This window comes from Vulpes vulpes, chromosome 9, assembly GCF_048418805.1.
Source record: "Vulpes vulpes isolate BD-2025 chromosome 9, VulVul3, whole genome shotgun sequence".
NCBI lineage: Eukaryota > Metazoa > Chordata > Mammalia > Carnivora > Canidae > Vulpes > Vulpes vulpes.
In genome coordinates this window covers 25171849-25273530 of record NC_132788.1, presented here as the reverse complement: position 1 = coordinate 25273530, position 101682 = coordinate 25171849, and the positions used below count along the sequence as shown (strand labels likewise).

The 101682-nt window shown below is 39.3% G+C and overlaps 2 protein-coding genes across 8 annotated transcripts; both read right to left on the bottom strand.

Annotated features, from left to right (window-relative positions):
• Positions 1–11026: 11026 nt before the first annotated feature.
• Positions 11027–31314, bottom strand: LOC112926758 (L-threonine 3-dehydrogenase, mitochondrial). 7 transcript variants are annotated; one of them, XM_072719640.1, is made up of 11 exons: positions 30895–31152; positions 30053–30093; positions 26478–26516; positions 20787–20985; positions 19092–19134; positions 18796–18866; positions 16365–16514; positions 16092–16264; positions 14791–14881; positions 13002–13271; positions 11027–12672 (listed from the first exon to the last, which is right to left on the bottom strand). In XM_072719640.1, the coding sequence occupies exons 4-11, from the start codon at positions 20968–20970 to the stop codon at positions 12533–12535; spliced, it is 1122 nt and encodes a 373-aa protein (XP_072575741.1). In that variant the 5' UTR covers positions 20971–20985; positions 26478–26516; positions 30053–30093; positions 30895–31152; the 3' UTR covers positions 11027–12532. The 7 variants fall into 7 exon arrangements, with proteins under 7 accessions (XP_072575741.1, XP_072575740.1, XP_072575738.1 ...); XM_072719639.1 differs by lacking the exon at positions 30895–31152 and adding an exon at positions 30510–30579; XM_072719637.1 differs by lacking the exon at positions 26478–26516 and having other exon boundaries at positions 30895–31247.
• An 11378-nt stretch (positions 31315–42692) lies between these two features.
• On the bottom strand, positions 42693–96190 carry MTMR9 (myotubularin related protein 9). The gene is made up of 10 exons (XM_072719635.1): positions 95883–96190; positions 84770–84878; positions 80624–80749; positions 71411–71584; positions 68928–69145; positions 67884–68045; positions 64635–64776; positions 62642–62862; positions 52526–52677; positions 42693–47537 (listed from the first exon to the last, which is right to left on the bottom strand). Exons 1-10 carry the CDS (start codon positions 96062–96064, stop codon positions 47374–47376), a joined length of 1650 nt encoding a protein of 549 aa, XP_072575736.1. The 5' UTR covers positions 96065–96190; the 3' UTR covers positions 42693–47373.
• Positions 96191–101682: the final 5492 nt, after the last annotated feature.

Sequence of the window (101682 nt, the reverse complement as noted above, 5' to 3'; positions counted from 1 at the left end):
TACATTCACCAGAATAATTGAAATTGAAGACCCTGCCGACACTAATGCTAGCAAGGATGTGCAGAACCCACCTACTGTTGGTTGGCACTGTTAGGGTACACCAAAGAGGAGCTTACAGTATGACCCAGCGTATGCTACAGACCCTAGGTCTATTCTCAACAGAAATGCAAACTTGCACTCACCAACAGACACATCAAAGAAAGCTCAGGGCACCCCTGTTCATAATAGTCCCAAGCTGGAAATGACCCAAATGTCCATCAGAATTTAAATTGCATTTTTTCAGGGCAGGGGGATTAAACCACCAGCACTTTCAATGGTCTGGTTTTCTCTTCCTGTTTCCCCACTGTTGCTATACTATTACTACAAGAATAAAGGATTCCTGAGAGCCTGTCCTCTCCTCTCCCTTGGGCCCCCTTGATGAACTCATCCCCAGCAACCCCCTCCCTGCTGGATTTCTGGAGGGGAAAAAAAAAAAAACAAGTGCAAGGCACTGCAGGGGGTGGGGCTCAAGTGCCAGGGAGCCTGATGGGTGGTACAGGAGCTGGGCAGGCCCACCAAGGTTGAGGAGAAAGGTCTTAAGATCTGGCAGGCTTCCGAAAGTCCTTCCTCCCATCCCCCAACCCACTTGGGGGTCTGTAGCAAGAAGATAATTAGTGTTGGGCTCAGAAAGGAAGAATGGGGGGACCACTCTACTAGGACCCAAGGGCCAAACCCAAAGAGGAGGGGTTATGCAAATCACCATATTCCTCAAAAGCCTGTTATCTTTGTGGAAAATTAATTTTTTAAGGTTGATTTTGTCATATGCTGGAATACTATACAGCAGTGGAACAAACTATGTCTACACACGGTGACATGGATGCATCTCATGAATATCACATTGAACAAAAGAAACCAGGCACCACGCAAAGGACTCTATGATTTTATTTATGTAATTCCAAAACAACAAAACTGATCTATAGTGTCAGAATTAAGGGTGTTGTTACCTTTGGGACAAGATTGGTAGTGACAAAGAAGGGATCTGAGAGGCGTTCTGGGAAATCACATATTTTATTCTGGGAAGTGGTTGCATAGATTTGCATATCTCTAAAAATGCATCCATCAGTACATGTAGGATTTTATACAATGTTATGTTATACTTTGGTAAGAAATGTTTAAGAATTTTGGAATCTATTAAGATTACATCTGCCATTTACCCTCACTAGAGTTGATGGCAACACATGGCACACAGTGAATAAAATAAAGGGAAACAAAATTGTAAATATGCATGCATCTTTTAAGTAAAAAGGGGGAAATACCAATCAATATTTTTAAATTTCTATGAGAATAGGAGAGGTGTAAGAGATAGATTTATTTTTTTTAAGATTTTATTTTTGTTCATGAGAGACACACAGAGAGAGGCAGGGACACAGGCAGAGGGAGAAGCAGGCTCCATGCAGGGAGCCCGATGTGGGATTGGATCCCAGGATCCTGGGATCACGACCTGAGGCAAAAGCAGATGTTCAATCCTGAGCCACCCAAATGCCCCAGTAGGAGATAGATTTTTTAAGTTAATGAAGTCATTCTGGGTTCCCTGATACTTGCTATGAAAAATGATAGTGAAACAGAAGCATTTACCAAAGCGAGTATTAAAACATAAAAAGCATTGTGAGGTTTTATTTATTTTATTTATTTATTCATGAGAGACACAGAGAGAGAGAGAGAGAGAGAGGCAGAGACACAGGCAGAGGGAGAAGCAGGCTCCATGCAGGGAGCCTGACGTGGGACTTGATTCCGGGACTCCAGGATCAGGCCCTGGGCTGAAGGCAGCGCTAAACCACTGGGCCACCAGGGCTGCCCCATTAAGACGAATTCTTAAAAATTTTTCATTTCTTCCCTTCAAACAGAATCCCATCTGTTTTAAGACTGACTAAATATGTTAGCACAGCAGTTCATTGCCAGAATTTACTAAACATTGCAAAATTAATTTCAAGGCATATGGCAGATATTTAGCAAATCTTTCCCGAAACAACTTTAAAACTTAAAGAAAACTAGAAATTTTCGAAATGTTGCAATATAGATGTTCTACCTATTTCACTGAGTGGAAACTGTTATTTAGCAATTATATATTGCCCAACCAAATAAATTTTCTTTAATGTATATGAATGTGCCAAATAATTTTAAGAAAAGTATTTCTAAAATTAAACTATTTTGACACTAGTTTTAGGGTTTTTTTTTTAAGATTTTATTTTTCTATTTCAGAAAGAGTGAGTGAGAGAGCACAAGCAAGGGGAGGGGGAGAAGGAGAGGGAGAAGCAAACTTCCCACTGAGCAGGGAGCCCAATGTGGGGCTCCATCCCAAGATTCTGGGATCATGACCTGAGCCAAAGGCAGACGCTTAACGAATGAGCCACCCAGGTACCCCAGGAAAGACAGGAATGGAAATATTGATTCACCTTCACTAGAACCTTAATGTCTCCCCAGTGAAGTATCATCCTTAGCAAGAGGTCTGGTGCCCATCTTACCCATGAACTGTCCCCAGCAATGTAAAAGGCAGGTAGTTGGCCCAAGAATGGCCAGTTACTGCAGAGCTTCCCTCTTCATCTCTTCAGCCCTTGTGGCAGCCAGAACAGCTGGGGGCTGCCCTTGGACTCCACGAGTACAAATGCAACCGTATCTATCCGTCATACATAGCTATCTGTACTGACTTAGATTTTTAGAAATTTTTAATTTTATTTAAATTCAATGAATTAACATAGTGTATATTTAGTTTCAGAGTTAGAGTTTAGTGATTCATCAGTTGTATATAACTCTCAGTGCTCATTATATCAAGTGCCCTCCTAATGTCCATCTCTCAGTTACCCCATCCCCCGATCCACCTCCCCTCCAGTTTGTTTCCCATGGTTAATTAAGAGTGGTTAATTAAGAGTCTTATTTATTTTTAAATAAATATTTTTGTCTTTTGTCTCCCTCTCTGATTTTGTCTTTATTTTTCTCTCTGTTCCCCTAGGCCCCTCTGTTTTGTTTCTTAAATTCCACATATGAGTAAAATCATATAATTATCTTTCTCTGATTGACTTACTTCACTTGACATAATACCTTTCAGCTCCATCCACAGAGGAAATGCAAATGGCAAGATTTCATTCTTGTTCACGGCTGAGACTTACATTTTCTTCTGCCCTTTAAAGTCTTTGAAATCAGGCTGTATCTTATAACTGCTGTTGACCAGTGGCAATTTTAAGAGTGTTGGCATTGCCTACATAGGCACTTTGAAAAGCACCGCAGAGAAACCTGCAGGGTGGGTGTCAGCTTTCAAACTCTTGGGAGCCAGTTGTGGATACATTTAGCTTCACCCCTGAAGCAGGTTCACCAGTACACTAACTTAATACAGTTGTAAAGCTGCTTTACAGCACCAATGATTTTTAGTTTTTATGAATTCTTTTAAGAAATGCCATATCATCAACACTTTTATTAGCACAGAGAATAACACGGGATACAAAAAAGGAGATATCTGAGTCAAAAGTGATTCAGAAAGTCAGATTCAGGTATACTGAATACACATTTGACTATTTTTCCTTTCATATATGCATGAGTGATAAAAATCTATGTCTAGTAAAGTCAAAAGGAGTCCTCCCCAGTAAGATATAAAATATTAATTCCAAGTAATGTAAAAGTATTGCCTGTTTAATTGGACAAGTTTTTTCTTTCTTAATGGAACAGAAAAATGGTATTACACAAAATGGCATATTCGAATGACATTTGTAAATTATGTTTTGATGATGTATTTTCTCCATGCCTTGAACGTGAAAAAATTCAGAAAGCACAATCCTTACTCTGGTTAATTCTTACACACTGTAAATTATCTTTAAACTTTTCTCAGTAATCTATATATTTTAAGTTTTTGAAGTCACATGAAAATTACACTTACATTTAAATAAAGAACTGGTCAGGATGCCTCTGTGGCTAAGCAGCTGAGCATCTGCCTTAGGCTCAGGGTATGATCCTGGAGTCCTAGGATCAAGTCCCACATCAGGCTCCCTGTATGGAGGCTGCTTCTCCCTCTGCCTATGTCTCTGCCTCTCTCTCTCTCTCTGTGTGTTTCTCATGAATAAATAGATTCTTAAAAAAAAAAAAAAAAGAACTGGTCAAAATAAACATTTTTGTTTCTTTTTAATGAATTATTGTCTCTTGTTAATACATTTCTTAAATCTTTTTTTCTTAAGGATTTCAAACAAAAATAATAGAGAAAATATTACACATCCCCCTATATAAGGCAAATTTTTCTTCCGAAAGTATTCCTTAGAGAGGGTCACCTTATACATGAGACGTCTCAAAGTCTTTTTGATACCCTAAGCACTGTCAATAACCTGAACAAAATGCTGTTGATGGAAATATATTATTAGCCTCAGAAATCTGCAGCAATGCTAATACCAGGTGCTGGTAGAGGAGACCATAAAGAAGGCAGTAAATTAACATATTTTCTAACGCTCTCTGAGATTATAAAGGTACAATTTCAAGCGTTAAGTGTTGTTTAAGAATCACTGAAAGCAATACTGTAAGTGATGGTGTGGCAATCACAGGATGGACTTTGAATGCCCTGGTATTATGCAGAGAGAGAGAGTTTTTTGGTTTGCGATAAAATTTCCATCAGCAGCATCACATATGGTTTAAACAATGCTGCTTCTAGGAGTATCCAGCTGGCTCAGTTAGGTAGAGCAAGTGGCTGTTGATCTCAGGGTCTTGTTGTGGATAGATTTTAAAATGAAAATGCTACATGTCCAGCAAATTGGAACAAAAGATCACTCACTCTTGATTTGTTAGAATACAAAAGTTAATGTCAAAGGTGAATTTGAGGGGCACCTGGGTGACTCAGTTGATTAAGCATCTGCTTTCTTTTTTTTTTTATTAAAGATTTTATTTATTTATTGACACACAGAGAGAGAGAGGCAGAGATACAGGCAGAGGGAGAAGCAGGCTCCATGCAGGGAGCCCGATGTGGGACTCGATCCCCGATCTCCAGGATCACACCCCAGGGGGCAGGTGGCGCCAAACCGCTGTGCCACCGGGGCTGCCCAAGCATCTGCTTTCAACTAAGGTCATGATCCTGGGATTCTGAGATTGAATCCCGTGTCTGGTTCCTTGCTCAGTGGGATGGCCTGCTTCTGCCTCTCCCTTTACCCCTCCCCACTCCGTGTCATGCTCTAATTGAATAACATTAATGAAATGTGAATGTAATGAGGGGAAAGCTCATTTCTTGGTTAATAGATGAACAAATTTGAAACACACAACCAATATTAAAGGTATATATTTTATCATCTTATCTGCAACTCTGTAAGTTATTTAGTTGGGCAGAAAGGTCTTAGGAGACCTTCACACTGGAAGATGAGGCATTACTTGTTCAATTTAGTACCCTTGTAGTCAAGCATACATGATATTAGAACCATAAAAATTAATATGGTTATATTTTTGAAAAAGCAAGTATCCTAAATTATCTTAATAAAACTAAAGATTAGTTTTAAAAATAAAGATTTTTAAATATCTTATTAAAAATATATTTATTCATGAGAGACACACAGAGAGAGAGGCAGAGACATAGGCAGAGGGAGAATCAGGCTCCATATAGGGAGCCCAACGTGGGACTCTAATCTGGGACTCCAGGATCATGCCCTGGGCCAAAGGCTCAACCACTAAGCCACCCAGGTGTCCCATAAAACATGATTTAAAAACAGGATTACTATTTCATGGGTGGTTTATGGAACCAAAGCCCTGATCTAGAGGCAGTAACCATTAGATTAGTCAATATCTAGTATCTTTATCACATTAATTCAAATCTCTTCCAATTAGGATCTTAAGATTCTCCAGCAATAAATTAAGTTTATATTCCCCAAACCTTTAAAAATATATATAATGTTTAAAGAAATGTAAGCTATATCTTGGTAAATCTGTACCAAGAGGGTTGTTGATGGTAGAGTAGCATTTTTTTTTTTAAGATTTTATTTTACTTATTCATGAGAGACACACAGAGAGAGGCAGAGACACAGGCAGAGGGAGAAGCAGGCTCCATGCAGGGAGCCCGACGTGGGACTCGATCCCCGGTCTCCAGAATCACACCCCGGGCTGAAGGCGGCGCTAAACCTCTGAGCCACCTGGGCTGCCCCATATTCCCAGGTATCTTAAGAAAAGCAATTAAAATGTAGAATCCGGGGGATCCCTAGGTGGCTCAGCGGTTTAGGTTTAGCGCCGCCTGCAGCCCGGGGTGTGATCCTGGAGACCAGGGATCGAGTCCCACATCGGGCTCCCTGCATGGAGTCTGCTTCTCCCTCTGCCTGCGTCTCTGCCTCTCTCTCTGTGTGTCTCTCATGAATAAATAAAATCTTAAAAAAAAAAAAAAGTAGAATCCTTTCATAATTATGATATTCTATGCAATGATTATGCAACTATTTTTAAATGGTAAATATTAAAACTACATTAAGTTACTTGTAACGCATAAGAAAAGAGTAGATGATTAAAGAACAGCTAGTATATAAGGTGGCAAAAACTGCAAGTGATTCTTTTTCAAAACATTGGTGATATTGTCTTAGCACTACTTTTACAGTTGAAAAAGAAAAAAAATGTTTGACCATCTGACACTATATACTGCATAAGCAAGGGGGTAAAATATAGACATTATACTGTTAACATCACTTATTGGGTTTAAAGGAGAAGACAACTTTTTTCCATTACATATCTTCTAACTGTTCAAATTCTTAGTTTTATTTTTTAAAGATTTTATTCATTCAAGAGAAGAGAGAGAGCACAATCATCGGGGAAAGGCAGAGGGAGAGGAAGAAGCAGACTCCTAGGGAGTCTGACACAGGGCTCCATCCCAGGACCCAGAGATCATGACCTGAGCAGATGGCAGCCCTTCACCAACTGAGCCACCCAGGCACCCCTGAATTCTTAATATTTTTAAGTGAAAAAATTTATAAGGTTTTTAAAAGATTCATGCCCTCGACATAAAATACAGTAACAAATTGGCAAACCTGGTCTACGTGAGATAAAAAATACTATTAACATCCACCCCTTTTCTACAGGAAATGTCTGAAACTGTGCAATAATATTGTCCACAGCCTATTTCTCAATTGTGAACAGTATAGTATTTCCAATGACAGCCACGTCGGTAGTCTGTGGAAATCCTTAAGATGTAAGACATCTGAGGAGAGTCAATCTTTATATTCTTCCTTTTCTCATTTAAAATCAAAACCTTGGGGTAACTGGGTGGCTCAGTGGTTGAGCATCTGCCTTTGGCTCAGGTCATGGTCCTGGGGTCCTGGGATTGAGCCCCGCATCAGGCTCCTTGCGAGGAGCCTATTTTTCCCTCTGCCTATGTCTCTGCCTTTCTTTCTCTCTTATGAATAAATAAAATTAAATCTTTAAAAATAAAATCAAAATGTATTTTTATAGTTAAACCCCCACTTTCCCCTTCTAAGTAGTTTTTCAGATCATTTTCAAACTAACCATAAAAAAAACCCTCTTCTCCCAACAAAAGTAAAGCTTTTTATAGCACAACATTCAGTCATCTCCTGGGATCCCAAGATGTGCCCCAGACATTGAGTGTGTAACTAGAAAGGGCAACTCTAATATTAGTCTTAATTGGGAGTGTAAAAATGCCAGTGAATAAAAATTCATACATTTTGAAGTATTCATTGTTCTTTTACACTTCTTTCAGGGTCTCCTGGAGATGCGTGTAGAGATTAGAAAGATTTAAGGAACCCATTCTAGAACAAATTCCTCCAAAAAGCCCTAATTATGAGATCATGCAAGGAATCTGATCACAACACTTAGAAGACTAAGGTTTAAGGGAGGGCCACTCAGGTCAGTTGCTTCTTCTCATGGAAAGAACTGATTTCTGCTCCTTTTAAGATAATTGAGAATAAATTGAGAGCTTAAGAACTGTTTTTCAAACTATGAACAATAAAGGAGCTTCAAAAATATAATTATCTACACAAATGTTCATAACAGCACTCTTCATACCTAAAAAGGGCAAACAAGCTAAATGTCTCCCAACTGATAGACAAACAAAATGTGGTTTATTAGCAATAAGGGGAATTAAGTACTGATACATGCTAGGACATGAACTTTAAAAACTTTATGCTGGGGCGCCTGGGTGGCTCAGTCAGTTAAGTGTCTGCCTTCAGCTCAGGTTATGATCTCGGGGTCCTGGGATTGAGCCCCAAGTCAGGCTCCCTGCTCAGCAGGGGGTCTGCTTCTCCTTCTCCATGTGTGTACTCTCCCTCAAAAAAGAAATCAAATCTTTAAAAAAATTAAATAAAAATAAAAACTTTATGCAAAATTAAGGAAGCCACTCAATAAAAGACCACCTACTGTGACTCCATTTATGTGGACTGTCCAGAACAGGCAAATCCAGACATAGAGAGTAAATTAGTGTTTATTTGAGGTAGAAAGGGCTAATAGACCATTTCTTTGTAGGATGTTGAAATGACCTACAATTATACTGATGGTTGCACAACTCTGCAAATATACTGAAAAATCACTGAACTAGGAACTTATATGGATAATGTCACCAAGATGCCAACACACAGGCTGTTCCTGACTTTGCTTCCTCTCAGAAGAACAATTAGCAAGGATTCAAGAACAAGATGCCACGGAGAGAATCCTAGAACACAGGGGTGAGGCTGAAGCACATCTCCCCTCTACCCCACACACCAGAGACCAAGACAGGCTGCATTAGAAGAGTAAGAGGAGTGGCTACAAGTTGAACAGACTGCCGATCCCCCAGGATCAGTGCAGTACCACACCAAGAGGCCTCTCCTGAGCCTCTGGTTCTCCCAGAAGGAAGAGAACCCAACGGTAAGAACCAGCCACCCCAGTGTTGTGGGTCACTTTGCAGGAGCCTCTATTCTGATCTTGTACTACAGGGATTGCAGGGGAATCTGCAGGGCTCAGCCACTGGGAATCTGATTATGACAGAAGGGCCAAGGGGCTTGCAACACACAGACACACAGATCTTGGCAGACTGAGCACAAACCTGAAGCACCCTCATAGTCATCCCAACCAGCAGCACAGCTCACCTGCAGAGCCACGTTGCAGATGTGCTCTAAGGACTTAGCAGGGTGTACATCTGCCTGATTTAGGGCCTCACACCAGCCTGAGAGCCTGGCTTGCTCACCCTCAGGTAAGGAGTTGAATCACAGCCACACCCACTGTGGAGCATGTCTTCCAGTTCCATCTGACCAGAAAGGGCTGGCCGCAACCAACCCCTGCAAGCTGTGGGGCCCAGCAGCACTTGGAGTGAGAGGCAGGTGGGTAGAGCTAATTGCCCTCAGAGATAAGTCAGTGCTGGGAATGGAGCATTACTATGCTATACCCAGGCAGGGCAGATTAGTTCAGAGCCAAGTCTTAGGATCACTCCCTGCCCTTCCCAAATGAAGAGCCTTGACTTGCATCTTGATAATTTTTTTGATATGACACCTAAAGCTCAAGCAACAAAATAAAAAAAACCCAAAAAACATCAAGCTAAAAAGCTTCTGCACAGCAAAAGAAACTGTCAACAAAGTGAAAAGACAACCTACTACTGGATGGGAAAAAATATTTGATGAGGGGTTAATGTTCAAAATATATAAGGAACTCCTACAACTCAACTGCAAAAAAACAACCCAACTCAAAAATGTGTAAAAGACCTAAATAGACACCTCTCCAAAAAAGACATACAGATAGCCAACACGTACATGAAAAGATGCTCAATCACTAATCATCAGGAAAATGCAAATTAAAACCACAATGAAGTATCACCTCACATCTCTAAGAATGGCCATCATCAAAAAGACAAGAGGGAGGTGTTTGGGTGGCCCAGTTAAGGGTCTGATTCTTGGTTTTGGCTCAGGTCATGATCTTAGGTTCCTGAGATGGGAGCCCCACATCAGGATCTGTGCTCAGCAGGGAGTCTGCTTCCCCTCTGCAGCCCCCTCCCCCACTCATGCACTCTCTCCCTCTAAAATAAATAGATGAATCTTTAAAAAAAAAAAAAAAAAAAAAAAACAAGTGCTGGCAAGGCTGTGGAGAAAAGGGAGCCCTTATGCACTTCTGGTGAGATTGTAAACTGGTACAGCCACTGTAGAAAACACTATGGAAGTTCCTCACAAAATTAAAAATACAACTACCCTATGATCCAGCAATTCCACTCTGGGAATACATCCAAGAAAGGCAAAGACACTGACTTGAAAAGACATTTGCACCCTCATATTCACAGCAGCATTATCGATAAGAGCCAAGACATGCAAATAATCTAAGTGTCCACTGATGGACAAATGAATAAAGAAATGATGGTGTATATATATCCACAATGGAATATTATTAAGCCATGAAAAGATGAGGAATCCTACCATTTGCAACAACATAGATGGACTCCAAAGGTGTTATGCTGAGTGAAATAAGTCAGACCAAGAGAGACAAATACTGTAGGATCCCACATGTGGTGGGGAAAAAAAACCCAGAAAATCCAACCTCAAAGAAAAAATAATCAGTCTGAGAATTGTGATTATCAGAAGTGGAAGATGGGGGAGGGGGAATTGGAGTAAAGTGGTCAAAAGGTTCAAAGTTTCAGTGATAAGATGTTTAAGTACCAGAGATGTCATGTCCAGCATGATGACTCCAGTTACCGCTGCTGGATGATCCATAGCACAGCTGTGAAGAGTCAAAATCTTAAGAGTTCTCATCACAAAGAAAACCTGTTTTTCCTTTTATTCTTTTTCTTTTATATTGTATCTCTAAGAGATGATGGATATCAGCTGAATCTACTGTGGCAATCATTTCACAACCAAACCATCATGAAATATACCTTGAACTTTTGCAGTGATGTGCATCAATGATTTCTCAGTAAAACTGGGGGAAAAACCCCCAAACAAAACTGAGTGAATTTAACAGAATATATCTAAGTTTAAAAAACAAATCTCATTACTGTTTGGTTTTAGAAAATAATATACACTAATATAATATGCTTTCTCCCTTTAAGAAGAGAAAAAACTATATAAACTATTAAATCATTCAATTATTTAGAAGTTCTTCAGTTGAAAGTTTTATTAATTTTTTACTTTAAAAGATTTTATTTATTCATGAGACACACAGAGAGGCAGAGATATAGGCGGAGGGAGAAGCAGGTTCCATGCAGGGAGCCCAATGTGCAACTTGATTCCGGGACCGCAGGATCACACCCTGAGCCAAAGGTAGATGCTCAACCACTGAGCCACCCAGGTATCCACCCCACCCCACCCCCCATAGCTTTTTTAAGTAGGCCTGGCACAGAGCCCAATATGGGGTATGAACTCACAACCCTGAGATCAAGATTTAGACGCTTAACTGACTGTGCCACACAGGCACCCCAAAAGTTAAATAGATTTTAAATCCAGTCATGCCTCCAAAAAAAAAAGTTCATGTTTCTATGCCACAGTTGAAAATTCCAAATAACCATATCATTAAGCACATAACAGAAATGCCTTAGTCCATGACAGCTTTGTCCAATATGCCCATGATTAATCTGTGCAGTTTTACTCTCTAATGATATCACAGATGTCCTGAGGCTATTGGAAGAAGTAATCTGTGTATATTTATATAGAAATTGCTTCAGAAGGGTTTGGAGGGGGCTATCCTAAAAGCTCAATCTAAGAATATATATTTTAAAAAAAATGTTGTCACAAGAAAAGTTCTCTTTAGAAAACAGTGTTTGGACCTGGTCCAGTGGGTTGCAGCCGAAACAGAATAACAAGATGGCGCTTTGAGATTCCCATCCGCATCTACTGAGTCAATCTGAAGGTGTGGAACCCAGAAATCTGTATATTTATATAAGCTCCTCTAGGAGACTGACACAGCCAGGTAAAAGAATGACAGTCCTGGTAATCAATACTTAGTTCACGAGCAGGAAGGTAATCAAAATAAGAGGTGCTCCCCATTACTAGTTAGATCATCTTTGATATTCTTCATTTCCTATGGATATATCTTTTTACAAAAAAAGTAAATTAGAAGTGATCATTTTTGAAGAAGTGTTAAAATGTCTTGAACATTATGAACACATGGGATTATACAGCAAACATTTTTTATGTCCTGAGGGGACAGTGCACTCTTAAAATTAGGAGATCATCTTTGACAGTCTTTAAAATGTAATCTATGGGCTCTAGTCAAGACAATAATGGAGCCTTAGGAGGGATATTTAAATTAAATTTAATTAAAGACAAACATCACATATGTCTACCTTCCCCAAAATGGTCAATTCATCTTAATTAAGGAAATGGCAACTATTCTGACCAAAATCTTCATTCTGTGACATGTGTGTTTGGGCAAGTTTAGGCAAACATCAAAGGTTTAGAAGTCCCACCACCAAACCTACAGCATCTTGAAAATGCAAAAGCCAACTTGACTCTCCAATCTGGCAGTTCAATGTGAGCTGCCAAACTTTCATCCAATGAGTATTTCCCACTCCACATAAGGTTCCTTGGGGTAGTTATGGTTTTCCCTTGACAGTTGACCAGGAGTTCAGGTACATGAACTCTCCCTTCTGATTCCCTCAGTTAGCTTGCGCAATTCTGGTATCAGAACCATAGAAGTTCAACATCGTTGTCACCAGCTCTGGAAGATCAAAATCGTGTTTCCACCCCCAGTCCTTCCGAGCATTGCTGTCATCAAAGTTCATCGGCCAACTATCCGCTAGGAAAAGACATGGAAGAGAAGCTTAAGTTATTCAGGCTCTAGATTTGCAAAAAAAGGTCTAGAACATTGTATATAAAGGTCTATCATACAAGGTACCACAAAAGAGATTCACTCTTTGAAATTCCTCCTTTGAGCAGACCAGAGTGGCCAGTATGCTCATACATAGCCATCCTCTTAGATTAGAAGATTCCATTTCATGTCCAGTGTCAGGCACTGTGAATTAGGACACACTATTAAAATCTCACACAAAGCTGTAGGGTAGGAATCCTCTACTCCAACTGTGCTCAGGGTTTTCAGGGAGTTTGCAATGATGTATATGTACCAACCTATGGCCTGGCGAACAGAATCCACGTTGTATGTAATCTGGAATTCTGGTATGTGCTTAAGAACCTCCTGGGTCAGGTCCTCTGGGGTGAAGCTCATGGCATTGACGTTGTAGGTCCTCATGGAGAGGGACTCTGCTGGGGCCTCCATGACCTCCAGGGTGGCTCTGAGACAGTCATCAATATACATCATTGGGAGCCTCGTGCTGGGTTTCAGGTTGCACTCAAATTTGCCACTCTTTATGGCATCATGGAAGATCTGGACCGCATAGTCTGAAAGAGAATCCTGTCTGTAGGTCTTCTCACAACAAAATGATGAATGAGCCTCTTGTGTTAGGGCAGTGTTTCTCAAATGCCTTAGTCTTAGAACCTCTTTATGCTCCTCAACAACACAGAGGACCCCCAAGGTCTTACAGTGTGGGTCCTATCAATATCTACTACATCAGAAATTTTTTTATAAACTTTTTTTTAAGATTTTATTTATTTATTCATGAGAAACAGAGAGACAGAGAGGTAGAGACACAGGCAGAGGGAGAAGCAGACTCCATGCAGGGAGCCTAATGTGGGACTCGATCCCGGGTCTCCAGGATCATGCCCTGGGCCGAAGGCGGCACTAAACTGCTGAGCTACCCAGGCTGCCCTACTACATCAGAAATTAACTGAGCATTAAAAAAATATTCCTACATCTTAAAATGATAATAAACCCAACAACATATTCATATGTATGATATTATACAAGAACATATATTCCAAACAAAAGAACATTTAGTGAAAAGAATCAGGCGTGTTTTACATTTTGACAATCTCTCCACTGCCTGGCTTAGTAGCAGACAGCTGGGGTCTCCTGTGCATTTAGGCTACTGTGCTGCCACACCTCACACAGCCTCTGAAAAACTCCACAGGGCACTCATAAGGGAGAGTGGAAAAAAGGCAAATAACATCTTAATATTGACATGAAAATAGTTTTGACTTCTTGGAGCCCTTGAAAAAGACCAAGGATCCTGAGGGATTCCCAGTGCAAACTTGGAGAAGCACTGTATTAAGGCAAAAGCTTTTTAAAAAAGTAACCCAAATGAAAATCCCCTTTAAAATCCTTTGGGTTTTATCAAGGCTTAGCTTTTATAATGTTTTATTTTACTTTATTTTTAAGATTTTATTTATTTATTCATGACAGAGAGGGGGGGGGGGGCAGAGGGAGAGGGAGAGAAGCAGGCTCCATACAGGGAGCCTGATGTGGGACTCGATCCCGGGTCTCCAGGATCACACCCCGGGCCGAAGGCGGCACCAAACCGCTGAGCCACCGGGGCTGCCCAAGGCTTAGCTTTTATATTGTATCTCAGGACCCCTCATATGGGGAGGATTTCTAATATGGGAGTTACCGAACATAACGCATGCTTGAGTCTAAACTCATAATAGTAATAATACTTACGCTCTTTTTAAGATATGCAATGCATACATACAGTCCATTTTCATGGAGCTTTCTGCATTAAGAAATAAAGGTTGGATTCAAAGAAAGAGGCTATTTCCTATTTGGTGTCTTCCTACATCGCAGATGACAAATTTGTTCTTGAATATGATCTGATTTCAGCACTGTGGATGGCCAATCCTGAGCTGCGTTTGGAACACCAGCATGAGCTGCCCTTAACAAGTTAAAGTCAACAGGATTCCATGAGCACTTGCCAGAGGGGATGCAGAAAGTCAGCACGCAGCTAAAAAGACGGCCAGTCCCTTGCCACTCTTCAGGGCACCTAGAAAGCCCATCTAATGAGCAGAAGCAGAAAACAGCACTTACCAGTTGTTCCTCCTCCAGGCTGGGAATCAGCTGAAATGATTCCAGGATATCTCAGGCATCGGAAATCTAACCCATACCGGTAATGATAATACTACAAAAAAAAAAAAAAAAAAAAAAACTACTTTAAAACAAATCCTTTAATCAGAGCAATGCAATGAAAAAACAGCTCTTTGGGGCCTTAGGGATGAGGTAGGAGAACGTGTGGAGTATCTTTCTATGCAGTTCTATTAAAATACTGCTAAAGGAAATGAGACTGTAGAATTTCTAAGAGCCACTCACTTTTCTTTAATAAATAACCCTTTAATTTTTACCTTCAAAAAAAATTGTCACTCTGGTGACATTTCAACATGGTCAATAATCAGCCTCCACTGATTTCCAACCTTCCTCTGGAAGAGTCACTGCTGCGGTTCGGAACAGCCCTCTGGGAGCATGTTCCCACAGTGCGGCATTGGACAGTGCGCAGAGGACTTTGAGAGAGGAGGGCAAGGCCAGCTACGTCGGCTAAGGGAGCAGACACCAGCTCACATTTGCCGTGGAGTTATAAAGACAAAGAGTATTTAAAAAAAATAAAACCAGGGCAGCCCAGGTGACTCAGCAGTTTAGCGCCTGCCTTCGGCCCAGGGCGTGATCCTGGAGACCCGGGATCGAGTCTCACATCAGGCTTCCTGCATAGAGTCTGCTTCTCCCTCTGTCTGTGTCTCTGCCTCTCTCTGTGTCTCTCGTGAATAAATATAGAATTATATAAATAAATAAATAAAACCAAAAGTCATTTGACGTTCTCCATAACACATGGAGTTTTTTTTTTAAATTTTTTTATTTATTCATGATAGTCATGAGAGAGAGAGAGGGGCAGAGACACAGGCAGAGAGGGAGAAGCAGGCTCCATGCACCGGGAGCCCGACGTGGGACTCGATCCCGGGTCTCCAGGATCGCATCCTGGGCCAAAGGCAGGCGCCAAACCGCTGCGCCACCCAGGGATCCCAACACATGGAGTTTTAAAATCACCTCCCCTAACTGCCAATCCTGGGAGCCGGAAAGAATGGAGCAGTACACATTTGCAGGCAGCAAATGAAGAAGGGGGTGCCATCGTGGGGCCTCTGGGAAGCACGGAGTGTTATCACATGGCCAAAGGCTAAGGAGTCCTTCTGGAGCTATCAGTACCCTGCCACTTCGCAAAAACAGGACTTGGTAGGAGCAGTTCTGGGGGCTAGGCCAGATCCCCCCAAGGACGAATCAGCAAGCATATGAGGCAAAAAGAATAGAAAAGGCAATGCTGAGTCATCTTGCCAAGCAACGCTTACTTCTCCCATGAGCTCCGCGTGGACTTTGGACACACCATAGATAGTCCTGGGCCTCTGAACACAGAGATCAGGAGTTGGATTCCGGGGAGAACTAGGTCCAAAAGCTCCGATCGTGCTAGGCACAAACAACCGCAGATTGTGCTCTGCTGCGACGTCCAGGACGTTATGCAACCCTGAAACGAATGGACACACCACCGTCTGAAAAATCTCTTACCAAAGAACTGAAAAAAAGCTTGACAAACCAACCATTTGGGGCAAGACCCAGAAACTTACCGGTGATATTTACGGCTCTGGCCAAGGATACGTTTGCTTCCCCAACAGCACTGAGCAAAGCGCTATAATGAAACAACCAGGTGATGCGGTTGTTTACCACGATCTCCCGAAGATTCTTGTAATCCAGAATGTCGGAATAAATAAATGGGCCTACCAGGAACACAGCAAAACCATAGAAGTGTGAGTTTGGGATTTAAAAAGCTAAGTAGCCCTTCACCCCCTCCCCTGTTGACTCGTGAATTTTCCACTAGGATCCGCTTGGTGACCAAAGCACTTGGACACTCTGCAGCATTTTGCTTATGGAAGAAAAAACCCCAACCACCCCCAGGTAATAATAGCTAGTGCTTAGACAGGACTTACACTTGCCAGGCACTGTCCTAAGGGCTTTCTGTATATTTAGCTCCCATACAATCTTTGAGGGAGATATATTTTACTGGGAAGGAAATGGAAGCACAGAGAAATAAGCAGTAGCCAGGGTCAAATAGAGAATAAGTGGAAGAACTGGGCTCCCAACCAGCCAGCTGGCTCCAGAGTTGATGCGGTTAATAACCACTCCTACAGGCACAGAGTTGATGCTGTTAATACCACCCCTACATTTCACTCTGATGAAAAGTTACGTATTTTAAAAAGGATATAGAAGTGGATTTTTTTTTTTTTAAGATTTTATTTGTTCATGAGAGATACAGAGAGAGAGGCAGAGACATAGGCAGGCTCCTCGAGGGGAGCCCAATGTGGGACTCAATCCCCGTACTCTGGGACCATGCCCTCAGCCGAAGGCAGAGGCCCAACCACTGAACCACCCAGGCGCCCCTAGAGGTGGATTTTTAAAAGAACATAGATCTTGGTATAGGTATAGAAGGACCGCAAGCCTGAGCTAGGCAGAGCAGGTTTTGTTCAGTGGCACCCACTTAACAGCAAAGTACCAGTAAGCTGAAGGCTGACATGGAACCAGGAAGGACCAGAAGACTTTCTAAAAATGTTTGTAAGGTAGGAGAAAACTTGAGGAGTCTGAAGTGTTTGTGTGTGTGCACAGCAGTTTAAGAGGAAGTCTATGTTGGGGTGCCTGGTGGCTCAGTCGGTTCAGCACTGGACTCTTGATTTCACCTCAGGTCATGATCTTGGGGTCACGGGATTGAGTCCTGTGTCAGGCTCTGTGCTCAACATGCAAAGCCTACTTGGGATTCTCACTCTCTCCCTCTAAAATAGTAAATTAAAAAAAAAGATTTTATTTACTTATTCCTGAGAGACACAGGGAGAGAGGCAGAGACCTAGGCAGAGGGAAAAGCAGGCTCCCTGCGGGGAGCCCAATGTGGGTCTCGATCCCAGGACCCTGGGATCCCAGGACCCTGAGATGAAGGCAGACACTCAACCACTCGATCCCAGGACCCTGAGATGAAGGCAGACACTCAACCACTCGATCCCAGGACCCTGAGATGAAGGCAGACACTCAACCACTGAGTCACCCAGGTGCCCCTTTTTAAAGAGCAAGTCTGTGTTGAAATAGGAGGATTAATTGCTCCAAATTTTTAAAGTTTCTTTTCCTCATTACAGAACTTGATTTTGGTGTTCCCTCTGAGCAGAGAAGTTAACTAAAAACTCAAAAAGTTGGGAATCAAAGTTTTTATTCAGAAAATACTATTCCACATTCATTTGGGGAATATGAATAATAGTGAAAGGGAATATAAAGGAAGGGAGAAGAAATGTTGGGAAATATCAGAAAGGGAGACAGAACATAAAGACTCCTAACTCTGGGAAACGAACTAGGGGTAGTGGAAGGGGAGGAGGGCGGGGGGTGGGGGGGAATGGGTGACGGGCACTGAGGGGGACACTTGACGGGATGAGCACTGGGTGTTATTCTGTACATTGGTAAATTGAACACCAATAAAAATTAATTTATTAAAAAAAAAAAGAAAATACTATTCCAAATAAGATCCAAAGATGTTATTCCCAACTTTACTTTGAGTTCAGAAGCGCTCTCCTGTTCTTGTAACACCTGAACAAGCAGCAGCATTACTGTAGACATTTCACAGAACTATGAGGGACCAAAATATATATATATTTTTTTTTTGAAGAGAGAGAGTGGGAGAGCAGGGGGGGAGGGAGGGGTGTGGGGTAGGAGGAGGAGGGGAGGGGGAGAGAGAGAGAGAGAGAATCCCAAGCAGGCTCCACACTCAGCATGGAGCCAGACCCAGGGCTCGATCTCATGACCATTGGATCATGACCTGAGGCAAAATCAGAAATCAGACACTTAAAACGACTGAGCTACCCAGGTGCCCCAAAACAGGCAATTTTTAAAAGTCACACAACTGAGCCTTAATAACGCCTTTCTTTTCATCACAAGCCTGGTTATGAGCTGATCCCATGAGCCACCTCTCTAACTGTATTTTGAAAATCAAAGATAAAACAAAGGCAAGGTGTCTTGATCTCTTACCACTGTGGAAGATGTGGTCCGGGGGTTTCCTTATGTCAGATAAAATCACACTGTCCTTCCCAAATCGTTTCCTGAAGGGAAAAATCAAGACCTGTGAGTTGTACATCTAGGATATACCTGGTCCAGTGAAAACACTGTCTCAAATAGGGCCAAGGCCCAGCGTGGGAGATGATGAGCCACAGATCTGCTACAAGTCTATGATACTAAGAGCAAAATAAAATGATTAAATATTGCCAAAGACAAGATATATATACCGAAGAACTCGGATTTACAATTTCAGCTTTTTCGGCTCTTACCTCAGAAAGTTAGCAAGCCCCACTCCAAGCTGGCCAAGACCCCCTAGATGAAGAAGAGAAAAGTGGAACTTTAATCCAAATCTAACCAATTCAGTTATTTCCAGAATGTAGTAGCAGAATAAGACTCTATGACAATCTCAGCTAATTAGGGAAAGCCCTAGTCTGACTTGGTGGAATTAAATTATATCTTCCGAGCTAGGACAGAGATCAATGTAGGTGATATTAGTTGTAGAGATAAAACTCTTTCCATGGAGTGACTGATGGCAAGCAAGGGTGCAGGAAGAGGAAAATCACAAGAAAGTCGAACCTCCTAGCTCCTTGGGCCAGCAATCCCCTCTCAGACCTGCCCTTATTATTTGAAGCTTGAGTGAGACAGGTGCCAAAACACTCAAAGCCAAATATAATAGTCTGAGATCAGCCTTGGGTGGGGTTACCCAGAAGCCCATCCCCCATTAGAACTGGGCTGGAGTAGGGAGGGGAAAGAGGAGACAAACCAGGAAGCCATCTGTTAAAAGGGTAGACAACTGAATCAACAAGGAGCCCTAAAGAAAACTAAAAATGACTATTAGAGGGACAACCTGGCTCTGTGGTTGACCATCTGCCTTTGGCTCAGGGCATAATTCCAGTTCTGGAATCAAGTCCCACATTGGGCTCCCTGCAGGGAGCCTGCTTCTCCCTCTACCTAGGCCTCTGCCTCTCTCCCTGTGTCTCTCATGAATAAATAAAATCTTTTTAAAAAATGACTATCAGAGCTTCCTAATTTAGAGGCTCGAAAATGCCACCAATAGGAATGGGCATGCTGCGGGCTGGGAATATAGCTGGAGGAGGCAACCACAAATTTCATCTGGGAGAAATAAATGAGGTAGGGTGATACAGAAAGTGGGATTTCCTGTAAGCACTTGTTGCCATGGGACTGGAACCAGGAAGGATGGTGTATAGGGGAAATGACTATACCTTAAGTCCATTTCCAGAGAAGACCAGAAAGAGGTAGTGAAGATACACACACACACACACACACACACACACACACACACACACAGTGAGGAATGTCAGAAGCCAGTGAAAGACAATCTGGTGGGAAGAAGGAAATAAAAGTGTGTCCATCAAGTCAGAGGTGGGGTTGGTTTGGCTGGAAGGTGTGGAGTGCCAGGGAAGGCCCAGGGCAAGGAGGGCAGGGCAGCAGGGGCTGGTCTTACAAGGTAAGGGCCACAAGGAGCAACTCTGGCGACGACGTGATCAACGGCATTGTAAGATGATGGGGACAGTTTCCTTGGATGTGTAACAACTGCTGGGAATCGAGGACATCGAATTTAGGTTGAGGAGTTTGGCCAAGACAAGACGCACCTGATGCGCTGCCCACGCCCTGGTCCCTGCCCACTCCCTATACAGGAGCGCCCTCAGCCCCGGGCCACCCCGGCTCCACAGCAGCTTCTGCTCCCGGTTTCCTGCAGCCGACCTTCAGAGAATACAGAATTATGACATGGACACAAAGCACTGGCAACGGTGGCACAGCGAGGATTTCAGGCTTGCGGGATCCTGGAGGAACCAACAGTGGAAAAGGCTATTTCTGATGAATACATGTTGGCTGGTGGCATGGGAGCTGTTCCAAACACAAAGCCGTGCAGAAACAGCACAAGAAAAAAAAAGAAGAGGATCAATTTGCAAATCCTGAAAAAAGGAAAAAAAAAAACCAACCTGTAATTAAGACGCGTGGCTGGTCTGTTCCAGAGAAAGAGGCAGAGTGGAAGCTGGCATCTGCTGGAATCTGCCGAGGGGAGGTGCCCAGAAACCGCAGCGGCGGGGCAGGCATCCAACAGCCACAGGCTGGGCTCCCCAGCATCTGGCCGGCGACCTGCCGCAGCATCCTAGCGAGCGGCATTTCTCTACAAACACCCTGCAGGAAAAGGGGAGCAGGGTTCATTATGCCACCTTTTATTCTCCCAACCTCTCCAAACGCAAGCTAAGATTGTCAGCTCATGGGCAAAAAGCAAGCCGGACTCACGAACCAAACTAAAGAGGCTGCTGAGTGGGCCGACAGGAAGCCGGTCAAGAGCCTACGGTGAGCTGGGCTCTGAAAAGGGGATCACACACTGCAGGCAGACAAAAGCCGGGCAGAGATTTAGAACTGAAACCGCATAATGCTGACATCAACTGCATCTAATGGTCACGGTGGAGGGGACCCCACATAGAGCCAGAAATGCCAGATACACCAAGTCAGTGGATCCTAGCGAGGTCTTCACATCTTTACCACTGTAAGCAATTTGTTCACACACCATGGGAAGGCACATATGGGTCCCAGATTATCATGCCCTACAAATCTTGTGCTAACGCCTAGATGTTCTCTTTAGAATTAATGCAACTAGAAAAGCAGGTGGTTAAGATAGAAAGGCCCTCAGTGATACTCAATAAGCTGTGACTACTTTTTTTTTTTTACTGCCCTCTTCTTAGGACTATTTGGAAGAGCCATCTTCTTTCCTTCCAGATCATGTACATTTTAGTCTTTCTCCTCTTTCTCACCAGTTTTATTGCTTCTGGACCATGAATCCATTTTGGCCTTCAGAGATCAAGATGGTCTGATCATATAAGGCTTGAGACTAGAGGCACATGCAGGGCTTTCATTTTGCTGATTCCATCCCTCACACCCAGGCAAGCATGTCACAAGAGTAAATCAGAGCCACATAGCCTGCTCTGCTGGTTCCCACACTCTAAAGTCAGGCCTGTTGCACTCTGCACATGGCCCTATGGCTTCCATGGTAAGATTTCCAAGAGCTGGGAGATGAGCCTTCAGAGCCGACTCTGGTGACCTACCCCCTTCCAAGGAGCTCACCAGATCTAACCATCTTCTATTTGTCAACTACATTTGAAGACTGTTTAAAATCTGAACTTAGCCTGCTCCCACACTCAACTGAGGGCCTTAAGAGAACAGTAATACACAGCCCTTGAGAGTCCCTGGGGCTATTTGTCCCAGTTAACTTTGCCAAACAAGTAGAAGAGAGGCTTCTGCTACAGCATTTCTGGCTGCTGGGGTGGAGGGGGTGGGGGTAGTCGGGACTATGCAAGAGGTCCCCACTGTGGGCCACATTATAGGAAAGGCCCAAATATCCCTTGGAAGACCTTTGGGTTAATCATCCTTACAGCCATTGTGGTCATCTGAAACCAGGTAAGAACTCTTGATTCTTTTTTTTGGGGGGGGGGGGGGAGCAGGAGGTGGTAAACTGTAATTTTCTTATTGGAAAACAAATGTATAACTCGGAATGGACTTGAGGCAAACTGTGCCATAAACAGATTTTCTTTAAGTGGCTAAACAGAGTTTAAAAAGCAAGTAACAATAAAAGAAAATGTTTCTAGTAAAGGACCAGCAGTACAAAAAGATACTGTATGAGTACATGGATAATACACCCGTTTTGCAATAGTGCAACTCTGAAGTACATATTGCTGACTGTCCATACTCTACATGTAGAGTTATGGCTCCTCGCTTTTACAACATGCTGACACTTCCTAATGAAAACCACTTCAAAAAAAAAAAAAAAAGGCATAACCTAGATCTTCCCTCATTTGACCAATTCCATTTAGGATGAGGTGTGCAGAAGGGCTTAGATTTACCCAGAGGAAGCCATGTGCAAATGTGCAACATGTGACTGGATCAGTTGGCTCAAATAAGGTTTCAGGACAATGACAGTAGGATAAGGGAAGAAAACAGAGGAATGAAATCCTAATCACTATACATGCATATTTTTGGACAGCAGGAGGAAACCTTTTATAGAGAAGTTACAAAGAAGAGGCAAATAAACAATTTGGTACAAGAAATTGAATCCACTCTATATACAATGTCCACACAGTGCTGTCATCATGTATACAGTCTTCACAGTTCATGTGCCCATCACCATGATTATCTGCTTCCCTGTCCATTTTGTCAACCTCAGCATCTGCTCGCTTCTCTCTCAGGTTTGTCATCACACGGTGAAGCCCAGCACTCATACAGTCACTGCCATCCTTATCAAACACATGGAATGCTCTCCAATTTCTTCCTCACTGTTTCATTCATTTTTCTTGCCAGCATTGTCAGAAATTCTGGGGCTCTGTTGCACCATGACCATCAGCATTCACTTCATTGATCGGGTCTTATAACTGTGCTTCTGGGAGGTTCTGCCCAGAGAGACCTCGTTATAGTTCCCAACACTTGTTGGGTTTTTTGTTTGTTTGTTGTTAAGAGTTGGGGGGGGGGTGCAGCAGAGGGAGAGGGAGAGGGAGAAAGAGAATCCCAAGCAGGCTCCACAATCAGAGCCCAATGTGGGGCTCAGTTCCACAACCCTGAGATCATGACCTGAGCTGAAATCAAGAGTGTGACACTCAACCGACTGAGCCACCCAGGCACCCTGAGGCTCACTTTTTTTTTTTTTTTTTGAGGCTCACATTCTTAACTGAAAATAAAGCATTTTAGGTTAGCCATGTGAACAATTTGTAATTGAGTTGGTCCTTCTTATTTCACTTTGATTAACAGCTAACATTTTGATGCTCGCTATCTCACTATATGCCCAGGTCAGTGAGTGATGCAGCTCTTAACCACCAAGCAGCACTATCGTCCCCATCATACAACTGCTTTGATTAACAATGCATGAACCTTTAAAACAAAAAAACTGCCAACCATCTACAGCAAATAGCTTTTCCAAGTCAAGATTATCACCTTGCTCTCACCAAGTTCAACTGAACAGTGTTAAGGCAACAGTTTTTTTTTTTTTTTTTTTAAAGGCAGCAGTTCTCAAGTTTTTTGGTCTGTGGGCTTCTTTATATTCTTAAATACTGAGGACGCTGAAGAGCTTCTGTTCATGTGGTTTACATCAAACAATGCTTGTTGTGTTAGAAAACAAAACAGATGAATGTTTAATATAATAATTCATTTAAAGCCAATAAAAATTTTTATGAAATAATTATATTTGAAAAAATAGCAAAAAGAGTGCCATTTGTTTGTACATCTTTGTTGTCTGCCTTAATGGAACACAGCTGGATTCTCATCTGCTTGCATCCAATCTGTTACTTAAATTGAAGTATATAGAAAAAAAAAATCCAGACTCACAAAGTGAAATACTGGGAAAAGGGAGCAGTATTGTAAAAGCCTTTTCAGAAAATTCTGGATACTCATCTTTGCAAACCAAAACTTGACACATGGACACGTGGTAGTTTTGTAAAGGTTAGTTGCAATGTAGAATCTGAAGCCATTATCAGTGAACCTTTTGGATTATGTATCTTAAAAGCCACTGGTCTACCTAGTGCTTGGAGCAGATCTTTACCCCTGAAGAATTTTGTAATTTTGTGCACTGGTCTTTTGGAAAATATTGATTCAGCAAATTATGCAGGACTTCCCAGTGTTAACACACTTCACTATAGAATATCAAAAGGTCATAGTGATTTCATCAGAAAGTTTCTAAATACTGAGAAGCTATCAAGCTCATAGTGGTAGATACAAGTTAACAGGCAACAAATGCCATTAGTTGTTTCCTCAAAGGGACAAGCTCACTTGGTTCATTTTTTAAAAACTACACCCAGGACGCCTGGGTGGCTCAGCGGTTGAGCGTCTGCCTTTGGCTCAGGGCATGATCACAGGGTCCTGGGATCAAGTCCTGTATTGGGCTCTCCACAGGAGCCTGGTTCTCCCTCTGCCTAGGTCTCTGCCCCTCCCTCTCTCTCATGAATATATAAATAAAATCTTAAAAAAAAAAAAAACTGTATCCAATCATCCAAGCATGAATAACTCTAGTTTTTCGGTCATTCCTTGAGGCAAAAATGACTTTCTATAAGGAAAAAAAAGTGGCCAGTTTTGCCTACAATTCAATCATACTAAAGTGCTTTACTTCAAGATAGCCATCACACCTTAACACAAACAAGTACATCCCCTCAGCACAAGCCATACTGAAAAGACAAGTTTTGAGACTGGGTGGATCAGTCAGTTGAGCATCTGCCTTCGGCTCAGGTCATGATCCCAGGGTCCTGGGATCGAGCCAGTATGGGGCTCCCTATTCAGCGAGGAGCCTGATTCTCTCTTCCCTCTGCCCCTCCCCCTGGCTTGTGTGCTCTCTCAAATAAAATGTTAAATAAATAAATAGATACATTTTATTAAATATTGACCCTTGAAGACCTAACAATTTTACTGTTATAGAAAAGGCATTCTTAAGTAAAACTGGCAGATTTTCTTTTCTTTTTTAGAAAGCACATGAAGACTATCTACTAGTACTTTGATGCCACTGCCTTGATTCCTGCAAAGACACCTGTGGTTTTAGCCAGCATTGCTTTGGCCCCATCAGTGCAAATTCAGTCTAGTTGTCCCAAAATAAACCATGAAATTCAAATAAGTTATTCTACACCGAATACCTTGGCACTACTTGTGTTTGCTGCTAAGTGTTCGCCAGAAAGATACTCCCTGATGACTGGTTTGGTGCTGATACCAGATGAATACAAACAAAATGACAAATCCAGCCATGACTGCAAATTCTTCCTTTTTTTCTTTTTTTAAAAAAAAGACTTTATTTATTCATGAGAGACAGAGAGAGAGAGAGGCAGAGACACAGGCAGAGGGAGAAGCAGGCTCCATGCAGGGAGCCCGATGTGGGACTCGATCCTGGGACCCCAGGATCACAAGCTGGGCCAAAGGCAGGCGCTACACTGCTGAGCCATCCAGAGATCCCAAATTCTTCCATTTGTAAGACAAAATACACTTCTGTTAAGATCCTAACTCAGTCTTCATGTTTGCAGCTAAATTTTTAATTTGACAAGTTTCTATATTATTACAAAGTGACAGTACTGATTTCTTTCAATGCTTTTTTTTATCCAAACAAGGCTTTATTGTGTTTCTCCAGCCACTGCAATCTTATAACCTATCCTGCTAGATGCTTCAATAGCTTTTTCATTTCTAGTTTGGAAAGCTATAACAAATCATTTTTGGCTTTTCAAGAGCTCATCATAACTACATTTAGGTCACTCAATTCATTTTTCTTCAGAGGATTCGGAATAGTTGATCTCAGAGTTAACAGCACTGACACCATAATATGATTCAAAACGGTTCTGCAGCATATAAGACACATAATGTAAATTTCTAACAACTGTAAAATGGTCAAAATTGATCACATTTTTAGGTCTTATTTAGTTCTGTATACTGCTCTGGAGTAAATTCCTCCCTTCCTTTATTCAAGGAACTCTGATAGATCATTTCATTTTTTTTCCCAGCATTTATAGACATGGATGATACAGCTGAGTAGAAAAATGTTTTCTTAGCATCCCCCTGTTTAGCCACAATCCTTAAAAAATACATAAGTATCCTTTCATTTTAGAATACTTTCATATCATTTAAAAATTTAGAAAAGTTTTCAAATCAAGACTATGAAGCATACTTACTTTTTGTTATTTTTCTTTCCATATAGGCACACGGAAAACCTAGGGATTTCAAAGTGATGACTTATTAAAGGAAATGAGGTCGTCTGCGACCCATTTCCCATATCACCCAGTGATAATGGGTATAACTGAAGGTAGCTAGTAAGCATGCAGTAGAAGTACTAAGAACTGAATTCACCTCTGTAAACACTTATTTATACTCCAAGCCTACTTACTCTTAGAAGGTTCTAGAAACACAAGATTCTGGAATACACGCAAACATACTTCATTAATCAGAGAAAAAGCTCATCCCAAGTCAGTGTACACTGGAAAATGCTACTGTACGCTTTTAAGAGAAAGGATGTAAAAGGCAAATGACATCTTAGTCTTCTTTTTAGAATAGCTGGACCTCACAGACCCTACAAAATATCTCAGGGAAGCCCAGGATTCCCCAGACCATACTTTGAGAAGAGCTGTTCTACAGTAAAATTTGCTCTGCCAATCTAGTTATTAAATTTATATAGAGAGAATCCATCAAACAGTCTCAGTCCCTCTTTAAAGATTAGATTATAGTCCACAGACTTTCTCTCTCAAGCACCTTGTTTATTTAACCTGCAAAGGGACAAAAAAGAAACAGGTCAACAGACTCTTCTCCAGAAAGAATGGAGTGCCTCCCCAGCCCAGGCCTTTAGGGGTGGTTGTTATACCACTTCCCCCAACTCTTGGCGTGTGCCCTCTGGGCAGGAACCACAGAACTCTAAGACAGCAGTGACCTCATAAAGAGGGTGGGACTGACGGGATAGAGACTCAGAGCTCAGGCTGCTTTGGTCATGTATGGATATGGGGGGGGGGGGGGGGTGCTGGTTAAGGAACCAAGGAGAAGAATACTAAAGTCTCTAATTTGTGCTGCTGTAAGAATGGGCTCCCTAGAGAAGCAGGTGAGGTGAGAAGGCATTGAGTTTGGTTTTGTATACATTGGTCTTAGATGCCAAGAGGCAACATGGCTGTCTCTCTCACAGAGTTGTGAGCTCTTAGGAGCAATTCCTAGCAATACCTGATGCAGGTCAGTACTCACCAAATCCTAGCTCTAATCATTCTTAGCTATAGAGACAGTAAATAAGAACGTATTAAGTAATATCTCTGGCACTAAAGCATGAAGGTAAAAGTATCCAGCCACTGACAAACGGATGGATGCACAAAATGTGGTATATACACACAACAGTATATTGTTCAGCCTTGAAAAAGGAGATCTTGCCACATGCTGAAACACGGATAAACCTCCAGAACACTATGCGAAGTGAAATAAGTCAGTTACAAAAGGCCAATTACCAAACCACTCCACTCTTATGAGTTATACAAGGTATCTAAAGCAATGAAAATCACAGAAAAAGGAAGTAGAAAGGTAGTTACTAAGGGTGTGGAATTAGGGGGAAAGAATATCGGTGTTTAATGCCTTGGCATATAGTTTCAGTAAGATGAAAACGTTCTACAGATCTGTTGCACAGTAACGTACACTTAACACCGCTAAAGTATACATGTAAAAATGGTTAACATGGTAAATTTAAATTATGTGACTGCAACCACAATTTAAAATATTTAAATTCACTTACGAAAAAAAACAAACAAATGGTCTGCACACACCTATATTGCTGAGGAGCTACAAAATTTACCCAATAGAGAGAAGTGCTGCCTCCAGAAACCTAACAGTTCAGTTGGTGCCTACCAAACCCCAGTCTCATTCAAACTCCCAAGCCCTGGAGCACCCGAGTGGCTCAGTGGTTGACCAGCTGCCTTTGCCTCAAGTCCTGATCCCAGGTCCTGGGACCCAGTCCCACATCAGGCTCTGCTGGCGGGTGTGGGCTGCTTCTCCCTCTGCCTCTCCCTGTGTCTCTCATAAATAAAATCTTAAAAAAAAAAAAATCTCTCAAGATCTTGTCCCACTTAACTCCCCAATGTGTTTTTCTCCCTCTGCTTATAAACCTGCTAAAACCTATCTTGTCCTCCTGCTGGCTTTGTTTCCTCTCCCAGTCGCAGGGGTGTTGGGTTGCTCCCAACCTCCATTCCCTACCCCTCCTAGTGGGGCTTCCTACCCTGCACTATGGGACACTGCTTTCACTAAAGAGGTGCCATGTGCCTGGTTGACGACTTCCAGGCTCCAAATTTTCCAGCACCAGGAAGCTACTAACCACGCCCCCCCATCCGGGCCCCCCCAAGCCCCCAGGTTCTCCTACCTCTTTGCTGTAAAGACCCATAATGCTTAAATAACACATTCACAAGGTAGTCTCTCCTTTTAAAATTCTTTAAAAATTTATTTATTCATGAGACACACACAGAGAGAGAGAGAGAGAGAGAGGCAGAGACGCAGGCAGAGGGAGAAGCAGGCTCCATGCAGGGAGACTGACGTGGGACTCGGACTGGATCCCGGGACTCCAGGATCATGCCCTGGGCTGAAGGCAGCACTAAACCGCTGAGCCAGGTGGGTTGCCCCAGTCTCCCCTTTAAATCGTCCTGTTCCTTAAATAAGAAATGTGTACTCTTCATAGAACTGACCCAAGGAAAAAAATCAGGCCCCTGACTACAGCAGCACAGATGAAAGGCCTGCTTTCCTGAACTCTTACTTAACCCTCACCTACCCCTGAAGCTGGGATCTTTTCTCCATTTCGCAGGGTGAACTGACCTGCCCAAGGTCAGGCAAACACACCACCAAGAGGGGGTGCGAAACCGGATTCGTGGAGTCTCAAACAAACCCTCCTTCCAGGGTGTTATGCTGAGTGAAGTAAGCCAACTGGAGGACAATCATCATATGGTTTCACTCATACGGGGAATATAAAAAATAGTGAAAGGGAATAGAGGGGAAAGGAGAGAAAACGAGTAGGAGATATCAGAGAGGGGGACAAACCATGAGAGGTTCCTAACTCTGGGAAACGAACAAGGGGTAGTGGAAGGGGAGGTGGGGGTGACTGGGTGACGGGCACTGAGGGGGGTGCTTGACCGGATGAGCACTGGGTGTTATGCTATGTTGGCAAATCGAACTCCAATAAAAAAATATACCAAAAAAAAAAAAAACAAAACAACAACAACAAAAAAAACCCTCCTTCCACCACCCTCACACGTCTCCCTCAAGAGGAGGGATGCAGGATCCCTGGGTGGCTCGGTGGTTTAGCGCCTGCCATCGGCCTCAGGGCGTGATCCTGAGGTCCCGGGATCGGTTCCCGCGTCGCGCTCCCTGCATGGAGCCTGCTTCTCCCTCCGCCTGTGTCTCTGCCTCTCTCTCTGTGTCTCTCATGAATAAATAAATAAATCTTAAAAAAAAAAAAAAAAAAAAAGAGGAGGGATGCGACCAGGCACCCAGGAAGAAGACAAAGAGGACTCATCTGCGTGGGCGCGGAGGGGGGCACCCACCAGCCCAGGGCTCGGGGCACCCCACGGAGCCTCCGTACCCGCCTTTGCCAAACCTCAGGTTGCCTCAAGCTCAGAAACAGGACGAGGATTCCCGCCCCCGCCCCCGCCTGCTGAGAGCGTTTAACAGCGAACCACCAAGAGCACTTAGCAAACTGCCCAACGTAAAGACTCCACGAGCAGGTCAAGTCCGGACTTACCTTGGCGATGATCCGAAAGCCAGAGGGGGGGAAAAAAAAGCCTAGAAAAACAAAACACACACCCAGAGCTCTAAGCTTGAGATGCAGAGGGCCTTGGAGGAGGCCTGGCTCTGCGGGACGCGAGGAGGGAACCCAAGGGACGCGGGGCTGAGCCGCACACGGGTCCCCGGGCCTGGCCTGGCCCTCGGGGGAGGGGGCGTGGGGTCGCATCCTTCCCGGGAAACGGCCGGAGAACCGTGGCGCCCACCCTTATTCCTGGGCAGAGGGGGTCCTCGCAAGGTGGAGGGGACACGCGTCGACCCCAGCAGCGCCCCGACCTCCCCGCCCCCCCGCGACCCCGGTGTCGGCTGGAATCCCGGGGCCACACCGGGGGCCCCGCGACGTCGGCCTACGCGCCAGGCGGGGATCCGTCCCGGGCACAGCCCCGGGGGGCACGTCCGGCCACCCCCGCACTGACCTTCCCGCAGGGCCGCCCAGATGCTGCGCCGCGGGAACCCGAGCTGCGGCCGCGGGCGGAGAGCCGGGCAGCCCCGAGCGCCGCGCCTTTATTCCCCTCCTCCCCTGAACCCGCCCCTCCGCGCACCAATCCCCTGCCTCGGCGGGGGCCCCGGGTCACGAGGGGGCCGGGGTGCGGGACCGGTCGGGCGAGGGCGCCCCCCCCCCCCCAGCCGCGCGCAGCGTCCCCCGCGGCGGCAGGTCCAGGCTGCGCGTCTCGGCCTGGGCCCCTCTGCAGGGTCAGGGTGCGCGCAGCTCTGCAAGGGCCTCCCCGTCCGCGGGCATCGGCCCTCCGTACCCCCCCCCCCCCCCCACCGTGGGAACCGGCTCGGGCAGGCGTGCAGCACCTCTGCCGGGGACCTGGGGAGCCGGGCGGGACCGGCCGAGGACGCAGCGCAGGACCCCGAGCCGGGAGATCCAATCCTTGAGCGAATCCTGTCCTCTTGGTTTCCCACGTGGGAAGCATCAGTGTCAAATTAGATTACCCCCCAAGGGCACGGAGCGGCCCAGTGAGCATCATCTGGGTCATCTGGGAACTTGTTAGGCCGGAAGGTCTCCGGCGGCGTCCCGGGCCTGCAGAGTCAGGCTCTCCCGGGCGGGGCCCCGCGGGCTGCGCGGGACCAGCCCTCCAGGTGATGCTGCGCGCGCTCTGGCGGGGGCCGCGCTGGTCGCGGCTCTCGGGCTTCGCCGCCCACTGCGATCACCGGGGACTTTTTGAACCTCCCAATGCCCAGGCTGCGTTCAGGCCTGAGCGAATCAGAATCTCCTTTGGGGGGTTTGGAGGGGGAGGAGCCCAGGCTTCAGTTGTTTTGTTAAAGCCCCTCAAGTGATTCCAGTGTCCAAGGTGAGAGCCACCAATCAACCCGTGCGTAAGGGCTTGGTTCAAAGCAGCCCCCACTCCATCTACTGAAGCACAGCACTTTTAAAGATCCCCAAGCAATTGTCAAGCACGTCAAGAGTTTGGAAAACTCTAAGGAAAGCCACCTCCAACATTAAAATCTATGATGTGGGACGCCTGAGTGGCTCAGCGGTTGAGCGTCTGCCTTTGGCTCAAGCCTTGATTCCAGGGTCCTAGGATCGAGCCCCTCCCAACCCCCCAACCCCCCGCCCCGGTTCTCTGCGGGGAGCCTGCTTTTTCCTTCTGCCTTTGTCTCCACCTCTCTTTCTGTGTCTCATGAATAAACAAATAAAACCTTTCAAAAAAAAATCTATGATGTTATGCAATATGTCTAATTTTCTGTTTTACAGGCTCTTGGAAGGCTCTGTTTCTTCAACATTTTCTTGTACGACATGAATTTTTTTTTAAGATTTTATTTTTTATTTGAGAGAGAGAGCACGTAAGAGAGTGGAGTGTCAGAGGGAGAAGCAAATTCCCCAACTGGGAAGGGAGCCTGATACAGGACTTTATCCTGGGACTCAATTCCAGGACTCCCGGGGATCAAGACCTGAGCTGAAGGCAGAGGCTCAACCAACTGAGCCACCCAAGGGCCCATCATACAACATGATTCTCATTATTGGTCTTTCTCTGGTGTACTTGAACTCTAAAATCTTAATTATAGGCTTTTTAGCCTCTCAGGAGGCCTTAGAGATTATAAAGGGCACCATACCCACTTTACAGTAGAAGGAGCAAAGCTCCTTCCAGAGAAGAGAAGACATTTGTTCAAGGACTAGGGACCAGAATGGTGACCCAGGCACTGGGTCACTTCCCTTTCTAATACACCACGTTGTATCATGAGCAGTGATCTTCGTTGTTTTCCTCAAACCTTGTGATGGTGTCAGAGATCCTGAGCTTACTTTGAGTGCGGTTGCTGGTAGGGATGTTGCTGAGTGGGGCAACCCAACTGCCATTGCTGCTGGTCTGGATGGGGGAGGGGTTTGGGGAGGGAGAGACATGGCTTAAATCTTTGTTTCTGAGGCACATGAAGAAGGGCTAATCTACAAGGAATTGAAAGGTGAGTGGTTTCTGGCTACCTGCCATCCATTTCCTGTCTTTCTCAGGGAAACAATCTGGTATTAATATCATCAGCCCCTTTCCTCTTCCAGCCAAGGGACAGGCACTTCCACTGGATTTGAATCCTGGTGGAAGTGAGGGAGAGGCTGAAAACAGAAGGACTGGTCCCCACCAGCGCAAGACCCCTCTGAGATCAGTCCTGGCTGGCAGCCACTGCCGTAGGCTTCCTATCACTGGGAAGCCTTGGGACCTGCCTCTTTCCAGGCTAGATCTCCAGTTTTGCCAAGTCTGTGTCTTCCTCCAAACCTTTGGATTAAGTCATCAAAGTAGGTTTCTGTTACCCTAACTTAGATTCTGATAATATTCAGACTTTCCCTCCATTTTCAGGGTTGAGGTTTTGGCTCTCACATCACAAACCCAAATAATAAAAAATAATAAAAATATCCTCCAGTCTATACAGTCTGTGTTGATATAAATAATGAATAGATAAATGAGGTAGAAGGGGTAACTCTTTTTTTTTTTTAAAGATTTTATTTATTTATTCATGAGAGACACAGATTGAGAGAGAGGCATAGGCACAGGCAGAGGGAGGTGCTAAACTGCTGAGCCACCCAGGCTGCCCAGAAGGGGCAACTCTTACAGAAGAATTCCAACTAGTAAATGTGGAAGAAATGAGGGACACGGACATTCCCCAAAAGAAGACCACAGCAACAATTGCTGCAGGCAACACATTCTCCCTTCGTCTGCATTTTTAAAATTTTTTTTTTTAAAGATTTGAGAGGGGTGGGGCAGAAGGAGAGGGAGAAGCGGACTTCCCTATGAGCAGGATGCCTGATGTGCCACTTGTTTCCAAGGCAGATAATTGAGCCACCCAGGTACCTCCTCTGCATTTTGTTCTATTCAGTCCTTCTATGTATTAGATGATACCAACTCCCATTGGGTAAGGCAATCTAGTAAGTCCACTGATTCAAATGCTAATCTCATCTGGAAACATCCTCAAAGACACCCAGAGATATTATTTAAGAATAGCACTCCATAGCCTGACCAAGTTGACAAAGAACATTAACCATCATTGTTTCCATAGTTTTTCCTTTTCCAGAATATCATATAGTTGAAATCATACAGTATATAGCCTTTTCCCATTGCTCTCTTTTATATAGCAATACGCATTTAAAGTTTCCCTTTTGTCTTTTCATAATTCTAAATAACATTCCTTTGCTTTTTAGCACTGAAATATATTTCATTATCTGGATATACCATAATTTATTTAAATATTCATCTACTGAAGGACATCTTGGTTGCTTCCAAGCTTTCTCAATTATGAGTAAAACAGTAGTAAATATTCATTTGCAGGTTTTATGTGAACATAAGTTTTTAACTCCTTTGGGTAAATGCCAAGGAGAATTGCTGATTTGTTTGGTAAGAGTGTGTTTAGTTTTGTAAGAAATTCCCAAACTGTCTTCCAAAGTGGCTGGACCATTTTGCATTCCTATCAGTGATCAATAAAGTCCAATGAAAGTTACTACACATCTTCACCAGCATTTGGTGACATGTTTTAGATATTCACTGTATAGTAGATGTGTAGTGGTATCTCCTTGTAGTTTTAATTTGCAAATTCCTATTGACATGATTCTGAGCATCTTTTCATGTTTGCTTGGCATCTACTTTGGTGTGATACATGTACAGATCATTTGTTCATTATTAACCAGGTTGTCCATTTTCTTTTTTTTTTTTTTAAGGTTTTATTTATTCATAAGAGACAGAGAGAGAGGCAGAGACAAAGGCAGAGAGAGAAGCAGGCTCCATGCAGGGATCCCGACGTGGGACTCCATCCCAGGTCTCCAGGATCACACCCCAGGCTGAAGGTGGCGTTCAACTGCTGAGCCACTCAGGTGTCCCCAGGTTGTTCATTTTCTTATTTTTGAGTTTTAAAAGTTTTTTAAAGTACTTTTTGAATAACAGTTCCTTATCAGATATTGTCTTTTGCAAATAATTCCTCCCTCTCTATGGTTTGTCTTCTCATTCTCTTGAATGAGAATCCAATACATTCTGTTCTTTTGCAGAATAGAAATTTTTGTTTTAACGAAGTCCAGTTTACTGATTTGTTTCTTTCATGGATCATGTGTTTGGTATTATAACTAAAAAGTAATCACCATATTTAGGGTCATCTAGGTTTTCTCCTATATTATATTCTAGGATTTTTATCATTTTGCAGCTTACATTTAGGTCTATAAATCGTTTTCAGTTAATTTTTATGAAAGGTATATGTGTGTGTATATATGTATATTATATAAATATGAATATCCAGTTGTTTCAGCACTATTTATTGGAAAGACTCTTTATTGTTTTGCCTTTGTTCCTTTATCGAAGATCAATTGCCTATATTTGCATAAGTCTATTTCTGGAGTCTCTATTCTGTTCCACTGACTTGTCTATTTTTTCACCAGTACTATACTGTCTTGATTACTGTAGCTTTATAGTAAGTCTTGAAGTTGGGTACATCAGTCTTCTGATGGGTGTTCTCCTTCAATACTATGTTGGCTATTCTGTTTCTTTGGCCTCTCCATATAAGCTTTAGAATTTTTTTGTCGAAAAAAAAAAAAAGAATCTTTTTGTCGATAACCACAAAATAACTTGATGGGATTTTCCTTGGGATAACATTGAATCTATAGATCATTTGGGGAAGAACTGATATCCTGACAATATTAATCTTTTTATCATTAACATGGGATCAAGCTAGTTCTTTGATTTTTTGAAAAAGATTTTATTTACTTATTCATGAGAGACACAGACAGAGAGAGAGAGAGAGAGGCAGAAAGACAGGTTCTGCAGAAAGAACTCGATCCCAGGTTCCCAGGATTACACCCTGGGCCAAAGGCAGCGCTAAACCGCTGAGCCACCCAGGCTGCCCAGTTCTTTGATTTCTTTAGTCAGATCTTATAGTTTTTCTCATAGAGATCTTGTACATATTTTGTTAGATTTCTACTATTTTGTTTTTGAAAGTGCTAATATAAATGGTATTATATTTTACATTTCATATTCCAAGGACACCTGGGTGGCTCAGTGGTTGAGCGTCTGCCTTTGGCTCAGGTCGTGATCCCAGAGTTCGGGGATTAAGCCCCACATCGGACTTCCTGCATGGAGCCTGCTTTTCCCTCTGCCTGTGTCTCTGCCTGTCTCTCTGTGTCTCTCATGAATAAATAAATAAAATCTTTAAAAAAAATAAATTTCATATTCTACTTGTTCATTGCTGGTATATAGGAAAATGATTGACTTTTTTTTTTAAGATTTGTATTTATTCATGAGAGATACACAGAGAGAGGCAGAGACATAGGCAGAGGGAGAAGCAGGCTCCCTATAGGGAGGCTGATGCAGGACTCAATCCTGGGACCGCAAGATCACACCCCGAGCCAAAGGCAGATGCTCAACTACTGAGCCACCCAGGTGTCCTGATTTTTATATATTAACCTTGTATCCTGCAACCTGGCTATAATCACTTGTAGGTCCCCCCCCCCCTTTTTTTTTTGGTTAAGTCTTCCTGATTTTCTAATAGATGATTATTATCTCAGCTGCAAAGATAGTTTTATTTTTTTAAAAGATTTTATTTATTTATTCATGAGAGACAGAGAGAAGCAGAGACATAGGCAGAGGGAGAAGCAGGCTCCATGCAGGGAGCCCAATATGGGACTTGATCCCGGGACTCCAGGATCACACCCTAGGCTAAAAGCAGATGCTTAACCACTGAGCCACACAGGTGTCCCTGCAAAGATAGTTTTATATCTTCCTTTTCAATATGTATATCTTTAATTTCATTTTCTGTCTTATTGCATCAGGTAGGATTTCCAGGTAAATGCTGAAAAGTAGTGATAAGGGGATATTCATGTTTGTTCCTGATCTTAGTGGGAAAGTTTCCAGTTTTTTGTTTTGTTTTGTTTTTACCAATAAGCATGATATTAACTATAGGCTTTTTGTAGATGTTCTTTATTTAGTAAATGAAATTCTCTATTCTTAGTTTGCTTTGAGTTTTTATAATGAATTGGAGTTACTTTTGGTCAAGTGCTTTTTCTAAATCCATTAGTAGAATCACGTGATTTTTGTTTTTCCCTGTGATGTGATGGGTTCCATCAATTAATTTTAATTTTATTATTATTTTTAAGATTTTATTTATTTATTCATGAGACACACACACACACACACACACAGAAGCAGAGACACAGGCAGAGGGAGAAGCAGGTTCCGTGCAGGGAGCCTGATGTGGGACTCGATTCCGAGACACCAGGCTCACTTGCTGGGCCGAAGGCAGGACTAAACTGCTGAGCCACCAAGGGATCTCCCCATCAATTAATTTTTAAATGTTGAACCTATCTTGCACAGCCAGGAGATCATGGTGTTTTTCAAATTTATTCTTCCCTCTACTTTTATTATAATTTGTAATTTATTTACACTTAAAATAATTACTGATAAGGAATAATTTACTTCTACCATTTTGCTATTTCTTTCCTGTATGTCTTACACTTTTTTGGTCCCTTATTTCCTCCATTACTGTTATCTTTTGTGTTGTTTTATTTGTAGTGGCTTTAGATTTCCTTCTCATTTCCTCCAAAAGATATTGTTTTTATGGTAATTATAAGCATCATATATAGCAACCTAAACATTCTAACAAATAACAATCTAATTTGAATTGATATCAACTTAACTTTATTTTTTTAAAGTGGAGAAGCTTTTTAATTTTTTTTTTTTTTAAAAGAGAGAGAGTGCATGAGTGGGGCCAGGGGGTGGAAGGGGGTAGGAGAGAATCTTAAGCAGACTCCATGCTCAGCATAGAGCCTGATGCAGGGCTCAATCTCATGACCCTGAGATCATGACCTGAGCTGAAATCAAGAGTTGGATGCTTAACCATCTGAACCACCCAGGTGCCCCTATCAACTTAACTACACAAAAACTGCTCTTATATAACTCTGTCTCCCACTCTGCTATTGATTTCACAAATTACATCATTATTCATTGTGTGCTGAACAGCATAGATTTATAATTATTTTTATGTCTTTGTTTTTTAAATCCTGTAGAAAATTAAAGTGGAGATAAACCAAAATGACAATAATATTGGTTTTTATATTTGTCCATATTTTACACTTGCTGGAGATATTTATTTCTTTATATGGGTTTCTGTTATTGACTGGGGTTCTTTCATTTCACCTTGACTGACTTCTGTTAGTAGTTCTCGTAGACCAGATCTAGTGGTAACAAGCTCCCTGAACTTTTGTTAATCTGGAAATATCTTAATTTCTCTATTATTTTTGGAGGACATTTTTCTGGATATAGAATTTTCACCTGAGATTTTTTTTCCTTTTAATATTTTAAATGTATCATCTTTCTCCTGGCCTCCATGGATTCTGATGAAAGATCAACTGATAGTATTATTGAAGATCCCTTATATGTTTTGATTCTTTCACTGCTTTCAAGATTTCCTGTTACTTAGTCTGATTATGTTTCACTGTAGGTCTCTGAATTTACACTACTTGAAAGTCATTGAGTTTCTTGGATTTGTAAATTCAGGTCTTTTTTCAAATTCGAATATTTTTATCTCTTAATTCTTCAAATAAGCCTTCTGCTCTTGTATCTCTCTTCTCTTTCTCTGACTCCCATATATTGCTCCATTTGATGGTGTCCCATTGGTTTCTTAGGCTATCCCAGGTCTTCACCCTGTTTCTTCCTATTCCTCAGTCTTGATCATTTCAATTTACTGATCTTCAAGGTTGCTGATTCTTTCTTCTGCCTGATTAAATAATTCACTGAACACTTCTAGTGAATTTTTCATTTTACTTATACTTTTCAGCTCAATAATTTGGTTCCTTTTAATAATTTCTGTCTTTTCATTGATATTTGTATTATGTTTGTATATTTTCCCGATTTCCTTTAGTTCTTTGTCCATGCTTTCCTTTAGCTCTTTCAGACTACTTAAGGCAGTTACTTTATTTTTTATTTTATTTTATTTTTTTTAATTTTTATTTATTTATGATAGGCACACAGTGAGAGAGAGAGAGGCAGAGACACAGGCAGAGGGAGAAGCAGGCTCCATGCACCGGGAGCCCGACGTGGGATTCGATCCCGGGTCTCCAGGATCGCGCCCTGGGCCAAAGGCAGGCGCCAAACCGCTGCGCCACCCAGGGATCCCAAGGCAGTTACTTTAAAGTCTTTTTCTAGTTACTCCAATGTCTAGAATTTCTCAGGGAGACTTTCTATTTATTTTGTTAAATGTTGTAAAATTTGTTATTTTGAATAGGTCATATTTTCCTGGTTTGGGGGGTTTTGTTTTTGTTTTGCATGCTTGTGCTTTTTTTCTGTTGTAGAAAATTAGATATTTGAATACTATGTGTTAACACTGGAAATTAGATTCTTACCCTTCTCCAGGGTTTGCTGGGGACTCTTTGTTCTATTTGTTTTTTAAAGATTTTATTTATTTATTCATGAGAGATACATAGAGAGAGGCAGAGACACAGGCAGAGAGAAGCAGACTCCCTGTGGGGAGCCCAATGCAGGACTCGATCCCAGGACCCCGGGATCACGACCTGAGCCAAAGGCAGACACTCAACCACTGAGCCACCCAGGTGCCCCTCTTTGTTCTATTTTAAGGTTGAAATAATCTATTTGTTTACTTTTTCAAACTTGTTTAGCAAAGACTATTCCTTGTCATGTGTAGCCACTGAGATCTCTTGTTCCTTTATCTCCTATTAACTTAATGTTTTGGCAGAGATTTCTTGGAATGCCAGGAGCTTAGAAAAAATAACTGAAAAGGAGGCACCTGGTGGCTCAGTCAGTTAAGCATCTGCCTTTGGCTCAGGTCATGATCCTAGGGTCCTGGGATGGAGTCCTGTATCAGGCTCCCTGCTCAGCAGGGAGTTTGCTTCTCCCTCTCCCTCTGCTGCTCCCCCTGCTTGCGCCTTCTCTCTCTCTCAAATAAATAAATAAAATCTTAAAAAAAATAAACCTGAAACAAGCAAGCAAAAAATACCTCTTCCCATCTTTGCAGATCGGTTCTGTGTTGTGGCCATTCTTCAACACTAGTCTTGCACTGAGCCGAGGGGTCACTTGTGAGTGAAAACTTAGGGTCTTCTTAACACTTTTCTGAACATGTGTCTTATTTCAGGCATGTATGTGGGCTTCTGATTGCCCCATACATAGGAGTTCCTTTGAATGTCTTGATTTCCCAAAGAATCTTCCCAAGCTTTTCCTCCCAGGCCTTAAATGTCTTGACTGTGATATATCTTGACTATATTTTGCCCCAGGTGTTTGCAGGTTATTAGTTCTTCTTACAGTATTTTGAGTCAAAGCCCCACTGCCTTCGAGTCTGAGTTCTGAGTTAGGTCAAGGAGAGATGAACACGTCCTGTCAGTCATTGAGGTATCCTCTAGACAGGTTACAACAGATGTAAGCAATATTTGACCAAAGTCTGCTCTGTTCTCTTCAGAACGACACCAGAGGCCCACAGTGGTAACACAGGCTGGCACCATTTCAAGACTGCCTCTGTGCTGGAGAGGGATGGGACAATGGCAGATTAAAAAAAAAAAAAAATTCTGTGAATTTTTCCTACAGTTTTCAAGTCACCTTTTAATTCATTCAGCATTTGCTTTGTTACTGCAAACCTTTGATTCTTCTCCAGAGTTCTGACAAACTTGGATCTGAAATTTGTTTTTCGACATTTCTGTGTGGGAATACGAGGTTCAATGTGCCTACTCCATCAATTTCTTAATATCACTGAAGATGCATTTTAAAGGTCTTATGTTATTCTGAACATTGCACTAGTAAAAAAAATATTTGTGAACTGTAAAGTAGGTATATTAAGCCCACGTTATTTCATTATGAATTTTTAAAATACTGATAAAAAATTTAATGTAGTCCCATTTGTCTATTTCTGCTTTTGTTGCCTGTGCTTTTGGTGTCATATCCAAGAAATCATTGCCAAATGCAATGTCACGATGGTTTTCCTCTGTTTTCTTCTAGTTTTAAGTATTATGTTTACATCTTTAATACATTGAGTTAATTTTTGTATACGGTATAAAGTAAAAAAAAAAATATTTTGCACATGGTTCTTTTCCTGGCAACATTTTTTGAAGAGACTGTCCTTTCCCTAACATGTAGGCTTGGCACCCTCTTGAAGATCACCTGACTACATACATGAGGGTTTATACTCTCCATTCTGTTCCATTGATCTTTATGTCTGTGTTTATGCTAGTACAATGCTGTTTTGATTATTGTAGCTCTGTAATACATTGTCATGACTAGTACACAATTTTTAAAACCTTTTTGAGTTACTTCAATTCTGTTATATACAGCAGAGTTGTATTTTACTTTATAAGCCAAATTGGAGATATTTTCTTTAAAGATGAACCACATTCATTGGTCAAGTCTGATGTTTGGTTCCAGTTTTCATTTGTTTTCTTATATTTACTGTGTATTTCATATGTTTACTGTATTTCTTTGTTGTTCCTTTGTAGTTTTTATTTCCTTGGATATATATTTTTTAAAGATTTTATTTATTTATTTATTCATGAGGGACAGAGAGAGAGAGAGAGAGCGTGGCAGAGACACAGGCAGAGGGAGAAGCAGGCTCCATGCAGGGAGCCTGATGTTGGACTTGATCGCAGGACTCTGTAATCACACCCTGAGCCGAAGGCAGACACTCAACTGCTGAGCCACCCAGGTGTCCCTGGAATTATTAGTTTAAATATGATTTCTGTTCCATGTTCCATTATTTTTTTTTTTCTTCAGGGACTCCCAATTATTCATACACTGGCTCTTCTTTGCATGGCCCCTATGTTGAACTCTTTCTCTGTGACTTTTGCTTATTTTAACAATTTTTACTCTGGCCTTTTATATTTTCTTTCATGCACTTTCAGTTGAACCTATTCCTTCTGAAGGACCTTGTAATCTCCAAGATGACCTTGTCTTTATTCCTCAGATTCTTTCCTGAGTTCATTCAACTCTTATTTTTTCCCTTCTTGCTTTGATTTTTGGTCTATTTCTGTTCTGAGTTTTTAAATTTCTCACTTGAGGTGTTTTCTCATATCTATAAGTTTTCCTTAAAGGTATTCATTCCTTTTGGAATGTGTGTCAGTTTTCTTCTGTTCAATGTTTCATCTTGGGGGGTAATTTTCATCAACTGAAATATTTTCTCATTTTAATTTTACGGTTTTGTATGAATGTTAACTGCTGCCTTTTGTTCATTTTGAGCTCCTATAAATTTTAAATATGTTCAAACTTACAAAAAGCTATCTTTAATTTTCTTCTATAAACTTCATACAGACCAGTTATGTTGTAGAATGTCTGTCAATTTAAGTTGGCCTGATGCTTCCCTATAAATAGATCCAGGTTGTTTTTGTTTTTACAAAAATTCCACAAAAGGGGTAGCTTATCTCTCTTCTCCTGCCCCCCACCTGCTTGCTTGTGTGCTCTAATAAATAAATAACATCTTTAGAAAAACAAAATCCAAAAATGCCACAAAAATGATGCATTGCTCTTAGGACTTATGATCCATGATGTTGGTATGCCCTATTACTAGTAATGTTAATCATGCGAGGATAAGGTGATATCTCCTTGGTTCCTTCATTGTCAAGTTACTATCCTCCCCTTTACTAACTAGTATTTTATGGAAAGATACTTTGGGACTATATACTTTCTCTTATAGACTCATTTGCCAGTTTTATCATCCACAGATGATGACTGCCTAGATCAATTATGACTGCGGTGACTGCCAAATAGTGACTTTCTAATTTTGTCATTCTTCCTATGTTTCATAGTTGGCTATCTATTCTAACAGAGAGCTTTCCCTTTTCCCTCATTGATTTACTCATATCAATACAAATTAGTAAACAGAATGTATAATACATACTCCTAAATCTTGAGAGATACCTCTGAAATATTTATGTAGAAAGATCATGGTATCTGTGGCTTACCTTCAAATGTTTCAGCAAAATACTAGCAATAATACACATACACAATCAGGAGTGTCAAGTCAAATGTAACATATGTTAATTATTCAATTTGGTGAACAGTATATGGGAGGTCATTGTACTGCTTTGCAACTTTTTGGTGGATATGAATTTTTTCAAAATATAAGGCCTGTATATAGCAGTTTTGAGATAAACTGCCAAAACCATCACAGATATTTTAAAAAAATTAAAGTCAGCCTATAAATTTATCAGCATTTGAATATATTCAAATTTTATTACCATTGTCTATACACATTTAGCACTAGCATTTGTGCAACAGTCCTCTGAGGCAGAGAGCACACCACACAAATCTTACATACTAACTGTACCATGTTCGACAAGACTGTTTCATGATTAAGTAAACCAAGCCTGAGAAAGCAGCCAACTCACAATGAATGATTCCAGTTTTAGGACAAAAGTGAACTTATCACATAGGGAACATTACAAATAATATTAAAATGTTACAGAGACTTTAAAAAGTTTAGAATTTTTCCCTAAGACTATATATAGACAAGTTCACATAATAGAAACCTGTCCATTACAGCACTCTGAGGTTTTAGCAAAGCATACTTTATAGACATATTTGCCATACAGTGCAATTTTATTGTGTAAGACATGAATAATAGTGCACTTGAATTCAAGAGTCACATTCAAACATATCAAGAATACAATCCAAATACCTGGCTATTGAAGAAATACATACTCTTTTTATATATATATATAACTAAATTGTGCAAGTACATTTTTAGTGTAGATGGTAATAGATCTATAAGGATTCTAGGCAACAGAACTCGGTGTATTTGTGTAGAGTAATCCATGTCTCCAAAGATATGTGCATTTTAAAAGTAAAGCAAATGAAAAATGTCTTGGGCAGAAAGACAGAGGCAGTGTTGTACAACGTGTTTTTATTACAAATTACCAATACATTTAATGTGTACACTCACAGATGGTTAAACAGAATGGTTCTAAAAGTCAGTAAGCTCTCATCAGGAATTATTTTTCAGGACAATGTAGTGTCTACAGTGAGCCCCACTATCTTTCGCTAAATTAAGTACAAATTACAGTCCCACAATGGAGTTCAAAAACAGGACTTTCTTATGGAGAATTTAGATAAGAAGTTCAAACTTTCTAAAACCTCATCCTACAGTTTCACAAGGTCTTGTCTGAGCTCTTGGTTAAAAGGAAGAAGATGAAAAAAATTTAAAAAATAAAGGAAGAAGATGCTGTAAACATGAGATTATAAAGACTGAGTGATGGTAGAAATGGTTTACTCCAGAAAAAAAAAATCAGAAAACTGATACTGTAAGAAAATTAGCATTTCATATCATCTGAGAATAAATATTAATAGAGGAATCAGTCTTTAAATATTTTTTAAGATGGTGAATTACATAAAAATACTATTTGGTAATAAACGTAGGGTATCAGCTCTAGAGGGAGAAAAGATCTAACCCACATTAAGGAGTAATAAATAACAAATCTATGTTGTCTTGAGGTATAATAAACCTGTATCAAATGTACTGAATGACTTCATTCTCTGGTAAATTTCAAAGCTGCCAGAACAGGGGATCAACTATTCTAAAATTTGCCCTTTTTTTTGGTTCAGGAAATAACTTTCTAATAAAGAGTGCTCATGATACCCTCTTGTAGTTTTTACTCATTAAATCTGAATATGGGTGAATACCAAAATTTTGCCTCATGTTGGGGTCTAATAAAAAGTGAACCCGATGACCTGGTTAAGACTGACAATTAAAACAGCTAATACTGAAACCAGATTAACTATAGGAGTTACATCTCTGAGCAGACTTTTTTTTTTTTTTTTTTAAATACAGTAAAATGTTCCTTCTATTTTTCACTTCAAGAAACAAAGTACTGGTCAGATATTTTTTTAAATTTAATATAAGTACTGAGTGAATCAAAGACTAAAATATCACTAAATTTCATCATTTAAAATGAAAAGCAATGACATATCAGCTCTGTAAATCTGGCCTCGGAGTTCAAAGAAATATTTTAAATTACTCCTACAGGGTTTGAAATGATTGTTGTCTTCCAAAGTTTTCCCAAAAATCACTTTAAAATCTTGCTTCAAAGGCCTGGTTTTTCTTAGAAATAAGTTTTCTTCCCTTTTAGTAAAACCAGAATGAAAAATTCTGACCAAAGAATTAATTACTGAAAAGTCTTAACACCCAAAGTTTCAAAATCTTAATATAATCAACCAACTATGTTCTTGTGGTTTCTAAAAAAAAACCTGTTAATTTAAAATCTAAGGATCCTCGTATTGACGACAGAGGACTGTAGCAATCTTTTGTATTTTTAAAATATTCTTTGTGGGACCTACTTTTGCATTCCCAAAATGTAAACAGCCTTCACTATAAATGAATTCATAAGATGCTTAAAATATATAAACGTGATTATATCTCACTTGAGTATTATTGACTCCTAGGGGCAATTTGGTCACTAATTCTGCTGCCACTCTCTTCATTAAAGCTTTTAAAGCCACATTTATCAAAGATAATTCCCCAAACTTAATGTTTAACAAGGGTCTTCTCACGAGTATATCCATTGTATGTAGTTTTCTCATCTAAGTGACAGGTAACTTCATATTATTACTAAAATCCCTCTTTAAATTATATTGATACTGTTGACACAGTTCTTGAGTTTGGGAAAACCCTAATATTTGCATTATTAGATGTCCCCTTTGAAGATGCACTGATACCAAAGTTTGTTTTTATGACCTATAAACAAAACTGAGGTTTGCACAATCCCTAATTATAAATTAATACTAAAATACAAACCTGTCCAAATAGCTTAAGATTGCTGTCTCAATAAAAGAAAAAAAAGAAACACTATGCTATTACTGGAGTCTGGCTCATACATAAAACGTTCATCAGGAAGACATCTATAAATTGATGGCATACAATTTCTCCATGACTGAGCCTAATAAAAACTCCCACCTACAAAAGCCCTATGGCCAATCAATGTCATGAGTAGGAGTCACTTCTAAAGAATCACTAAAAACAACAAAACAAAACTCTAAGTGGTTTTCCTTATGGGCCCGCTGAGAAGAAAAGGGCTCCTTCATATCTACTCTGGAGACAAAAATGGGAGCAAACAAAAAGATCAGCTGCATGAACAAATGCAGCAAGCAATTTCGAGAGGTGATAAAAAAAGCTATGGTATTTCATCTTTTAAAATATTAATATAAACATTTCACACAACACAGAAGTACTGAGAGCCAAGATCTCCTTTGCTCCTTTCTGTAGCCTTTTTGTGAGGGCTTTAATGCCTAGAGATGCATAACTATTGCTAGAAAATAAGTTGAGAATAAATCTGAGCTCAGAGAAGGCAGGGGAAATACACCAAAGCAGAGTTCTGATATGCGTCGTCCAAGCCTTTTGCTACCAGTCAGAGAAAACAAAAAAGATGAACCTTGGGCAACTAGACATAGAAAGTATTTGTATTTTCCAAGGCATCTGAATGTGGCCATAGATTATGCTAGACTAGATTTTTTTTAATTATATTTTTAGCTCAATACATATCTCTAAAGTAGGGTTCAGTTTTGGTGGGTTTTACACTGAAATGGTTATATACAGATGGAGTGGATATGGTATTAGATGTTTACTCTTCAATTATCCTTTTAATGGAAAACTAGAATTGGTAGTATTTATTAAAATGAACAGTGCCACAAAACAGAAATGTATATAGAAAGCACTGAACCACAAACTTTTAGAGTAGCAGGCATAAACTAGCATAGCATAAATACAGTCTTAATATTGAAACATTTCAATCTGTTTCTGCAGCTTAAAACATAGCTGTGTCATTTCATAAACTTTCACCTCCACTTCAAAAAGATTTGTGTAACATATAATGAACAAATCAGCAGAGTCAAGATAAATTTTCAAAAGGCTCAAGCCAACATGAAAGGTTTAAGCTTAGTTATTATTATTAGCAAACTCTTAGAATACTTAAAACACAATAAAACAACACATGTACATACATAAAACAGTGCAGTAAGAACTTAAGACAAGGGCAGTGCATTTCTGGTTTAAGGAAACCGTATTTGTAGCTTAATTGTAACAAACATCTATCCTAAATGATGGTTTAATGGGATATCCAGCATTTGATACACATTTAACATGTACGGTCAAAAACCTGAAAAACTAATGCAACAGTAACAATATATCAGTAACAAATTCCTACTTTATTTCTATACTGCACATACTTTTACTGTCTACTGCTAAAATTTACTTTTTAATGCAAACATCAGAGGATTATACCTATAACCCTTGTAAAAATATTAACCTTGAATAAATATTCAGATTTTCCTTTCTTGACAACCAAAATGAGAATGAATTCAGCTTTGTTAATCTAAAGCTATTTTAAAGAGAAGAGCAAAAGTTTTGGAAATGGCATGTTAATCACAAAATTCTTGATTTATCAACCATTTTGGTTTTGAAAAATATTTCTGTATTTGGAGTGTTTAAAAGTCTGATCTTTTTTAAAACTAACAAATATTCCCTAAGGAGATTAATCATATCCTTGACTGGTCTGGAGCACTGTTTGGAAAGTAGACACAAAAAAATTTTATGATTAAATGGCATATAACACAAATGGCATTAAATAGGTCACCTGTTTCACATAAAATAAAATGACTAGCACCTCCTTTCTGCTCCCAAGGTAAAGAGGCCTAACAGGCCACATGAAACACGAGTAATTACAGTAAGTTTCATTCATAAAGTATTGAGAAATCCACTACATTAGAGGGTTCTCACATCTAAAAGCCTTAGGTTCAAGGCTACTGTGTAAAAGTAAACTGAAGGGCCAAAGGAGAGAGAGGTGGGATTCAGGTCCAGGAAGGTCCTTATTTATACAGATTGTGGGAAGATATTTCAGGGACTCTCCTGCATCCCATCCTCAGTTTCCAGTTCTGCCAACTGCCTCCTAAGTACATTTACTTTTGCTTGCAATTCCTTGTTATACTCAATGATGTTAACCATTTCTTCATATGCTTCATCCAAATACTTGGAGGATCTATTCCAACGTAGGAAAATACCTATTGAATCCGGGAAAGGAAGATAGAAAGCAAAAAGATACATATAATAGATTAACATTATTTGATGCATTATGCATTATTATTATTTTTTAAATTCACATGTATGTTTTATTATACTCTGAAATAAGCAGGAATTTTGAGGTACTGAAAGTATAATTAAATATACTATATTTTTTAAATATTTCATTTATTTATTCATAAGAGACACAGAGAGACAGAGGCAGAGACAGAGGCAGAGGGAGAAGCAGGCTCCATGCAGGGAGCCCAATGTGGGACTCGATCCTGGGTCTCCAGGATCAGGCCCTGGGCTGAAGTTGGTGCTAAACCGTTGAGCCACCCAGGCTGCCCTTCATAGGTGAATTCTGCCAAACATTTAGAGAAGAGTTAACACCTATTCTTCTCAAACTAGTGCAAAAAATTAAAAAGGAAAGACTGCTTCCACACTCACTCCATGAGACCAGCATTACCCAGACACCAAAACCAAACAAACATAGCAGAAAGAAAGAAAATTATAGGCCAATAACCCTCATGAACATAGATACAAAAATCCTGAACAAAATATCAGCAAACTGAAATCAACGATACATTAAAAGCATTATATACTATGATCAAGCAGGGTTTATTCTAGGGATGCCAGGATGGTTCAATACCCACAAATGAATCAACACAAAATGCCACACTAACAAAAAAAAAGGATAAAATCATGTGATCATCTCAACAGATACATTTTGATAAAATTCTTCATTTATGATTAAAAAGTCACAACTGGGTAGAGAGCCCATGTATGACAAAACAACTAACATCATACACAACAGTGAAAAGCTGAAAGCTTTTCCTCTCTATCACAAACAAGACAAGGGAAGCCTACTCTTACTAACACTTATTCAACACAGTATTGGATATCCTAGCCAAATTAGACAAGAAAAAGAAATAAAAGGCTCCCAAGTAGGAAAAGAAGTAAAACTGCCACTATTTGCAGATGACATGATACTACATATAAAAAATCCTGAAGATGCTCAACATCACTATCAGGGTGAAATGCTAATACCACAATGTGATATTAGCTCACACCTGTCAGAATGGCTATTATCAAAAAGACAAGAAATAACAACTGTTGGCAAAAATGCAGAGAAAAGGGAACTCTCATGCACTGTAGGTGGGAATGCAAGATTGTGTAGCCACAATGGAAGACAGTATGTAGGTTCCTCAGAATATTAAAAATATACTATCATATGATCTAGCATTTCCACTTCTGGGTATTTATCCAAAGAAAATGAATACATAAATTCAAAAAGTTATATGCACTCCTATGTTAACTGTAGCATTATTTATGATAGCCAAGGTATATGGAAGCCACTTAGGTGTCCATCAACAGATAAATGGATAAAGAAGATGTGGTATATACAAAAATATATGGACTTTCCAGACATAAAAAAGAACAACAGCTTCCTATTTGTAACAACACAGATGGGCCCAGAGGGTATTATGCCAAGTGAAATTAAGTCAGATGGAGACTGATAAGTACCATATAATTTCACTTATATGTGCAATCTAAAAAATAAAATCAACAAAAAGAAAACAGAAATAGGGACGCCTGGGTGGCTCAGCAGTTGAGTGTCTGCCTTTGGCTCAGGGCATGATCCCACAGTCTGGGGATTGGGTCCCCCATCGGGCTCCCTGCATGGAACCTGTTTTTCCCTCTGCCTCTGTCTCTGCCTCTTTCTCTGTGTCTCTCATGAATAAATAAATAAAATCTTAAAAAAAACAAAAACAAAAACAAATAGACTCATAGATACAGAGAACAATCTGATGGTTGCCAGAGGGGAGGGAGATGGGATGATAGACAAAATAAGGGAAGGGGATTAAAAAGCACAAACTTCCAGTTATAAATAAGACATGGGGATGCAATGTATAGCTTAGAGAACATAGTTAATAACAGTGTAACAGCTTTTTATGGTGACAGGCTACAGCTAGACTTATTTATCATGGTGATCACTTTGTAATGTATGGAAATATTGAATCACTATGTTGTACACCTGAAACTAATACATGTCAACTACACTTCAATTAAAGAAAATAATAAGAGCCTAAACTTCAGTGCACTCTCTCTCCCTGTCTCTTTACTTAAGAGGTGGTCTTCCTTTTTTATTTTTATTTTTTAAAATATTTTATTTATTTATTCATGACAGACACACAGAGAGAGAGGCAGAGACATAGGCAGAGGGAGACGCAGGTTCCATGTAGGGAGGCCGATGTGGGAGTCGATCCTGGGACTCCAGGATCATGCCCTGGGCCAAAAGCAGGCACTTAGTCACTGAACCACCCAGCGTCCCAAGAGGTGGTCTTCCAATTCTATAGGCAAGTCCTTCTTTCCCCAATAATAATTATCCTTTTATTATAGATTAAAAGGAAACATTTTCTTGTCTGCATAAATCTACATTAACTATATCATCCAACATAATGGCTTAGAGATATTCAAATAAGGAGGTACAAAAACTTTCCAGACAGCAATACGTCAGTAGCAGTAAGTTCATAAAGGTTTTATGATTCTTTAAAACACTTTCTATAAACCAAACTAAAGAGTCCTACATGTCCACTGCTACTCTATCAGAAAGGGAAAATAGAGACATAGCTTAAAGACAACTTTGAGTTTTCTAGATATGAGCCTGTATTTAAAATCCTGTTCTTTGATGCAAGAATTACTTAATACTAATGGCTAACTATGATATAAATAGAGGAGAGTCATTTTAAGGGTCCAAGAGTAGTCAGTCTCCTTATATAATCCATATACCTACTAAGAGAAGATTTTAGCTCACACAAAATTTCTTCCAGTTCTATGTGGGGAACTAAACACATATGGAAACTCTGTTCTTAATAGAATGGTAGGAATTCATTCACGTAACAACAAAGATTTCCTCCAATCACTTCATCTCTAAACTCTCAATGAGGTTTGGTAAAAACTGGTTAAATCATCATTCAGGCCATCCAACTCCAAATCTGGCTTTTCTCCCAGGTAGCTAGTCACTCACTTCAGTTATTAAATGTGACAGTCGCTTTTAGGTAAATTGTCCCAGAAACCTTTAACAAAAAGCATGGATATATACTTGACAAGAATGAACTGTATACCTAAATATGGTTAAAGTTGGTAATTTGTAATCTCTCACTTAAGGGATCACTTATCCCTCACCTGTGACTGTCTATAACAATCAATAAATTTAGCAAAGAAAATTTTTGAGCAGCCCGAAATTCCCAAAGTACTAAAGCTCAGACTCCGAGAATCTTGAGACTATCTGAGGTTGCTTTCCCACAATTCTAGCTTGGGGACACCTCAACAGGTAAGATTAGAATCATAAACTGAGGGGGAAGGAAGCAGCAAATGGCAGATATGCCAAGAGGAACGAGACATGTGAGCTGACATCCAGAGAAATGACAGAAACAGACTCAGTCTCAGAGAGCAAAGCAATCTGAGGCCCTTTTATATATAAAGGGCAAACAGCTTCCTACACGTAAATTACCCTTGTGGGCAAAACATATTAAAAAGTGATATACTAATTGACATTTATGGTATTTCAGTTTAATTACCAAACAGCTAGCATTCCTGTGTGTCAGCTTTGTGCTGTTTAATGCAAAGATGAGTAAAGATGTACTTGCTACGTTCAAAATGATTAAAAAGAAATGGCATTTTGTAGTCTTTGTTTAATGGATGGCTAATATATGTTAGATTTTGGTTATATTTTTAAAAACAAGCTTTGGTATTTATGGAGTAAATTTCAGGAGTGTGAAAAATTAATGTAGGTTAAATACCTTCTTTAGAATGGATTTGAAAATTAAGCATGGATTATCATTCCACATGAATAATGAGAAATGTGCATTACTGCACTGATGGCATTATGTATGTTTATAGAACTTTACTAGAATGACTAGTTCATTAATTCTCCAATAGCATTTAACAGAAGAATCTATCCTAAGAGTTGCTTAATAAAGGAAACAGAAGCCACCTCCTAGGAGCTTACAATTTATTCCTGTCCCAACTACCTACTGACTTTCTCACACAAAAAGTATTTTCCCTCATACTCATTAAAATGGCCACTACCAAGGCGGAAAGAACTGAAAATAGCAATAGTTGGCAAGGATGTAGAGAAATTGGAACCCTTGTGCACTGTTGGTAGAAGTATAAAATGGTGCAACTGTTATAAAAAATGGTATGGGGGTTCCTCAAAAAATTAAACAGAATTATCATATGATCCAGCAATTCCACTTCTGGGTACCTACCTAAAAGAATCAAGAGCAGGGTCTTAAAGAGATATTTGTGCATCTATGTGCCAGAAGGTGGAAGCAACCTGTGTCTATCAGTGGAAAACTATTCAGCCTTAGAAAGGAAGGACATTCTGACATAGGCTACAGTATGGATGAATCTTGAGGACATCATGTTAAGTGAAAGAAGTCAGTCACAAAAAGACAAACACTGTATGATTCCACTCATTCATATGAGGTACCTAGAGCAGTCAAACTCAGACACAGGAAGCAGGATGCCATTATCAGGAGCAATGGGAAGTTGTTTAGTGAGGATAGAGTTTCAGATTTGCACGATGGAAAGTGTTGGGAGACCCATTTCATGATGATATGGATACATATTGACAAGAATGGACTGTATACCTAAATATGGTTAAATTGGTAATTTGTAATCATGATTAAAAACAGTAATGTTATCTTCCTATCTAGGGAAAATATCCAATATAAACAGCAGTAGCCACTGAATAATCACTGTTAATTTCTGAATGGGGACTGAACAAAAGAGGTATGACTAGATAATGGACATGAAAGAGAGAGCCATGCCTACACCGTGAAAAAAAACCAGCAGTAATACACAGGTCTGAGGGTCAGGTCCATTCACCAAGTTCAAATGTCAATAGCAGCAGGTCCTTAGAGATAGTTCAGAGAGGATCCTTGACTATGGATAAAGAGTTTGCAAATGATGCACAGCTTACCTTCCCATAGCTGAAGACTCTGTGGAGCGACTGAAGGCCAGATGACAAGATTGTTGGCTTCAAAGAGAGGATTGGTGAACTTACTCAGTTCACTGGGCCGATTAACCCAGGACCACAGAGACATCGTTTTCTGCTGCAGCTTCAACTTACATCTAATTGAGGAAGAAAACTGCAATTAAAGCATTTAAATGATAACAATCACTATTACATGCTCCTCCCAAGAGGACAGTTTCTTCTCCCTGTATGCTAGAAGGCAGAACACAAAACATGGGAATAAAATGTTGTGAAACAGAAATATTTGTCAGAAAATTCAACCAGCATTATAATTCTCAATAACAACAAAACACTTTCATAGGCTTTCAAAGCCTCCCAGGAGGATAAAATCAGAATCTGGTCATGTTTAGGTATGGTATTAAATATTAACCTAGGGACATCTGGGTGGCTCAGTGGTTGAGTGTCTGCCTTCAGCTCATGGCGTGATCCTGGGGTCCCGGGATCGAGTCCCACATCGGGCTCCCTACATGGAGCCTGTCTCCCTCTGCCTATGTCTCTGTGTCTCTCATGAATAAATAAATAAAAATCTTAAAAAAAAAAAAAGAACATTAACCTAGAGAACAGAATGTTACTATATGCAAAAGTTCTTTATTGTATCTGGCACAGTATTTTAATTTAAGATCACTAAATATATAAATTACATGTATATAAAATACAGATGGACTGTCAAATATTAAAAATGAGTATGTATCTTGATATAAATACAGATTTAATCTATATTTATACACAACAAACAGCCTTCATAATAATCCTGAAACTCTGTAACACTCTTTTATCATAAAATAAATTCACAGGGATAGAAAGTGAACTGGTACATTTTCAAAAAAGTAAATTAAAAAAAAAAAGTAAATTTTAACAAGTGAAAGATAATTGGTGGTTAACCTTACATTAGCCAAAAAGATAACATATTCAATTTTTACAGGATTCTATTTAAGTTGAAGTTTTGCAGTAAAACTGGTTATGTCTCTGAAACTACTTGGTTATTAGTTAATTATGTGCTAATTAATTTATTTGTGCTAGCAATAAAAAGAATCCATGTAATCAAAGAACTCATGTAGTACTGGAATTTAATTGCTAGAAGAGCAAATCCTATACTATGTTTCCAGGAACCAGGCATGGTGAGGATAGGAAACCACTGCACCCACTGCCCCTGCAGTAAGTGGTTTGGCACCACTCTCCATACAGCTTTGGAATCCTTCTTAATCAGCCCTATTGGTAGGATCTACCAAATGGCAATCAGAATGTGAGATAAAATACATTTGTAATCCCTTTATTAAAGGCTAGTTCTGAGGGATACTCATAACATCAAAAATAAGTCCTCAAATGTATTATTTAAATACAGAATAAGGGCATTTGGGTGGCTCAGTGTGTAAAGCATCTCCCTTCAGCTCAGGTCATAATACCAGGGTCCCAGAATCAAGTCCTACATCCTGCTCCTTGCTCAGCAGTGAGGTCTGTTTCTCCCTCTGCCCCTCCCTCTGCTTGATCTCTTTTTCTCTCAAATAAATACACAAAATCTTAAAAAAAAAAAAAAAAAAAAAAGCTGAACTAAAGTTATATACATTACTTTACTGAAAAGTGTCTTAAAGTCTTTAACGATTATTTTGTGACTTTTTGAGGTAGGTAGGTACATTATACCACATTACCCAGATTTAATCAAGGTAAATCATCAATTCTCTCCCTCCCCCAATAAAATTATAGTTTAGGGGTTAAGTCGAACATGCTTTAAGAAATGGCAGGATAAAGGGTTGCTTGGGTTGCTCAGTCAGTTAAGCATCTGACTTAATTTCAGCTCAGGTCATGATCTCAGGGCCATGAGATCAAAAGCCACATCAGGTTCCAGGCTGACTGCAAAGCCTGCTTAAGATTCTCTCTCTTCCTTTCCCTCTGACCCTTCCCTGCCACTCCTTGTACACATGCACACACATGCTCTGTCTAAATAAATAAATAAATAAATAAATAAATAAATGGCAGGATGAGATATTACATTTCTAATATATTTAAGTGCCCTGAAGTTTCCTTTGTAATGATTATTTGTATGTAATCTTTAATCTTTTTTTTAAGATTTTATTTATTTACATTTTATTTATTTATTCATGAGAGACACAGAGAAAGGCAGAGGAAGAAGCAGGCTCCCTGTGGGGAACCTGATGTGGGACTCCATCCTAGAACCCTGGGATCACGACCTGAGCCAAAGGCAGACGCTGAACCACTGAGCTACCCAGGTCCCCCTGTAATCTTTCATCGCCTAAATAACGAAAACCAAAATAAAACAGGGAAGCCTTGTTGACATGTACAACTTTCTTTTGTTTAGCATTTTATTTTCTTTTAAGATTTTATTTATTTATTCATAAGAGTCACAGAGAGAGAGAAAGAGAGAGAGAGAGAGAGAGAGAGAGAGAGAGAGATAAGCAGAGGGAGAAGTAGCCCATGCAGGGAGCCCGACACGGAACTCGGAACTCGATCCCGGGTCTCCAGGATCACGCCCTGGGCTGAAGGCAGCACTAAACTGCTGAGCCATCTGGGCTGCCCCTTGTTTAGCATTTTAAAAGCATATCTCACCATGAATCCTTTTTGATGTAATACTTTTTAACACTGCTTGGTACTAGTGTCTATCAAAGAAACTATAAATATACTTCATTTCACATGCTGACTCCCAACTGCTAAAGGTTATCAATTATCTTTCCTTTTCTTAAGCATCAGATGACACAGAGCATGAAGTACTTGCTGTCACATTCAGTAGAATCAATGTGCCAGCTAGAGTAATACTGTGGCTCTGTGTCAAAATGCCATCAGTGGTAATAAGTTCTAGGCTCATGACTAATTAGGTGTTAGAAGATTCAAGAAAGAATGAATGAAAGAACTGACATTTTAAAAAATACCTATTATGTGACAGGTATTATACTAGTTTTCACATGTGTGTTGTTTGATCCTCCCTAGAACCCAGTGTAGCAGAGGTTAATTTTTGCCTTTAATATAGGCGGAAATAGATTCAGAGAAGTCACCTGGCTAGTAAGTGGCATAGTAGAGATTCAAACTCAAATCTACTTTCAAGTCTGGAACTTTTTCCATTAACGTACATTGGAAAGAATGAGGAAGAGGCTGATGACAGTAAAAAGGAAGGTACCTAAAGTTTCTCAGGGCTTAGTTTAAAATGTTGCATGTAGGTGTGGGACTTTTGGAATGGTAGAGTGAGGACCTCTGTATATCTTCTGAAAACAGTGGCAAAAACAGTCAAAATAAATATGTTCACAACTCTGGAAATTAACAAAAGGCTATGACAACCTGAGGAACACTCTTCAAGAAAAACTAATGAACCTCTGAAAGAATAGGATTCATAGCATTTTAACTTGGCCAATGCCAAAACCCTTTTCCTAGCTCTGCAGTATCACTGCAAACCAGTAAGCAAACTTGTAGCCACAGAAGGGGCAGACCAGCTCTGGAGCTCCTCCAAAAATACTACTCCCAGAGCACAAATCACTATTTGATATGTCTTGAAGCTCCCTAGTAAAGCTTCCTTTGTACAGTCCTGTAATTTGACTGACTCACAGCTTTCTTAGAGAGAAAAGCCCTATTCCCCAGGGTATCTGTCAAAAATCAATGAGCAGAAACTATTTAACATCATAGTTGCCTGAGGCGCCTAGCCAGTTTGGGGCAAATAAGAGCTTAGGAAAAATCATAAAAGATTTGGGGACTGAGATGTCCATGTGTAGCAGGGGGTAGGGTGGGGGCTTTGTAAAGCTCTGACATATTCCCAGGAATTCAAAAGGATGTGCAAATGCCTAGGAAATGCTTGAGATAGTCCCAATTCTTTCTCCTCTGGCTGAACCTAAGGCCCTGTACAAGCTGAAGGTTAAAGCAGAGTTGTAAACTACCTGAGCATTGAAGTCATGCCTCTCAATACACATAGGGCCTCTCAGTAAAGGATGAAAGAGTTATTCATTCAGAAGATAGAGGATCTAATTTCCAGATTTGCCATATTATATCATCTAAAGCATCAGTTTTCAAAAAAAAGCAAATTATAACACACACAAAGAAATGAAAATGTGTGGCCCATACTCAGGGGGGAAAACAGTCAAAAGAAACTGTCCCTCAGAGAGGGGGAACATACTGAACTTACTTGACTAAGACTTTATTTTATGTACAATTTTATTTACTTGAGAAACAGCAAGTGAGAGAAAAAGCGCATGAGTTGAGGAGAAGGGCTGAAGGAGAGGGAGAAGCAGACTCCTCATTGAGCAGGGAACCCGACATGGGGCTGATTCCAGGATCCTGGGGTCATGACCTAAGCTGAAGGCAGATGCTTAATCGACTGAGCCACCAGGTACCCCACTAGACAAAAAGCCAGCTATCATAACTGGGTTCACAGAGCTGAAGAAAAATGCCTGAAAAATTAAAGGAAAGTATAACAATGCTTTACCAAAAGGACAGTATCAGTACAGAGGCAAAAATTATTAAAAAAAGAACCAAAAAGAAATCCTGATTTGAAAGTATAACTGAAATGAAAAATGACCACAGGAACTCAACAGTAGATATAAACTGACAGAAGAATCAATGAATTTGAATATAGGTCGATTGAGATATTAATTTCTGAGGAAAAGAAAGAAAAACTGAAGAAAATTAAAAAGAATCTCCAAACCTATGGAATACCATCAAATATACCAACATGAACAACAGGCGTTCCAGATGGAGAAAAGAAAAAAGCAGAACAAATGTTTGGAAAATAATATCTGAAAACTTCTCAAATGTGATTCTCCATACCTTAGAAGATTAAGGAATTGATCCAAGTAAATTCAAAGTGGTCCACACTAAGACATATCAATGTCATACTGTCAAAAGCCAAAGGAAATGAGAATTGTAAAAGCAGCAAGAGAAAAAAGACCCATTATGTACAGGGGGGCCCCTCAATGAAAGTAACAGCTGACTTATCAGAAACCATGAAGTCAGAACACAGTGTTATGACTTATTTGGGGTATTTGTGTGGCACAGTTGGTAAAGCGTACAACTCTTGGCTTCAGCTCAGGTTGTGATCTCCACGTTATGAGATTGAGCTCCACGTCGGGCGCCATGCTCAGTGCAGGTCAGCTTAAAATTATCTTTCCCTCTGCCTCTGCCCCTCACCTCTGCGCTCGCTCTCTCTAAAATAATCTTAAAAAAAGAAAAAAAAAAAAAAAGACTGTTGACCAAGATGTCTAATACCAGCTAAACTATGCCTCAAAAATGAAGAAGAGTGATGCCAGCAAAAATGGCAGAGTAGGTAACTCCAAATGCCCATCCCTTCACAGAAACACTGAAAATGCAAAGTAGGTTAGAACCTACTTTGTCAGACTTCTGGGAAATAGAAGTTTACACCACATAAGTAAATGAAGAATCAGGAAAAGGGAACCAGAAAGACAATAAAAAAGCTTTACGACATTTTCATTTGCTCTTGCCCCACCTATTCCCTAGCCCATGTTCTCAGTATGGGACTCTGGTCTCTGGCTCCAGAGGGAACAGAGCAGTCCTTATTCACAAAGAATTATGTCTCTCTGTTCTAACTTGTCCAAGGGCTACCAGAAACCCATGTCTTTGTTATGCCTAACTTGGAAATCACCATTGGCAGAAAAGTGGTGGGCATTCCTAGAAGACATAAGGTGAATGGACAACCTATAGCCAACTGTGGGCAAAGATTATGGTTAAGGGGTACAACAGAACACCAAAAACCTATGGAAAAAGATTCTTTGGAAAATCAGAGTTGCCCATGTATATGGAAGAATTCAGAAAGCCATATGCATGCTCAAGGCAGGAAATATGCTCAGAAAAGGCCCAAGAAGATCTCAAGATAATGGTTTTGGCTGATCTCTAGCCTCAGTGAGGGCCAGAAGTGAAGGCAGAGGTCTGACTAAACACTGAAGGAATATTCCAGCAGAAAGCCCATCTGCAAAGACTGCAAAAGGATTTTTTTCCTTTGTTGTGAGTGGTTTTCCCTTTCACTTTTCCCTCCCTGTTCTTCCCTCTCTTTTGGCTCCAGGCATTCAAAGAAATCACTGTCAAACACTAGCTGAATACAAACTAAAAGAACAGATACTTTAGAAACTACACATGAGAAAAAAAAATACACTTTACAAAATAGTTTAGAAGAGGACTAAATAAACAGTTATTCAGAAGAGTGGGAAGAATCTGTTTTCCACAGAACCACATTAAAATATTTTAAACGTCGGGACGCCTGGGTGGCTAAGCGGTAGAGCACTTGCCTTTGTCTCAGGGTGTGATCCCAGAGTCTTGGGATCAAGTTCCACATTGGGCTTCCTGCATGGAACCTACTTCTCCCTCTGCCTGCATCTCTGCCTCTCTCTGTGTCTTTCATGAATAAATAAAATCTTTAAAAAAATGTATTTTAAATGTCCAGATTTAAAATTACAAATGATGCCCCCCCCCCCCAAAAAAGCCCTAGAAAGTATGGCCCGTTTAAAGGAAAAAATTAATGGAAATTGTCCCTGAGAAAACACTGACTTTGCTTTCACTAGATAAAACCCAAAACTAAGGACAGAGAACTACAGGAAACCAGGAGAACAATGTCTCAAAACCTAGACTATATCAATAAAGAGACAAAATTATAAAACAGTATCAAACAGAAATTCTGGAACTTAAAAGTATAATATCTGAAATTTTATAAAAACCTCACTAGATGATTTTATTTATTTAGAAAAATATTTTTTAACGATTTTGTTTATTTATTCATGAAAGACAGAGAGAGAGAGAGGCAGAGATGCAGGCAGAGGGGGAAGCAGGTTCCATGCAGGGAGCCCAACATGGGACTGGATCCTGGGTCTCCAGGATCAGGCCCTGGGTTGAAGGCAGCGCTAAACCGCTGAGCCACCCGGACTGCCCGACTAGATGATTTTAATAGCAGATCTGAGCAGGCACAGAATAAGCAAATCTGAAGACAGGACAACTGAAATGCCCCACTCTGAGAAGAACAAAAAAAAGGAATAAAGAAAAACTAACAGAGCCTAAGCAGCCTGTGGATACCAATATATGTATAGTAGGAGTCCCAGAAAGAGAAGAGAGAATCTTGAAAGCAGCAAGAGAGAAGTCCTCATGTAGAAGGATCCTTCATCATCCTTCTACCACAGATTTCTCATCAGAAACTAGAGAGGAGGGAGAGCAATGACATTTCTAAAGTTCTTATAAGAAAAAACAAAAACAAAAACAGATTTCTCATCAGAAACTAGAGAGGAGGGAGAGCAATGACATTTCTAAAGTTCTTATAAGAAAAAACAAAAACAAAAACAAAACTACCTACCAAGAACTCTACACCCAGGAACACTATTCTTCAAAAATGTAGGAGAAATTAAGACATTCCCAGATAAATAGAGAGGGAGTCCATTGCTAGAAGACTTGCTTTACAAGAGAAATGCAAAAAGGAATCCTTTAAGCTAAAATGAAAGGACCCTAGATGGTAACTCAAAGCCATATGAAGAAAAATAACTTCAGTAGAGATAACTACATATGAGAGTATAAAAGTAAATTATTGTATTTTTGTCTTCTTTATTTCCTACCTAATTTAAAAGACAAATGGAGGGATCCCTGGGTGGCGCAGCGGTTTGGCGCCTGCCTTTGGCCCAGGGCGCGATCCTGGAGACCCGGGATCGAATCCCACGTCGGGCTTCCGCTGCATGGAGCCTGCTTCTTCCTCTGCCTGTGTCTCTGCCTCTCTCTCTCCCTCTCTCTGTGACTATCATAAATAAAAATAAAAAATAAAAAATAAAAAAAAATAAAAGACAAATGGATAAAAATAATAATAAATCCACATTAATGGGAACATAAGAATATAATTATATATAAGAATGTAGGGATCCCTGGGTGGCGCAGCGGTTTGGTGCCTGCCTTTCGCCCAGGGCGTGATCCTGGAGACCCGGGATCGAATCCCACGTCGGGCTCCCGGTGCATGGAGCCTGCTTCTCCCTCCTCCTGTGTCTCTGCCTCTCTCTCTCTCTCTATGACTATCATAAATAAATAAAAAAAAAATTTAAAAAAAAAAAAAAAGAATGTAATTTGTGATAACATACAGGAGAGTAGAGCTTTGAAAGAGCAAAGTTTTGTATGCTACTGAAGCTAAGCTTGTATTCAAGTAGATTGTTATAAATTTGGGATGTTAGTTGAAATCTACCTGGTAACCAGTAAAAAAAAACGTTAATGTACATAAAAATAAATAAGAAGGGAATCAATAGTATGCTATTAAGTATCAATTAAACACAAAGGAAGGCAAGTAATGGAGGAGACAGAGAACAAAAGAGGTATAAGACAAACAATATAAATCTCAAACTGGCAGAAATAAGCCATTCCTTTTCAATAATCACTTTAAATATAAATGAAGTAAACTCTCCAATCAAAATGCAGAGATTGGCAGAATGCATTAAAAAATGTGATCCAACTATATATTGCCTACAAAAGATTCACTTTTGACTCAAAGATCAAAAGATTGAAAATAAAAGGATGAAAAAATATTTTCCACATAAATAGTAACCAACGGAGAGCTGGAGTGAATATAACTACATCAGATGAAATAAACTTTAGGGCAAAAACTCTAACAAGAGACAAAGACCAATGTTATAAGCTGGAAAAAAAGTCAATCCATCAAGAAGATAAACAATAATTATACATAAACATACATGCACCTTACACCAGAGCCACAAAATACACGAAGCAAAAACTGATAGAACATGATAGAAATAGACAATTCTACAATATAGTTGAGGACTTTAATATCCCACTTTTGATAATGTTTTGAACTAGAAAGAAGACCAATAAGGAAATACAGGATTTGAACAAAAGGTAAGACAAATATAGAACATTCTGCTCAACGACATCAGAGTACATATTCTCAAGTGCACAAGAAACATTCTTTAGGATAGATCACACGTTAGGCCACAAAACAAATCTCAATAAATCTTAAAAGACTGAAGTCATACAAGTATCTTCTCCCAACTACAACAGCATGGAGTTAGAAATCAGTAACAGAAGAAAAAAATGGAAAATTCATAAATATGTGGAATTATATAACACAATTTTAAACACAATGGGTTAAAGAAGAAATCATAAGAGAAATTAGAAAATACAGATGAATGAAAATGAAAACATAACATGCTAACACAAAGTATGGGGATCCAGTGAAAGCAGTGCTCAGGTGGAAACTTATAGCAGTAAAAACCTACATTAAAAAAGAATGAAGATCTCACATCGGTGACTTTTAAATCAGTAATTTCATACCTTAAAGAACTGGAAAAAGAAGGGCAAACTAAACCAGTGCTAGCAGAAAGAAGCAAAGAATAAGAGTAGAGAGTAGACAGATGAAATAGAGAATAGACAGGGTGTCAATGAAACCAAAAGGTGGTTCCAGGAAAAAACCAACAAAACTGTCCCTTTAGCTGAAATGACAAAGGAAAAAAGAGAAGAGGAAGCCTTTTGACTGTACCCAACTGAGATTACCAGTTAAGCACCTCTGAGGATCATTCTGATAGGAATCTTCTTAATTAAACCTATAAACTCGATGGTGTCTGGACTATAAAGTGAGACTGTCCCTCTGGACCTGAGGACAGTGTGACAGAAACTTTGGAGCAAAAGAAGGAAGACCTGTATTATAACCCCACTATTGGTGACCAACTGGCTGTGTGTCCCTGGTCAAGTCATTTAACTTTTCTAGATACTCTCCTCCCAATCTATAAAACTGGAGAGAGGATAGGGTTGGATTATATGTTAAGGCTTCTTCCAGATGTAAGATTGCCATGATCTTATACAAGAAAATTAACACTAAATGGTTGCCCAATTTACTCAAAGCTTTTAAATCAGTGTATGGAATAATTTTAATCTAATAGAAAAAAGTCTAGGACATGCTCTCACCTAGGATGGGATAGGCTCATAATAAGAACACACTTCATATTACTTAACTTATACTAACTGTAACCTCTACCATCTTATCAATAACATTAATGTAGAAACCAAATCCTGGTCTCTTTTAGGAAGTGACCAAAACAAAATACAAACGGAATGGCCCCCATCCCATGTAAGCAGTGTACCCACCTTTCACTTTCATTGTTGCCCAGAAATGTTCCAAACTGTGAGGCATATGCATGCTCAAAGAGCATGATGAGGAAATTCTCATTAAATTCAAAAGAACAAGGAAATTGACGAAGTATCTGCCACACACAGTCCAAGAAGAGAAGAAATACAGGTGACTCCCACTTCTGCTTACTATTACAATAGGCTGACTGTGCACAGCGCTGCTGGAACGGGTGACCAGCCTAAGACAGAAGATGGAAATGTGACAGTCATGGCCTAGTGAGAGCACATTACAGCACATTCTATTACCATTATTTCACACAGTTGCAACAAAACTCTTATTGAACGGAACACCATATAATTTGGATGGCTGCTGTTTAATCATTTCAATAGATTTTAATTAATAAATTTAAACAATTTTCAGTAACTAAGGATAAAAACCATGACTTCCAAATATTTAACAAGGCTGTGCAGTTAAGGCGCAACCATAAGAACTGCAATTATGCTAGGTGAATTCTATAAAGTAAAATTTTCTAGGTCTGTAATTTCTAGCAAAGTCAAAGAATATAAGGTCTTCAGGGACCACACAAAAGACAGCTACCACCTTTTCTCTATCCAAAGTGTGGCAGATTATTGTAAGCTATGTAAACCTCACCCATAAATGGAAATAAATATGGGTGTCTCACATACAAACTTTATAAAGTCACTCCTGATACTGAATACTTAATTACATGTGAAAAAAAATTCTTTAGGAATACTTTTGTATTAGAGATAAAATTGTCCCTACTTACTTCTCTCAAAAAAAGAACTGGAAGAGTCTGACCTCTACTGACTAAAGTAAATTTAAGAATCATTTGGCTCTCTGGCTCACCCAGAACCTGAGTATTGACCTTAACCCAAATCATACCCTTCTAGGTATTTCACACACTTGCTTTTATCTTTAGGTCCTTATACTACCTTACCTGACAAAGAAAATGTCACGAACATTTTCCACTAGCTAATGGTGTTTTGATACCCATTGGAATGGTAATATATAAGTAAGTAAATCACATTCCCTTATTTGTTTGCTATGCATCATGAATGTTGCTGAAGAGATTTTTACCAAATATTTGAGATGGTCTCACTTGAACAGAGATACAGGTCAGTTGTGAGGCAGGTGAATATGATATACGTAAGAGCATTAACACATAATAAATCTAAATTTTAACTACAAGGGCCAGAAATGATTTTTCTCCAGAGATGCTTCTACTTTTAAGATCTATCTAAACATTTGTTCTTAATCACATTTACTAAATTACATAGTGTATATACATTTATAAGTTAATCTCTGACTTAAAGGATTTCAATCTATTTCATGAAGCCTTTATTTCAGTTGTCATTCAGCATTACGTGATTGCACTGTGCTCTGTGTCCTAGGGATAAAAGAGAAACAGGACATGGTTCCCTGACCTCAAAGGAATCACTTAATTTGGATGTAGTTTCAGGACTAAGGCATGAAGACAATGGATCGATTTTATCTGTGATGAAGGTTAATGTCCCAAGACTGCATGAGAGCAGTGACATTTAGTTGTATCTTAAAGCATGAGAAGGATTTCACCTGGGGAGGCAAGAGGATAAGATGAAGCCAGACAAACAACAGGCAGAAAGTGCTAGAGCACATGCCTTATAATTACAAGTCCTCACACCCCCTTCCTGGTTTTGATGTTTTTTTTTCTCTCTAGCAGAGACTGTTTCACATTTTTTGTTACTTCCCCTGTAGGTAACAAAGTATAACTAATAAGAGTTTGTTAAGGGAATGAAATACCAAGTGAGCAATACAAGCAGAGAGGCACAAAAATTGAGATGCAGTGAGGATATATAAACATTTACTGAGAGGATTAACTGCTCCCAGAAAATTAAACATACAGGTTAAACATTTTAATCAATCAAAATTTCACAAATTCTATCCATTCCTGCAAACTGGGATCACATCAATTATTAGCAGTTTCTGTGCATACCAAGTAGATTTTCTCACCTGCAGCCACTCTCTTTCTATCAGGGCCTCAAAACCACGGATGGTCCTGCTTCTCGGTTCCAAGATGATCTGGGCCAGGGAGGTAACCTGAAGTGTGGAATCAGTTCCTTCTGTTCCATGAATCAATATGGATGCCCCTTCCCTGATAGGAAAATCCAGAGTACAAAATGGGATACTCCTAACATGATCAGTCTACTCTATTAATAACATTTATTAAGTACAGTATTTCAAACTCATGCATTCTGCTCTGTCCAGTAGGGTTTAGAGGAAAAATAAGGCACATGTAGAGTTTCTCTTAGGGAAAAAACCCTAACATACACTTAAAAGTTATTTTTCTGTATCTCTCTGATGCTGATTCTACCTTTCTACCATCACCTGACTATATAAGGACGCCTTCATTACTTGTAATGTAATGGATCTAGGAAACAATACCTAAACCACACTTTCTGAAACAAGAAGAAACATAAAACTGTCAATCTAGGAAGTCAGTGGCAATGGTACTACTATATCATGATACTTAGGAGGAGTCTGGGACTCCATTATTCTAAAAACAGTTGAAGGAAACCCCAAAAACTAAATTAAGCACATCCTCTCCCCTTCCCTTCTTCCAACTCTTATATTGAAAGGACAGTGAAGAAGATTTTAAGACAACAGAAAATAACCTCACCACTTTCCCATAAGAATTTCAAGTTTGGTGACTACTATTAATTCTTTCCCCATGTGTCTATATCCTTTAGGTAGCTATAGCAAAAGGTAATTTCTTAGTATTTCCACTTTTATTACAAACATTTTCTCATGTTTCCATATTACCTTTAGAAGCATTGTATTAATGGTTATATAATATTCTATTAGGTGATCAACTACAATTTACTTAAGTGAGAATTAGACATTTAGGTCATTGCCAATTTTTATTAGACTGGAGATGATGTACTTAGCTTTTTGTCTCTTGTTGAATTATTTGAGTTTTTAATTTTGAAAATAAGACTCCCTGTCATTCACCTATGGTTAGGTTAACAGCCTCATCCTTAGGATAAAATCTCATGACTATGTAGAAGGGTATGAGCAAATATTTTAAGGCTTCTGATGTATATATTGAATCTATATATCTTAGTTATCTGTGGTATATTTTAAATTTAATTCAATTAATCTAAGGTCTATTTTTACATTTTGAGCAATTAATTATAAAGGGAGATTTTTATGGAGGTATATGTTTTTTTACGGCGGCCAGCTAAGTCTAAACAAAGGAGGGGGACAGCCTGGGTGGCTCAGAGGTTTAGTGCCTGCCTTCCACCCAGGGTGTGATCCTGGAGACCCGGGATGAGTCCCATGTCAGGCTCCCTGCATGAGACTGCTTCTCCCTCTGCCTGTGTCTCTGCCTCTCTCTCTGTGTCTCTCATGAATAAATAAAAATAAATTAAAAATCTTAAAATAAATAAATAAACAAAGGTGGGGATAAATACTGTTCTGCATCTCAGGTTGCCTTGACCTGCAGCATCCCATTATTACGGGTGCAAACCCAGATAACATGGTGATAAGTGTTCAATATCATTTGCAGTTCATAAGAAAACAGAAGCCTCTGTATTCATCATGCAAGGGGAAATCTTTTTTTTTTTTTAATATTTTATTTAAATTAAACTTGCCAACTTACAGTATAACACCTAGTGCTCATCCCATCAAGCGCCCTCCTTAGTGCTTGTCACCCACTTATCCAACCCCCCACCTCTTCCCCTTCTGCAATCCTTTGTTTGTTTCTCAGAGTTAGGAGTCTCTCATGGTTTGTCTTCCTCTCTAATTTAAGGGGAAATCTTTTAAATTTAGGTTATAAAGAAACAAAACCCTTCGCATTAACATATCATTCTGTAATATTGATTTCTCTGCCAAAGCACCTCTTCTTAACTCCTATATTTCATTAGATAAATGAGCTTCACCTAAAACAAAGAACAGTGGCAGCTTAGAAATCCCAACGCCAAGAATCTCTGCCCATTCCTGATTTTGTCATTAACTCACCACATAATCTTAAGCAATGCGTTCTATTACCAATTTCTCACTAACCATAAAAAAAATTACACAGTTTCCTAATTTGGAAGCATTAATAAAACAAATTATAGTTTCGGGTAGCCCTGGTGGCTCAGCAGTTTGGCACTACCTTCAGCCCAGGGCGTGATCCTAGAGACTGGGATCGAGTCCCACGTCTGGCTCCCTGCAAGGAGCCTGCTTCTCCCTCTGCCTGTGTCTATCTCTCTCTCTATCTTTCTGTCTCTAATAAATAAATAAAATCTTAAAAAAAAAAATTTTTTTTAAATAAATTATAGTCTCAATGAAAAGTGCCATCCAACTATATGGTGGCAATACTTACATCTACCAATTGTTTCAGAGGAATCCCCTTCTTAATAAGGACATTCTAAGCTTCTGCAACAACTTACATCAATTCTTATGCCTCTGTTCAAGTCTTCTGCCTCAAATCTCAAGGATTAGCAACCTTCAATTGAGTGAATAAATGAAAATCACTTCATATACTTCATATCACTGCCATCAGGTTTTCTCAACTTGAGATCCTGATATAACTGCATGTATCAAGTAGTTTGTAACAAGATATCTGAGAAAGAAAGAGTCATTTTACTGTGTAACAGAATTACGTATTTCCTTTCACTGGTATTTCAAAAGTAAGAGGGCAAGTTTGGCCCTCTGAGGGCAAATAAGAAAACTTCTTTTCAGTTTAAGGAAAGGAAAATAGGTAGATTCACAATTCGAGGATTTTTATAGAAATAAACACTTCCTTTAGTACTTAAAAAAGTTGTGTCATTGAAGACGTATGTCGGTGGTTTATATTCATTCAACAAACATTAGTCATCAATAAAATGCCAGATTCTATACAGTACTTCATCAATAACTGAATGGCATTGATTGTCTTAATTTATACAATGATCTGAACATAAGGTATAGACGAGGCACAAACTTTAAGCCATTCTTCTTCTTTTTTTTAATATTTTATTTATTTATGAGAGACACAGAGAGAGAGAGGCAGAGACACAGGCAGAGGGAGAAACAGGCTCCATGCAGGGAGCCCGACGTGGGACTCGATCCCCGGGTCTCCAGGATCACACCCTGGGCTGCAGGCGGCGCTAAACCGCTGAGCCACTGGGACTGCCTAAGGCACGAACTTTTAACACAATATAAACACAGTTTGGATAAAAGCAAAGTCTGGTTAGCAGTGAATGTCCCATTCCAGAACACTAAAATACACTTTACCTGTCGATACACTGAGCAGCTAGACAAGCAGTTGTAAGAATCTCTTTGATGTGAGTCAGCCAGTTGGAAGCTTCCAATTTACCGAGCCATCTGTCCATGTTATGTGTTTGGTCATTACAAGCTTCCACAAGTTTGATCAAGCTCTCCTGAAGAATGTGATACCTTTAAAAAACAAGAAAAAGTAAAAAAGAATATAGAAAATACAATGATGAAGAGGGAACCAAACCAAAACCCGAACTTCTAATATATCCAAGAGAAAAAGTAGCTCACGTTAGTAGAAAACTATTTACCTTGCTATACAATAACTTGATGATTAAACACTGAAAAACTAATACTTAACCATAGTTGTAAAGTTGCTTAATATGCCTGTCATGGTAAACTATTCCTCAGATGAACAGATTATACCCAATTCACACAGCTGAGTTATCTAACTAGGGAGCAGGTCAGAACATTGCCTTTTGTGACAAGTCACGAGGCACACCACTAACATCTGCAATCCTGTTCCCATGGATCTGCCAGATATGCAGTACCTTCAGGAGGGATGGCCAGGGCCAGCTCAGACCCCACTGTTTTATTAGCTCCAACCCCCACTCATCCATCCAGAAGCCCCTCTAAACCTCTAACTGCAAGCATAAACAAAAGATGCAAGTGGAGGAAACAGGATGTGAGAACAGGTGGGTGTGGGGGAAAGTAAGTCTCTAGCCTTCTGACTTAGAAAAATGTACTTACTAGTGTTATCTGATCAGTTAAGTTTGGTGACCAGTGATCCACAAGCAGGGGAATGGACCTTGTGATGATGAAATTGCAGAGTTAACTTAGAGAAAGCATGTTATTTGACTAAAAGTCACCTTTGAGCACCCAAGATTCAGTTTTCTGCTTATCTTATAAAACACGACAGGATATACAGACAGACAGTCAGACAAGTTCTGACTTTAAGTTAACGTGTAGGTTCAATTGAGAACTTGTGATTTTTGAACAGCGAAGGACCTACTCACTCTAATTTGCTTCAAATAATAGTCCATTAATGTCTCCAGAATCTTTTACCTCTCAATGGACTTATGAATCCGCCTCCACTGGGGATAATGAGCTTCTTGTTCAAAGCCACCGCCTTTGGCTCTAGCTTGTTGAGCTACATTTAAAGATCGAGTATCAATGATGTAGCCTCGTTTTCCTGCCCTCAGGGTAGCATTTATCAGCTTCTCATCTTCTTTGCACCTTCTCCCATTTGTGCCAGTGAGTGGCTGACCGCTTCGCATGATTACCTAGAGGCACAATGCAGTTTAAAATTTAAGAATAGCTGCTTTGAAAGTTTTTTTTCTTTTTTTTTTTCTTAAGATTTTATTTATTTATCCACGAGAGACATAAAGAGAGAGAGGGACAGAGACATAGGCAGAGGGAGAAGCAGTCTCCATGCAGGGAGATTGACGTGGGACTCAATCTGGGTCTCCATGATCACACCCCAGGGTTGAAGGTGGCGCTAAACCGCTGAGCCACCCGAGCTGCCTGAAAGTTACTGAAAAGAGAAATGAAGTAGCTATAAAGTATGTAAAAAAAACGGTGTGACACTTTGAAGATGAATTTAACCCAAAACAAAGAAATATTTCTATATATTTGCTATAGTCAATAACTGTAAAACAAATACAAGCCTTGCACTTTAACACAGTTTTTCTTCATACTATCTCAAAATACTTCCACATGATATATTATAGCTGCTAAAGAGATCAATATTACAATTCATTTAGTCCGTAAATTGTTTACTGGACACAGCCTTGTAGTAGAAGAATAATGGCCTACATGCCAGTAAACTTTTGCTTCAACTATATAAACAGCATTGGCAGGTTTTATCAAGAATTTCTGTTTTAGTCAAGAATTTTAAAGGGGTTATATGTTGGCAAATCGAACTCCAATACAAAAATATACAAAAAAATTTACAGAAAAAAATTATAAAGAGAAAAGGCATTAATTTAAAATAAAAAAGTTTATATATTCTTTGAGAATCATTTTAAATCTTGAAAGCTGTTTGTCTATTATTTATTCTCCTATGGCTCTCTTTTATCCTTTTCAGTATTTCAAGACTTAAAAACTTATTTCCAAAGACCATCAACTATATATTTTGAAAGGCCTGATTTTGAAACTTTTCTCAAGAAATTAGTATTATATTGATCTCTTCCCTGGTGAACGGTTTAGTTATTTCCATTTCACCTTATAACATATGCTGTTACCTTAACTACCTTGAAATTTAACATGATCAAGAAAGGTCATCCAGATGATGACAACAGCTAACTCCCAGACTGTGCTAATCATGTGATTGATACACAGTATATTTAATATCAGTTTCTAAAATGCTTTGTGATGAACCTTAATTAACAGAAACACAGCTGAGCAAATGGGATAGATGACCTGATGCCAAAGGAGCAAATTTTTAGAAATATTTTTATCCTAAATATCTATGCTTGACTTATTATCTTGGGGAAAAAAGGAAATGAAACAGGACTATAACTTATCCACTAATTTACTACTAGTTTCAAAATGAGAAGCAGAGTTATTGACTGAGAGAAAATAAGAGGACAGAAACGGATTTAGAAAATATTTAGGGGGGCTCTGGGTGATTCAGTCAGATAGGTGTCCAACTCTTGATATTGGCTCATGTCATGATCTCAGGGTCATCAGATCAAGCCCCATGTCAGGCTCCATGCTCCTACTTAGGATTCTCTCCCTCTGCTGTAACCCCTATCCCTCCCACTCATGTTCTCTCTCTCTCTCAGAAAAAAGGGAAAATATTTAGAAACATAGATACAGCAAGTGTTTGCCTGATCAATTACTGACTCCTGTGCTTACTAAATTGTAACCAATAATGTGTCACTCTTCTCCCTTTCAAAAATAAAAATGTCTGCTCAATTTACCTTTACAGGGAAATCTGGTAAAGATAATTAAAATAAAGTATTTAGTTTATTATTCAACCGTTATTATTCTGGTTGAAGAAATTTTTCTACCTAACAGCGTTATTTCAAGTATCAAATGAACATTAGTTCCTTTTGTATTGAGTCCTGAAGATAAGCCTATCTAGCCTTTCTAATTTTGAGCAGCATCACGAAAAGAATTCAAATCATATCCTAATCACATAAAAACACACTAGTCCTGATTCCCGGGAAGCCCGGGTAGCTCAGTGGTTTAGTGCCGCCTTCAGCCCAGGGCGTGACCCTAAAGGCCCCAGGATCGAGTCCCACATCAGGCTCTCTGCATGGAGCCTGCTTCTCCCTCTGCCTGTGTCTCTGCCTCTCTCTATCTCTCTGTGTTCTCATGAATAAATAAAATCTTAAAAAAAATAATAAAAAAAAAAGCAATTAATGCAAGAGATTCAGTATTTAAAAAAAACAAAAACAAAAACACACTAGTCCTGATTCCCTAAAGTTTAAAAGAAGGAAGTCCTAGCAGGAGAGACTAATCACACTGATGAATAAGTACACAGAAAAGGGAACTGCAAACCAAGGCTTTCAGTGGATCAAGCAGCAGTACTATACACTTACCATTCCATTTTTTTTATGATAATAGCTGAGTACTGGGAAGCGTCCTCCATGTCGAAATGTAGCTACCTTACGAAGAGCTTCATCATCAATGGATTTGGGAACTATGACAATTGGTGGGTAAGAAGGGCAGACAGCAAATTCCTTATTGACATAGCTTAACCTCCATTCACTGGTCTGAAAAACACAAAATACTTCAACGCTAAGCAAGTATCTCTGTCACAAAATAATCTGAAAAGTTTAAAGGACCTTAGAGATTAACTTTCATACAATGAAGAAGCCATCTCTCAGGAATTTATTATAAGGATACCTAACCCACACTTAAAGGAGTTCTATTCTTCAGTCAGCTTCCTGCTATGCTAGGGATCCTCCATTCCTAGAAAGTGCTTCCTTAAATTGGACAAATTGTGGTTCTATAACTTCCTCTATTGTTTTTACTGTAATTTCAGCATAAGTTCCTATTGCACATGGTATCCTACTAAATATGTGAAAGACAGTTGTTTTCCCCTTTGTGTCCTATTCTCCAGGTTAAATATATTACATATATCCATGATTGTCAAGGCTGACATCATCCCATTCATCCTTCTCTTTTGGATACCATTTACTTTATTTTTGGTACTCTTCAGGATAGCCACAGGAAGACTGTAATAATCTAGATAATGCTTTGCAAGAATAGATGAAACAAGAACTACTACCTACATCAAATCCCTTGTTCCTTTATGTTAGTCAAAAAAAGGAAAATGTAGGGGTGGCTCAGTGGTTGAATGTCTGCCTTTGGCTCAGGTTGTGATCCTGAGTCCTGGGATCAAGTCCTGCATCAGGCTCCCAATGGGAGCCTGTTTATCCCTCTCTGTATGTCTCTCATGAATAAATGAATAAAATCTTTAAAAAAAAAAAAAAGGAAAATGTAGAAAGACTGGTAATATCTTTCTTAAAACAATAATGACTTAATACTCAAAAAAATAATTATACTTAAGCAATCAATGAAATAATTTCTAACTATACTAAGGATTAAAAGAATACCATAAAAAATTATCCAATGACAACTTATTTCAGACCTCAAAAATAAAAACCCCTTGAAAACCATAGAAAGCTAGTTACAGTTAAAAAATAAATAAACTTTGCATGTGCAAATTTTGATATGTTCTGATAAATGAGAGTTAGCCTAACATACTGGTCATGGGATCCAGTACCAGGAAGATAAAAACTGAAGTATGGTCAAAGTACTATAGAAAAAGAGAATTTTTAAAAATTTATTTATTTATTTTAAGAGATTTTTTAAAAACCCCTTTTACATGATACAATATATTTTTAAATTAAAACATTTTCACTTTTCAAAGAAAGTTACTCTCTTTACCAATTTTAAAGACAGTTTCTAAAGATTTATTATTTAAAAAAACAATTTACCTGTTTACTGTTCACCTACATCTCCTAATTCCCTTTCCCCAGAGGCAACCATTTTCAACTTCTTTAGCTTTTCATTTCTGGTGCTTACCTCCAAATTTCTAAATAACATGATTTTACTGTTACTTCTTGAATTTCACTATTAGGCATTACTTATTGATTTCCTACTCTGGAGAATGGTAGGATTGTTCACTGACCTGCAATGCCACTTTCTGGCATATATTAAGTTTTCATACGTAGAGTGCTCTCTATTCTGTCCCACTGTTATTCGTAGTAAGTCCCATAGCTTTTAGAATAGCCTTGATATTTAGTAGGCTATGTCTCCTCCTCCCTCCTTTTTTGTTTTTTGTTTTAAAATCAGTAAATTATTTATTTTTTCTACAGTTGTTCTGGCTATTCTAGTAACTGCATATCTACATAAATTTTAGAATAATTTTGTCAATTTCTATAAAAAACAGTCATTGGAATTTTGATAGGATTTTCGCTGAGTCTATAAATCAATTTGGAGACAACTGTCATCTTAATGAGAGGTTAGCAAACAACAGTCTGCAAGCCAAGTCCAGCCTACTGCCTGTTTTTATAAGTAAAGTTTTACTGAAACATAGCATTACCCATTCATTCATTGTGTGTTACCTATTGCTTTCACACTACAACAGCAGAGTGGTGTAGTTGTAACAGAAATTGCGTGACCCACAAAGCCTAAAGTACTTACTTTGTGGACCACTACAGCAGTCAGTGCACTACAGATCTTAGTCATAGTCTTCTAATCCATGAACATGGTATATCTCTCCATTTTTGGATATCCTTCAGCAATGTTTTGTGTTTTTCAGTGTACAGAATCTGCACTTCTTTTGTTAAATTTATTCCCAAGTATTTTATTCATTTTCAGTTTGCCTGTTGTCAAGACAAGCAGGGGGACTGGGTAGGGAGAGAGGAAGAAGCAGACTCCCTGCTGAGCAGGGAGCCTGAGCCAAAGGCAGATGCTTGACTGAGCCTTCCAGGCACCCAAATCTAAGCATTCGAAAGCTGTAAGTTTCTATTTATGTACTTATTTATTTTTAAAGATTTAATTTATTTATTCATGAGAGACACAGAGAGAGAGACAGTCAGAGACATAGGCAGAGGGAGAAGCATGCTCCATGCAGGGAGCCTGATCTCAGGACTCCGGTATTATGCCCTGAACCAAAGGCAGACGCTCAACCAATGAGCCACCCAGGCATCCCTAAGTTTCTCTTTAAACATTGCTTTAGCTATAGTTCACAAATTTTGATGTTGCATTTTTATTATAATTCAATTCAAAATATTTTCTAATCTCCTTTATGATTTCATTTTCTACTCAGATTATTTATAAGTGTTTTGTTTAATTTAGAAATTTTCTGGGTATTCCTAAATACCTTAGTGTTATTATTGATTTCTAACTTAATTTCTTTGTGGCTAGAGATTACATTATACATTACATTCAATCATTTTAATATTGAAATTTATTTAATAGCCTTGCATAGTCTTTCCTGGAAAACATATCATGTGTTCTTGAATACTGTATATTATACAGAAGTTGTGAGCAGCATTCTATAAATATCAGTGTTGCTCAGAACTCCCACGTCTTGTTGTCTAGTCATTGTTTTATTTTAGTCTAGTTGTTCTATTAATTGCAGTGTTAATAATCTCATATTATGATCAAGAATTACTTATTTCTTCCTAACTTCCATCAATTTTTTATTAGGCACATATATATATCTTCCTAAAAATTTTATTATTATGGAATGACTCGTTATTTGATAATACTTTGTCTTGAAATCTTTTTTTTTTTTTTTAATCTGGAACTAATGCAGCTACTTCTGCTTTTTTATTCATGGTATATTTTTCCATTTATTTATTTTCAACCTGTGTTTTCATATTCAAAATGCATCTCTTGTACACAGCTTATATTTGGATCTTGCTTTTTTTTTCCTTTATGTCATTCTGATAATCTTTGTCTTTCAACTGGAGTGTTTAGCTCATTGATACTAAAATAGTTGTTAATATGGCTGGAACAGCGTCTAACATTTATTTTCTGTTTGTCCAGTTTTTATTGCTATTTTTTCTTTCCCACCTGCTGTTAAATACTTTTTAGAATAGAATTTTAATGTATGCATTAACTTTTTAAATTATACCTCTTCCCATTTCTAAAAAAAAGGATTGTTCTAGGACGCTAGCTCTCAACCTGGTGTGATTTTGCACAAAAGTAACATTTGTTAATGTGTGAAGACAACCACATGTGAGGGGAGAAGAATTCTACTAGCATCTAGTGGTGCCAAAGATGCTGTGAAACATCCTACAATGCACAGGACAGATTCTCACAACAAAGAATATAACTGTCCAAGTATCTTTATCCCACTAGATAACCTACATCCAGTCACCTTTAATGTTCAAATTTCCACATATGTCTATATACACTATTATTGCCACAAAGGCAATGCTGTAATCTTCTAATAATCATGTATATTTTCAAGACATTAAAAGGAATAAAAATAAATTGTCATATTTACCTAGATATTTAGCATTTCCAATATTCTTCAATAATTATAAATATTCAAGTTTCCCTCTGGTATTATTTCCCTTCAATCAAAATTCCTTTAACACTTCTTATAGTAAAGTCCTCTTGGTAACAAATTCTTAGTTTCCTTTTATCTGAAAATGTTGCCTCACCTTCATTCTTGAAAGATATTATTACCACATACAAAACTCAAGAATGGCAGGTTTTGTGTCTCTCAGCACTTTTTTTTTTAAGATTTTATTTATTTATTTATTCATAAGAGACACAGAGAGAGAGAGACACAGGCAGAGGGAGCAGCAGGCTCCATGCAGGGAGCCCGACGCGGGACTCGATCCTGGGTCTCCAGGATCACAACCTGGGCTGAAGGCGGCGTTAAACCGCTGAGCCACCTGGGCTGCCCATGTCTCTCAGCACTTTATAGTTCTCTCTTCTGGTTGCCATGATTTCTGATGAACAGTCCACACTCACTTAATGTTGTTTCTGTGTTTTGTTTTTACCTGGCAGCTTTCAAGAGCTTTTTACCATTGCTCTTTGACAGTTTGACTATGATGTGCCTATGTATGGTTTTCTTCATATTTATCCTTTCTGGGGCTTGCTGAACTTTTAAAATGTATATCATTCATCAAATTTGGAAGGTTTTTTAACATTATTTTTTAAAATATATTTTCTGCCTTATTCTCTCTACTCTCTCCTTCTAGTTCTCCAATTACACATATGCTAGACATTCTGATATTGTTCCACAGGTTCTGAGGCCCTGCTTATTTTACTATAACTTATCACTTCCCCCTTCTTCCTACTAAATGATTTCTGTTGCTCTAATTTCAAGTTCATTGGTTCTGTTTTCTGTTATCTCCCCTCTGCTTTTTAGCTCATCCAGTGAGTTTTTAATTTCAGATATAATTATTAAAAAAATTCTAAAAGTTTCATTTGATACTTTTTAAGATTCTTTGATTCTTTTTAATATTTTCTATTTCTCTGTTGGTACTTCCTGTTTTCTCTGGTTCTACGTGTATTTTCCTTTATGAGAAATTAGACAATTTAAGAACTGTATTTATTTATTTATTTATTTATTTATTTATTTATTTATTTATTTATTTAAGATTTTATTTATTTATTCATGAGAGACACAGAGAGAAAGAGAGGCAGAGACACAGGCAGAGGGAGAAGCAGGCTCCATGCAGGGAACCCGACGTGGGACTCAATCCTGCGTCTCCAGGATCAGGCCCTGGGCTGAAGGTGGCGCTAAACCACTGAGCCACCTGGGCTGCCCTAAGAATTGTTTTAAAGTGTTTGTGTGACAATTTGAACATTTAAGTCATCTTGGGGTTGGTACTTGTCAACTTTTTCCTCAGAATGGATCACAATTTCTTAGCTCAATTTTAGATTGTATCCTGGACATTGTGACTGTTGTGCTGTGGAAACTGCATTTCATTATACTTTTTTGAAGAGAGTTAATGTGGCTTGTGGTTTGTTTTAGTAGACAATTAACTTTGTTAGATTTACCTTACTTTTTTAATGATTTTTTAAAATTTAAATTCAATTAATTAACATATAATGTTATTATTGGTTTCAGAGGTAGAGGTGACTGATCATCTTATGTAATACTCAGTGCTCATTACTTCATGTGTCCTCCTTAATGTCCATCACCCAGTTAACTTTGTTAGATTTAAACTGCAAACTCTGTTAACACCTGAGGTGCAAGGCAGCTCAGCTCTTGGTTCTGACTGATCTCAGCTTGCTCCATGCAAGCACTGGCTGCAATCACCCAGAAGCTCAAGGTTGTATACAACAGAATCAAGGTTCCCCTTCTCTGGCTTTCTGGTTGCCCCAAGCCTTCACGTGGGTCTTCCCACTAGACAGAAAGTGAGCTTTCTATCGGAATGTTACCTGTTCCACATTATCAATGCCACAATCATGTTGACTTCAGGACAAAGTCCCACAAATAGTAATTTCACTCTGCCTGCCATTCACTTTCCCTACATTTTGACCCCCTCCAAAACAGGCTGCTTTCTATTCAATTACCAGAGCTTTCAGGTGGTAGTTTCTTTGTATTTTATTCATAGTTTGTCATTCATCTCTGCAGGAGGTTTTGTCAGATAGGAGCTACTCAATCATAAGCAGGACCTTATCACCTTTTTAATATATAATTTCAAAAGTGGTAGATTGGGGTATACAGATATACTGTGTATGTGTATTTCAACAAAGTGCCTCAAATAATCTTTCATAATATCCAAGAATAAAAGCATGCTTAAAGTAGGAGGAACCCTATAGATCATTTTATTCAACATTTTCATTTTGTAGACATGGAAACTGAGTTCCAAAAAGTCAAACAGCCAATAACACAGCTGGGATGCAACACAAGATATCTTGATAGCTAGTTTTAGTACTGTGCTCTCAGAACCACACATCTCTTTTGGACACAATTATGAAGTGGGGACTGGCTAATAATTAAAAAGTTTTTCAGATGGTAAAAAAAAGCATTACTCATTACTGATTAAGTCACAGGGGTCTAACCTGGCAGGGGATTTCTAATGATATATAGAAAGCTTTACTACCCTTTTGTCCTATCCTGAATAAATACACACCTACATTCATTCACTCAACAAGTATTTACTGTTTGCCTTTCATGTGCTAGCAGCACATAAGAAACAAGAATGATATGGTTCCTGGCCTTATAAAATTTATATTCTAGCAGCTTACGTACTAGCCCAGGAAAGAGATAATAAACAAACAATGAATAAGAAGCCTTCCACACTGTTGACTCCCTCCTAATTGAAACTCACTCTTCCCTTGTATTCTTCCTACATTCACCTCTTAAATGGTTCAATCCTTGACATCATTTTTTATCTTAGATGCTTTCCTTAAGCAATCTTAGTTTCTCCTTGTGGTTTCCACAGTGTATTTGCTGATTACTCTGTTTTTTCATTTTTAACAAAGACCTCTCAAATAAGCTCTAGCCTATCTCTTTTTCTTTTTTTTAGACTATCTCTTGTATATATTCAATGACAGGTATATCATACTGGTCCTTTGAATTGCCACCCCCCAAACTGAACTCAACTTATTCCCTTTAAACCCATTTTTCTTTTTTCCCCATCTCAGTGGTATTTGTTTTTCCCATCCTCTGTGGTATCATCCCATCTCAGTGGTGTCATCCTATCAAAATGTCACTGCCCGTTATACCTTTCACAACCAGGGTTATGGGTCGTCAACGCCATTTGATTCATTCTGAATCTTTCTGCACTATGTCCAACCATCATCTTTATATTACTACAGTATCTACTTCAAGCAGTTTCTTAGCTTTCTGCATCAGAATTGATTTTCTATAACACAAATCTAATAATGTCATTTCCCCTGTGCCTTATGGATACTTTTGTCAGTACTTAATTCATTGTACTTGATTATTTAGGTAACTTTTAGATTTTGAGCAAGTAGAAGGAAGGAACCATGCTTTGCTCATCTTAAATTTCCATCATCTAGTAATAGTGCCTAAATATTTCTAACAAGGTATTAAAGTCATTTTCATTAAATCTATGGATTACAAAATTTGCATGAAAATATGAGAACATCAAATATACAAATTGCTTAAATAATTACCTACACCAAAAAGAAAATGTCTACAAGGAAAAGTATTGAATCTAAATAAAAATTAGTTGACGGGATGAGCACTGGGTGTTTTTCTGTATGTTGGTAAATTGAACACCAATAAAAGTTAATTAAAAAAAAAAAATAAATAAATAAATATTAGTAAGTAAATAAAGTACAAAAACATAGAGTGAATCCCTTAATAACACATGAGAAGATGTACGAATTTTAGTTTATTTCATTAGCACCTTAGTTCTCAAAAAAGCTAATACAACTCTAAGCTGCCTTAAATTATCAGTAATAGTTCTAATCTACACCAAGTGGGATGGTACCAAATTTTAAGAGAATAAATGACAATCTGAAGAGCTGGGAAGAGCATCCAGGATGGTGTAGGGTACAAAGGTCACTGTTACTAGAAGTTCAAGTAATACTGATATTTAATCTACAGAAAACTTAATGAGGACGTAAGAGTTCTTAATCTGAAGAAGAGTTCGTGGTAGAGAAATAAGATAAATCGAATAATACAAGGTAACGTCAGAAACATTGGCTCTATGTACAGGGAGACAGAGTTCAGTTCAGAATTCAAGCTGTCCCCAAATGGGTCACCACTAGGTTTTTGCAAATTCTCCCACACTAAGATTTCAAGCAGAGGCTAAACAACCACATCATGGATGTTTGTAGTACAGAGGATTTCTGCACAGAATAAGACTGATTTGAATGCTGACCTGCAGAGTGTAGATTTAGACTAGTTCACTTATGGCATCTAACTCTAAAATAAATCATGGGCAGGTCATTTGTACACAGTTTTGATTAAACAAACAAATCATCCAGACATCTCCCACATGACTGCCGTTTTCCACGTAGGAAATAATTAAAGATTCCTCTAAGGTAACAGTTGGTGGTAGCTGATAACAACAGAAAAGTATCATGTATTTAAGAATGTTTATTACATAGTTTTTAACGCAATAGAAATACTAAATATAAATACAGGTGGTTATCCATGAACTACATAAAAATGCCCCATACTTAAGAATGTGAATTTCCTGTTCCTTTATCACTTTGCTGACATGGACATCTTTATTCTTTAAATTACATAGTACCCTGGTCCTCACTTCTTGATCCTCTCCACCAGGGCCCATTTACATAGGTGTGATGGAAGAAGAAAGGAGTAAAATGGTGAAGAATGAGAAAGACAACCTGCTTCTAGTAACTCGATCTTAATAACCCAAAATATAAAAATACAAGAATTATCCCATGGAAACAAATATGATCTGTGTTTCTCTAATACTATCTTAGGCAGAGTGGGTTCAACAGAGTTTTTGGGGAACCTAATTGGTACATATAAAGTTGTTTCTAAGAATACTGATTATTAAAAATAATCAACAACTCAAAACACATCAAGACTAACTTTATGAAGATATTAATGTTTTACCAATGTCATTTTCAAAATTAAAAGAAGTAACATCTGGAATACAGTTAAAACCACTAGAAGACAAATCAGTTGAGATGCAGCATTGAAATCAAATTGTGCAAGTCTCCGAATGGCAGAAGCTGTAGTTGATAATAGCTAAAAGAAATTTCTTTCAGGCATAGATAAACCAACAACACATTATGAGTAGTCCAAAGGAAGTTATTTCACAAGTAAGGTATTGGATTATTTCTCATTACACAAAGTTCTCTCAAAAGTTACTTACAGCTGAAGAGTAGAGTTCAAATTCTTGCTCAGGAAGGAAAGAATGCCAGCCATCTTCTATCACTTCAAACATGGGCCGGTAAAAGAAAGGGTACATAAGAGTGATAGAGTCCAGGGTAGACAATGCCTAGGATATAAAAAGGAAATGAAGGAAAGAAAACGGACCATATTGCAATTCAAAACACCTCCTAACTGCCAAATTGGTATTAAATAAATATGGTCTAATAATGATGGACACCCATATAATTCTCTAACATTGTATTTACCACTAGATACGATTATAGCTTACTGAAGCTAATTTTGATACTTTTATAGCATCTAACAAGGTACCTGGCACATAGCATACACTCAGTTAACATTTGCTGAACAAACAAAAGAAAAAAGTGTACACACATATTCTAGAAGAAAAGTTAAATAACTCCCTTTGATACCACTTAACAAAGCCTAATAAAAAGGTCCAAATATTTCTGGGGATCAGAAAACAAACGGGTTTTGGTTAGAAAGTAAGGCCTTGGCTCAAAATCCAGTTATCAACTAAATCAACACATGTACATTATTTAAAATCAGTGTTAGTAACCATGCATAGGGGTGCTACAGTTTTGTGGCCATGTATCCTACTATCTTTATGCTACAATGGACCCATTCTCAAGCTGGGGCGAGAACTCTATGGTCCCCTAATAAGCATATAATCATCTGGAACACTTGAATTCTGGATAACACCACCAGGAAAACCTGACTAAATGGGAGGAACAGACAGATGGAACATCTTCCATCACTTGGCAGTTTCAACCTTCTGACAGAGGAATTATAAAAAAAAGCACTTCTATGACTGGAAAAAAAGTTACCAAAATCAATGAGCATAATTTTAATGAGCATAATTTAAATTCCAGTAATTATGGAAACACTCACCTGGAGGAGGGCGGGAGCCCAATGTCCTGCTAGTTCCCCAAAACTCTCAGAATAAAGTTACCTCCCTCTAGGTCACAGAAGTACCAGGCTCACAAAAGAATGGGCCCAAGACTTTTTTAAAAAATAGATTAGACATGTAGTTCATCAGTTTAACAAAAGATCTCCATCCAAAGTTATTCTTCTATCTGTTAATGAATAATAAGATCTTCCCCTAAGAGCTCATTAAACAGAAAATATGGAGAAGCATGGCTGTATAATCCATATCCGCTTCTACATAGTCTTTGGCTGCTAATCACACTAAACAGAAGCAGAATGGCCAATGTCTACATCTGACTTAGACCAGAGCTGTCCTTGCTCAGTACAAACATTATTTTATTAAATTGATTTACTTTTTAAAAATTAGTTTAAAGATATTCTTTGCAATATTTAAAAAATTTTTTTCACCTTTACTGAGGTAAAATTGACAAATAAAACTAAGAATTCAAAGTTATTTGATACATTGTGAAAGGACTCCCCAGTGGAGTTAATTAATACATTTATCACCCCACATATTTACCCTCTGTAGTTGAAAACATTTAAGTTCTACTCTTTTAGAAAATTTCTAGGGCAGCCTGGGTGGCTCAGCGATTTAGCGCCACCTTCAGCCCAGGGCATGATCCTGGAGACTGGAGATAAAGTCCCACGTCAGGCTCCCTGCATGGAGCCTGCTTCTCCCTCTGCCTGTGTCTCTGCCCCCTCTCTCTGTGTCTTTAAAAAAAAAAAGAAAAAGAAAATTTCTATTATACAATAACAGTGTTATCAGCTACAGTTACCATGTTTTACTCTAGATCCTAAGACTTTACTCATCTTATAAATGGAAAGTTTGTAACTTTTACTAACTTCTCTCCATCCCCCCTAGTCCCTAGCAACTACTTTTCCACTGTCTGTTTCTCTAAGTTTTGTTTTTGGTTTTTAGGATTCCACATAGAAGTAATAACATGCAATATTTGTCTTTGGTTTATTTCACTTAGCATAATGCCCTCCAGTTTTATCCTTGTTGTCACAAATATCAGGATTACTGTTTTTTAAGGCTGAATGATATTCCATTGTATGTATAGTTAAATATCACATTTTCTTTATCCATTCATCTGTTGGCAGATACTGAGGCTATTACCATATTTTGGCTATTATGAATAATGCTACAATGATCAATATATATATCCAAAAGTAGGACTGCTGGGTCATATGGTGGTTCCATTTTAATTTCCTGAGGAACCTCCATACTGTTTTCCATAGTGGCTGGTACAACCACGATTTTTAATGCAAGTCAGCAGCCACTTTAGCAGGTAATAAACATATATTCTGACTTGTCATGATCACATGTCACTAGAGACAGGACTTCTTTTTTATTTATTTATTTTTTTTAACGATTTTATTTATTTATTCATGAGAGAGAGAGAGAAAGAGAGAGAGGCAGAGACACAGGCAGAGAGAGAAACAGGCTCCACCAGGACTTTTCCTTTAAACACATTAATGCTGAAAGAACTGAAAACATTTCAATTCCAAAAGACAGTGGAAACTACATAAAAAAAGCTTCATCAGACTTCCTGCTACATTTTAGAAAACTGAGTACTTGTCAGTTACTATTCCAATGGGATTCTATTTATGGCAGCAGAATATACTAGGGTATATGGATTCTTGATAACAAAGAATAGCTTAACTGTTCTATATAAGAAATTCACTGTTACTTCCAAGTTATGTCAAGATGTATAGAGGAGGTGGAAGAGGAATTGGATACCAGGAAAAGGCAAGAGGCCAAGTTCACTATGTATACTTACTATGTTGCAAAAACAATCAATAGAACATTCACTTCCTGAGATCAAATTATGAGAATGACTCATAATTCACAGCTTCTTTTCAGCTGTAAGAGTATCTATGTAATCAGTTTCTAAAGTAATTAAGTACTATATACAGCTAATTAAACAACTGATTAGTGTCAGATAACAAAGCTAAGTAAATGTCATCAGAAAGTGGGGTAATGGGCTTTGCCCTATATTTTCTTCACCACTATTCTTCATGGTATACAACTTCACTAACACCCACCAATCAGCTATCTTATAAGTTATAAAAGGGATAGAAAGAAAAATGTAGACTGGTCAGTGAAAATTCAAATGCACACTTGGTAAAAAAAACAAAAAAAGCCCCTGCTCAAATGAAATGGGTTAGTAGCATTCCCCTGCCCAAATAGCAGGAGAGTGTTTCAATTTAACAGCCTAAAAAACACAGTGTGTTTCTTACCCATGTTAGCAAATCTGGACAAATCAACATTGCTGCATCACTTCCAAATGACAAGATATGTAAGACAAACAAAACAGTTCAGCTCATCTTCTCCTTTCCTTTAAGTAAAATTTAGCAAAGGCAGAAAGTAAACCCATTCCATGCCATTTTTCTCAGCACCACAACAATTGTTTTATTTCTCTATTCTTGTTTAAAAAACAAACAAGATCCTAGTTACAGATTTTTAAACCATTCTGTTTCCTTTTAATTGTTAAGCCAATAGTATTTGTTTTGGATACAAAGGCCAGATTAATCACTCAAAGACCAAAGGGGGAAAAAAATCAATGTGTCTATAATTATCTAGAAAATACTACAAAGTTAATTGCTATAATTTAGTGGCAATGATTTAAAACAAGGCAATTTAAAATTTGAGTGTAAAGCAAAGTAGGTTTGAAGGGGGAAGAAAATGGTGTGAGCTCCTCAATTTAAATATTAAATTATCCAAGTAAAACATCTAGTATTTGTAATCTGAACCGATACTCAATATTGTTCACACAAATATAAAACAAACACACTGCCTGATGTATGGAAAATTCAGACTTAACTAAAGACAAAAGACTATAATCATTGGTGATAATTACTTGCTTTATAAAAGAAATAACTTAAAAAAAAAACCCTTACCATATATACATACAATGTACTATTATGGAGTCTTAAAAAGAGAAGGAAATCCTGTCAAATGCTACAAATAGTGAACCCAGAGGAATAAGTAACACTAAAAATTGCTATAAGTCAATAAAATCCTATTACATTCCCATAACAATGAATCAGGGTGAGGCTTTTCCTGTCAATTTTCAATACATGAGTCACAGTATATAGCCAAGTATCTACTAAAAAAAAATAGGAGCTACACAGAGTCAGAATATAAAGTTCTTTTTTATTACTATTTATTTTTATCAGATTTTGCTTCTGAAATATTTACCTCAATGGAACTGGCTATATTCAAACATTCCTCCATTCCAGGAATATCCAACTGAATTATTCGAAAATCTTTACATTTTATGATGATGGTACCCAGTGGTCCCACAAATCTGTAAAAAATTACAAATTACGCTTAAGAACATACATATTTCTATCTTCAAACATACGATTATTTCCTTGAAAAGAGAATGTAGTTGTAATTACCATCTGTATTCAACTTTCTTCTCCCCAATTGTTTAAGGGTCAAGCCTGTATTATTAAAATGTGAGCCATAAATTATTTTAAATATATGTACTTAAAGTTTTTCAAATTCAGAAAGTAATTTTTAGTAGGCCATTTCATTTAATGAAGATTATTTGGGGCCTTCCTTCCAAGAATAAAGAAAAAAGATCTGTAATTTATGTGTTAAGTGTTCATACAGAGTTATTTCCAGAGCATAGGAAAACAATTCATTTCAGATTTTACTTACTTCCAACCTTGCAGTAATTGATTTTAAATATAAGCATCTCTTTTTCAGTCTTTAAAAACTATTAATTTGCAGTATCTATTCTAAATCAATGCCAAATCTACTCATAAAAGTTTGTACAAATATAATTCTACCTTAATTGGAATCTTAGTCTTACTTATATTGTTGTTGTTTTGTTTTGTCTATACTTGCTGACAGCTCTGACTTTTCTTTTGCTTTGCCAGTGGTTGGTCCCTTTCTTTTCCATTAATACTTCTGAGTATTCCCTAAACTAGGAATTCTTAGATTGACCAAATGCTGATCATTTTACTTATATTTTTTTCCAGTTTAGAGACACAACTCCTACAGCTACTCTTCCTGAACTCGATCTCAATTGTAAGCATCCCTATGCCTCATATTACTGCACTGTTAATTTGGACAGGCAAACACCATTACTATGGGTCAAATCCTACTAAAGTTATCTCTCAACACACTGGAATGCCTCTTATAAAATTTATTTGAAAAGTCACATGCTTGGCACTTCTACTTCTGGCAAAGGTAGAATAACACGGACCATATTTACCCTCCCACCTGAAACAACCAAGATAACCAGACAATAAAAGAAAGAACCGTTTTCAAGACATTGGACATCAAACAACAAAGAACAGAGATCTTTGGGAGATAGGAAACAAGGTGAATCCTAAACTTATCCCAGTTTATGGTTTTGAGAGTTTCCAGGCTAACAGGAGGGAACGTGGGTGGGGCTAATAGCCTGGGCAGAGCATCTATATTCAAAAAGAAAGTTCCATATCCGTGACCTCAGATTTCACTATAATAAAGAAAGAAGAGCAAGCCAAATCCAAAGCAAAAAAAAAAAAAAAAATTAGATAAAGATCAGAGCCAAAATCAATGAAATAGAAAAAGGAAAATTATGGGGATCAATAAAAGCAAAAACGATTTCTTGAAAATAATAAAAGCAATAAGACACTAGCCAAAGTGATCAGGAAAAAAGAAATTGAGTCTCAATTTACCAATATAAGAAATGAGAGAAATGAGAATCACTACAAATTGTATAGGCATTAAAAAGATGAGGAAATACCAGGAACAACTTTATGCCTATAAATTCAACAAGGTAAATGATATAAACCAATTCCTCAGAAGACACAAACTCAAGAATATAATTAATACTATAGCTATAAAATAAAATGAAATTTTCATTAAAATCTTGCCCACCAAAAAACCCTCCAGGCCTAGGTGGCCTCATGAGTAATTCTACAAAACATTTAAAGAAAATACCCTATCAATTCATGACAAACTCTTCCAGAAAGTTGAAAAAACGGCAATTATTTATCAACTCATTCCATGGGACTAGCATTACCCTAATACAAAAACCAAAGAAATGATGAGAAAATTGTAGACTAATATCTATCATGAACCCAGATGCAAAATTTCTAAACAAAATATCAGAAAATTAAATCCAACAATATATAAAAAGGATAATACATCACGAATGATGGGGGTTTATCATTTGAAAGTCAAAGAATCTATCATATTGCCAAACTGAAAAAGAAAAACTGTATGATCACCTCAATAGATAAAGAAAAAGCATTGGACAATTCAACATCTATCCCTGATCCTAAAAAACAAAAACAAAAAAGTCAACTCTCAGCAAACTAGGAATAGAAAGAAACATCTTGAACCTAATAGTATTTACCAAAAGAAAACAAGACCAAAAGCAACACAATAAACCTAGCACTAACTGTAGATTTAATGGTGAAAGACTAAATACTTTTTCACTAATACTAGAAATAAGAGAGATGTTCACTTTCACCGCTTCCTTTTTTTTTTTTAAAGAATTTTATTTATTCTTTTTTGATAGAACATGCGCAAGCACAAGCAGGAGTAGCAGCAGAGAGAGGGGGGGAGAAGCAGACTATCCGCTGAGCAGGGAGCCTGACATGGGGCTTGGTGATCCTGAGATCATGACCTGAGTCAAAGGCAGATGCTTAACCCACTGAACCACCCAGGTGCCTTTCACCCTTCTATTCAACATTGTACTGAGAGGTAATAGCCAGTGCAATGAGGCAAGAAATAAATGGCATCCAGACTGAAAAGGAAGAAATAAAACTGTCTTTAGTTGTAGATGACATGATTGCCTATGTAGGAAAGCTAATGAAAAAAACAAAAACAAAAAACTATTAGAATTAAAAAGTGAGGTTAGTAAGGCTGTCAGATACAAACACGATACACAAAAATCAATAGTATTTCTATATACTATTACATCAATTGTTTAAAATACTCAGGACTTGGTTTTTATTCAAGATGGTAAGGCTGATAGATAAGGAGATAACTGTCATTGAAAAGATAGTTTGTTATTCACTGTTCTCAAAAGGAGGAGCATACTATGTCATGCAGGGCCACACATGGGGAAGCATCTGGTTAGTCAGGAGGCAGACAGAACAAGAGGAAAGCATGGACCAGAACTTTTACCGTTGAGGTTTCACAGAAAGGAATGGAAAAGGGTGAGTAGGTGAGCTGAGCAAGTTTAAGATTAGGTAGTTTGAATAATTTTGTCAGGCTCTACATTATACAGGTGATCCCTATTGTCTGATACCTGCCCCTGGAATAATTTAGGACAGGAGAATAGTAGTCCTGACTGCAAAAGAGAAAGCAGATACAGGGTATGGACTTAATATTGGTTGGTTTGCATATCAAAAGTGTGCCTGCAGGCAAGTTTCTTGCTATCTCTAGCAAATAGCTAACATGAGAGGAAGTCCCTCTCTAGGTCTGCAAGGTCTGAAGATGTCAATGTGTCATAAAATATACAAAGTCGGGCAGCCCCGGTTGGCTCAAAGGTTTAGCGCTGAAGGCCTGGGGTGTGATCCTGGAGACCCTGGATCGAGTTCTGTGTCAGACTCCCTGCACGGAGCCTGCTTCTCCCTCTGCCTGTGTCTCTGCTTCTGTGTCTCTCTCTCTCTCTCTCTGTGCCTTTCATGAATAAATAGATAAAATCTTTAAAATATATATATACACAAAGTCAAAATCATGACTAATACAAAAGGAATTAGAAATTGAAATTTTAAAAATACTATTTGAAAGTGTATCCAAAAATGTGGAATAAATGAGGGAAATCTGTCAAAAGATTTCTAAGATTTCTAAATGAAAACTATAACACACTGTTTTTTTTTTTAAATGTCAGTAGCCTGAATAAGACAGTTTATTTCTTTTTTTTTTTTAATTTTTATTTATTTATGATAGTCACAGAGAGAGAGAGAGAGAGAGAGAGGCAGAGACACAGGCGGAGGGAGAAGCAGGCTCCATGCACCGGGAGCCTGATGTGGGATTCGATCCCAGGTCTCCAGGATCGTGCCCTGGGCCAAAGGCAGGCGCCAAACCGCTGCGCCACCCAGGGATCCCTATAACACACTGTTGAAAGAAATTGAAGATCTAAATAAAATGAATGGAGAGATATACTTTGCTCATTGGACAGAAAACTCAATATTAAGATATCAGGTGTCAACTCTAACCAAATTCATTTATCAACAGACTCAACACAATTCCAACCAAAATCACATAGGCTTTTCTTAAAAAAAAAAAAAGAAAAGAAATTAACAAGTTGATTGTAAAATTCATATAAAAACGCAAATGACCTTAAATAGACAAAACAACTTTTTTTTAAAGATTTATTTATTTATTCATAAGAGAGACAGAGAGAGAGAGAGAGACAGAGAAAGAAAGGCAGAGACACAGGCGGAGGGAGAAGCAGGTTCCACGCAGGGAGCCTGACATGGGACTCGATCCCAGGTCTCCAGGATCATACCCTGGGCTGAAGGTGGCACTAAACCTCTGAGCTACCAGAGCTGCCCAAAAACAACTTTTAATAAGAACAAACTTGGATAGCTAACACTACATAATTTCAATTTAATATGAAGCTACTGTAAGGGCACCTGGGTGGCTCAGTCAGTTAACTGCTTGACTTTTGGCTGAGGTCATCATCTCAGGTTCCTAAAATTGAGCCCATATGGGGCTCTATGGTCAGCAGGGACTCTCTTCTCTCCCTCTTCCCCTCTCCCCCCACTGCCACCCTCCCACCCCGTTCGTGTGTGTGTGTGTGTGTGTGTGTGTGTGTGTGTGTGTGTAAGCTCTCTTGTAAATAAATAAATAAATAAATCTTGAAAAAAGAAAGCTACTGTACTTTAGACTGTGGTAATCTGTTAACAGCATCAAGATTTACACTTCAGGCATCCAGAAAACTTACAGCAATAATTATTATTATAAGCAAATAACAATTATTAAACAAACAAAAAATACCCGAGCAAACCTTGGAGAAGGGGAAGAATCTGATTTCCAGAGTCAGTCACCACATTATTTGATCAAATGTCCAGTGTTCAACAACAAAAAAATCACAAGGCATACAAATAAACAGAAAGTACAAGCCATTCAAAGGAAAAAAATACATCAACAAAAACTTTCCCTGGGGACACCTGGGTGGCTCAGAGGTTGAGCGTCTGCCTTTAGCTCGGGGTGTGATCCTAGAATCTGGGATCAAGTACCACATTGGGCTCCTTGCACGGAGCCTGCTTCTTCCTCTGCCTGTGTCTCTGCCTCTCTCTGTGTCTCTCATGAATAAATAAATAAAATCTTAAAAAAAAAAACAAAAAACTTTCCCTGAAAAAGACCTGATGGTAGATATACTAGACAGCGATTTTAAAACAATGGTCTTAAAGATGCTCAAAGAACTAAAGGAAGATATGGAGAAAGTCAAGAATGTGATGTGTGAACAAAATGGAAATACCAATAAAGAGAACATTTCAGAGAAACCCCCTCACCCTCCCCCCCAAGAAATACTGGAGCTGAAAAGTGCAATAACTGTAATGAAAAATTCCCTAGAGGGATTCAAAGGCAGATGTGTCCAAGAGGAAGAAAAATCAGTGAACCTGAAGATAAAATGGTAATTATCAAGTCTGAGGAACAGAAAGAGAAATGATGGAAAAAAAGTGAATACAGCCTAAGGGCCTGTGGGATACCAACAAAAGAACCAACATACACATTGAGGAAGTCCCAGAAAAAGAAAAAGGGACCGAGAATATTTTAAGAAATAATGGCTAAAAAAATTCCCCAATTTGATGAAAGACATGAATATAAACATTCAAGAAGTTCAACGAACTCCAAGTAAGCTAAATTCAGAGAACCACACCAAAACATTTTTATCAAACTTTCAAAAGACAGAGAAAATCTTGAAAGCAGCAAGAGGGAAGCAAATTGTCACATACAAGGAAGCCACAATAAAACAATGAACAGATTTCACATCAGGAACTTTGGAGGCAGGACACCTAGGTGGCTCAGAGTTTAAGCGTCTGCCTTTGGCTCAGGATGTGATCCTGGAATCCCAGGATCGAGTCCTACATCAGGCTCCCTGCATGGAGCCTGCTTCTCCCTCTGCCATGTCTCCTCTCTCTTTGTGTGTCTCTCATGGATAAATAAAATCAAGAAAGAAAAGAAAGGAAAGAAAGGAAAGAAAGGAAAGAAAGGAAGAAAGGAAGAAAGGAAAGAAAGGAAAGAAAGGAAAGAAAGGAAAGAAAGGAAGAAAGGAAGAAAGGAAGAAAGGAAGAAAGAAAGAAAGAAAGAAGCTTTGGAAGCCAGAAAACAATAAGCTAATATATTCAAAGTGCTAAGAAAAAAACTGTCAACTAGGAATCCTATATCCAGCAAAAGTGTCCTTCAAAAGTAAGGGAGAAATTAAAAGACATTCCCAGATAAACAAAAGAAACAAACACATAACGTTACAAAACCTACAGAGAAAGCTATACATATATGAAACCACTTGACATATGATGGATCAGAGCAGTCAAGAATGGGTTGCTAGGTAATGGTATTAGGAAAACCAGCTTGATACCTGGAGAAAAAACACTTGAAATGAAGGTAGAAGCCAAATGAATTAAGACCTAAAAGTGAAGGGTAAAACTATAAAGCTAATATGGAAGAAAATGTAGGGAATATTTTAGTGATTTTGGGATAAGGAAGGACAAACAATAAAGTATAAAAAAGTACAAACAATAAAAAATTGATAAATCCTGAATTAAAATTAAGGCCTTTTTGTTCAACAAAACACCAGAGAAAAGTCAACAAATGGGTGAGATTAAGAGAAGACACCTGCAGTGTCTAATATACTTAGACACTGAATTACTAGAATTGATACCTAGAGAGTATAAAAGGAACTGATGCAAATTAATGCTAGAAAGACAACAATCCCAATTTTTAAAATTAGGACAAGGAAATGCACAGAAAAGAAAAAAAATTTAATTGCTCATAAGTCTATACAGAGATACTTAGACTCATCAGTAATTAGAGAAATACAAATTAAAATAAAGAGATAGGAGGCATCTGGGTGGCTCAGTTGGTTAAACATCTGTCTTCTGCTCAGGTCATGGTCCCAGAGCCCTGGGATCAAGCCCTGCATCAGGCCTCTTGCTCAAAGGGGAGCCTGCTTCTTCCCCTCCCTCTGTCACTCCCCTTGCTTGTGCACTCTCTCTCTTTCTCTCTGTGTGTCAAATAAATAAACAAAATTTTTAAAAATAAATAAATAAACAAACAGATACTATCCACAGTCATCAGACTAGCAAAACTTAAAAAGACAATAATACCAAACTTTGGCAACAATGTGGTAGAAATTGGAATCATAGTGGGAGGAGCAAAGGGACTAGGCATTTTGGAGGGAGAGTCTTTAGGATTACTTGGTGAAGTGAACTAATTTTATTTATCCGCCTTCTGGCTTGATCCCATCCTAGACACAATCTCAGAGAAATTCTTGTACAAGACTGCAAGTGGACCCAAATGAGTACATTTTTTCAGTACATTTTGATAGCAAGAGATTGGAGGTTATCTAAAGGGTCAGATAAGTAAAATGGAGACAATTTGGAATTCTATGCTGTAGTCAGAAACAGTAAAATGGATGTATACACAGCAATATGAAGAGATCTGGAAAAAGAGTACTGAGTTAATGTTGAGAAATAGGATAAGACCTGCAACATAATCTTACCGAGGGAAATGAAACTCACACACAATAGTGTTATATATTTTATAGAGATAGACATATATCCAAGGACAAATAGCAACACTTAACATGTTCACCTGTAGGGACTGAGAATGAGGTAGAATAGAGGGATGAAAATTAGGGCTTGAAGAATAAAATGTAAAAAAACAAGAAAACCTTATAATGAATCAATCATGAAAATGATGAGTTATCAACTGAATAAGATTAACTCAATCAACTTTCTACATCTGAGGTCCATGAAAAGAAAAAAGTATAGTTGTGTAACTTGTGTAAAACCTCGTGTGCTGAATGGATCTAAGAATATTGAGTATGCAATGTACATGAGAACATTCTATGAGTTTATAAAGCATCACTGAAATACAAGTTACTACTAGATATGAGTAGGGTTGTATTCCTCGGTGATAGAACTGAGAGGTTAAAAGAGGTTACATAGCTTGCCCAAGGACACCTATCTAACAAGAGGTAGAACTAAAGGAGGCATCCTTAATACTGTGCATCCCATTTATAATTCACTAACAAGGCATGGCAGCTCAGCCTTCAAAATATATCTCAAAAAACCAAAACCAAAAACAAAAACAAAAAAAACCAAAATACATCTCAAACCTGACTGCTTCTGATCACACTACTATCACTTCCACTCTTTAAGTCACTATCACGTTCTCCCTGAACTATGCAACGGTATCCTAACTGGGCCTGCTGCTTCCACTGTTGTTGCGCCTCTGCAATCTGTTTTCTGCCAGTGGCCAGACCCATCCTCTAAAAAGTCTATCAGTTCTTCCTTCCTTGCTTTCAACTCTCCAAGGGCTTCCTTTGAAAACCATCACAATGGCAAATAAAGCCCTACACCATCTGGCCCCTGCTTATCCCTCTGACCAGCTTCTGCTACACCCCTCGACTCTACCCTTCCTCACTGCCCTCCAGTCACACTGGCCTCTTTGTTCTTCTCCATACATCCCAGTCGTGTCCCTGTCCTTGCATTCGCTGTTCCCTCTGGCTGGAATGCTCTTTCTTCTGATATTCACATTGCTAGCTTCCTCTCTTCCTTCAGACATCATCATTTAAATGTCACTTGTCTTTTCTGAAATTCTTTCTAAGCACACTGCCTCCTGGCATTCTCTATCCTCCCATCTTCCTTTATTTTTCCCTCCTGGTACTTACTACCTGACACTTATTTACTTATTTGTTGATTTATTTGAATGTCTATCTCCTCCGCTAATATACAAGCTCTCTGCCCCCGTTAGTCACCACTGCACCTGTAGAGCGTAGGCAGTGTACAGCACACAAAAGACACATGAAGTATTTCTTGAGACCAATAATTAAACTAACTCTGATCCAACTACATAGATTATGCTCTTTCCATCACATCATCATGTTTCCTGGGAAAAAGATAAATGTATACAGTTTGTCATTTCTCCCCTAACAGATGAAAAGGTCATGTCTTACATACTTTTTTAAGCCCTACCAGGCCTAAATGCTGGGTAAATATGAAAGGAGAGTATGAAAAGCAACCATAAAATAAGAAAAAAAGAAAAGGGAGTTGGTGGTAAAGAGAAACTCTAATGTGTATTCTTTGGCATCATTGATCATTTGGAGGTCAATTCTTCTTTTAATTCCTATGTGCCTATCTGCACAAGTTAGGAGTTTTGAAAGAAATAAAAATTAAACAAAGGGAAGTCCTGGCTTCAAGGATCTAACATATATGTAATTATCAAAATACAAATTTTAATATGTATTTATTAAAGAAGTATAAAGAGCTATAGGATTTCAAGGTGAGGAAGACTACTTCTACTTGTGGAAACTAAAAGGATCTACAAAAGAGGGGGCAGGTAAAATGGTTTATACTAAATACTGATAGATGAGTAACGACTGGATGATAACCTATGAAACTCCTGAAAAAGTAAGAACTATACTTTATTCATCTTGGTGTTCCTCATGCCTCACAAAATATCTAGAACATGACGACATTAAATAAATCTTTAACAAACTTGGGAGGAACAAGGCATTCCAGGCAGAAGAAGAGCATTGGTAAGATACAGACAGGAGAATGCAGGACATAGTGAGCAAAAATAAGACTGAGGACTGGCTAATAGAAAAGGTTCATGAAAAGAAAAGAAAAGAAAAGAAAAGAAAAGAAAAGAAAAGAAAAGAAAAGAAAAGAAAAGAAAAGAAAAGAAGAGAAGAGAAGAGAAGAGAAAAGGTTCATGAGGGGCAGTGAGTGGCTCAGTCAGTTAAGTGCCTGCACTCAGCTTAGGTCATGAACCCAGGATCCTAGGATGGAGCCCCTGCTCAGGCTTCCAGCTCACTAAGAAGTCTGCTTCTTAGCAGACTAATTCTAGTGGTAATTTCCATTAGAAATTACCATATACTTTTTAAAGATTTTATTTATTTATTCATGAGAGAGACACACAAAGAGAGAGGCAGAGACAAAGGGAGAGGGAGAAGCAGGCTCCATGCAGGGAGCCTGATGTGGGACTGGATCCCGGGACTCCAGGGTCACGCCCTGGGCCGAAGACAGGCGCCAAACCACTGAGCCACCCAGGGATCCCCTAGAAATTACCATCTTTTAAGGCATAACCTTTCTAGGAATCCTCTTAATATCCAAATTCTCCTGAGAGGTAATAAAAAAGCTGTTGTTATTCATTTATACTTTAGTGTTAACTGGATAATCAATTCACCTTCTCCTGGCTAGAGTTAAGTACACAGGGCCATTGGGAAATAAAAATTTTGACTGCAGGCATGAGCATAACTTTTTTGACTCTGAGCCACCGCCTTGGAAAGACAGTGCCTGGGATGGGGGAAAAAAAAAAGGTTAATATCTTTGCTTAAGAGCCAATTCTGTGTTGTTGTTGTTTTTCCCCAAAAGCAGAACTTTAGTAAGGATAAATGAAAAATATTATAATCTCCCATAGTAGGAAGCATGCAATTGATGACCCAGAAGGTTAGGTATAAGGAGAGGGGTGCCTGGGTGGCTCAGTCCACTAAGCATCTGCCCTCAGCTCAGGTCATGATCCCAGGGTCCTGGAATCAAGTCTCCCGAGGAACCCACTTCGGCTTCTGCTTCTGCGTCTCATAAATAAATAAATGAAATCTTAAAAAAAAGAAAAAAAAGATTTTTTTTTAAAAAAGGAGAAATACGATACAGTTAACATTTTTGAAGGAAAAGAAGAAAAAAAAAGTTTTGTGGAATTTAGACACTACATACTAAGTTCTTTGAGTTTTCCTCAAAAGAACTCACCAGTGGCAAGTAAAGATTTTACCTAAATCGCATTCCAACACTTGGTGAACTGTGGCGGGCAATTAATAATCCAAGGGAAATGATGGTGCAAGAAGAAAAACACAAAATAAAATAATTTTTTTTTTAAAGATCAAAAATCCACCCAAGAATGTCACGTATCAAAAAGGATCGTCGGGATGACAGTGAGAACCCTACGGCGACCCTGGGACTTGCACGCAGACCTCACGGACACCAGGCGGGTCCTGCGGGGGGGCTCCGGCTTTCTCAAGTCCCTGGGGTCCAGCGAGGCCGGGGCGGGCTCCTCCGCCCGCGGCCTGGGCGAGGGGCGTGCACCAGGGCCCTGGGGCTCCCCGCGGGCCGCGGGGGGAGGGGGCGCTCACCGCTTGTCGATGGCGTCGATGTTGGAGTGCAGGAGCCACAGCTCCTCCGTGTTGTCCTGCCGGGAGGACAGGATCAGGTGGTGGCCGGTCAGACACAACGTGCCCTCGACGGCGGGGTAGAAAGGCCGGTGCAGGACCACGTTGTCCACCCGCGGGGTCTTGATCAGCTCGGCGAACTCCATGGTGCCGGCGGCCGGAGCCACGGGCCGTCCGAGGCGGTCGCACGGCCGCAGGGCCCGGGAAGAGCACTACCCGCCCGGGGCCAGGCCGGGGGGCGGGGGCGGGGGCGGGGCGGGGCGGGGAGGCCGGGCCCCGCCTCAGGCGACGTGGGCGCCGCGAGGCCTGCGGTCCCCGGCCCCCGGCCCCGCGTCGCTCTCGCACTCCCGGTGCCCCCGGTGCCCCCCCCCGGGCCCCGGGTCTCGGGCGGAGAGGCCGCTCCGCCACAGGCCCTGCAGCCGCTGCCGCCACCGGGGGCCTGGCGTCGCCTGGGCCGGCTGACGGGACGAGCAGAAGGCCGCCTTAGGGGCCACTTTCCCAGGCCGACCTGCTCGGGACTCCTGGCGGAAGTAGCTTCTGGGAGCGGGAGCCTAGCGCAACTCCGGGCGGAAGCGCTGGAGCTCGAGACTCGGAAGACGGCGGAGCCAGCGACGGAAGTCAGTCCGCCCCCGGAAGAGGTGCTCCCGGAAACACAGACTCCCCGGTTTGTGTTCCTCCCCTGAGAACGCTCTTCGCCTTTGTGCCCACCGCCGTCCCCTCCCACCCCCTTCCCAAATACTCCGGGGAAGATGTGACGACGAGAAGAGGTCCTTGGCTGCCTCCCTGCGCCTCCAAGGGCTCTTCATAGCGTGGGGCTGCTGTAAATTGTGATGATGTTCGTCAGTCGCCGTGCGTTGGGATGAGGGATTGTGACCCGGGAGCATCCACCAGGTGAAAGGGAGAAGCCCGGGGCCGGGCGCCGCAGATGCCCAGAGAGCGCCGCACCGAGGTTCTGTGACCTTGAGCAAGGAAAGGGAAGGGAAAAGCATGCAAACACCTATGAGAGGGACCTAGGTAGAAGTAACGTGCAACGCACAGAAGAGGAGAAGATCAGTCCTCTCAAGGGGGAAGCTCAAGTGACTTGCTGAAAGTTGGCCTGTAGCAGACTGGGCTTCAATCTAGAGCTATGCAGTCAAGGTACTAGGGCATTGATACCACCCCACAGCCTCCCCGTTAGATACGGTGCCACTGAACTACTTCCAGATAGCTAAGTTATGCCAGAAATTCACTTAAATAAGTTCCCCTTGCTTAGTGCTCCTCCTCCTCCTCAAACTATTTGCATTATGAAATAGAGAACTGGAGGGGAAATATGCATGGGCTGGAGTCCTGGTCTACTGTCAGCCCATTAACCTTTGAAATCTCCACCATCTAGTACCTACGGACAGCTAACAGACTAAAGTCTTGGAGCAATCAAAGACAAAGTTAATTGCCTAAAATCTCACCAGATCACCCACCAAGGGTGTCCCTGCTTCTAGCCTTGCCCTTCCTCAAAAAATGTTTCCTTATTAAAACAAAAACACTTTATAAGATTGTTACAGCTGAGAGTCCAGCTTTGCTTGTCTGCAAAAGAAAAAGGGAACCAACAAGAAAGGGAGAATGAGGGAATTGGTTTATAAAGCTATTTTTTTTTAACTGGAATTTTTATTGTCCTTCTACTTTGTGGCTCATTATAACAACTCCCAATGGAGGATTTATTTCCAGAGTAGAGAATCAAGGAAAGTTTTATGGAGGTGTCATTTGAAATAATGACCTTGAAGGATGAGTAAGATTTACACCCTGAATGGGATGTAGCCAAGATGTCTTTTCTTTTTTTTTTTTTTTTTAAGCATGTGTTTTCTTTTTTTTTTTTTTTTTAATTTTTATTTATTTATGATAGTCCCAGAGAGAGAGAGAGAGAGAGAGGCAGAGACACAGGCAGAGGGAGAAGCAGGCTCCATGCACCGGGAGCCCGACGTGGGATTCGATCCCGGGTCTCCAGGATTGTGGCCTGGGCCAAAGGCAGGCGCCAAACCGCTGCGCCACCCAGGGATCCCCAAGATGTCTTTTCTTAATTTAATGATGTCTACTAGGCATAGGGGACAATTCCCCAAAAATTCCGTGACCTTTTCTTTTAGTTTAACCAAAAACAAAAACAAAAAGCCTATGGAAAAAAACATTATCATTACATTTAAAAATGTTTACTATTCCATAAAGGCATAAACTCTTTGCCCACAAGAGAAAATTGTCAATATTATGCTGGATTGGAAACTATGAGAAAATTACATCTACTCTGGTTTGAAGCTTGAAGCAAAGAAAGCCCCTGAGATCTGCAGAAAACAAATATTCAATAGCAAAGAATAAAAGGGATGCAGAATATATGAATGTAGAGAGTACATAAACAGTAGATGGCAGTAGAGCTTGGCAGTAATAGGATAGGCTTCCATCCTATTACAGTAATTCAGTGAGGCTGTAGTCAAACAAGTTTATTGTCCAATCGGTCTGGATGCAAGGGTCTCAGACCATTCAGATAAACAAAAGAAGATGATGTAATTTCTTTTAAAATATTCATTCATTCATTCATTCATTTTAGAGAGCACAAACAGGAGGGAGGGGCAGAGAGAGAATCCTCAAGCAGACTCCCCACTGAGCTCAGAGACCAACCTGAGGATAAAGGCTTGATCCCAGGATCCCCAAGATCATGACCTGAACAGAAATCAAGAGCCAGCCATCCAACCAACTGAGTCACCCAGGCACCCTGATGCATTTATAATGCACGTAAAACAACTCAACACCTTACAGGTGTTATTATTTTAATCATTATTTTATGAGGTAATAAATGACATTAATGTGTAATCATCTTATTCCATCAAATAGTGACCTAGTACGTATTAAATGCCTACTTGGTGATCAGCACTGTGGGGAATAGAAGCAATAGATTTGACACAGCTCTTGACTTCAAAAGTAATAGCTACTTTGGGAATGCCAACACACCTTACGCAACTAATGAACAAAAAATAAGAGAGTAAGGGCTAAAGTTTGACATACAGATTTACTTTCCTGGCTCCGTGTTTCTCTACTAAGCCTGAAGTAGTTAGTAGAAATTGAGAGTTTGAAGGTAGTCTGAAGAAAGCAGGTCAATCAATAATTGCCAAAAGTAGCAGGAACATCTAAGGGGAAGAAGACACTGCCTGTATGTACCACTGGTGAGCAGTTGTTCTCTATGTGCTTGACTGTAGCAGCTGAATCACAGTTGATAACCTCATGCCTGTCTTCCTTGTGTTTTCCATACTTTCATCCCCCAAGCAGATCAGTCACCAAATTGTTGATCTTATCTTCTAATAGTTCTTGAAACCCCCACTCCTCTCTATCCCCAAGGCCATTGTCATAGTTCAGGACACCACCATCTCTCACTGTACTTAAGGGGGAAGCCTCTCAGTTGGTCTCATTTCTTCCAGTGGGGTTTCCCCCCAGACTCTTTCCATTGGCACCTAATGCCCTTTATACTGTTCTAAATTTTGTTTTTCTTTTCTTGTAAGTAGCTTTGTGATCTAGAACCTTAGGTAGCGATCAATATCACAGATCTCATCTCTCCTGCTCTCTTTCTGTGCCTGACACAACAGTTCTCAACCTCTTTCTCAGCAGTTTGCACACCAGCTCTCCCTAAATAGCTCACAGTTTCCTTTTGAGATATTGCACCCAGTTAGAACCTTGCTACCAACTGGAAGTGCAGAACAGGGACCAGCATCATTAGCATTCCTTGGGAACTTTTTAAGAAATGTTTCACTCCAGAGCTACTGAATCAGAATCTGCACTTAAACAAGATTCCTAGATTATTTTTATGTACATGAATGTTTGAGAAAGCACTGTTTTAAAGAATCTGGGTATTCTTTCTGCCTGGTATATATCCACCTCACTCCTAATACCTTGTCCCTTGACCTGCAAACTCCTGTCATCCTTCAGATCTCTTCTCAGATGTCACTGCCTCTAAGAAACCTCTCCTGATTCCACACCCCGGGTGTCCTAGGATAGTGCTCCAAGTTGGGCTCCACACTCAACATGGAGTCTGCTTGTCCCTCTCCCTCTGTTCCTTCTCCCACTCTCTCTATCAAATAAGTAAATAAAATCTTTAAAAATAATAATAATAATAAATAGTTCATACTTTTTTTGAGTGTTCACTCTGTACTCCAAATATTGTGTCAAATGCTTTGCACATCTATTAATTCATGTAGTCCTTGCACAAGTCTCTGAGATTGGTTAGTATTCTCTTTTTAACGATGAGAAAACTGAGCCATAGAGATCTTAATAAATTTTCCAAGATCTGATAGTAATAAGTGATGGAAGCAGTATTCAGACCCAAGCTGTTGGGTGCAGACTCTGAACTCTTCACCACCATGCTACATTGCCACCTATGAGATCTGAGCCCACCTTAGTTGCTCTCTGATTTTACCTCTTAATAAACTGTATTGAAATAGACTCTTTATGTGTCATAACATTCCACTAGACAATAACGTCCTTGAGAGCAAGGACCATTTCTTGATTGTAGTATGCCCAGCATCCAGCTTAGTGTCTAAACACAGTAGCCACTCAGTTTGTTGAAAGACACCTCACATTTTACTGAACATATTTCACCCTGGCCTCTCCTCCCACCACCCCAATCTGACTGATTTTAGATATTATTGCAATTGTTTATAGCAGCATTCTGATGAGAGTAGGAGGAAGGTGATGTTATGTTATTTCCACCTTGCAGCTGAGGAAATTAAAACAGATGAATAATTTGTCAGCAATGAAGATAATCACTTATGCTTGGCCACTATGTTATAATTCACAAAATATTTTCAAATACATTATCACATATGCCTCTTGCCTCTCGTAATGACCTGGTGAAATAGGTAGGAGAGGTATTGTTCCCAGCTAAGAGGAAGAACTGAGGCTCAACACATGGTGATGTCCTTTCAATGGCAAAACCAAGCAGAAAGGCAGAGACCCTAAGGCAACACTTTGGAGTGTTGTTTGGTGGGGTCCAAAATTCAAGCCCTTGCCATCACACTAATTCAAATTAGACTTAGTCTGCACTGCTTTTTTCTGTTCAGATTCTGACCTGTGATGTTAGGAGAATACAGCCGCTGCTAAGTAAGCAAAAGAGGGCTAAAGTTTCATGACACAACCACAACAAAAGGAGTTCTGGTGACAATGATTTAATCAATGGATCTGTATTCAGATATATTCTAATAGCCACATTCCCTATGTCTGGTTCCCTGAGCCACTTTAGTTTCTGAAAACAATCAGGACAGCAGCCTAGCACCTAGATAAAGGTGCTAGGGACTGTTGGCTATTGCGCATAAAATAAATCAACCCAAGGGGCACCTGGGTGGCTCAGTTAAGTGTTTGCGTTCAGCTCAGGTCATGATCTTGGGGTCCTGAGATTGAGCCCTGTGTCAGGTTCCCTGCTTGGTGAGGAGACTGCTTCTCTCTCTCTCTCTCTCTCTCTCTCTCTCTCTCTCTCTCAAATAAATAAAATAAAATAAAAAATAAATCAGCCCAAGCATAATTGCTTAAAACAACATCCAACAGCTGGTAGCAAGAGCTGGAGTAGTAGGAGGGGGAGAGGCTGAAGCATCTGAGGACTGCTTAGGTATCCCTCTCTGCAATCTCAGGGTCTCTCCTATGGTTTCCATGGGAGTTAATTTGATATTCCTGCTAGTAAGGTGGGCTCAGGGCAGTCAGGTTGCATACAAAGCAGCTGGTGGTGTCAAGAGTGAATATTCCCAAGGGCAAAGCTGAGGCT

Bases quoted from the DNA above. Each gene is read 5' to 3' on its own strand.
- LOC112926758 (XM_072719636.1), bottom strand. From the start codon at position 30,262: ATGCGACCCCACGCCCCCTCCCCCGAGGGCCAGGCCAGGCCCGGGGAC. The intron at 19,135-20,786 runs GTTGGTTTTTTT...TTCTTCATCTAG, and splicing joins GCCACGCGTCTTAATTACAG to GGGGTCTTGGCCAGCTTGGA. The intron at 16,515-18,795 runs GTAAGAGATCAA...TGTTCCTGGTAG, and splicing joins GGACCACATCTTCCACAGTG to GCCCATTTATTTATTCCGAC.
- MTMR9 (XM_072719635.1), bottom strand. From the start codon at position 96,064: ATGGAGTTCGCCGAGCTGATCAAGACCCCGCGGGTGGACAACGTGGTC. The intron at 69,146-71,410 runs GTAAGTGTATAG...TTGTGCCTCTAG, and splicing joins ATCATAAAAAAAATGGAATG to GTAATCATGCGAAGCGGTCA. The intron at 62,863-64,634 runs GTGAGAAAATCT...CTTCTGTCTTAG, and splicing joins TAGAAAGAGAGTGGCTGCAG to GCTGGTCACCCGTTCCAGCA.